Source organism: Onychomys torridus, chromosome 10, assembly GCF_903995425.1.
Source record: "Onychomys torridus chromosome 10, mOncTor1.1, whole genome shotgun sequence".
Classification (NCBI taxonomy): Eukaryota; Metazoa; Chordata; class Mammalia; order Rodentia; family Cricetidae; genus Onychomys; species Onychomys torridus.
In genome coordinates, this window is record NC_050452.1 from 73,685,309 (window position 1) to 73,807,204 (window position 121,896).

Below are 121,896 nucleotides of genomic sequence, written 5' to 3' on the forward strand. Positions count from 1 at the left end.
CCTTGGCTGTGAAAGTAGTTGGTAGAAAGTATTGTCATCGACCCTGACACTCTTCCCCATTGACACTACCAGGGGTCTCTGCTTCTCTGAAGGCTCAACTCGTGTGTGCTTCAAAGACACTGGTTAAGTTGCAAAATGAATGCACCCTAGATGCCAAAAAAAGTCTATGTTCCATTCTAAAAGAATATGGCTTGTCAGGGCTCATACAAGTTATAATGAGCACATCCCATTGAGCTCACACGCTCTTATCTAAGCATAATATGAAAACATTTAAAAATATGTTTTCATTTTCTTTAATTAAAATGTCTCTTTAAGGGAGCAGGTTCTGGAAGATTTAGGATTCGTGTGTGAGTAGAAAGCATTCCACTGAGCGCACATCCTAGCAAACAAGATGGAAGTTGCTCCTTAGAAATGGTTGTTCATAGTTACATCAGGTTGGTTACGGTCGTTCTGCCTTACTTTGCCACCTCAGGGCACTTATGATCAGTGCTGGATTCCTCTCCTCTCCTCTGTTATAATGTCTCTCTATATAGTCTGGAAAGCCTTGAACTCACTGAGTAGCCCAGGCTGGCCTTGAGCTCTCAATATTCCTCCTGTCTCAGCCTCTTAGTGCCAGGCTTAGAGGCCTCGGCCACCATGTTCAGCTCATGCAGTTTTCTCGGGTCCCATCCAGGCACCCTGAATCATGATTTCTGGGCAGGACACAGAAGTTTTTATTGTACCCCATTCCCCTTTATGATCCCAAGTCCAGTGGTCCACAGAGCACTGAGGAATGAATGGTGTGGGGTTTGCCGTGGGTTCTTGCCTCAGGCTAGCTGCTATGATGGGATCCCACAGATGGGGCTCATACATGGCTGGCATTTCTTTCTCAGTGTTGCAGACCTGGGGGGCCTCAGACACAGTGCCAGAAGATTTGGTGTGCTGAGGGCTCACATCCTGGAGAGGAGGGAGGGTTGCCCACGCATCTCCTAATCCTTGCTGACTCCAGCTCCGTGGTCTATGCGGTTGACCCTGGTAGAATCACCACTTAGGGGCTGAGGATTCCAATGTTGTTTTAAGAGTTCTTTGTGTATTCTGGACACAAGGCCTTTGTCAGGCATGATTTGTAAATGTTTTCTTCCACTTTGTAATTTGACTTTTCATCCCTTTGTACCGGATTTTTCACAAAGCAAATATTTCTAATTTTGATGAGGCCCAGTATATAAATTTTTCCTTTTATGGATTGTGCTTTTGGTCTTGAATCTAAAACTCTACTTCTAGTCCCCACCCCACCCCTAACTTTTTCCTGGGATGTGTTCTTTTCTAGGGGTTTTACAGTCCCGTGCTCTTTCAGTCCAGGATCCATTTTGAATCTGTTGGGTGTAAAGTGTGAGGCTCAGGGTGAGTGGCTCCAGGAATGTTTGGGGAAAAGCAGTCTTTTCTCCATTGGCTTACACTTTCTCTTTAGCCAACATTCAGAACACATGAGCATTCCCAGTTTATTCAGTCATTCGCTAGGTAGCTAAGGCTGCCCCACCTCCACTTCCCAAGTGCTGGGCTCACAAGTGTGCACAGCCCCAAATTATATCTGTGCTCCATTCCATCCATCTTCTTGCCTTGCCCTCCTCTATGCACACTGTTTTGATGCTGTGGCTACATACAAATGTCAATGTTGGGAAGAATGGTCCTTTCTACAGTATCCTCCCCAACCCGCACTGCCCATTTCCTTTCCTTATAAATCTGTCTAACCCCGCACAGAAACCTGTTGAGATTTTGACAGGAGTTGCTTCAGTCCAGGTCAGTTTTAAGAAAGGACTGTGTGTTTTCTTCCAGGCCCAGAACCTGACCCTGGGATACATAGTCACACCCAGCCAACGTAAACACCTTTCTGGTTGCAGGAAAGAAACTCCGCATGGAACAGGTCTGGCAGTGCAGACCGGCTAGTGAGCTTTGCTCTACCTACAACCCTGGAGTCGGAGCAGATTCAACCCCACATGGGCTTCTTCAGGGCTGGCCGAAGCTTCCTGGGACTCAGAAGCTATCTTTAGGGAAACAGCGTTGACGTCTTCAGAGCAAATGCACTGTTCCTTGTGAGCCTGTGAGAGCCAGAGGGTCAGCTCAGTAAAACCCATCTTCGCCTCTGCTTTGCTGGATGGCATTATGTCCAAGCACACTTCTCCCCAGCTCTGTGAGGACTAGTGTGAGGGAGAGGAGGAAGGTGTATCGAAGGACGGGTTCGTCAAAAGCCTTCCAACCTGCCTTTCCGCTCTAGATCCCAAGCCTTTTTCTCCACAGCCCAGAGTAAGACCTCTGTTCCAGAGCCTTCTCTTCCTGCACCCTGCTCTGCCCTGCCATCACTTCCTCCAGCCAACCCCTTACTTCTCAGTCTGCCTTATTTTCTGTTAGTGACCAGACATCATTCACTAACCTTCATTTCAGTCCCTCATCCAAAATTTACCTCAAACTTTTTTTTTTTTTGAGACAAGGCCTCACATAAACTCCTCTAGCCCTTGAACCCCCCATCTTCCTGCCTCCACCTCTGCTCCCAAACACACACGTGTGAGGCTACACGCTGCTCAATTCTGTGCAGTCTCTGAGAGTTCTTTACCTGGGGCAATCACAAGATTTGTGAAGAAAGACCCTGCAGGTGGCAGGAGAATCATATCCACTTAACGGTTAACTGTAGCAGTTAGCGAAGGATATGATTGGTTTAAATTTGTTCTTCAAAAAGTGTGCTCTGGACTCTTAATCTCGGACAGAAATCCCAAGGAGGACTTAAAGGAGCTAGTAGATAAAGTCTTCCAAGCGTTCAAAAGAGGCTTTATTTACTTATTGTAATAACTTTTTAGATAAGGTTTGCTATGCAGCCTGGGCTGGCCTTGAACCCTTGATCTTTCTTCCTAGCCTAGAGCTGGGATTAGATCTGGTGCCTAGCTCCCAGTGTCTTTATTGTGGTAGTACATTCCTTCAACAGAGATTTGCTTCCCCACCTCTGGGCTTCCCCACCTCGGGGCCTTTTGCCCTGTGGGCCTTTACTGCCATACTACCCTTGCTATAAGACACCTCTCCTGCTGCCTCCTTCATTTTGGATTTCTGGGCCATCAGAACTATGAACCGGTACATTTCTGTTTTTTTAATAAAGACCTGGAGTGCTCTGTTGATGAAGACAGAATGGTGGCTACAAAGTGAGTTTTAAGTAGTGTTTATCACCTTCTAACTCCCGGTGCTTCCCTATTAGGAAAACAGTGAAATCCCCAGTCACCTCTGCCTCAGGAAATGACTTCATCCCAGCCCAGAGAAGACTCCCTCCTCCCCTACCCAGCTATTGCTCACCCCTCCTCTCCTCTGTCCACTACCCCTTGCCACTCATACTGGAATGTTCCCATGTAAATATAAAGCGTAGCTGTGGTCTGTTCTTCCCCAATTAACATTAGGTGAGTCAACCACATGGGGCCTGAGGGCTGGAACCCAGAGCTGATAAGGGTGGAGGGCTGCAGAGCTAACCTAGCAGCTGGCCACCTGCCATGAACATTCTCTTAACACTGGGAGAGCCCACAGCTTCTCTACTTGGGGATCACAGAAGCGCCTGGGGGTAGGACTCAGGGCTATAGAAATGAGTGTACTCTTGGGACTGGCGACATCCATTGTCTATTCTTTGCTGAAGTCATTCCCCAAGCCAAAGTGAAAATCAGTCATGTTTCCTTCCTGCAGCTGCCCCTGCTCTTGTGATTGGGTCTCACTGTGCATGCACCCCAGACTGGCCTCCGGATGTACTGAAGATGAAGCTGGGCTTCTGATCCCTTTGCTTCACCTCCAGCACCTCTGCTGCTAGAATTGCAGGCATGTTTCCACAACCTGTCTCTGCAGTGGTGACAACACACTCTACCATCTGAGTGCTACCCCTAGCCCAAGGGACTTTTGTTTGCTAAGCACAGAGGGGCTCCGGGTTTCCCAGCTCCATGGCTCAGTTCTTGTCCCCAGACGGCACAGATTAATTGCAGAGTTACAAGCTCTTGGCCATCACAGGGCTTGCATCTGTCAGGGCTTCTCTCTGCAGACACTGATCCCAGCTGCTGCTTGGGGATGGCATCTCCCTTAGAGATTTGCATGGCCTCTGTTCCATGGCTGCAGGGATGAAAGTGGTTTTTAAGTCCTTGGCCTTTTTGAGATGAAGTGTGAAACTTCCAGATTGAATACAACCAAAAACCCTTCTAACAGTGATTGCCAATACTTCCTGTGTTGCAACAACAAACGCCCTTCTGGCTGCTGCCTTGCCTGCCTCCTGTTGAACTCCTTCAGGCTCACAGGGGAGGATGGGCTGCTGTGGGGGTGGGAGCTTCCTGTCTATCGGGAGCTCAAGCTCCAGAGCACTTCCTGCTTCTGTATGTGGCAGTGCAGCGGGGCTGCCACTGCTGCCCTCACAGACCAGTCTGCTTTCTTCCTGAGGAACCTGTGGCTTGTTGAGGCTCCTGGCCCCGCGTTTACCGGTGTTTAGTCAGTGGGTAATTTGCTTTCAGTGACAGATGCTCTGTTCGGAACCACAGCGCCTCTTTCATTTAGCAAGCCAATTATTGCCTTTCATCTTTAACACTCATTTTAAATCTCAGCTGCCAAGGCGAGCTGATTAATAGTCCTTTAAGATAAAGGTAATAAGCTACGGTTCAAAAGTGCATTTTCTGGCTTAGGAATGCAGCTCAGTGGGAGAGTCCTGGCCTAGATTCCTGAGGCCCTGGGTTCGATTTCTCAAAGCTGCGAAGAATAAATGCCTGGACTGGGTAGAGTCTTTCACGCCAACCATGTGCCCATTCTCCTAAATTCTTCAGTTGACAGAGTCAAATCCAGATTTCTTTTCCTTTGCTCCTCGTCCCTTTTTCCTTTCCATTGTTTCTGTCTCTCTCTCTCTCTCTCTCTCTCTCTCTCTCTCTCTCTCTCTCCACGCACCCCCTCTTTTTCTTTTGTTCGACAAGGTCTCTTCTGACCAGGCTGGCCTCTACCTCACTATATAGCTGAGGATGACCTTGAACTTCTGATCCTCCTGCCTCCAACTCCCGAGTCCTAGCATGACTCTCCCCTGCAGGCACTATCACACTCCCCTTCAAATCAAAATTTCAAGGGGCTTCTCATTGTTGAGTCCCAGTCAGGAACTCGGTTTCTCCATGAGAGCCATCCTAAATGGCTGGGATCGGGAGGGCTGGCAAGGCCGGCCAGGTTCTCCCCCTCAGATCTCAGGGTGAAGAGGTCGCCTCGTGTGGGGGACTGGACGGGCATGCTCCAGGGTGAAGGTCTTAGTTGTTCCGGGAACCAACCTGGCTGGGTACAGATGATATGGAGACAGTTGTTCCCCTCCTTTCGGCTGTTGGTCTATTGAAACAATGGTCCATGAGCAATGAGATTCACCTAGGGGTCTCAAGCTGCGACAGGAAAAGATCAGGGCTGTGGTTGCTGCCAGTGGTGGAGCTTATTTCCTAGAAAGAGATTTCACGAAGTTCTGGGAACTAGTCTGACCACTTTGCGGGAGAACCTGAAGCCAGACAATGATGGTGGGTGAGACCATACCTTCCCAAGACCACTGAGCTCTTCACACACATTACCCTCTATTTAAAACCTCAAGTCAGGACTCCACAGGTGGACCCAGGGGTAGCTGGATCTCTTCACTCCTTTTCCCAATGCGGCTACATGGAACAAATCCCCATGCTCGGTCCCTATCTAATTGTCATACTGAGAATGGGACTTGACGGCCATACCACCCTGAACTCTCCTGATCTCAGAAGCTAAGGATTGGACCTGGTTAGTACTTGAATGGGGCCCAGCACAGTGAGTGCTTCCAAGACCAAGGCCATCTCCAGGACCCTAACAACCCCAGTCTTCTGCTTCTGTCTCCTGCTCCCTTTCCCCCTCAGGGTAAACCACAGAAATTAGAATTTCTCTTCTGCAAAGGGTCTGGAGATGTAGCTCAGCTAACAGACTGCTTGCCTACTGTGTACAAGCCCCTGAATTCTTGCTGGTCTTCACCCATATTCTTTGTATCACTCTGGAGGTAGAGGCAAGGATGGTCACAAGTTCAAGATCATTTTTGGCTATAGAAACCTGAGCCCCCTTTCCACAAAATGAATCACCAGGCTTAGGAACAACGCCCTGAAGTCCCCCCTTTCTGCCTCTCTCTTGGAACTGACCCTAGAGACGGTGTCTGGCCTCCTTCATCTGATGAACTGCAGCAACCAAGAGACCAGAAGAGCTTGATTTCAGAAGGGATCTTGTTATAAACACGGGGAAGGGAGACCAGATGGCCTTGCTAGGTCCCCAGTCCATCTGTTACTGTAGGTCGATATTATTCCTTGTTGTCTGATCACAACTCTCCATGTCTGCCCAAGCTTCACCTACATATGAAAATGGATGATTCACTTTGACTTTTTAGGTCTCAGCTTGAAGACTCCGATGTCAATATCATTGGAATCAAATTAACTTTTTTTTCCTCTTGTTCACTTACTTGGAGAGATAGCCGTTGAAGGTGAAGTTCGGGTGAAGGCTGGTTGACACTCACTCAAAAGCCTGGCTGTGACAGCCTGTACACGGGTCAGAGCCATCTTCTCTCACAGGAGCTAGGGATAAAGACATCAGCATCAACGTGATCATGAATATGAATTAGAAGTTGTTAATTAATGGGATTATATCACTAACAATCCACGGAGTCTGCTAAATGTGCAAAGGAATTTATTTTGGAAAGAAAACTCACAAGACAAAATAGAGGAATTTGTTGAAGCATCCTGGAAGGGTGAGGCACAGCCCACTGCTGTTCTGTGGTGAGATCTGCCCTGGTCCGTCCCAGCATCCAAAACCACAAGGTAGTGAAGAGAGAAAGAGAGCCCTCTACATGCATCCCAGGTCCCTAGCGGCCACACCTCAGGAGCATGTGCCTCAAGGTCATAGGCAGGTGTAACAGTGACCTGCCACCTCACTAGGGGTGGTGCTTCAGGGCATTGTGAGAACCCACTACAGTTAATATTGGAAACGTGTTTGTCATGTGGCAAATACTGGGTCCATGTTAGTTTTGGTATTAGAGTGTTGGAATTGGGAGTGAGTGACAGATTGTATGAGGAAAGTTTCCTTAGTGCATCCCAACTGAGCCTCTGTTAAGGTCTGTTTATTTGTTTGTGGGGGGTGGGGGTAGAGACATCTCACGTGATTAGGAATCTCTTTAGAGGGCTTCCCTGTTTTTCTTTCCTGCCCTTTTAACCCCAAGCCTGTGCTTCTAGTCCCCTGTCCTTGTAAAGACTCACGTTTATGACCTCTAACTTGGCTACTGCAGCATACTCTGGTTTCCAAACAGTCACATTCTGAAGTGTGAGGAGCTGAAGTGTGAACACATGGAGGGAGGGAGGGAGGGAGGGATGCACGATTCACCTCCTGATGCTAACACAGCAGAGCTGGTTGGAGTGGGGAGAAATAGATGGATTGGTACCCGAGAGCACAGCACTGTCTAGGTCTCCTCTGTGCCCTCAACAGTCATACAATAGTGTCTTCAGGTTTCTATTGCTTCGACAAAACACCATGACCAAAAACCAAGTGAGAGAGGAAAGGGTTTATTTGGCTTACACTTCCACATTGCTGTTCATCATAGAAGGAAGTCAGGACAGGAACTCAAAGAGAGCAGGAACCTGAAGGCAGGAGCTGATTCAGAAGCCATGGAGGAGTGCTGCTTACTGGCTTGTTCCCTATGGTTTGCTCAGGCTGCCTTCTTATAGAACCCAGGACCACCAGCCCAGGGATGGCCCCACCCACTATTGGCTGGGCCCTCCTCCATCACTCACTAATTAAGAACATGTCCTTCAGGCTTGCCTACAGCTGGGTCTTATAGAGGCATCTTCTCAAGTGAGGCTCCCTTCTTTCAGTTAACTCTAGTTCATCACGTTGACATTAGACCAGTTAGCACGGAAGTACCTTAAAATTTTGAGGAAATGAAAAGGAAAAACTGAAAGTGATCATCTAAAAATCTTATAGCGAGAGGCAGGTGTTCAAAATTGAAACTCTCAGCAGCCGTGGGAGTGAGCCTGAAGAAAGGGAAGGACGGGTCTGGGAGTTCTCACGTGAAGAACTGGAGTGGGAAGAGAACACGAGACAGAGGGAAGATTGCCTACGAAAAGAAGCTAAGAGTGGCATGTGTTCCTCCCCAAAATTCCAAGGGTAACTAAGAATTTTGGACTTTGTTAGAATGCAGACAGCTCAGCTAGGTAGAGTTCTTGCTCAGCATGCACAGAGCCCTGGGTTTGTTCCATCCACATGCTGGTGCACGTCTTTGATCCCAGCACTCTAGAGATGGTGGCAGGAGAATTAGAAGTTCAAGACAATCCATGAATTCAAGATTGAGATCAGATTAGAAAAAGGAAAGGCAGAGCAAGAACGAGGCAGGGCAGCCAGGTGCGGGCAGAGGTCTCTCTTAGCAGAGGGCTGCAGCAGCAACTCTCTGGTTTGCTCTCGATGAACGGCTAGAACAATTTTCAAATTTTAAGAGCAGATCGAGGGATGAGCAAACAGAACGGAGCCAAACTTGGCTGAAGCGATAGAAACCATAAACTGTCTTAAGACAATTCAATCCTTCAAACCAGAGTTCTGATTTTTTTTTTTCCCTCGTCATAGAAATCCTGTCTTAGGCTTCTTGGACCGGACAGTCTCAGCTGAAACTACTCACTGTTACAGTGAGAAGCAGCCCTTGGCACTTTGAGATTGAAAAGTCATGGCTGTGTTCCAATCAAACTTTATTTACCACACTGGGCAGCTGGCCAGGCGTGGACTGGGCAGGGATCTGCTGTGCTGAACTGTAGTTCGCTGCTTTAGCACAGTGTTAACTCAGAGAACAAGAAAGCCGCTGCAGATGTGATACAGAATCTCTGAAGGTTGTCTCCGAGGAGCCCGGCAAGGAGCAGGAAGTTCTAATGAGTGGACTTGAGGTTGGAGCTGGGGGTGGGGGCCACAAGATGAGGGGTCGACCTAGGAGGAGTGAGGAGGAGAATTGAGTATATAAAAAAAAGATTGCAAACTGCAGCCACTTCTTTCGGCGGCCCAGATTTCTGAACAAATGTCTAAAGTGCCCTAGTCCACAAATGTTGTTGAACAATGTCTTTGCATTGTTTGAGGTTTTCAGTGGTAAACCCAGAAGACCCAGGGCCCTTACTCTCAAGGAATTATTGGTTTCAAAAGAAATCTTGTAAAAAGTAATTGCCAATGAATTCAAGATCCCGAACAGCAAAGGGTGGGGACAGTATGGATGCAGGCTAGAGTGGCCAATTTAGTTAGGAGGGACTGCAGAGGACTCTGTAGAAATTCAGGTTCAATGCTTCAGGAAAGGGAACATAGTTAAGAGTTCATTACCCATGTGGGGCGCCACATCTGGCTTTTATGTGGACACTCAGGTCTGCATGCTTGTATGGCAGGAAGGTTGGCTCCTCTTGAAGATGTGACTCTCTGTTCGCATTTTGGCCTTTTACAGCACAACTTTGGGCAATAAGAGCCATAGTCAACAACATTCCCTAGCCAAGAGAACAGCGCACAGTAAAACTGCCATTCCCCTGATACCGTCAGGCCTCCCCATCTGTCCGGGACCTGGCGGACTCCCTGTCAGGGCTGCACAGAAGAATCCTACATGAGGTGGGCAGCTGGGCGTTCTTCTGCCTGCCATGCCCTACCACGCCACCCTCACACTCTGCCATTTATTATTTGCCATTGTTCACAAAGGGGCAGGAAACAAAGTTTTCAGTGTTTTTTTTTTTTTTTGGTCGGGGTGATGCCCCTCCCAGAATGCTACCTGTTAGTAAGTCACACATTAGACCTCCCACTCCTTTGTTCTACCACAGGCCGCTCCCCCAGGAGCTCACGAAGGTGTGCTGAGACTCCTTAAATTACCTTCTCCTGCTTGGTGTCCCACGTGACCAGAGAGCAGTCTAGTTGGAGAGCAGTCTAGTTGGGGGAGCCATGTGCCTCACGGAACACCGTTAAGTTGACGTCCATGTCAGTTAAACCTCCGTTTCTGACTCCTCAGACTTCGGACTCCCGCAATCAGACTGCAGAGGACCTGAGATGAAGGCCAAATGTGTACACAGATAGCCTCACAAAGATCTCCCCTGCCATGGTTGTTTTATTTACAAAACAAAAGTCTGAACAGGCTGGAGGGGCCTCACTTGCTGTGTTGGTAGGGGTGGCGCATGCCTTTAATCCCAGCACTCGGGAGGTAGAGGCAGGTGGATCTCTGTGAGTTCGAGGCCAGCCTAGTCTACAGAGTGAGTTCCAGTACAGCCAGGGCTACACAGAGAAACCTGGTCTCCAAAAACGAAAACAAATGAACAAAAAGAACACTTGCTGCTTTTGCAGGGATTCAAGCCTGGTTCCCAGCACCCAGCTGGGCATCTCACAACCATTGTCATCCAGGCTCTAGGGATCTGATGCCCTCTTCTGGCCTCTGAAGGCACTTGGATTCTTGTACACACACACACACACACACACACATGAATTAAAGTAAAATAAATCTTTTGAAAATACTAATTTTATCATATCACTATACTCATCCTTTCTACTGTATTCATGATGACATCTGAATTCTATGACACAGCAAAGATAGTCTGACTTCTGCCTTTCCTGTGTGTGTGTGTGTGTGTGTGTGTATTTGAGACAGAGTCTTACTGTGTAACTTAGGCTGTCTTGAAACTCAGTATATACACCAGGCTGGCCTCGAACTCACAGAGATCCTCCTGCCTCTGCCTCCCGAGTGCTGGGATTAAAGGCGTGAACACCTATGCCTGGCAGCCTTTCCCTTCTATAGTGAAGAAACATGTTTCCTGTTGTATGCAGTGTTGTTGCAAATAGCACAGAGAATCACCTTGATAGGGTTAGTGGGTAAGTGTGGGGATCTGGGCCTCATCCTCAGCACCCGAGTAAATACATACATGCTGGGTGGGCATGGCAGCCTGCCTTTAATCCCAGCATTCAGAAGGTGGAGATGGGATCCTTGGGGCAAGCTAGCTAGACTAGCTGAATTGGTGAGTGAGCTCTAGATTCAAGTGAGAGAACTTGCCTCTATTAGTAAGGTTGAGTGAGGATAACACTTGATATTAACCTCTGGCCTCCACACACGTGCGCACACTTGCACATACGCACTACATAGTCAAGCAAAAAAAAAAAAAATCTTGATATTTGTTCAGTGAAAGAAGCTAGACTCGATGTTCGGAGGTCATTGCTAAGTTCATGGGCTCCCTGGCTTTTTGAAGTTCCGTTCTTCTAGCCCTCACACACTTCTCTGATGAAGCGCATGAGTTAGGTGAACAAGAGGATGGCGGCAGAAGTGAGGAACGTCCAGTTCAAACTCCTTGTGAGACTCTGGCGCCGAGGATGGAATTCCCCAAGCTGGACTCTGCCCAGCGTGCCAGGCTTAGGTTATTGGGTAAGAGGACATTAGAAAAATGAAGTTGGCAACTGACAAGATGTTTTTATAATGTGGATGTGAGTGACCTTGAGTTTATTTTCTTTTAAAAGCCTGTTCTGGCAGAAGCATGCCATGGTACACTGCAGAGCCAGGATCCTACAGGGGTAGCAGCAGTGCTGGGCAGCTGTGGGGGTACTTTAGAGCAAGCAGTGCTGGGCAGCTGCGGGGTACTTTAGAGCAAGCAGTGCTGGGCAGCTGTGGGGGTACTTTAGAGCAAGCAGTGCTGGGCATCTATCGTATTTAAGAACAAAACAAACCAGTTGTGCTGTTTCATTTTGCCAATGTTTGGCTTCTCCTTTTGAAGACTGTCCAGTGATCAGGACTGCCTCTCTCCCACTCTCCGTCAGCTGGGGTGCCTGGATCAACACCTGTGAACACAAGAAAAGCCCACTGAATCCCTTTCTTCCTTCTCCTGTTAACTTCCCATGTAACACTGTTTTCCACAGAGGTGGACACTGGTGAGCTATCACAGGCCATCATACATTCCCAACATGTTCCATGTGACATTCTGGGATTTTGCAAAGACACATCTGTGTCATGCTGCTCTAGGGTGGCTCACACTGTTTGCCCGGTTCTTGACAATGCATTGGAGGACCGGGTCATGACACGGGGGGGGGGGGGGGGGGGGGTTTAAAGGGGGCGAGCTGCAGGTTTTTCTCACGTGGATCTGAGAAGTGGAAGGAAGCTATGATGTCCTCCCCCTTGTTTGTATTTTTGAGACTGTCGAAATTTAAAGCGCTGAATCTCACATTAAGGGTGTGTGTGTGTGTGTGTGTGAGAGAGAGAGAGAGAGAGAGAGAGAGAGAGAGAGAGAGAGAGAGAGAGACTGAGGCACAGCTCCAGAGAATCAGCTTCCACTCAGACTGCTTCTGCTGACTGTGCACAGGTTGTGGATGACTGCACAGGTTGTGGGTGACTGTGCACAGGTTGTGGGTTCCAGTGGGAGAAGCACACTTGTCCAATGCTGAGAGCTCAGTATCTTCTCCCTTCTCTTCTCAGCTCTGCTCATCTTCACCAAGCGCCCCCTTTTAGAGGCAGGCCCTCAGTCCTGGTGCGCTCTCAGCCCTCTGTCCCGCAGCCACTCCAAGCCTCTCTGTGCTACTTATAACTGACAAGTGTTGGCAGTTACTGGCCGGGGATGGTGGTGAATACACTTCCTGTTTCCTTTTAAGCATCAAGTGAAATACTGAAAGTGTGTAATGCTCATGCTCAGAGCTCTAGTGGGAAGTGTAACCGGCTGCTACCAGATCCCACTCTGGGAATCAAACCAGAAGCTGAGCCCATTGACTAGAGAGCAAACACCCATTTCTTTGAAGTCTCTCCAGTGAGGGCACAAAGAGCCACCACATTACAAGCAGCACCCTGAGTTATTCAGGGACTGGCATGGAGCCATGTGCATTTCCATACCCGAACGTTCAACCTTCAGCAAAATGTGCTGTTCGGAAACCTGCTCAGACACATGGTCCCCACGCCCCTGCCCCGGTGTTCTCTCCTACACTTCTGTCCTCTTGCGATTCTGTAATCCCAGCGACATTATAAAGAGATACAAATAAGAGTGAGTTTAGCTGGGTGGCGGTGGCGAACGAACACTGTTAGCACCAGACACGGAAGGCAGAGGCAGGCAGACTGCTGAGTTCAAGGCCAGCCTGGGATACAGAGTGAGCCAACCAAACCAACCAAACAAAAAGGGGTGAGCCTGTGTTAGAGATGTGACCTGTACTAGACTTTATAGGAATTATCCCAATAAATATCCACCAAGGACATGTTATACACCAGAAAATGTTCCTGGTGCTAAGAGTACACAATAAAACACAAAAATCCTGCCCTGGTGGAATCTACTTGCCAAAAGGAGATAGGACATGGAGATGGTGACAGATGTTACAGCTGAAACAGGGGACGTTCTGGTGAGGCAATTAGGGAACAGTCTGGCCAGGAATAGACCCATGCAGCATTTCCATAAAACAGTCTGCCTGGAGTGGTGGCTGATGTCCATAATCCTGGCACCAGGGAGGCTGAGGCAGGAGGATGGCAAGTTTGAGGTCAGCCTAGGCCACTTAGTGAGAACTTGTTTCAGAACAAAGCCACATTTCACAGATGCAGAACTGGGTCACCAATGGCCATCAGCCACATCTGGGTGCAGGGACTCTACCCCAGAACCTCTGGAAGAGCAACCCATGCTCTTAACTGTTGAGTTATCTCTCCAGCCCAGAAGAGATGTATTTCGTGGTTATTGTCCCAGCCAACTTTAAGAAAAGGTTATTGTATAGATTGTGTGTGTGTGTGAACATGTACCATGGTACGAAGAGGGCAGAGGGAAACTTTCTGGAGAAGTCAGTTCTCTCCTTCCATCGTTGTAGGTCCTGGGGATTGGACTCAGGTCGTTAGGACTCATGGCAAATGCCCTTACCTGCTTCAGCCAAATTTTATTTTGTTATTAATATTTGTTGTTGTTGTTTGGGTTTTTTGCGATAGGGTGTCTCTGTGTAATTCTGGCTGTCCTGGAACTTACTCTGTAACCAGGCTGTCCTCGAACTCAGAGATCCACCTGCCTCAGCCTCCCAAGTGCTGGGATTAAAGGCATGCACCACCCCTCCCCCCACCCTGCCCCAATAGCCAATTTTTATTTTAAGTAGAATGTATTTCTCAGAGCACTTTCCAGTTCACTCACGACACACTTGGCCTCCCACACTAACAACAACCTCCCAACTACTGACAACTCCAAACAGCCTTGTTCAGGCAGGCTAACTTCTTCCACATCCTGCTCCTTTCTCACGGATCGAGGCTGTGGGTTTCAGCAGTTCTGAGCACTGGTTCCTGAGTCACCCTCCCCACCTCCAGCCACCTAGTATTCCAGGCACTCATGCCTCTGCCATTCCCCCTTTGTGAAGAATGTCAGATGGACAGCAGGGAACACGGACAGACAGATGGAAGCCAGGACAGAACTGCCCCATGTGCTAGCTCAGAGAACTGTCTCCCAGCCCAGGCTATGAATTCTTTTTTATTTTCTTGAGACTGGGTCTCTGGTCCAGAATGGCCTCACACTCCCTGTGCAGGCCAAGATGGTCTTGAACTTGTGTTCTTTTTGACTCTGTCTCCTGAGCACTGGGAACGGAGCAGAGGACTTCCTGATGCTAGGCAAGCTTCTCCCAGGTGAGCAATGTCCCGGCCCCTAGGTTATGATTTTTTCTAGGAATTTCTCAGTCCTGGACTTTGTTTCCTCTTGCTCTTCAGTTTCTTACTGTGGTTTGACTCAGCCTGCCCTGCAGACTTGTCAAAAAGCTCCCCATTTAATGTTGAGTCTGGAATAAATAAATTCTCTTCTGTCACCACGCTGAGTCACAGGGCACGCCACCCTCGGTGGTTCACAAGCTCTCAGACAGGCAGCCTGGCCCTGTGACTGGCAGGAAGTGGCCCCAGCCAGACACCCACACCTTAAGGCAGAGCTACTTTCTCAGAAGAAGCAGGGTGGAGAGTGTGTCATCTGCCTGGAGTTTGGGAGCGGCTGAAGAGGGAAGAAGGGCTCCTGGGGAAGACACAGTGGGACCTGGGGCCTCTTCTCACCTTGCTGTGTTTGGTTTGCTCCCTAGGGAAGTGAGATCAGTGAAGAGTTTTCCTCAGCCATAGGCAGGGGGTGACCACACACCAGCCTTTGTGCCAAGAATGAGAGTGCCAAGATCAGTGTGCCCTCTTTTGGTGGCTGGGGAGGTGCTCCCCATCAGCGTGGTGCTCCCCATCAGCGTGGTGCTCCCCATCAGCGTGGTGCTCCCCATCAGCGTGGTGCTCCCCATCAGCGTGGTGCTCCCCATCAGCGTGGTGCTCCCCATCAGCGTGGTGCTCCCCATCAGCGTGGTGCTCCCCATCAGTGTAGTGCTCCTCATCAGTGTAGTGCTCCCCAGCAGCGTAGTGCTCCACTGGTTTTGCTGTTTGGCTCAGCTGCCCAGGGCCATTCTCTTGCTTTCATGAGCCCTAAAAGTTTCACCTTTATGTGCTCTCTTCCAAAGAACATAACAATCTGTTTTTACAGCTATGTTATTATAAGGATGGACATAAGCCAGACTAGATTCATCATGTAAATAATAGTTTCTTTTCTTGTTCTGAGTTAAGATAAAAACAAAAATTATTTATCTCCCTCCACCTATTCCTTTGACGCAGGGTCTCTCCTCAAACCTGGGACTTGCGTTTTCTTCACCAGGCTGGGAGCCAGCAAGTCCCAGGGATGCTCCTGACTCTGCCACTCACGGAGCTGGGGTTACAGGTGTTTGGGACGGGTCTGGCTTGCTATGTGGGTGCTGGGATACAGATGCCAGTCAGTGAGCACTCCAAACAGTCTCTCCAACCCTCCTTGTTTATGCTTGAAGATGCACTAATGCAGTGCAGTCTACTCTGGACCTCCTTGGAGCCAAGTATGATCAAGTATGATTCCTGGTTATCCTGTCTCTTGAGGCCTTCAGAGTACTGGGATTCCTGGTGTGCGCTATGGGATTAAAGCTGAGACTGTGTGTGTGCTAAGCAAGCACTCATCAACTGAGCAATATCTGTAGCGCCCCCCACACACACACACACTTTTCTTCTTTAGAAAAGAACGAGTAGAATTTTGTTTGATCTCAGCACCATTGAGTGTGGAGAGGAATGTTTTTTATGGTCCCCTGAAGCATTCTGGGAGGCCTTCTGCACCTGTCCCGCTTAGTGGGTAAGCTGGCATGAGGTCTGCATATGATAAGGTTCTCATCACTTCCAGAACAACTCAGACACTAGAGTCAGAGCGTAGCAGACACAGTAGGCTCCTGCCCTGGCTTTATCTGAAGGTTCTATGAGAGATTAGCTGACGCCCTTCCAGATTGCTTCCTTGTGCTGATAGCTGGGCTGTGTGGATGCAGGAGAGGTATAAGGCAGCAGGCTTGCCGATGCTGTCTCACCAAAGGTTAAAGGTCTAAGGCTCAGTAATTTCTGAAAACACTAGGCCCTGGTCATGTGTTCAGGCACAGGGAGAGGCAAGGTGGGTTTGGAAAAGTCAGTGTCAGAGGAGATTGCTGAATGTTGAGGAAAGAATGCAAGTTGGAGGTGACCCTGGGAATTATCATTCACTCTGGCACGGTGGTCAGGAATGTGACAGAAGCTGACCACACTGCATCTGCAGTCAGGAAGCAGAGAGATGGCTGTTGGTCTCATTTAGCTTTCTCTCTCTCTTTTTTTTTTTAAGATTTAGTGCATGCATGAGTGACTTGCCTACATGTGTGTCTGTGCATCGTGTGCAGGTCTGGGGCCAGCAGAAGCCAGAGGAGGCATCGGAGCCCCTGGAACTGGAGTCACAGATGGTTGTGAGCCACCACATGGGTGCTGGGAACTGAACCCTGGTCCTCTGCAGCCATCTCTCCAGCCCCCCTGCTCTCTCCTCATTATTCAGCGTGGTACAGCAGTCCATAGAATGGCACTGCCCACATTCAGGTTCGGTTTTCCCCACCCACAGGACATTTGAATCCCTAAAATGCCTGTTTATCGACACTGAGAAGTTGAGAGGAAGAGAAGGCAGAACTGAGCTAGTGGAAGCCTGTCATGTGACCTGCAGCAACCCCACGGTCCTTGTATCACTCGGTCCTTCACATGCCCACTTAAAATTCCTTCCCTGTCATGAGTTAACACAACCTCGACAATTAACGACTTTAATTTGGAACATGTCTTTTCTTGTTAAAACATCACACATTCTCCTTGTAGAAACAGAAAATACAAGAGCTATAAAGAAGGTAAGAGCCACCTGTGATTACTCATCTAGTTAATGCTGTCATGATGGTTCAGAGTGCCGGGAAGTCCCTGTCACCATTGGGCACAGGGAAGTTCCGGGGGGTCTCAGTTACGCAATGTGCAAGGGAAGCCGGGGAAGTCCCACCTGGCTGCCCTGCTTTACTGGTTTTTGTTTCGTTATGCTGTAAAGTTGTTGTGTTTGATGTGCGCTCCACCGTGTGCGTGTGGAGGTCAGAGGACAACGTGTGGGATCAGGTTTTCTCCTTCTAGCATGTGGGGCTTGGGGATAACTCAAGTCATCATCTTTACCTGCTAAGCCATCTCACTGGTCCCATATACTACGTCTTACACACACACACACACACACACACACACACACACACACACACTACAGAGACATTTAGTTTCCTCACGGATTTCTCAGAATATTTAGAGTACAAGTTGGGCACACCCTCTTTTAGCACTGGTGAGGGCAAGTTACCCGAGAAAGTTGTGAAGGGATGGGGAGAAATTACTTGGGGCTGTTGCTAGGACAGGGCCCTCTTGGTCCTCCTGGGCTACAGGGAAAAAATGAGCAGTCAGGGTTTCTGAAGGCTGGGGAAAACCACTAAGGGAGTCAGGGAGAGAGAAGAGCCCCTTAGGTTTAGAGAGGCATGCATTTTCAGAAGTGAGTGAAAAAAATGGCGGAGTGTGTGTGTGTTAGCTACTGTCCTGGTAGATGTTGGTGGCCACACATGATTATATGGCCTGGTGACATTATAGGTGTTCTAGTTTGTGTAACTATACTCTATAATCTTTGCATAATGATGAAATTGACCAAGGGTGCATTTCTCAGAACATATCCTCATGGCAAAGTGATGTATGTTGATGCTGCCTAGATACCTGTGGTCAGTCCTAGGAGTACTGAATTTAGAGCAAAATTGCCAAGATTATCTTCTCTGTGGTTGAGAGAGCCATTATATCCAGCACAGCATGGACTGCAAACAGAAGCCAAGTTTCAGTGGAAAAACCCAATCAGGATTAAAAAGAAAATCCTGGGATATCCAGGATAGAATCTGACCTGGCCAAGCCTCTTCCAGGCAGGTGTCATGGATCTGGGCCTGCACAGTTCAGATGCCCTGAGCCAGATGTACTTCATGGAGGCCTGCATGCAGCAGGGATATGGCAGCCACTTGATGAAGCTCACAGACTCTGAGCTAAATCCCCAACCCTTCGCTCACAGACTCTTGAGGCTGGGCTGGATTTCAATGTTGACCTCTCTGAAATGTGAAATCGCTCACTAGTCGCACAGTGCCTTTGCCACAACATCTACTACGGGCAAATATTTACGATCTGAGAGTCTGAGAGTCTTACTCCCAAATGCGTTTCTCCGGCTTTCCATTCTGCTTTCTCGGTTCCTTTTGTGCCCGGAGACCCGCATACGGCCCAATCATGTCCCACGGAGGCTTGGCAACTCCAGCATCCATGATCTGCAAGGCTCTTAGCGGCCATTCCTTTTCTCCTGCTTCTGACTCAGACCTGTCACTCATCAAGTTATTTTAGAAGCCAAAGACTTTCTTTTAATTCCGCCCCCCTAAATATCTGTCAGAATCTGGAGGACAAAGGAAGCTGTTGAGTCACAAAATTCCAGTGACTGAACTGAAGCTGGGAAGAAATCCCGAGGTCAGCTTTCTGTTCTGGTCGGTGTCTCTGCTCATTCTGGGGGAGCAAGTGGATTCTGAAGATGGGGATGCTGTGGTGCTAGGGTGGGGGGAGTGATTGATGGCTGGGAGGAAGGAGTGGGATTGTTAGGGGTCCCAGAAGCTTCCAGGCAAGGGGAGAAGGAGAAGCCATGGGACGGCAGATCTCTCACTCTGAAAATTCCAGAGGATGATACTGGGTCTTTAACCAGACTGCGCAGATGTGGGCAGGCTTCTGACACAGTCATGGGAGTCTTTGGCCGGCATCAGTCTTACCCTGCCTACAGAACTACCCCTTCTTATCTCTTTCTTACCTTCTACCCTCTTTTTCCTTCTTTCAGTAGAGTATAAGTGTGTGTGTGTGTGTGTGTGTGTGTGTGTGTGTGTGTACCCGTGTCCTGAAATTCATGAAGAAACCAACCTCAGCTGGAAGTTGCTTTCTTCAGGTTTCCTCTCCTTCACTTCCTTCTAACAATCAAAGCAGAAGGGCCTCAGATTGGCTTGGGTTCCCTGCTGTCTGTTCTCCCATAATAGCATCCTGCTGGCCTCCTCTGTTTTTCTAGAGGCTGGGAAGCATCTCGGTGAGAACCCGCAGAGACATTCTCTCTAATTTTGCAAACTTTCAACACATCCAGCCTCAAGACCATCTTCGTGCATAAGCATCACTGGCTGTCAACATCTTATCTTGATGAATGAAAACACTTCTGTAATTCCTAACAGCAGGGGAGAATTTCTGGAAAGGACGCCAAGGCCACTCAGCCTCCCTGAGGACTCTAGAGACCAGACTCACAAATGTCTGCTGCTGCCCCTTTGCTTAGTAAAGCAGAAGTATGGCCACCACTCGCTTTCAATTATTTCCTGCATCATCGACAACCTTAATTAGAAGAAATGCTTTCCATCTTTCAGCATCACAGATTTCCATGGTGGAAGCAAAGAAAAATATCACGTGCAGTCACACTGCTAGATGAAAAGCTCTGTGATCATGGACATTGCCAACTTGGCATGACTTAGATTACCAGATAAGCCTCCAAATTTTCCAAATTAGCTTCATTGAAACCTACCTTAAATGTAGGTGGCAACTTTCCATGGGGGCTAGGATATCCTGGACTGAATAGAAAATAGAAATGAGCTGATCACAAGCATTGATCTCTCTTCCCTTCTCACCTGTGGATGCTGTGTGACCAGCTGCCTCACATCCCTGCAGCCATGCCTTCCTCTGTGGCTATGTACAGTATCCTCAGAACTGTGATCCCAATAAACCTTTCTTCTGTATGTTGAAGCGGCACTAATATTTTGGTGAACCTCCTTCGTCTTTTTTTTTTTTTCTACTCATGCAATTTTAAAATACACTACTAAATGTTGGCATGATGACATCTTATTTTTTTTTCCACTACAATATATGTTATGGACATCTCCTCCATGAAGTGCAATATGGCCACAAAGTGCAGTACTTCATCGTCAAATCATAACTCATTAAGAAATCTGACAGACCTGAGTGCTCCTATATAAAGAACTTCCCAAGGGTCCCTTACTGCATCTTAAGGTGATTTCTCAAAAATAGAACACTAGATGCTACATGTGAACCAGCTCAGCTAGAACCAACTCCAGGAGGAAGGGGCCCTTGTCCCCATCCCCTACCCCTACCCCCCCAGCGGTTAAGATGGCAGCTGTCCATCCCTTAAATACTTGATCTTCAAAGTAAAGTTTTACTAATATGACGGGGGTGGTGGAACCAAGAATCTCACTTTTATTAAAATTTCTGACTGCTAGAGAGGCACTATACTGTTTGACACTTTTAATTGGCCGTTTGCATGCAGGCCCTCAGGAGTTGGCCTTGCTGAGTCTAGTTTCTCTCCTGCTGGGATGATCATCTTGTACTTCTCGGTCTGAGGGTGGCCTCATTGTTTGGTAGTTTGCACTGTCAGATCAGTTCCAAAGATAAATTTTATGGCAATGTTTGTTTTATGGGCTATTTGTCACCTGTTCTGAGCTATTCATGGAAAGCAAGTGCAGGTTAAAAGCTAGCCAGATCTATCTTGTGCCAGATCTGTGAGCAATCTTCTCAATCTATGCATGTAATTACTCTGCTTTGCAATTTTGCAGTCGCTCCTTTTCACCTTTGGAATGAAAACAAAACTAACCAGAAAAAATGACTCGGCACAGACTGCAGGATGGCATCTGGAGCTACACACTCTGACACAGCAGCTCCTGGGTCTACACTGCTGTTCACAGTTCAGATTTATTTATTTTTATGTATGTAAGTGTTTTGCCTGCATGAATACATGTGCACCACCTGCATGCCTACTGCCCATAGATGAGGGTGTTGGATCTCCTGGGACTGGAGTTACAGATGGTTGTGAGCTGCCGCATGGTGCTGGAAACCAAGACCAGCCAGTGCTCTTAACCACTGAGCCATCTCTCCAGTCCCTGCTGCTAACACAGTTAAACAACAACAGTGAAATCAGGGCTGAGGATGTGGCTCAGTTGATAGAATGCTCCCCTAAAACATCCTGGATTCCCTCTCTGGCATCACATAAACAGAGTGTGTAGGAGGCAGGCAAATCATGAATTCAGGTTCATCCACAGCCACATCACAAGTCCAAGGCCAGCTTGGGCAAACATGTCAAAATGAAAAAAAGTGAGAAAGAAAAGGAATTAAGTTAAGCATTCTTTCTTGTAAAAGCTGAATGACCACACACAGCCAGTGGCTACCTTTCTGGATGGCACAAACATGGGACCTGTCAATCACAGTGGGTGGCTCTGGATAGCACTGGTCAGCACATGCTAAGTTTGCCATTTCTTTCATACCTTTTGGACCCTCTTTAGAATATAGTTTTCCATTTCTTTGGCTAATTCCCACCTGTCCTTCAACATAGAGCTCAGACATTATCAACTCCACAGAAGCCTTTCTGGACTATTCCTGTGTCCTCCACTCCCCACCAACACCTGATCGGATCACACAGACTTTGGGGTCTGTCAGAATCTTAGCCACACAGTATCCATTAGCCTCCACTGAGGACATTCATTCACTAGCACTTGTTCTCAGTCAGCTCAGACGGAAGCGTGCTGAGGGTATTTGATCACTCTGCGAACCCTGAGATTATATTATTTACTGGGAAAACCTGCTTCTAGCTGTGGTGTGGCTCAGCCCTAGCACACACCTTTAACCCAAGAGCTTTCTGCTTGAATACTGTAAATAGGATTAAATAAAATCAACCATTAGTCAAGAGGAGGAGCAAGTAACCAGTTGACAGGAAAAAAAAAAAAAAAACATAGAAAGTAAGAGGGAGTCTCAGGGGGATGGATAGAGAGACCCACAGGAAAGATAAGGGAGGGATAGCAGGTTGGAAGAATATTTGTTTCAGATGGTATAAAGAAAAAAAGCTCACTTTCTGGGACCACAGCAGAGGAGGAAGCAGCTGGGTGCTTTCTCTGCCTCTCTGAGCTTGCAGGTTTTCACCCCAGCATCAGACTCTCAAGTCTTTATTGGTGAAAGAGAACAATAGAGACTTAGTTAAAAACAACAGAAGAGTACCGTGTGCTTCCATTTTGACTCCCTACTTCCCACTAAACTGCTGAAAAGCAGTTAGAGTGGGTCTGCATTGAGTAAACGGAGCACTACCCATCCACCTGCCCCCCTCCCAGGTGGATCTCTGTGAGTTCGAGGCCAGCCTGGTCTACAGAGGGAGATCCAGGACAGGCACCAAAACTATACAGAGAAACCCTGTCTTGGAAAAAACAAAAAACCAAAAAGTTTCTGTGGAAGCTGCTTGTGCACCCCCCCCCCCCCCCACGTCTCCATCCTCCCCACCCCTGCTAACACTGTTGCAATGCTCTCCTGACTGCTTTCCAGGAGTAATACCTAGACCAGAGTCAATTCTTTCCTTTTTCTTTTTCTTTTCTTTTTCTTGGGTAACTGTACACCAGCCTAGGCCAACCCAGGAACAAATTAGCAAAAAAAAAGAAAAGAAAAAGTAGGCCCAGACTGGCATCCAGTGTTCGGAAGCCAGTACCAGAGGATTCCCTGAAGACAGCCAGAGGCTAAGCTCACTGCGATGACAGGGCCATCACATGAGAAGAAAGGAAAGTTTGGGTATGGTAAATGAATAGTCCATACTAAATTGGTTTCAGTCTCCTGAGAAAACACAGCCACTACTTGATGTCATGGGGTGTCTCTGGAGGCAAGTACCAAATCACAGACCCTACAAATGAACTATAGGAGGGAGAGTTTATTTGCTTTAGATTTTTGCTCTCTAGGGGTTCACATGCACCACATGAGGCATAGACCACCCTCTTCAGGTGCCTGTTACCTCCTGGCAGCCACTACGGAGGCTGAGCATGTGCTGTGAAGCCTCGAGCCTCTTCTGTGTCTGAGAACCATGCAAAGCACCAGGGAGATGCAGTCAGTGGTCCTTCCGGTCTTGGGCTTACTGAGGCCTCGAAGAGACTGAGGTAGAGGCTACAAAACACACTCAGAAATGAGAAGACTTGGGACCTCCAGCTTTTCCTCTTGTGTTTTTCTCAGTTGAACCATTAATGCCCTCTGAAGAACCAAGGGATTCTGCCGCGCTGACCCTGAGGAAGCCTGAGTTCATTCTCCAGAAACAGGGCAGGAAAGCAGCATTGGAAAGAACAGGAAAAGAAATTAAGCTCCTGGGCAGGAAGGCTCCACCTTTCCTTTGGGGACAGAAAAAGAGCAGGAGGTCAGCTGGGGACACTTCGCCCAGTGGAGCTTGTCCTTAGCCCTCCAGTTAACCTCCTGAGAAGCAGGCAGGCTGGGCGGGGTGGGCAGACCCCACCTAGGTAAACTGCCTTGTGCTCTGAGACCAAAGGCACCTCAGGGTGGCAGGTGACCCGGCCCTGGGATTGTCCGGGCTCTGTACCCCAGCAGTTGGATTCTAGCTCTTGCTATCACACCTGGCTCTTCACATGAGCCCTGGAGACCCCAGCCAAGGTCCTTTCCCTCTTACCGTAAACACACTCCCCATTGGGCCGTCTCCCCAGACCTAACAGCAAATTCTTACCTTCAGCTGGACTGCCAAAACAATGGCAGCCACGCCAGGGAAGAGGGCAGAGTGTGACTGGGACAGGCAGGGACACAGGAACATGAGTCTGCTGGGCGCTTTCCCTAGGGTCTAGTGACAATGTCAGGGACAAGCTGGTGCAACACTTAGAGTCTCGCTTTGCACAGAGAGGTCAGCTCTGGGCTCTGTCAGTCTGCTGACTAGGTTACTCTCTGTGGCCTTGGTTCTGTGTAAGATCAATGGAGGCTCTTTCTTCTTATTAGGACTTGAAAACACAGAGGAAGGTCTCAAACTGTAAAACTACCTTGGCCTTATTTTTTTTTCTCTCAATGTAATTTTTTGGCTGTGTTTTTGTGTGTTGTGCACATATATATGTTCACATGTATACAGGTGCCCATGTACCTATGTGTCTGTATGTATAGTGGGGGTCAGAGGTTGGTGTTACATGTCTTTCTTGATAGCTCTCTACTTTATGGAGGCAGGGTCTCTTGCTGGACCCAGAGCTCTCCGGTAGAGCTAGCCAGCTTGCTTGGGCATGCCCTGCTTCTGTCTCCCGAACTCTGTGGTTACAGGTAGGCCACTGTGCCTACACAGCTTTTATGTAAGTGTTGGGGATCTGGACCCAAGTCCTCACACTTTCAAGGCAAGCTTTTTATCCACCCAGCCCTCTCTCCAGCCACCTGCCCTGGTTTTGAGAAAGATCTCAATGCATCCTGGCCTGGCCTCTAACTTGCTGTGTAGCCAGTAGATGGCTTTGAATTCCTGGTCCTCTTGTCTCCATCTCACAAGTGCTGGGGGATCACAGACATGTTCCATGATGTCTGCTTTTAAATGAGATGGGCATGGAACCCAGGGCTCCATGCATGGTAGGCAACCATTGTACCAACTCAGCCTGGGCTCTTTCCTGGCCTTGACTCTGACTCAGGATTGTACTTTTCCCACTTCCTGATGCGGGAAAGCTAAGATAAAGCATTCTAGCATATCATTTACAGGGCGCCCTCAAGATGACCCTAACACTTCTTTTTCTGCTCTGTAACACAAATTGCTAAATGATCTTATTAATAAAAGACCCAGAGCCAGATATTGAGGTGAAAGCTGAAAGAACACACCTTAAAATATTCCCCAATACTGCTCTCTAATCTAGTGATTCATGAACTTTGTCCCATGCCCTCCAGTGACAGCACATTTCACGCCTCTATCCTCTTCCAGAAATTCCTTTCCCTAATAACTTCTCATGTCTGTCTGGTGGGTCCCCTGCATGAAGATTCGAAAGCCAAGGTTCCCTGATGGAATCTTTCCTCTGGGAAGGTGTCTTTGGGGTCCCACCTTCCTTGGCTAGCTTTTATGACACATTGGAGTTATTTGACTATGAACGTTCTTTTCGTGTTAGCTATGGACTCTTTGAGAACAAAGGTCACATTATTAGATTTTCATCCTTTCTATTTTTTTCAGATTTATGTATTTTATGTATGTGAGTGTTTTGCCTGCATGTATGTCTGTACACCACGTGTGTGTCTGGTGCATGGTCAGAAGGGGGCGTGTGTGTCAGAAAGGGGCTTGGTTCTTCTGAAACTAGAGATAAAGATGGTTGTGAACCCTAACCTTGGCAAAAGCAGCAAGTGCCCTCACCCACTGAGCCCTCATCCTGTGTGTGTGTGTGTGTGTGTGTGTGTGTGTGTGTGTGTGTGTGTCTAAATGGGGGTGTGTCTGTGTGCTCTTGGTGGAGGCTGGAGGCCAGCTTGGGTGGTGTTCCTCGGGAGCTGCCCACCTTGTTCTTCCTGAGTCAGGGTCTCTCCTACTGGATCCTAAGAATCTCTTTAACTGGGCTATGCTCCTTGGCCAGTGGTCTCCAGGGATCCTCTTGTCCCTGCCTCCCTGGTGCTGGGATTACTAGTGTGTGCTGACACACCCAGCTTTTTATGTGGTACTGGGAATCCGACTCAAGTGTGTGCCAAGTACCTAACTGATGGGGTATCTTCCCCAGCCCCTTGCTTGTCGTCCTTCAACACCTAGGATGTTGGTACGGGGAAGGCACTCAGAGAGTGCTGGTCAACCACAGAGCACATGGATTTCTAGAGGATCTGCTCACACACCCTGCCCCCTGCTGTTCTGCCCACTGGTGACTGCTCACCCACGACTATGCTTTGGTGCTCCAGCTCTTCGAAGGTCAGGATTCAGATTTACTGTCTATTAGACAGTGCCCAGGGCATTGTGGTCATTAAATAAGTGTTGATTTTAGGGAAATGTTTGCTATTATACGCGGTTTTACATTTTCTAGACTTTGAGCTAAATGTCAACATAAAACTAGCAAGTGTGTGTGTGTGTGTGTGTGTGTGTGTGTGTGTGTGTGTGTGTACATGTGTGTAAGTTCATGCAGAGGCCAAGGGTCAAACACCAGTCCTTCCCCCCACACCCAGGAACTAGTCACCTTTGTTTTTTGAGACAGGGTCTTTCACTGGGACCCGAGCTTTGCTGATTAAGCTAGACTCACTGGCCAGCGAGCCCCAAGGATATGCCTGTCCCCCACTTTCCCAGTGCTGGGATTAGAAGTGTGCTTTTTATGTTTGTGCTGGGGTTTGAGCTCAGGTCCTCACACTTGCTCAGCGAGCACTTGACTGACTGGGCTTATTTTCTCAGCCCTCACACTTCTTAAGAATTAGCACTGAAGTATTGAGCTGTGTAAATTTGTAAGTCACATACCTGAGGCTGCCCATCGCAGCAGCAGCTGTTAAGATGAAGAGGTTGTGCACACCCCAGGAACCAGTGGTTTTCTGTAGCAGATGCATCGAGAAAGCAGCAGAGATGGGATGTAAACAGGGCCAAGTATGACAATGACACATCACGTCGTGTGGATTCCTGGCTTAGAAGGCCAGGCTAGACATTTGGCCTCAGCCCTTACCATCTATATTGCCAGCATCCCAGCATCCCAGCATCCTTGAGCTTTGGGGAAAAGAGGAGTCCCTCTCCTGGTTCCACTTAGCCCCACACTCTAACTGCATCTTGACACAGCTGTCTTCCACCTGGCTGATTTACAGATGCTGTTACATGGCCACTTCATTTGACATTCCTGCTGTCAAAACTTACGGTTCTATCACTGAGAAGAAGCAGGAAGGTGGCCTTGGGCACGGAGTCTTTATTTTGATTGGAAACAGGACTGGTAATAAATGATGAGGAGAAATTTACGACTTAGGACGGAATTGGAATGCTCCCAGCACCCAGATACAAAGTATCCAGTGCTTCTGGGGAGGGGCTACATTTTGGTTAGGGTTACTGTTGCTGTGAGGAAACACCATGACCAAAAAAGCAAGTTGGGGAGGAAAGGATTTATTTGGGTTACCCTTCCACATCGTAGAAAGGACTAAAGGAAGTCAGGACAGGAACTAAGGTAGGGCAGGAACCTGGAGTCAGGAGCTGATGCAGAGGCCATGAGGTGTGTGTGTGTGTGGGGGGTGCAGCTTACTGGCTTTCTTTTAGAACCCAGGACTACCAGCCCAGGCATAGCCCCACCTACAATGGGCTGGGCTCTCCCCGCTCAACCACTAATTAAGAAAATGCCCTACAGGCTTGCCTGCAGTCTGATTTAGGGAGCATTTTCTCAACTGAGGCCCCTTCCTCTCTGATGACTCCAGCTTGTGTCAAGTTGTCATAAAACTATCCAGCACAGGCCAGGATATGGATATCCTTCCTATAAACAAAGGACAGAACATTAACTGCATCAGCTCAAGGTCACAGTCAGGGAACTGCATAGTGAGCATTTGATTCATTTTGGATCACAGGAAACACAAGCCAGGCTCAGTTTGTGGAGGATCCGGAAAGCCAGCGAAGCCTGTGGACTGGAGCAGACAACGGAAGGTGTTTGGAGCAGAGGAGGAGGAAGAGCAGATACATTTGTGAGCCTAGTCTGGAGGTGGAGCAAAGGAGAGAGAGCGGGCAGGAGGGGAGCCTGAGCTGTGTGTGGGGAGGTGGCTTGGAGGGCATAGCACTGGCCACACACACACACACACACACACACACACACACACACATACATAGACACAGACACAGAGACACACACACATATACACAGAGACACACACACAGGCACATACACAAACACACACACACACACACACACACACACAGACAGAGACACACACATATACACAGACACACACACACATATACACACAGACACACATAGACACAGACACAGAGACACACACACATATACACAGAGACACACACACAGGCACATACACAGACACACACACAGACACACACACACACTCACGCACACACACATACACACACACATATACAGACACAGACACACACACATATACACAGAGACACACACACAGGCACATACACAGACACATACACACAGGGACACACACACATATACACAGAGACACACACACAGAGACACACACACATATACAGACATAGACACAGAGACACACACACACATATACACAGAGACACACACACATATGTACAGACACAGACACAGAGACACACACATATGTACACAAACACACACACAGAGGCACATACACACACACATATAAGACACAGAGACACATACACACATATACACATATACACACACAGGTACATACACACACACATATAAGACACAGAGACACAGAGACACATATACACATATACACACACACACAGGCACACACACACACACACACACACACACACACACACACACACACTTACACATACCCACCACATTTATATTTGCTTTTAGTCCTTCAATTTGAGACAACAGGATAAGCAGTGGTGTCCAGAACACAGGCAGGGTGGGAGGGAGAAAAGAGGTGTTAGCCAGAGGCAGAAACCCAAAAGTCACTATAGGAAGACCTGCAAGTTAACAGCCATGCAAATCAGGGCACCGAGGGCCAGGTAAGGACACCTAAGGGGCACTGGAGACTGAGCAGTAAGTCCTTAGCATTCAGAGGACTCTGAGAAGACAGGAAAGGCAGGAAGGGGTGCAGGTCAGGCAGGGATTTGATGGGTTAGTTGCAAAGCAGACACCAGATTTCCCTGGAAGGCGGTAGTGTGTTGAGGAAAACTATGAGGCTGGATGCAATGATAAGCATTTGAAGTTCAGCTCCCCAGGAGGCAAGATCTCATGAGTCCACTGGAACAGGGCTCCAGACCTTAGCACAACTGACTCCATGATGAAAGTACCATTCAGACTGTAAAACTCAGCATGCAGATGGCACTGTCTACCAAAAATGAAAACAAAGACCTAATCCAGCAAAGCCCATAGATAGCTCTGGGAAGTCTCTAAATGGACTAACCTTGCTTTTTGGCTTCTGTCGCTCTTCTTCCGGCTAACTGTTCTTGTTAACTGAAGTGTGTCAACCCAGGGCATGGCTTTTGTGTTTAAAAGCTCAACCTGAGAAAGGCTCCATGCTACACTGGGATCTTGAGCTCCCAGAGCAGTAGTAGCTGGCTGGCTTAAACCCATTGTTGGAGCAATTGTTCTGGTGAATACCCCACAACACCCACAAGTCCAAGACCAGCCTGACTAACACAGTAAGACTCTGCCTAAGAAGACAAAACAAACAACAAGAACAACAAATGTGGGGAACTGAAGAGTGGAGGGCCAGGAAAGGAGAGTGTTAACTCTGTCTTCCTTAGTGAAGAGTGAAGGAGTGGGCGGGGTTAGGGGTTGGGGGAAGGAGACAAGAAGGTGGCATGGGCGAGGCTTCCTTGACAACAGGTAGTTCTAAAGGGGTTTGCACAGCTCTCCTGCAAGCCCTGACATCTATCCAAACGCTCACCAGTCTCTGAAATGTATAGAAGCCTTCTGTGAGTACCCGGAGAGATGAAGGGACAGGGCAGACCTAGAAAGAGACCAGAACATGAGATCAGGGAGGGAGCCTGTGGAATGGTGAGCTGCTGAAGGAAAGATCTCTGTAGAAACAGGGGCAGAGTCAGTGGCCCGAAAATATGAGCACACTGGGAATTTATGCATCCTGAGGGAGGGAAGGGGACTTAGAGGGCACGCTATGAGGGAAGGAAGAATTTGGCTTCCTCTGATTCTTATGGGACCATAGACCAGCTGATATTGTCCACATAACCTCATCCCAGATGAATGTTACTGAGTTCTCCTTCTTCTTCTTCCTCCTCTTCCTCCTCCTCCTCCTCCACCTCCTCTTCTTCCTCCTCCTCCTCCCAGCTGAATATGTTGGAGGATTTTTACAAGAGTGATCATGGGTGAGGGGATCCCTCAGTGAGTTGCTTTGAAGATTCAGCAAGCTAGAGGCATGAGGCGGAACTTACTGTGGCATTGCATAGTCATAGTTTCTACGGGCGTAATCCGGCAGGCTGCCCGGTGCTAGTCATCTTTAAAATGCCTGCTGGAGATCATCTCTGGAACTTTTCTGGTCCTTTTGCTCATGAGTAATTGTTTCCTAGAAAACTTTTACAAGCCTCCAATGTTCCTACTGAGCTGGAAGGGTGTGGCCCGCTGGAAAGGCAACTGAACCAGATCTGTGCCTCAGGGCATGTCTGCCTGTCTTGGTTACTGTAGAGGATTGTCACCTTCACTGAAGTCTGCTCTGGGAGGGGGCAGCTGGCTAGGGCTCTATTGGGATTGGAACAGAAAGAAGCTAAAGGGCTCTGTTGAGGCCACCCAGCTTCCATTCTCTTTTTAACCACTGAAACCAATAAGGCACTTTCTCTTAGAATTTGTGTAAAGTCACCAGGGGTGTGCACATGTGTATCTGAGTACAGTGCATATGTTTCTGAACACTACTGGATATTTGGGGTTTATACTGGGAGAAACATCTGATAATTAAATGAAATTTGTGAAAGTGTTAGCTGAAGCCCTGCAGAAAGATGATCTTAAAAATGTGCGAGGCTGGAGAGATGGTTCAGTAATTAAGGGAACTTAATGCTGCTCTTGTAGAAGACCTGAGTTCAGTTTCCAGCACCGGTGTCAGGTGGCCTATACTCTCCTGAAACTGCAGTTCCAGGGGATCCAACTCCCTCTGCTGGTCTCTCCGGGCACTACACTCATCTGCACATATACATATATACGTAATTTAAACATAAAAAGAAAATCCTTAAAAATGAAATTTAATAAAAAAAAAAAGAACAACGGTTTTCTTTAAGTAACTTTATAATGTACGCTCTCCCAAGCTGTCCTACCTTGACAAAAGGAAAAGGGTGAAGAAAAAAATGACTTTCTCGGTTTTCTACAATAATTAGTGTAATGAATGAAATTCATTCTTTATGAATTTCATACCTCTCATCTGTAAATAATAGTAGCATTAAGGTAGGGGCTTTACACATGGAGCTGTAGAAGTATTACCTCCATTTATGACAGGTAAAGTTAAGATGGGATTGTGTGACAGTGACAGATTGCACGTTTCACAGATGGCCACAATACCATCTGTGTATAAGTGTGTATACCGTTGTGATGGTTAGTACTAATTGTTCATTTGACGTGATCTTGAATTACCTAAGAAGAAAGTCTCGATGAGGGACTGTCTAGATCAGGTAGGCCTATGGGCATGTCTGTGAAATATTGCCTTAATTTCAGAAACGAGTGGGAAGACCAACTCACTGTGGAGGGCAGCATTCTGGTGTGTGTGTGTGTGTGTGTGTGTGTGTGTGTGTGTGTGTGTGTGTGTGAGATTCTGCATTGTATATGTGTAAAGAGGGGACTAAACACAAGTAGGCATCCACGCAATCATTCTCTCTGCTTTTGATTATGTGATTGGCTCCTCCAAGCCTTGCCCCACTGATAGTCTGTAACTTGGAATTGTGAGCTGAAATAAATCTATTTCCTTCCTTAAATTTATTTCCATCAGGGTATTCTATATGGCAACAGGGAATGAAAACTAGGACAGTGAACTCACAATCATGCATTCCCAGCTCTGTCTCTCTCTCTCCCTCACTCTTTCTCTGTTTTTCCTCTTTCCCTTTCTGACACTTCTACAACAGAAAGGTGGGGTCTACGGTTTCCGTGCATCTGTCCAAAGCTGGATAGCTCTACAATGGCTCATCTGACACCGCACAGCAGGAGCGATGTGTGTGATTTTCAAGATCAGCCCATAAAAGGTGGTAAGCTTCCCTCCTGTGTGTTCAGACACTCGTTTTGGAGCCCTAAGCTATCGTGAGATGTCTCACACCCTGAAGCTGCCATGCTGGGAAGACACCCAGGTTGTGTGGAGAAGCCTGTTCTGGCTGGTTGGCCCGGCCAAGGTTTCAGCCTGTAAACAGAGCCAAATGCCTGCTACTGGGTTGGATGGAGTTTTAGCTCCCAGCCATCCAGTCCTGCCAACCAAGGAGCTGTCTCCACTGTATCTTCTCCAAATTTATCGACAGAGTATGAGGGTCATAAAACAGCTCCTTCACACTGTGATGTTTTGGACTGGCTTACTATATGGAAACAGGTACACATTTGTATATGTTCATTAGGACACATATAAAACCAGGAACCTTATGTTCAGGAGTCTTCCCAAGATGGAAAACTGAAGCCTGTTGGAACACTATATTTAAAAGAAGATCTATTTATTTATTTTTATTTTTATTGCATTGGTATTTTGCCTGCATGTATGTCTGTGTGAGTGTTGGCTTTCCTGGAACTGGAGTTGCAGACAGTTGTAAGTTGCCATGTGAGTACTGGGAATTGAACCTGGGTCCTCTGGAAGAGCAGCTAGTGCTCTTAACTGCTGAGCCACCTCTCTAGGCCCTATTTTTATTTTTTTGAACTATGTGTATGAATGTGTGATTGTGTAGCAGTATGTGCACATTGAGTGCAGTTGCCTAATGAGGCCAGAAGAGGGTGTCAGATCCCTTTGAATTGGAGTTACAGGCAGTTGTGAGCTGCTGGATGTGAATGCTAGAACCAAACTCAGATCTTGTCTAAGAGTGGTACATGCTTTTAACTGCTAAGCCATAACACTATTTGATAACTTTTGGATTAGCAGTCTTCAAAGATCTAACTTCTTTTTCTAATAGGATAGATTTATCTATACAGAAAAGTATCTCACCCAGCATCTCAGATTTAATTCTGTCTGTGCATCTCTCAAAGGTTGAAGTCCCAGCTTTCCATACCAAGAAGGTAGGTTTTTGATGAAGATCAAAGTCTAAGATCCTATGTGAAAATAGAGTTTGCAGAAATCTAATATCACCACGTGTCATGGTTGGTTTAATTGTCAACCTGACTTCATACAGAATCACTTGGGAAGGAAGTCGAAATCAGGGATCAAATGCTTATACCAAGTTGGCCTGTGGGCATGTCTGTAGAGACTGTCTTGATTACCTTAACTAATGTGGGGAGACTCAGTCCACTGTGGGAGGCACAATCCCCTAGGCAGGAGGTCACAAACTGTAGAAGAGAGGAGAGAGAAAGCAGGCTACTGAGCATCCAGGTACCCATTTCTCCCTGTTCTTGATGATATGGTGTCTGTTTTAGGTTCCTACCACCTATTTAGAGTCACGAGCTAACATAAACACTTTCCCTCTTTGCCTCTTTAAAAATACTAATAATAACTAATTTTTTTTTTTTAAATCTAGGGTCTCATTATATAACCCTGACTGGTCTGGAACTCTCTATGTAGAAGATATAAAGATCTGCCTGCCTCTGCTTACTAAGTGCTGGGATTAAAAGCATGTGATACCATGCTTGGCCCACTAAGTTGCTTTTTGCCAGGGTACCTTTATCACATCAACGGGAGGGAAACTGGTATACCATGTCCTCGCAGAAGGGAAAATTTGGACACAGATGTTGACACACCCAAAAAAATGCCATATGAAAGGGAAAGCAGAGACGGGAGAGATGCATCTATGAGTCAAGGGCCACCAAGGACTTCTTGCAAGCCACCACACCCCTCGCAGTCCTCAGAAACACAGCTGTGTTGTAGATGCGCCAAAGGCAGAACTGAGAAGCTGGGTGTGGCAGTGCACACTCACAGTCCCAGCAGTTAGAACACCAAGTCAGGACCACTGAGCCTAATGCCAGCCGGGGGCTACACAGGGAGACTCGCCAAACAAAGCCCAAACCAAAACCAAGGGGAAAAACTGAGATGTTAAATTTCTCCTTTTGAAAATCGAAAATAGATTCTTCTCTCATACAATACATCCTAACCACAGTTTCCCCTCCCTCTACTCCACCCAGCTCCCCACCTCCATTCTCCCCTCTGCTTCCTCTTCAGAAAAGAGCAGGCCTCCACGAGATGACAGTCAAGAGGGACTGTAGTGGGTAGCCATTCCAGCTTTGACCTGGAAGTTCCAACCCCCATTGAGGCTTGGGTAATGGTCACGCCTACAAGGTGGGGCTGAGAGAGGACGCTGAAGACCTGAGTTCTGGATGCCTGGGCTCTCTTGGTTCCAGGCCCCTGGACGCTGGAGGTACACCGAGCAGAGTTCTGCAGAGAACACTGCCGGACTGCGCCATACCTTTCCCAGACCCTGTAACCTAACTATCCATTCATTTGTAAGTTACGCCACTAAATAAACCTCCCTTTTAACTATGTGGAGTGGCCTTAATAATTTCACCAATACGGGACAAAACAAGATACAATAAGACAAGACAAAAGCCTTCATATTGAGGCTGGACAAGGCAACCCAACAGGAAGAAGAGTCCCGAGAGCAGGCAAAGAGTCAGAGACACACCCGTTTCCACAGTTAGGAGTCCCACAAGAACACCAAGCTGACAGCCACAGAATAGACTCAGAGGACCCGATGCAGACCCATGCGGGCCCCGTGCATGCTGCTCCAGACCCTGTGAGCCCATGTGAGCCCTGCTTAGTTGATTCTGTGATCTGTTCTCCAGATGTCCTTGACTCTCTGGCTCCTACAATCTTTCTCCCCCTTCTTCTCCAGGGTTCCCCATCTCTGCGGGGAGACGCCTGATGGAGACCTCCAGTTTAGACTCCCTCTCCGTGATGTGAAATTTCCATTTCTGCCTCCTAGTTTGTGTTCCTTCACTGTGGAGGCCCTAAGACCCGCGCTGAGGAGGGAGTGTGAGCAGGATTGATGGACTTTCGTGAGAGAACCTCATCCAGGCCTCTTGATTGAGTGCGCGGTAGTGACTTATTTATTACCTATTTCATGGCGCCCACCTGGTGGCGCCCCAACGGTGAGTGCTGCTCACTTAAGGCTTGGTTCTGTACCCCTGGGATTTTTGATGGGGAAATAGGACGGGTCCTAAAGTCACCCCAGTGAAGCTGAGAGTGGCCCACATCACAATGCAAACCTAAACCACCAGAAGAAATTTAAATATATTAAATCCCTTAAAGATAAATATCTCAGGTTGTTCCATAGGCTCCAGCCAGTTCATCCATATACATTCCTGGTCCCTTAAGCACCTACAGAGTATGGGATATATTTTTTGTATGTTTTTCTTTCTCCCTGTGCATACTGAAGACACATAGGATTCTAAAGCATTTAAAATTGCTTTTAGGAGAGAACACAAGCTATGCTTGGTAGCTGTCCCCACAGCTGTCCCCACAGTGTGGTCAGTGTTACAGAAAATGATGTCATAAAGCTTTTAGAGTTACTTTTAAACTATTTTGTTTTTGAGACAAGGTTTTGCTACATAGCTCAGGTTGGTCTCAAACTTGGGATCTTCCTGCCTCCATTTTCTGAGTGCTGAGTTTAGAGGTATGAACCATCGTGCCCAGCTTTCAAATCTCAAATATTTATTTATTTATTTATTTATTTATTTATTTATTTATTTAAGTTAAACCATTTTATCTGAGAAAAGTGGACACCCAAACTTCGCCATTTTAGTGGATGAAGCAGTGGCCGCCTCCAGATCCAGTGGAACCTGGGCCAGGGAGCAGCACCACGCACTCACAATCACTAGTAGGAGCTCAAATTTTTATTTTATTTGTTTATTGAACTTTCATTTTTGATACAGGATCTTGATCAGATCTGCAACTGAAAGAACCAGTAGTCCCTAGAACTTTCTGAGTCAGATTATGTAATAACATCATCTAGCTGGTTTGCTCTAGTTGAGACTTTTTTTTTTAAACATTAGCATTTGAACTAAACTGCAAATTCAAAATTTTGGACAGCACATTAAATAATAGGAGGTCACCTATTAAGCAAGTGGCAGCATCATTTCCACCACCCCACATCAAAGCTTATGTGGTTAAGTATGTATTTAACTCCTCTGCTGGTGTTTGTGTGTACAATCTGATCCTTTACATGTTACTTAAACATTTATGTAGGTAAATGTTCAGAGTTGTTGCAACAGAAACCTAATATCTCATTTGCGTTTTCACAGTATGAACTCACAGACCCAAAGGCTGCCAACATCCTGTCTGTTTCTTGATGCATAAAACAGTGAAGTCCATCACCAGGCCGAGGCTGCTGTTGAGGCTCACAGTGTGGCTACCAGGAACGCTTCTGAGTCACACTAGAGTAGAGGACCTGGAGAGAGCAGAGAAAAGCAGCCTCCTGATTCTGAACCAGCAGATTTCCTGCTACACACACTCACAGAAAAGCCCCACGACATGGCAGTTTAAAGAGTACTGCTCACGGCTTTTCAGGTATTTCTTGGGACTGACTACCCTATAAAGGACTTTTCATAAAGAAGTCGACATTACAAAGAAATCACACCAGTCACTTCTCTCGTGGCTGTGATAAACCACGCAGTAGGAACGACTCAAGGAAGGAAGGGTTTTTTAGACTTATTGTTCCAGGGCGTGCAGTTGGCCACGGTGGGGGAGGCACAGCCAGATGCCTGCTGTTTTGAGTCCACAGTCAGGGAGCAGAAGAGAGACATGGATGCTAGCCCTCAGCTCAGTTTCTCCCTTTTATTCAGGTTGGATCTCCAGCCCATAGAATGGTACTGTCAATCTAGTTTTTAAAAATTAAGATCATTTTATTCTTCTTTTTTTAAAAAAATATTTTAATATTTATTACATATACAGTGCTCTGCCTCCATGTATGCCTGCACACCAGAAGAGGGTACCAGATCTCATTATTGATGGTTGTGAGCCTCCATGTGATTGCTGGGAATTGAACTTATGACCTCTGGAAGAACAGCCAGTGTTCTTAACCTCTGAACCATCTCTCCAACCCCTGGTGCTGTCAATCTTTAGGATGAGTCTTCCCACCCCAATTTACCTCACCTTGAAAACCCCTCATAGTCACACACAGGAATTGTTTCCATGATGATCCTAAACCCCGTCAAATTGACATCAAGATCATTGAAGAAACACAATTTAGGCAAACTCAGCCGCACAAACACAATCCATCAATTCTTTCCTAAACTTTTCACCACTGATGTTTCAATGAATTAATTAGTCTCAAAGTTAACCCTTGGATTACCTCAACCTAAGAAAGCTGTCTGAAGCTGCGCAAGTGTCGCTGAGAATATGAACTTAATAGTCATCCCACATGGTCTATGTGAATTTAGAATTCCAAGAACCCTCACAACTTATAAGGAAGGAAATGCTGTGAGTTTCTGGTCATACAGAGTCTCTTCTTGGAAAGTGATGTTTTAAATTGTAACTGTGGGTTAAATATAGAATGTGAAATGAGCATGTGTGTCTCTTTTGTCAAGATCTATATACCTGAAATTTGCAATAAGATCCAAACTGTTGTGGAATATTTAACTATGCAAAGATGTGTAACATTTGTTTATGTTGCGAAGTATTACTTTAACTGTGTAAAGATGTGTTACATTTGTTTTTGCTGCATTTGTTTAATTATGAAAAGATGTGTTCCTGTTTCACCTTGCCTGCCTAAGGCACCTGATTGGTCTAATAAAAAACTGAATGGTCAATAGCTGGTGGGCAGAGAGAATAAGGTGAAGGAGAAATCTAGGGAAGAAGAATGAGGGGGAGGAAGAAGAAAGAGAAGGACACGCCTGTGGCCAGAAGCCAGGCAGTCACCTGCAGGAAAGGAAGATATAAAGAAAGGAAGGAAGGAAGGAAGGAAGGAAGGAAGGAAGGAAGAAAGAAAGAAAGAAAGAAAGAAAGAAAGAAAGAAAGAAAGAAAGGCAAAAAGCCCAGAGGCAAAACGTAGATAAAGAGAAACAGATTAAAATAAGAGCTAAGGCCAAGCATTCAAAGAACATAATAGGTTTCTGTGTCATGATTTGGGAGCTGGTTGGTGGCCCCAAAAGAAAGAGCCTGGTACACCAAACATTTATTTTTAAATTTACTAGTTTATTTAATTTTGTGACAGGGTCTTGCTATGAAGCCAAACCTGGCCTTGAAATCATAATCTCCATCTCAGTTTTTTAAGTCAGACCACACATGTGAACCATGATGTCTGGCTTCAAACACAGAAATAATGTCTGGGTATAAATTGACTTGAAATAAAATGAATTCTATAAGGAATGAAAAAAAAAAAAGAGAGAGCCTATGTTTTACTTGCTTTCAGACTTTCCTAGTAGAAGAATCTTTGCATCAATTGCAATGGGCCACTTGGTATGGACATTTAATGGTACCGTTGCTTACTTTGTATAATTTCATAAAATATTAAAGCTCAGAAAACACTCATTTATGGCATGGGTGGTCATGCAAGTGCTTATTTGTATGTTGCTGGGTTTAAACAAGTTAATAAGTTTACATTTACTTATTTCTATTCCATGTTGCAGTCTAGGCTGGACTGGAATTTATTTAGATAGCCTAGGATAGCCTTAAACTTGAAGCAACCTCCCTCAGCATCCTGAGTATTGGATGACAAGCCTGAGCCATTATACCTGGCCTTTCAAATACTTTCAAATGTGAAATCCAAACTGTAGTCTGTACTCCTAGAGTTACATGCAAAAAATAAATGTGGCTAGCAAAATGTGGTTTTTTTTTGGGGGGGGGGTGTTGGGGTATTTCAAGACAGGGTTTCCCTGTGTAGCTTTGCGCCTTTCCTGGAACTCGCTTGGTAGCCCAGGCTGGCCTCAAACTCACAGAGATCCGCCTGGCTCTGCCTCCAGAGTGCTGGGATTAAAGGCGTGCACCACCACCACCCGGCATGTTTTACTCTTTTTTATGTAGAATGGCACTTACACTTCGTAAGCCTGCAACTACCCCGTGGCAGTTTGCATGAGATGTTTCCTATAAGTCTCGGGCACTTGAATGTTTGATTCCCAGTTGGTGGCTGCTTGGGAAGGATTAGAGATGTGGCCTTATTGGAGGAAGAATGTCCCCAGGGAAGGATTTGAGGTGTCACAAGACTTCACCGTTTTTCTCTCTGCTTCCTGTTTGCAGCTTTGGACTTCCGCTGCACGTTCAGCCGGTGCCGGTGGCTTGCTACCACGCTTCCCTGCCATGCTGTAGTCTTACCCTCCGGAGCCCTAAGGCAAGTAACCGTTCCTTCTGTAAGTTGCCTTGGTTATGGTGTTTTATCATGTCAACAGACAAGTGACTAAGACACATTCCTGCCAAGTCTCAAATGCACATTTACTTTTCCTCTCAAACGAAATGCTGGCCATCAGTAGTTGCTGTGGGATATATTGCCCTTTGTACACTGGTTAAATAAAACGCTGATTGGCCAGTAGCAAGGCAGGAAGTATAGGCGGGATCAGCAGACAAGGGGAATTCTGGGAAGAGGAAGGCTGAGTCAAGAGACACCATCCTGCCGTCCAGGGAGCAGCATGTAATGACGCACAGGTAAAGCCACTGAACACGCGGCAACAAATAGATGAACAGAAATGGGCTGAATTTAAGTGCAAGAACTAGTCAGCAGTAGGCCTGAGCTAGTGGCCGAGCAGTTTTAATTAACATAAGCCTCTGTGTTTACTTGGTTCTGAGTGGCTGTCGACCAGGCTGGACACAGGAAAACTTCAGCTACAAATAGTAACTAACCTCATCGCTTGCTGAGCCTCGGCTTATCTCAATAGTCTTCTGAAAGAAAGCACTGGAAGACGGAACAGTGGAGAGCAGTAGCTAGTGGGGTCTTTTCTGTTGTGTGCACTGCTCTGACGCCACAACATTCGGAATCTGGGGTGTCAGCTTTTGTCTCTAAAGCTCGCTAGTGCTCTCAGAGTTGCTTCTGTTTCTGAAACACAACTCACTCAGCCCCTCCCATCACCCTCCCCACCATTCCTCATCACAACCATCCTTCCCCAGACACCACTACCAGCAACGTAATTCTTCCCAGAAAATATGGGTGATGGCAGCTTAGCTATGGGAGTTATCAACACTAGCCACGGTTTTCTTATGCCTATGCAACAGTATATGGAATTGTCCTGTAGTGGGCTTTCCGTAAATGTGCATTTAATTAGAGAAAGCCTCTCGGGCTGTGCAGGACCATTCCTACAAGTAACCGTAAGTGTATTTATTGAAGGCTGAGCTGGGTAGCCATTGTACAATCTATTTGGCAAATGTACAAAAATTGTACTCCGGATTATACATTAAAGCACTAATTACACAAATGGAACTCCAGGGACACCTTGGGTAGATGCAGTACAGTGAATTAAGGAAGGAAACAATTATTCACAATTATAGAAACTAGCTCCCACGGTAAGAGGGAGCCTATTTCCTGCAGCCCAGAGAACCTTGGTAATGGTTTAAGAACACAAGATAAGCATGGTTTCTGAAAACAAGTAAGTAAAGGACATATCCCCAAGTTAAGTTATAAAAATGACTTTATTTTTGTTCCTATACACTACATAACCAAATAACATTAAGACGTTTCCTTTCATGAACATGTATTACGACAAATCAACTCTCAGTCCTTTTTCTTGACGGTCCAAGAAGTGTGCCAGCACTGGACAGTCTGAATGCACCGGAACACTGTGAACAAATGCAAAACGCGGAGCAAGCACATAGGCGAGGAGTGTCAACCCCAAAGAGTAGTATGGTGGGGGAATGGAGACACAAACAAATACGTTAGGAGCCATTCAGGTCAGAGGTGAACACCTGTAGTCCAGTGCCCAGGAAGGTGAGGCACGAGGTTCTCAAGTTCAAGGTCAGCCTGGGCTACAAAGCTAGCCCCTGGCTCAGAAACCAAACCAAACCCTAAATACATAGTGGCTGCTATTTGGTCAATAAGTTAAGCTGTACATGTTATATATCCCTCTGATTAAGAAATAATTCCTTAGGGGCAGAGGGAGACTCTCTTCTCTCTCCCTTAAACGTGAAGATGCCATCTTGTTAGTGGGTGACTTTGGGAAAGGGGGATGGGGGATGGAACTTGTTTGCAAGGCTGATAGCAAATTATTCAAAGCTTGAAGGCCAGGAGCTAAATCCAAAAACTCATGGCGCCTCTAGGTAAGACTGTCTGAGTTTTCTTACTTTGTCTCTAAACAGACAAGACGCAAACATCACACAGACCCTTCTAGGAAGTCTCCTCCTGGTCGCCGTGCCATTTTGCTCACTTGGGTGTGACCCTGTTCTTGAGATTCTGACCCAGTGTAAACTATTCACCACCATCTCATTCAGGAGTCACAGGACAACAGTAATGTAGCCTTATGCTCCAAGAAGCTGAAATTACATCCACATTTATGTTATTTGCAAGAGTAATGTGAATGGATTTTGTATCTGTGAGCCATAAATGTTACTGTTGAAATGCCAGTCCTGTTGATCGGGCATTTGGTATGACATTGGATTAGAGAGTGAGATAAACTGAAACCATAAACTAGCATACTGTAAAAAAACTGGACTTCTTTTGTTCCAAGAAACCCCAAAAAGAGTCTGAGTTGTCTCAGACCCTTCCAAAAGCAGGACCTACAATCAAAATGAACAGAGTCTGTGGGGCAGGAACATTTCCCAAGCTGGCAGATCTGCTGCTGCTCAAGACACCATGGGGATTGTCAGAGCTCATTACAACAGCAGGGAAGAGCTGGGTGGGCAATGTGAAGAATCTACACATGTAGACACCGGATTTTATCTCAAGAGTTTTGATATCCAAAACCAGACCAAATCCTGGAACAAGAAAACACAATACTCTTCTGAGGTGTTAGCTGTGATTGAAAACAATTATATGAATTAGTGTGTGGATTTGTGTAGGTGCTCATGCCATAGCACCTCTGTGGACGCCAGAGCACAACTTATGGGAGTTGGTGCTCTCCTCCCACTGTGTGGATTTTGGGAGTCAAACTCAGGTCCTTAGTCTGGGTGACAAGTGCATTTTACCCACAAAGCCATCTTGCCAGTTCCTTAGGTGGGGCTCTTAGGACCTTCCAACCGGACAACACCAGACAGCTGTCTGTTCTGCACTCAGTTACTGGACTTCATTGCCCACCTTGAGCTTGACACTGCCCCTGGAGTTGAGAATGCAGAGGGCACATTTGTGATGGACACAGCAGTTTGCTGTGAATCAGAGGTTGGACAAAGAGCTGGCTGGTCCTCCTCAGGAAGAGCACTTGGAAAACAGAGTGGTGGATGAGGCAAACAGCCTCTGTGCACTGAGTTGGATCAAAGAACATTAGAAAAGTCAGCAGCTCAGGTACCTGAGTTTTCCATTGGAAGGCTAAATAGTGATCGGACGCATCTTACTCAAGAATGTGAACAAAAACTTACTGTTTTAAAAAGGATAAGAATCAGAAAATTTAACATCTTCAAAGTTAAGTTTGAGGCTTTGGAAATTTTATAAAAATCGAATAGAAAGATCTATGAATATTTTACTCTTGGTTAAAACATAAAGTCACAGAATTATACTGATTTATTGGAAGTTATTTACAACTTAGGTTGGGACTCAGCCTGCAGAATCATTACGAGAATAAATCAAATTATTTTGGAAGCTTGATAAAATTGAATTATTGGTGACTTAGTTATGAACTCACATGGGATTTTCAGTTAATGCCACATAGAGACTTCAGCATAAATATGATATTTAATCTGAATAGATTCCCCTTTGAAGGGTGATGCTGAAAATTACTATGAATTTTAACAATCAAGACAGTGCATTCACTGACTCGGTTTACCTTTCTACAACAGGTTACTCACGCTCAATAACAGACAATCTGCCCATACACTCCTTCTTTAAGACAGAGCTGTTTCTGAATGTGATACATCACTTATACTCAGGACCTCCATATACTAAAATTAAATATTTCTTCATATAAGAAGTATAGCCATAATGGTTAAAAAAAAAAAAAAAAGTTTCATGACTGAAACTTTAAAGGGAAAACAGAAGCTCTTGCTCAACATGGCTGGCCCGTCACACAGATCTGTCCTTCATTCCTCATCCGCTCAAAATAATGGGCATTGCCCGGTTGTTTGGTTGGTAGTGCCAGGTGACTAAGCTCAGGCTTTGGGGCATGCTGCTGGACCAACTCTCCGCCACTGAGCTACACCCCTACAGCTCTGTCTTAAGTCAGATGAGGACAATGTGTCTGCCCAGTGCCCCCCAGAGGTGCCTTTTGCATGTCAGAAAACAGGACTGGGCAAGGTAACTGGGGCGAGAAAACCTTCTTCAAACAGGCTGTCAAACCCCAGATCCCCTTCCTACTCTCAGGGTTGAATTAAGGTTTTTCCTTACACTCAGTGAACTGTGGAGCACAAGTCTCCACGCTAGGCTGGATTTTAGGAAGACGAAGGTAAGGAAAAGCTTTGCCAGCCACCAGGCAGGAATTATCGCTGAGTGACGACAACACCCACAGGTGAGTCACACATCTGGAAAGGACCGACTTCAGTGAGATGTGATTTTAAGCAGAGAGCTGAGGAGATCCCATGCTTGGTCCCTAGCATCTGCATCAAGGGCAGGCTTGCAGGAAGTTGACGAGTATACATATGTATGGGCTGGGCTGTTCTGTTCAGCAGTCTGAACATCGCTGTGCAGGGCCCAGGGAAGGGGCGGGGCCTGTGTGGAATAGCTTCTTAACAGAGTGCCTTAGCAGCAAGATTGTTTACCATCGGATGCATCCACATATCAAGACATCAAAAATGATTAAATTACTCAAAACAGGCTTCTAATTCTATGATTTAAAATTTAATTATCTGCTAGAATTTTAAAATAAATCTAATTTCCCAAAGGTTGCTCACCAGTACCACATGGCAATACTGAGGTGGATTGGGGTTGGGGGAGGGTTGTATGTAATTTTTACTGACAAATTTTAGGAGGTTGGTAAAAATACAAATCAGTTAAACAACAAATGATAAATGAACACAAGGATGGTGACCACTGGGGATTGCTTTCTTCACCCATTTAAAAAGGCCCTCTGAGGCTAACTGAAAATGTTGTTCGGGAATAATACAATTGATAGTGTTGGAAGAGGGAGAATTTTCAAGACAATGCTCTGTGACAATGTACTTATGTGAACTGCGGAGTGGAAAGCCGGCCAATGGAGAAGGCCACTGGTATGAGAACAATTGGCCCAGACTCCTTGGTACACATGACGATGGTACTAACAGAGACCTGACAGGTAGAAACAAGGTAAAAATGGTGTTGGCAAAGTTATCTTAACCCATTTAAAATATGCCAAAATGCACATGAGCTACAATTCCTTTCCTCTCACAAGAATGAACTGAAGTTTAAAAAAAAAAAAAACAAAAAACCCAAAGCCAGAAGGAACCACCCATATTGAAAAAATACAATCAAATTTTTATTAAAAAATACATACTCCTTACTCAATCTTTGTGTACATTTTGTCTTGTGTGGAAAAAAAAAACGGAAAAAAAACCCCAAAACCCCAAAAATAATATAGGAAAGGCATTAATTAGGATGACCTAACTCTTTACACTGTATTTGGTAGAAGCATATTTCAGTCACGGTTTGATGAGAAATCAGCTACTCTGCTTTCATTTGCTCCCGGACATCTGAGGGCAGGGTCTCAAACAGAGCCTCTTCCACAACTAACCCAGCTCGCTTCAGAGCCCGGCAGTCTCCCAGCTCAGGAGGGAGAACTTCAAAGTGATTGCCTTTGATGTCTAGGTAGGAAAGAAATAGTAAATTTCCAATTTTTGGTGAAAGTACGGAGAGGCTGTTTTTCCCAATCTTCAGAGTTTTAAGTTTCTTGCAAAAGTAGAGTTCGTCTGGAAGGCTTTCGACTTTGTTACAAGTGATGGAAAAATAGTGTAAACTTTGCAGAACTCCGATTTCGGGCGGGATGAAGCGAATGTCATTGTAGGACAAGTCCAGGTATCGGATTTTGTTGCAGAGGAAGAGGTGGGAAGGCAATACCTCTACCTTGTTGTGGCTGAAATACAGTCGCTCCAGGCTGGTCAGTTTCTTGATGTGCTCTGGGATGTACGTGATGCTGTTGTACCACAGTTTGAGCACAGTGAGCTTTCTCAAGTGCTGGAAGCTCACGATTTCTTCTATTGACTTCAGGTTGTTTTCCTTCAGGTCCAGTTCCTGGAGGCTGAGGAGGCTGAACACGGCGTGGGGGATGCGCTCCAGGTCGCAGTGTACCAGCTCCAGCTCTGTCAGATTGACCAGCTTCTTCAGGTTGTTCAGCATCACCAGCTTGGTGCCGTCATTGTGGATGCACATCTTCTGGAGGTGACTGGACACATCTGCCACGGCCTGAGGGATTTTGGAGATGTTGCTCTTGAGGGAGAGAATTTTAAGGCTTTTGAGATCCCGCAGGGACTCCAGGGTGACATTTTTGGAGATGTCGTGACTCAGAGAACCAACCAGATAGAGCTCTTCCAGATTTCGGAGGCCGTACATCCAGGGGGGCAGCTCCCTCATGTCGTCAAACTTGACGCTCAGGACTTTGAGGTTTTCCTTCAGGAAAGACAGTGCTGCGCTGTGGATTTTGACAGAACACTGGTGCAGAGAGAGCTCCTGAAGGTTGTCTAGCTGGGCGATGGTGGCGGGTATCATGACGTTCTTAATGATCTCTAGCTTCAGAGACTGCAACTCTGTGATTTCAAACACGGTGTCTGGAAGGCCAGACAGCATGATCAGAGGCAGCTCCAGGCGGTTGTGGGCATTCATCTGCAGCTTCTGCCTCAGTTTGTCAGGGGTCCACTCGTTATTTAAATTGAGCTGCTTTAATTTGTTCTCGCTGACTTCAGACAGGAACACTGCAAACCGCTTGGAATAGAGAGGGTCATATTGGTCTATCATGTGGAGCATAAAGGCAAAGTCATTTTTCACATCCGGAATGTCATCGATTCCGGTCTCCTGCCGGACATACTCGAAAGAATATTCCTTCAGAGAACGGTAGAAGAGCCAGTACAAGGTATAAAGGCACGTGAAGCCGTAGATGCTCACGAAGCACAGGTAACAAAAGGATAGTTTAGAGAACAAGTGAGCCATGGTATGGTTGCAAGAAAAGTTTTTATAGCCCGTCATGTCCTGGATGTCCACGTTACAGTCCACGGTAAACTGGACTTTGGAAACCAGAGCACTGTTATACGCAATGATGATTAGGAACTTGATAACCTTAAGCACGGTCTGCCGAACGTACATGGCATACAGGATGTCACCTTCTTCCACGTGCAGCCTGAACTTCTTCACCTTCTCAAATAAGGCCTTCGCCTGCTCCCCTTCCTTTTTGTCCAGAGCCCCTGCCGTAGATTTGTCAACCACAAACTTCTCAGGAATTGACTTGAGAGACTGGGCGTTGACCAGATTGCCTTCAGGACCAGACTGGATGGTGTTGGGCCTGTGCATGTTGTTCTTCCTGTTGTCTTTCTCTTCCGAGTCCTCCCCAGACACTTCAGAGAGCGCCCGTGTAGTCCACGGGGAGTCAAAGCACTTCCCCAGGATGGAGATGAAATGTTCTATCTTGGAGCTGGAACCAGGGAATTTGAACCAAAAGTTGCTGCAGAGCATGAAGACCAGGGTGTGGATGAGCACAAGGTACGGGAAATACTTGGCATACCAGTGGAGGGCTCGCTCATAACATATCTGGTTGATGAAACTGTACTGCTGAAGGTCCAGGTCTGTCTTCAATCCCTTCATCTCCACCGTGGCGGGGTTGGTGGGAGAGGGCTTAGGTGGAGGCAGTGGGGTGGTACTGATAACTGCCTGAGAGACATTGGAAATGGAAGAGTGGTTCTGATCAGGCTGCACTCTTTTCGGAAGGCAGATGATCCTGTCTTGCATGACCTGAAATACAGAAATAATAGTTTCAAATTATATTACCCAAAGAGCTTTTGTAATGTCATTAGCACAAGGAAAGTAGCAATAACATCCAATAAATGTCCATTTCCTCTGCCTGGAGAACATAACATTTGATTCCAGCACCACCAAGATTTTATTCTTAGCCCATGTCATGGAAAAATGAAATATCTGATTTTGTTCACCACATCAAAGATTGACACAAAGCAGTGGTCTTGCCAGGGCATGGAGCAAGTCATGGCAATGTGAGTGTGTAGGGGATATTCAATATTTTTAACCTTCATGTTTCTTCTATCACTGTGGCCTGGGAGAATCTTGCCTTGAACTGGATGGCTTTCATTGCCGTATTCGTTTGTGTATGAGACGTGTAAATGCTGGAAAGAAGAAATATGGAAATAGTGTTCTTGTTTACTGCTTTCCTTCCACCCACATCATGCACTACACGCACGATGAGCTAACTGGCTGTGATGTAACGGGGCTCTCGCGGAAGCTTTCCCACGTTCTTTAGAGATGACAGATCATAAACAGTGCTCAATAGCAACCCATTCATGCAGTAATTTGCTGCCTTGGAGAACAATCTTGAGCCCCTTGGCTGCTCTGCCAGGGCTTTGTTGGGAAGCCTACAGAGTCAGAACATCGAGCAGCTCCTAGGAGAACAGAAGAGACAGGGTGGGATGTCCGGGATGAGGCAGGGGTACTCCTGAAACCACCTTAGAGACGCCACCCTCACTAAGAGGCTCAGGAACTTGGAACAATTTGGACAATGAGCAAGCGTTCAGAGGACAAACAACCAAAGAAGACAGAGTAACGATGCATGGAATTAATAACACAGGGACAGTTGGTTTGGGGTTGGTGAGATGGTGGATAAAGACACTGGTGTCTGGAGTTTGAGCCTGGGGACCCACAAGGTGGAAGGGGAGAACGGACCTCCACCTGGGCACCCACAAATAAGTAAATGTAAACAGGAAGAAAACAGAACAGGTCTGTCTGTATCTTTAAAGGCTAGAAACCCAGGGTGTGGTGATTCTGCAAGAGCCAGGGCCCCGTGACAGCAAAGGTCTCCGCACTGATTACGGAGGGGGGAGAAGCTGAAGGTGTTGCAAAGCGGACCCGGGGGCATAGTCTGTGATTACAAGAGGGTGACAAGGGTGCTGGAGCCCACCAGGCAGACGCATAAAGCCAGTCCTTCTAGGTGTGGGTGCTATCAATGTGGGCATGAAGCACACCTCTCCTAGGGATGAGGAGGAGGATGGTGAGGATGGTGAGGATGCTCAGCACACAACTGTCCCCATTCCAGTATCACGGGATTAATTCTGAATTGTCACTTTTACATTTTATTTTATTTAGCAGGGTATCACGTTGTCCAGGCTGGTTTCAAACATCCCATGAAGCTGGGGTCAACCCTGAACGCCTGCTCTTCTTGTTTCTACCTCACAAGTGCTAGGATCCCAGGTGTGTGTCATTGTGCCTGGTTTAACTGTCACCTTAATCTCAGAAGGTAGTATGCTTGTGATTCCCATTTTATAGCTCAGGAGACCAAGGCATTGAGTGACTTAAGTGACGTCATATAGCCCACCTCCTATTTTAAAAACTGATAGGTTTGAAAATAAACGTCTCTATTGCTTTAGTCATTTTTTAAAAACATTTCTTTAAAGCTATAGTTATAATTTTTTCATATGTACGTGTGTGTGTGTGTGCGCGCGCGTGTGTGTGCATGTCACACGTGTTTCAGTGCAACAGAGGCCAGGAAAGGGTGTCACATGCCCTAGTGCTAGAGTGACGAGCAGCCCAACATGGGTGCTGGGAACAAATCTGGATCCTCTAGAGGAGCCACAAGTGCTCTTAGCCACAGAGCCCTCTATTCACCAACCTTTATTTTTAATTAAAAAATTATCTTTCTTCTTTCTCAGTGAATTTTATACCCTTTCCACCTCCAGTTACCCTCTCTCACCCCCTCCTCCTCCTACCAAGAACTTTCCTCTTCCTCACAAACACTGACCCTAATTTAAGTCTTTTGTTGTGTGCCCACTTTGTTTAGTTGGGGTAGCTTCAGCAGGGTGCTTTTCTTTCTTGAGGAATAGTTCAGAAAGTTTAACAATTAAGTGTTGAAAGTAATTTCCCCTTTGCCTATGAAAACACGATTCTGTTTCCTTCTGTTTATTTGCTGGTGCGATGTCTGCTGCCAATTCAGTTCAGTGGTTTAGTGAGTGACCTATCTTTCTCTACGGTAGTTGGTAAGACTTTACTGAATCCTGGATTTTCTAGTATCACTTTAATCTTGGATACACAGGGACCCTCCTTGCTCCACACTGGGCACAAAGGACTTAACTCTCTGCAGTTTTAGAAAATATCTTCCAATGCTACTTCACACAGCTCCATCCTTGTCCTCCTATGGACACATGCTCCTGCCCTGTGGTCCCTCTTCCCTAGAAGGGTGTGCTCTGCAGTCCTCTCAATCTTGTTCAGAACTGGGGGAACCCAGAACTCACTTCTAATGTACCACTTCCTCAGGCACTGTTGTGGGATATTTGCACACTGTGTGAAGATGTGTTGCTGTGATTGGTGTAACAAACAGCTGAATGGCCAATAGCTAGGAAGGAGAGAATAGGCGGAACTTCTGTGCAGAGGGCTCTGGGAAGAAGAAAAGAGATTTTGTCAGCCGACTTGGAGCAAGTTGGACGGGCCCTACTGTGGCCTTCTGAGTGCTGAGATTATGCATGAGCACAGCTTGATCTCAGCCTTTTTTTTTTTCAGTTTTCTTCACTCATTCTGGGGAAGGTGTGTTTGGAGTAGGGGGTGGTTTTCCACTAACCGAGTGTGCTCTGGTGATTTCTGTATCCATCTGGCCCTGGGGGCCATCCCTAGGCATTTCCACAGAGCTCTGGCATTTCACTGGGGGTGTTATCACCTTCCAGACCCATGCTGGGAGACAGTGAATGGCATGGGAGGCAGTGAGCAGGCTGACTGGAGCTCTGGTTGGGTACCCTAGGGCACTTTCCTCTGAGGCACCAGCTTTAGCTTCTGGTCCATTATCCTTCTTCCAGGTCCTCCTGGGGACAGGAGCTTTGGCTTCAAAGAGTGACCAGGCTCCAGGCTCTAATCCTGCCAGGAACGCTTTTAGCTGCCTTCGCTGGCAGGAAGCCACGGTCCGTTGCTGCCTGGTTTTGGAAGGAAGCCTGGTGGTCGATCTAGCCCGCTCAATGTTCCACTCCTGCTCCAAGGACACGCGTGTCTGGGTTTGCAGCCCACCCGTGTGCTTTGCTATCTTGCCCGCCATGACTCTACACCTAAATGGGGAGTGTTCTGGAGTCGAACATTTTACGAGGCTTTCCATAATCATGGATGTACATTACTGACAGTTAGTCATGATACAACATTCATCCACAGTTCCAATGTATGCTTTAGTCTGCAGCTTACAATCTGAAAAGACGGGGCTTCACAGTGGTTATGGATATTGCTGCTCTGTTTGGTTAAGGCAGATTGTTGTTGCTGTCGTTGCTGTTTTGGTTTTCTGGGACAGGGTTTCTCTGTGTAGTATGTAACTTTCTCTGTCGACCAGGCTGGCCTCAAACTCACAGAGATCTGCCTGCTTCTGCCTCCCAAGTGCCAGGATTAAAGGCCTGAGTCATTATCACCCTAAGACAGATTTTTGTTTTAAAGGAATAGTCTTTTAATTTCTTTGGTAATTTCATATACATGTACAATGTATCTTAATCACATCCAACCCAAATCTCTTCTCCTACTCACCTAGACTTTCCCACTCCCCCTCTTATACCTCTTCTCTTTTATTTTTAATAACTAACTGAGTCCAATTAGTGATGCCTGAATGCCCATAGGCATAGAGATGTCCATTGGAGTGTGGACAACCTATCACTGACCACATCCCTGAAGAAAAATGATTCCTCCTCAAACAGATACCAACTGCCAGCAGCTTCTCAGCTAGGGGTGGCTCCTCATGGGCCTGTCTACCACCCACACTGGGACTCGGACTGGCTTGCTCTTTCCTGTGCAGGTAACCACAGCTGCTGTGAGTTTCTGAATGCAATGGCCATGTCACAGCCAGAAGACAGTGTTTCACAGCCCTCCTCCTTATCCTGTGGCTCTTACATTCACTCTTTCTGCCCCTTCTTCCTTAATAATCCACAGTTTGTTGGTCAGGGGGATTGATACAGATGCCCCATTTAGGACTGACCATTGAACAGTCACTTATTCTCAACACTCTAACAAATTATGAGTCTCTGTGTACCGCTGCCACTGGGTAGATATTTCTTTTGTGACAGGGTCTCATGTATCACAGATCCATGGCCTTGGATTGGCTAAGTAGCTTAAGAATGACCCTGAACTCATGATCCTCCTGTCTCTGTCTTCTAAGTGGCTGAGGCATGTCCAAACCACCATACTTAATTTGGACAATGCTAGGGATGGAACCCAGGGCTTTGTGCACGCTAGGCAAGGACTCTACCCATTGAGCTACAATTCTGCAGCTATGGCAGATTTGGTCCAAGCTGGTAGAATAGACCAATAAAAAGGCAGGTGAACTATACCAGAGATATTCAGCTTTTTACAGGAAGAGGTGACTTGGCAGTGTAAGTTATTTTATTTTGGCAATAGTGAAGCAGCACAGATTCACCATAATGTTAATCTGTCTTGAGTAACCGTTATATTAAATATACACTGTATGTATGTGTAGTTGTCTCTGTCAGCCTCCATTCACTCTTTAGAGATGCATATAGCTGGTACTAAATATGATACCCCAAAGCATTGATAACCAGGGGTGCCCCAAACCAGACAGAGCAAACCAAGTTATCCCTGCTGTCCTAAGAAAGAATCAGTGAGAAATGCACTCCCAAGCTGTATTCTCCATGGCTGGTTGAGAGACACCGAGGAAGCTGTTCTTTATCAGCTAACGCTGACCGAGTGTCCGCTGTATGACGGACACCACAGGAAAGGAAAGGGGCACAGACAGTGCTTGCTCTACAGTCTTGCTGCAGATGTAACTGGCCGTACAAAGGGTCAACAAGAGCACACACGAGGCAGGATGCCCTTCATCCGGGTGGCACAGGAATGCAGTAAGAGCTAAGGTGTGGAGGGGGGTGGGGTGCTCCAGAGGTATGACTACACTGGGTCTTGAAGCTTCTAGACTTGGACAGGGCATCGGGGAGTGGAAGGTCGGAACCTCGTAGGTTCCAGGGGCGGGAGCAGAAGGCTGCATTGGGTAAGGGAAGAGTACTAGGAAGACGGACTCTCACTCTTTACACACTTCTCTGGGAAGCCACTCTCACGCCACTGAGGTACCGTTACTGAGCAAACATAAGTATTGTCTCCCAGAAACCGGACCCCAGAGGACAAAGCCACTGCCAACAGGCACCCGTTTTGTTCCTGAGGAGGAAGGGTTAATTCAGAAAATGCTGACTTTGTTTCAGGTTACTGAAAATGTTTTGAGTGTTGTGAAACCTTCCAGGGAATGAGAAGGAACTGAAAAATCAGGGCCCATGATACTAAAGGAATGGACACTTTGGGGGTTATTAAATGTCTTATTCATAAGCCTGCGGTCCTCTGAGCCCAGCCCTGGGTATGTGGGGGCAACCACCCCAGAGTGCAAAAATAGACATCCATGAGAACCACACATGCTGCATCACTGTGACCAGGACAAACAAGGTCTGTCTGTCTCTAGGGGACATGGGAAAGCAAAACTGAGTGGCGCCGTCACTTCCTGTCTGTGTGCGCATGTCTTCTCCTCTGTTATTTAAATGACTTTATTATTATTTTTAGAAAAGTTTTATTAGATTGACAGCAACATAGAGGAGGTACAGCACTATCCCATGAGCCTCCCACCTGTAGGAATGTACAGACTCCGGTACCAGCGCCCTTCATGGTGATACACTACAACAATGTACAAGATGAGCCTATACTGATATGCCATTATTACCCAGAGTCCACAGCTACATTAGTGACATCACTTAGTCTTGTTTCCTCTTTGTGTCTGGACAGCTCTATGACACATAATCATCGCTAGAGCATCCTACAGAGCAGTCTCATGGTCTGGCAGGTCTTCTGTGTTGAGCCTATACATTGCTGTCCTTTCCAGAACCCTGGTCTTCCACCAAACACTCACTTTTACCTCCTCTACAGTTTTGCTTTTTCCAGAATGCCCTGCAGTTGAACGAGATAGGATGTGGCTTTTCAGATTGGATTCTGTCACTCCACACTGTTTCTTCAGTGCCTCTGTGTGTTTTTGTAGCTAACTCAGCTTCTTCCCAGTCCTGGATAATAACAAGGTGTCTAGATTCCCTCTTAGGGATGGTGTTTAACACGTATGGAATGGTTAGGAAACAGCACAATGAGCATGGAGGAAGTTTAGACCCAGAGAGCCAAAAGAGCAGAAAGAGTCTTAAGCAAATTGTGAAAGTTTAACTAGTTATTTAATAAATATAAGTAGTATCTGGGGCTGTAGCTCAGCATCAGAGCCCCTACTTATCAGCATGCATAAGATTCGGAGTGTGATATTTTGCAACACACATGTGCAACCCAAGAATTGAGCAAAAAGTCTGCCTTTATTACTTGTAAGAAGAAACAAGACCAAGTGTCTCCCCACACCTGGCATTGGATAATAAGTAGTCTGCTGTCTGGGTTGTCTTTTTAGTGGGGATGTTAGAAACTTACAAGATGGTCAAGAAGGAATGTGTGCACAGAGGAAGGTTTATATGTAGAGAATCAAAAGAGAGAAAAACCAGACACAGAAATACTCACAGGCTCCTGCATACCTCCACAGCCTCCTGTACACCCCCATAGCCTCCTGCACACACAACCACAGCTTCCTGCATACACCTCCACAGCCTCCTCAACACATACCCACAGCCTCCTGCACACCCCCACAGCCTCCTGCACACACCCCACAGCCTCCTCAACACATACCCACAGCCTTCTGCACACCCCCACAGCCTCCTGCACACACCCCCACAGCCTCCTACACACCCCCACAGCCTCCTGCACACCCCCACAGCCTCCTGCATACCCCCCACAGCCTCCTGCACACCCCACAGCCCCCTGCACACCCCCATAGCCTCCTGCACACCCCCCACAGCCCCCTGCACACCCCCATAGCCTCCTGCATGCACACCCACAGCCTCCTGCACACACACCCACAGCCTCCTGCACACCCTCACAGCCTCCTGCACACATACCCATAGCCTCTTGCACACCCTCCACAGCTTCCCAGTTCTCAGGGTCGCAGAGTGGTACACTGGTTACAAGTGATGGACCTACACTGATAGGTTTGGGACTTTGCGTCCTTGGGGATGGGAGGCAAGATGTCTAGGAAGGGTTGTACAAAACCCTGGATCTTTCTCAGTGTGAAGAAGCTAACAACCATATATACTGTATATGTGAGAACTTTCTCAGTGGTAGAAGGTAACAGTTGTACACATTCTATATGTTTCACAGAAACCAGACATCAGGCAAATCTTATGGACATAAATCAACAGAAATGCCATGCCATTATTACACAGACCAAGTGAAACTTCAACTCTGTAAGTTCCTCAGAGACAGGCACTATGGCTTCACCTCATAGTACCACACATTAGGACACAGTGAACATCAGATCAGTAAATACTGTCTTTTTCTAAGGATAATGAGTCCCAGCAGTGGCCCCTACATGCACGCCTGTAATTAGATGCCATTACTATCTGGAAGAATCTGGCTGCTGGTACCTCCTTCTGAGATAGAACAATTTCTTAGGCACATTCTCCACATGGCCAGAGCTGAGTGCTGACTGCTGAAGACTCAGACGATGCCAGAGCTGGGAGGCTGACACCTTTACATTAAGATCATCTCTGTGCTCTGATATTTGGCTTCAGAACCACAATTCTTTCGTTACCGCAGACGCCGAGATGATTGTTTCTGAGAGGGGTGACAGGACGACGGTGTCTGTCATTACTGTTAACACCTCTAACTCCTGGTTGGCCTGGCAATCCCCAGAAATTGGGATGGTCTCATTTCCTGTATGTTGATGATACTGACATTGTCTGTCTCATTCTGCTGAAGCACACAGCACCAAATGAGGATTTAGAGGGACTGAAAACTGAGGGTGGACATAGGAATTAGGGAGACTGATGGCATTTTCCAAGTAGACCAGTGAATTACTGGATCCATAGAAACTTAAGATTTCAACAGGAAACATCTATTTCAAAGTTAAAAACACATGGGGAAATCCAGTGGGTATAAAACCTACAGATAAACACCAGGACTATACACTGAATATGACTGTTGGGCTTATGTCCTTGATAAATTTGAAATATTTACCTACAATTATGCCCCTGTAATAATACAGGAAGAGCTTTTTCTGAAGTGATTTGCAAGGACTGACTGACGTCTTGTTCAGCAGCTACAGTTTGCTAAGTCTGTGAGCAGGAATAGAATCAGAGAAATTGGAAATGTTTAAGAAAAAAAAAACACATAAATCTTCTGGCTTGCACACAATGTATCAACAGCACAAAGAACTCAATACTAGAAACATTCAAATAAATAAGAAAACCATTCTAAGATTTTTTGAAAATGAAGATTATTTTATGAATTTGCCATAATAATCCAAAATCAATATTCTATAGCTCCCAAGGAGTGGAGTGTGATAACGCCAATGACTAGGGTCCAATCTGTTGGAAGAAACAGACCATATTATTCTTAAAGGAGATTAGCTGTCTGTCATTCATTGTGACATCACAAGGGCCCACCCTTAAGGGAGGAAGTGGGGAAGAGCTGTTACAATTGTTAGGCAGCTGTCTGAGCAGAGCCAAGACTCCTCTTTGTTCTTGTTCGGGGAGGGTCAGGGCTGAAGAGATGCTCATCTTTAAGGAGGAGGACTGGACCTTTCGGTGGCCAGGGGTTAGCAGGTTCAGGTCTGAGCCCCAGCTGTGGGACTTTTCCTTGAAGTCAGCCCATGTGGCTGCTCCCCTTAAGGCTTCTCTCTGGATCCTCTTCTGTGGGTAAGGCTATGGACCACAGCATGGGAGACAGCACTCTAGTGTTGAGCCACACCCTCAGCACAGTAGTCACTGTTGGGCAGCTTCTCCTTTCTCGGAGCTGGCAGCACAGGATGAACCCAGTATTGCTTCTGTCTTAGGGTGACGGTAGCCTGGCAGACCAGCTCAGATGCAGGTGCCAGCCTTTCTCTGCTCTCTCTCCCACCTTCTTTCCATTTCCTTGCTAATTCACCCAGCTCTGCCCTGTCCCGGCTTCGTTATGATTGTGCTTTGCTGTTCTTGCTGTCATTTTGCTCTGATCATGACAGATCACAATCCCAAAGAGGCCAGACAGCCCCTCTTCCCCGCTTCTGAGACATTTACAGGAGAGAAAGTCCTCGTGACTTATGTGGGGTCTGGCCCAGTTCAACAGGAGATTGATGGTGAGGGCTGGGGCCAGAGCCTTGGCATTAGTTAAATGGTTTTCTTGCCTGGCTTTCCCTCTATGACTGTACATCTTCTGCAGTGCTTCCTGTATGAGAAGTAAAGGCAGGCGCCTATAGAGAGAAGCAGGTGGGCATCCGGCCTCAGGTTCTGGGGATCTCTCAAACTCTATGTGGCTTACCTAACTTGCTCACACTTCATTCACATGGAAATGTCCCAAGTGCTATAGTTAGAGGCAAAATGTAACCGATTTCTACTGTACCATGATTAAACTTTCAAAACGAAACTGAAATAAGGTCCAGGAGATAGCTCAGTGGGTAAAGGACAAGCATGAGGACCTGAGTTCAGACCTCCAGAACCCAGATAGAAGCTGTGACACCCAGACACAGTGGCACATCTGTAAGTCCAGCGCCAGGAGGCAGAGGCAGGAGGATCTCTGGAATTTGAGATCAGCCTGGTGTAAACGAGTTCTACAACAGCCAGAGCTACATAAACTTGACTCAAAAACTTAATATGAAGAAGTGATTTAGGAAGATACTTGACATCCACCTCTGACCTCTGTTCTTAAGTCTTCAAACTCTTATTCATCCAATCAGGAAATGCTACCCTGTGTGCCTGTCTATCCCCATCCATCCATCCATCCATCCATCCATCCATCCATCCATCTACCAATCTACCCATCTACCTATTTCCCCCCACCCCCAAAGTTCTTATTTGCTACAATCTTCCATGTGGACATTTATGAAAAATTTAATCTAGTCTTACAAATCCCACCTTTTGTAATATCTTGTAACACTTTATTTCAGAAATATAATTTATTCCTATATTCTTGTAATCTTGCATAAGACATTAAGGACTTTGATTTTCCAAGGTAGAATTAGTCTCCTTTCTGTTGTAGCCACTGAAATTTATTTATGATATTCACTGTAGAAATGATATAGTTTTATGCGTACACACATGAATTTCTACTTTGAAGCAGTTTAGATATCTTTAGGGTTCAAAGCAAGTTTGGGGTAGTCATAACCTAGCCTGGTGCCTGTAGGTACAGAGCAAACTGACGCAATGAATAAATACTGTGCTGTTTTGCCTCTGTAACGACTGCATACAACCTTTTGGGGCAGAGGTGGAGTCTTAAATTATTATGTATTCCCCATAATTCCTAACACAGTCCCGGGAACTCAGTCAACATTCCATAAATGTGCACTAATTTATCTGCACCTTCAGAGTGCAAGTCTGACAGAACAGGGCTCTTCTATCCCCAGACAGTCTCGAGGAAAAGTATCCATGTGTCCAGGACAAACTATCTCCGTCCGACTTCCACCCAACGTCTTTCAAACTCTCTTCCAGTTCTGATAAGGTCACTCTGTAAAAAGAAATGTAACTTGTGCAAGACCACAGCCTTCGTGGGTAAGATAAACCAGTATCACGAAGACACCACCATTATTGAAGAACGACTAACCTTTACATGAAAATATATAAATCCGGAATGAGGAAGTTCAGTCAAGAGTGAGTGAGCAAAAGCAAGTCCTCAAAGTTCATTTAAAACCTGGTTTAGAATTAAGTCTGTATGGGTAGCCCAGGAGCTGAGAGCACTCGCTGCTCTTCCTGAGGCCCCCAGCCTGGTGCTCAGCACCATGTCAGGCAGCTCACAACCACCCAGAACTACAGCTCCCTCTCTGGCCTCCTCGAGGACACGCACCTATGTGGCATACACTCATCCATCCCTACAAATAAAGATAAAGTATTCTTTAAAAATTGGTTTAGAGTAAAAACATTGTCCCATAAAAACAGATGAAGGTTTTAAGGCTCAGGTCAGCTCATAAAATCCAACCCAAGGGAACAAGGACAAGTAACTACTGAGCACTGCAGATAATGTCTACTTAGAGATATGTCATGTAACATCTGGGTATTGGTAAAGTTAGGCAAACCAGTGTCCTGGTATCCTCCTCTCTAGAGCTCCCTGCCATGGTCCCATTTTACTTTCCTGGTTGCTATGGTTACTACAGGTTATAGACTCACATCTTAAGATTCAGAGCTAGATCCACAAATTAGAGAACATAGAAGCGCAACAATAAAGCACAGGTCATGGATTTGAGAAAATGAAAGGGAACACAGGAGGAGCTGGAGGGTGGGTAGAAATGACCTAAGAACAGTACTTCCAGGGACTGAGCAGGCTGTATTTAGGAACATATGTCATACATATATGCATGCAATAACAATGAAAAACAAAAAGGACATGAATTTAAAGGAGAATGGAAAGGTTATATGGGGACGTTTTGAGGGAGGAAAGAGAAGGGAGAAATGTAATTATATTAATCTCAAAAAACAACCTTGGAAAAATAACTAAAAATTAAAAAATACTTATGTATGAAATTTCACATAAAACAAAATAAGTGTTTAAAAAAAAGGAATAGGAAAACCAGATAAAAGTCTAGTTTTACCCTGACACCTACAATTTTTAATTAAATAACCATAGATGACTAAACTAAAACAAATGTCCAGCTGTGAAATATATTCCGTTGAAGATGATGCATATCACAGGACATGGAGAATCAAAATGTCACCAGCCTGGAAGCTTTGTCTTTACTAAGTTTTGTAGTGCAGAAGATGCTATGTATATTACCGGGGGAGAGAAGTCATCAACAGTGATACCTAGCTCCTAACCTGCAAGCTGTAACAATGACTGACTTGGCAAGATATGCCTCACTGGGGCAAGAGTGGTGTGAATGTTATGGGGTCAACCAACCACTCTCTGACTGGTTCATATCATATGACAGACAGGTACTTCTCATCAGGCTAAGAACCCATGGCTGAGATGATCAGGGACCCCAGGGGAGAACCTACCCCTATTACTCTGCTACATGAACATAGTATCAAGATGCCTACTATGTACGTATATTTATACCCATGGGTTAATACATCTCTTAACCATCATCACAGAAGCGTCTTCTGGTGGTAGATGGTGATGAATACAGAGTCTCACAATTGGCTAACGTGCAGAGACTAGGGGACTAGAGTGCTCAGCCCTAACTAATGATGATATCTCCATCACACCCCTCTCTGCAAAGCTGAGGGATCATAAGTGGGAGGGGGTCAGAGAAAGGTAATAGCAGAAGTAGTAGATGACTGCAGAAAAAAAAGTATTTCAGACATGATGTGGCTGTTACATGAACTCACAGAGGCTGTAACTGTACTGCACAAAACTCATCCAAGATCAACCCCACAAAACCCTTGCATGGGCTGGGAAAAGGCTCGCCAAGCCCCACTTCCATCTGAGGACCTACTGGTAACTAATACCTACTGGGGGAGGGAAGGTCAGTTTCTTCAGGGATGTGGCTCCCGATAGGCTACCCATGCTCAAGGCGATGGCCCTACACCCATGCACATACTGGTAGCACTAGTGGACACAGTGGACTTAAAAGAAAGAAACGTGAAGTTAGGAGGGAAGTAGGAGGAGGACCAGGGAGTCATTATACACATACATAAAATTCTCAATAAAATAAGAAAATCTCTTAAAAAAAAAAAAAAAACAAAAAAAACCTTTTACTGTTTTTGTGAACAAATTTTTGTGACCCTCTTACATTCAGCCATGTAACCCCACGTAGGCTATAACCCACTGTTTCAGAAGCTAGGGCCTAAGGTACCAGGTAGGAACAAAAGGAGTCAGACGGGAGTCTAGCCTATAAGCAACATGGCTCCTCTAGAAGCAATGCAATATGCTCGTGGCATCGTCTGTCCTATACCGTACTTGGCCATGTGTCAAAGCAGAGGTAATAATGATTGCTCTCGGTAATGATCCATGCGGTCCAGCTTCCAAGACAGTGTGGGACTCAACTCTTCTTAACTCTGAGAAGTCAGATGTGAAGCTGGAAGCTGAAATCCAAGACACTTGGCATTGGGGGGAACCTGAGCATTTGGGGATACTAGATGATGGATGTTCAATGTGGGTGAGTCCTTGCCCCCATCTCACTGAAGTGACCCACTCTGTGGGTCCACAGAGAAAGGGACCACTCTGCCTCATGCGTGTAGTCCCCGCCATACTGTGTCTTTGGTTTTCTGTGTGGATGTTCCTTTGTGGGAGCCCACAGCCTCCTTTCCGTCCTTTTGGTCTGCTGTTTGACTACCCTACACGGATCTCCTGCACTCTCCCCTCACGGGAGAGTGGCTTCACGGTTTCAAAGGACTTGTGTCTGAAGTTGTATTTCAGATGTATTTGTTGGTTTTCATGTAAGGAGCTGCGTATTTAAAAAAAAAATCTCTGTGTATGTGTGTGTGGTTGCCATGGTACTCATGGAGACCAGAGGGTGACTTCTGGCTTCAGTTCTCACATTCCACGTAGAGACTGGATCTTTTTCCCCCTGAGCTTCTGGGACCTCCCATGTCACCACCTCCTATCTCACTGTTGAAGTGTCGGAACTTCAGACACATGTGATGTGCCGGGCTGTACTTGGGCTCTGGGATTCAAACTCGGGACCTTACACATGCACAGCTAAGGCTCTACCCACTAAGCCATCTCCCCAGCCTGGGACTGGACATTTTTATCACTTCTGAACCCCACTGATGTTAGAACTATAATGAATATGTGCCAGGAACAGAGTTCTCATGACACATGGATTCTTCTTGAAGCCCGTTCTCCTGTGCTGCCCCAACCCTCCTGCAGGTTATCTCCAGTAACAGAAACTCATGACCTAACATTTCAGAAGGGTCTTGACTATAGCCGCAGCATTCCTTTCTAAAATCTGTTCTAGGAAGTACAGAAGAGGTTTGCATCATTGATATCTTCCTTACAGAAGTCTGTTACAGTTTGCATCTTAAACGTCTCCCCTAAAACTCATATACTGAGGGCTTATTCCCCAGCGTAGCCATGTTCAGAGGCAGGGTCTTTGGTAGGGACTGGATCACTAGGGCTCTGGCCTCATTAATATACTAATCCAGGAATGGATTAATAGGCTATTGGAGGTGCAGGTCTGTCAGAGTCAACAGACCACATAGAGGCATGAATGCAAGTCAACATTCCTGGGCCCTTTCCCAGGGCTATCACATGCTCACTGTCAGTAGATAGCTATCACGTCATCTGTAACTCTTCACTCATTTCCTAAAATCCACTCTTTTAAGCAGTTACATGTGTGTGCCGCTGATTTCCACTCTGAAGGTATAGGGATAAATCCCACAGATGGGGCCAGGTTTTTATCAAGTTCATAACCTTACACCTTGGATATAAATTCTTTGTGTGCACTCATGTTTTGCCTGCACAAAGGGTATCAGATCTCCTAGAACTGGAGTTACAAGTAGGTATGAGTTGTGATGTGGGTGCTGGGAATTGAATCCGGGTCCTCTGGGAGAGCAGCCAGTGCTCTTAACTGCTGAACTATCTCTCCAGCCCCTGGATATAAATTCTTACAACTGGACCCACAGTAAGGGATGATGTAGCTTCAGAGCCGATAACTTTCCCTCTTGTGAAACTTAGTGTTAACAACTTAGCTATTTGTGAAGCACAATTGAAAAAAAAAAAAAAAAAGCTTACAAAGTCATTTCCAAGTCCACGTATGAAAAGAGGGACAAGAATTGGAAAGTGCATGATATAGTTTGTAAGGACTGTCTTTTCATTCTTCAAACATTCTTTCCCCATTATCACGATAGATAAGAGTTCTTCATTTAAATTTGGGGGGGAGTCTATAAAGTAAAAAAAAAAAAATCTAACTAGAATTTTATTAATATTGTTTTGATCTATAATTCTGGGGACTGGACGTGTTTATAGTCTCAATTCTGTGTTGATGTGAAATGTGTAACATCTGTTTATTCAAATTACATCTTGTGTTATTCACTGGACACCTAAACGTTTCCTGTGAAAGTCTTCTCTATTGGCAGTTGGCTTATTTCTCAGATACTCAGTTTCTCCTATGCTTTCAATGGCATTTTTTTTTTCCTTTTAAACTTTTTAGCTGCTATGTATCGTTCTAGCTGATAGCATTAATTAATTAGCAATTAATCAATACATTCATTTATCCTTTTTCTGAGTCAGGGTTTCATGTAAACCAGCTTGGCCTTGAACTATCTCTGTAGTCAAGGCTGCTCTTGAAATCCCTATCCCCCTGTCTCAGCTTTTCAAGTGCTGGGATTATTGGCATGCCCAGCCATGCCTGACTCATTTATATATTATATGCAGTGAGTTCCTGGCCCCAAGGATGATGTATGGTTTGCCTTGACCCCGCTGTCCAGGGTTTGACAAAGAACAGGAATCCGCATACTATTCTTAGTTCATCCGACACCATGAAGTGCTATGGACCATATCTCATATGAATGCTATATTATCTCAAAGGATGGGAATTATAAAATGCTTGGAACAAAAACACATGATTTGACAAAGGAAAATTAGCTTAAGGGTAAACAGTAGCAGCACATATTGCATCAAATGAAAGGCTCCAGACACAAGCTAGAAACTTCCCAGCTGACAATTAAAATGTGGTTCATCTTTAGCCTAATCACCACAGGGCCCCTAATTCCTGGGAGGGGGGACACAAGGATCACCAGTGTCCTGGGGTTGGGTGAAGAGGGGGGGGGCAGAGAATATGCAGGAACAAAGCTGTGGTGGAAGGGGAAGAGAGGACCTGACGTGAGAGACGGAGGGATCAGTCACTGCCTTGAGGAGTCATCCCCTCCCCACATTGAACAGCCCTCCTCCCTTCCTTCCCCGTCATCTTCCTTTTATTTTGCTATCTGCCCCTGACTGGCCTGAAACTCATTATGTAGCTCAGGCTAGCTTCCAGCTTGTACTGGTCCTCCGGTCTCTATCTCCTAAATTCATGCTGACAGGCATGAACCACCACATGCAGCTGATCCAGATCTTTAAATAGAGGTTTTGAAGGATTTATACACACATAAACAGCAACAGAGACTTAACACATGATAAATTTCTTTGGTCTCATATAGAGAGAAGCATAGTGTTCTTTTAGCGCTTTGTGATCTGAGGGGAAAGATGCATGAAGAAACAGTCGGTGCTGGCCGTGGTGGCATACACCTTTGATCCCAGCACTTACGAGGCAGAGGCAGGTGGATCTCCGTGAGTGTGAGGCTAGCCTAGTCTACAAAGAGAGTTCCAGGACATCCAAGGCTGTTACACGGAGAAAAACCCTGTCTTAACCCTCCAACCCCCCTAAAAGAAACAGTAGGCAACAAAATCATATCAATCCACAATGTCGAGGTAAAGGAAAATGTCCCCATTCACTGATCAGCAATGCAGTGTCAGAGGGTCTAAGAACAGTACTTGGATTCCTGCCCTTTGTCAAATGCAGGTAAGTGGGGTAAAAGCTAACTCATACATTACTCCTGGTGCCAGGAACCCACTGTGCTTTGCACTGTCAGTGACAGAAGAGGAGAAGCAAAGTCCCAAGCGAGACCAAGTACATCTGACTGAATAAACCACAATGATGAGAGAGTCCTAACAAAGATTTCGGTAGCAGGGTAGAACGGGGCTTTGAAACCATGCTGCTTTCACAGTTCTCCACTGCTGCTGCAGACGAGAAGACCCTTCGCTACTATTTACACAGCTGAAATGGTTTTCATTTAACACCCCCAAAGTCTCAAGAAGAATGGGGACATAGATGTGGGTGGAGAGAAATTTATAAACATATCTTAGATGAAGGCTTTGATTCTTTTTCCTTGGAGACAGGGTCTGCGAGCTCAGGCTGGCATCCAGTGTATCCACCTGCCTCAGCTCTCTGTAGCATGAATCTTAAAGAGTTTTATTAGTAAAATCAAACCTGAGGCCAGTTTTTGGGGGTGAATGCTGGAAGGTCAGAGAAGCAGAACAAACCACAGCTTCCTCATCCTGCCAGTTCCTCAGCTGATCCTGTTTCCTAAGACTGGAAGCTTCTGTGTCCTCATCCACATGAATCTCTCAGCTGCACTGTGCTGATCCAAAGCCTAAAAGCTTAACCAGCCAAATGCTTCTAGTTTCTGGTCTTCACGCCTTATATATCTTTCTCTTTCTGCCATCACTCCCTGGGATTAAAGGCGTGTGTCTCCATGCTGGCTGTATCCTTGAACTCACAGAGATCCGCCTAGCTCTGCCTCCCAAGTGCTGGGATTAAAGGCGTGCACCACCACCACCCAGCTTCTGCTATGGCTTGCTCTGACCCATTTTCTAGCCACCATTTTTGGCTCTGTATCTAGTGGCTGTTTGTTCTCTGACCCCAGACAAATTTATTAGGGTGCACAATATTTTGGGGAACACAATATCACCACAGTTCCCAAAGTGTGATCCCAGCCTGAGCCTCCACACCCAACTGAGATCTTATTTTAAACCTGCTCATGGGTATCTCCACAGTTTCCCTTGACACTGGACTCCACCTATAGTAGAAGTCTGAAATGACTCGGAAGTTCATATTTCTCCTGCCTGGACTCTCCTTGAGCTGCCTGCGAGCATTTTGATCCAAAGCTATTTGCCATAGCTGGACAGAGAAGTAGAGATGAACTTCCATGTGCTCCAGACACCAAAGAGTTCTCCAACAAGCTCTGTTGTGGAAGCTGACAGATGGACTCGTTGGCCGGTTTGCCCCGGGTGCTCGGACTAAACCCACTGAAACATTTTTTTTTTTTTTTTTAAATTGAAAATGGTCTCAAGTCATCGAAATAATTCTCTTGTGGCCCCCACCCAACCCAGAAAGCAGGAAATACCTTTCCTGTGTAACAATCACAGGGCAGGTCTCCAGGGCTTCCCAGGACTTGCATCTCCCCAATTCCTGTTTCTGGTCCCTAACTGCTCATTCTATATTTGTATCAGGCTGCCTGTAGGCTGTTGTGCATTTGGTTTATAAGATAACCTGGGGTCATTGAAATCTAAAACAATCTGGTTTTTCCAGGAAGCAACGTCCTGACCTTTCAGGATTTGGTCTGTTTTACTGAGTGTGTTGAGTTTTTGAATAGTGCTGTTTATAGCGCTAAGTTGGGTGTTTACACTGCGGGTCCTTGAGGGTGCCTAACTGTACAGGAATAGGATATGCACACTCCTAGACTCTCTTGGCTTATGAAGAATTGATTCCTGTTTCTTCTGTGGACTGGTGTCACGTAAGGAATGCTATTTACACATGGTTTTCTGCCACAGTAGTTTTGAAATAGACACTTGCTTAGAAATGAGTAAATATTTGCCAGACAAATAAGACAAGAGTTGATTCTAAGTTTTGCATTTCAGGGCAAGAAAGAGCCCAACCAATGTCCCTTTTATAGATAATGCCTCCCCCCCCCCCCCCCCGTGCTTTCAGAGCTGCACTGTGTCAAACTACACGAACAGTATATTTTAGGAATAAAGAGATAAGCGAGCATGAATGGCCACAGAGGAAGCAATTTTCAAGATGCCCAGGCTGCTGTTGGGTTACTATTCCATCATCAATCAATGGTCCATCTACTGTAGATTTTGCCCTGCTGTGTGTTCAAACCTAGGAATTAACTTGCTTTGTAACTAAGGTCAGAGAGGAGGACTGCATTTTCCTTTTTCCCAGGGGAACAGCAAGGCGTAAAGCACATTTTAGCCATTTTAATATCACCGTGGAGATGGGAAAGGAATGCGGGCTTCACAGAGAGCCCTTTGTATTTTAAGATCTGTCGGTTACTAAGCCAGTTTCAGAGGATTCCCGCAGCAGAGCCTGAACGGGAGCACATACTCCTTTCCTGAGGAACAGTATGTTCACTGCAGTGCGGCTCCTGGGCGCTTTTCAATTTTTCTTTAATAATTTATTGGAGTTTTTTTCTTGTTTCTTTAATGCAAAAGCTATTATCTTATAGCAGGCAACAGTGAACAGCCTTTAAAAGAATCTGAATCTGTGAGGTTGACACTCTGTACTTACATCCCCCACTGTCCTTATATCCCTCCATTATCATTTTGCATTTTTTTTTAAATACTGCTTTATACACTAAAGTCTGGATGTGTGTAAACCCCTCCCCCAATATTCCAACACTGGTGTGTGCAGGGTGAAATGTTCCACAGGGTATATGCATAGGCTAGAGCGGGGGTTCTCAACCTGTGGTTCTTGACCCCTCTGGGGGTCGCATAGCCTGAACCAGATACTTATATTATGATTCACAACAGTAGCAAAATTAGTCATGATGTAGCAAAGAGATAATTTTATGGTTGGGGGTCACCAGAACACGAGGAACTGCATTAAGGGGTCACACCATTAGGAAGGTTGAGAACCACTGGGCTAGAGACAGGGGTCCTGAGAACTGGTTTGCTGCTGTCTCTACGCACCTCTTACCTTTAGGGCAAGCTATCCCAACTTTTATCTTTCCAAATCCTTATCTGAGAAACAGGATTTCTCTTGCTACAGGCTCATTCTGGGAACTAAAGAAAGTCCACGTGGATTCTAGCAAGGTTGTTAACATACTACTCAGTGGCATTACCTTTAGCATTCTAGCTAAGGGGAGTCTTCTATTGTGTGCCACAAACAGGATGTGACTATTCTTGACTCCACCCTCAAGATGGCATCCGGGCTTCTGTCACTGTGGATCCCCGGAGGTTTTATGAAACGACCAGACTGCTTCTGCCTACACTGACTTTTCTTCCCATTCTCATGTTATTAGAGAGTTTACTCAATGGTCTTCTCTTCAATTTCCTAACTTACAGTGACTGAGATGCCCACACCACACTGCATATTCTCACTAGAGTCCATGAGGTGCACACACTACAAAGTATCACTTTGTGTATTTTCCAGATCTTCAGACTACTGGGATTTGGGGCTGTGCTGTATTTTTCATTCAATGTCTAGCACCCTACACGATGCCTGACCATTGCTGTCCTGCAGATGTCTGTGAACTGAACGGCCATCCAACATGAGTTCAGAGCCCTGCAGACTTGGTAACTTGATGCGATGTTCTCATTTCTCAGAACTGTGGCATCTCCAACTACACTTTCTGTATCTAGCACACTGGCATCAGATTCCTTCTTAAGGGCTGTAAAGATTAAATAGCATTGCAAAAGGTCCAGGCTAGCTGACCTATCTGATGTGAGTCATAAAAGCAGGGGTGGGTGGCCCTGGGCTTCCACACAATAGAGACAGGATTTGCTGCAGACAGACGACTGTAATGTTGTAAAAAGGAGGCTTAAAGTATGATTGACAAGTCCCCCTCCCCCACCCCCTCTAACACGTCAACACCTCTCTTGAGTGATGTCCACTGGAGACACTCTTTTATTGAGAGATGTTCTCATATAGCCCAGGCTGGCCTTGTACTTGTTACATGGCGGAGGATGACCTTGAATTTCCAATCTTTCTGCCTCCACCTTCCAAGTGCTGAGATTACAACCTCCAGGCCTGGTTTATGAGGTGCTGGAGATGGAACTTAGGGATTTGTGCATGATAGACAAGCATTCTGCCACATGAGCGCATCCCCAGCTGCACCATAGATATCTTTGTGGACATAGTCTCTTCTTATTTGGTTTCAGGCTAAGGGCTTCTTCTCCCCGACTTTCTGAGTCCTCTTTTCTGCACTCTATCCAGCCCTGGAATATGGGCTTGTTAGGAAGTTTCTGCCCTGTGTCAGAGCTCTGCATGATCAGAAAGAGATGTGCAGTCTTCCTGCTGACCCAGGCACCTTCATTTACTTCCCAAAGTGGCCATTGTTAATCTTTGTCCCCTTCCTAGAGGCCAGTGTGGCACTACTTCCCGCGGTACCATTTCCCAGTTATCCGCAACCACAAAGTCTCTCTGCAGATGTGTTTCCTTTTACACCACAGAGAAAATAAGCCACAGAGGCTCATCTTTTAGTGTCCCTTCCAAATAAAAGACAATGACATTCCCTTCTAGTAGTAGATGCTCCCAGTCAAGGGGGACCCTTCTAACCGACCCATCCTGTCCTCACTCCTGGAGAAGATGAGTGTTCATTGCTAATGCCCCCTTTTGGGGATATATATATATATATATATATATTACATTCCAGCTGCACCCCCCCAATTTTCCCCTCTTAGTCCCTCTCTCCCATTCCCCGCTAATCTCCTCCTTTTCTGTCTTCATCCAGGAAAGGGCAGGTCTCCCATGAGTATCAACAAAACACGGCATACCAAGTTGCAGTGAGACTAAGCACCTCTCCCTATATTAAGGCTGGACAAGGCCACCCAGTATGGGAAGTAGGGTCCCAAGAGCCAGTAAAAGAGTCGGAGACAGCCCCTGTTCTCATTGTTAGGAGTCCCACAGGAGGACCAAGCTCACAGCAGTAACATACATGCAGAGTGCCTAGGTCAGTCCCATGCAGGCTCCCTGGTTGTTGGCTCAGTCTCTGCGAGCCCGTATGAGGCCAGGTTAGTTGATCGTGTGAGCCTTCCTGTGGTGTCCTTGACCCCTCTGCCTCCTACACTCCTTTTTCCTCCTCCTCTGCAGGATTCTTGATCTCTGCCTAATGTTGTTCGGCTGTGGGTCTCTGCATCTGCCTCCATCAGTTCATGGCTACCCTTTATGTACCCACCTCAGCACTCAATATCACAGCCTGCGTGGTCAACACATATCTTAAATGTAACATGCTCAAGACCAAACCTTTCTAGTTGCTCAGGTCTAAAACCTTAGAGACATCTCCATTGTTTTTTCTCTCACATTTAACATTCAGAAACTATTGGTAGGTTCCCTCAATACATCTAGAGCTACTGTTTTTAGCCTGGTCTGAGGCACTAGATTAATATCTGGATCACTGTACTCACTTTCCAAGTAATCCAGCGATACACGTTCCCTTCCTTTGCACCTGTGCTGGATGTTCCCTCTAGCTCCCAATCGAAGTGCCTCGGTCTTGCTCACTCTCTCCTGGGGGTTATATCTAGACACGCACAAACTGTACCTCCAGTGCTTGGGTTTATGAGGGACTCCCCTGATAGCTCAGGCTGGTCTGGAACTTGCTTCTTGGCCTTGGGCTAGTGATCCTTCTGCCTCTCGGGTGCTGAGATTATAAGCATGCCACCTTGCCTTGGTTTACACTTATTTTCCACAGCTGGAGTGGTCTTGTTAAAACACTACCTCATGCCAGGCATGATGGATGGTGCACACCTTTAATCCCAGCACTTGGTAGGCATAGGCAGGCAGAGTTCAAGGCCAGTCTGGTTTACAGAGTAAGTTCTAGGACAGCCAGGGCTACATAGGGAGACCCTGTTTCAAAAGAACCAAAATAAATAAATAAATAGACAGATAGGTAGATAGATCGACTAATTGATAGACACAGATGATAGATGGATAGGTAGACAGACTGACAGACAGACAGATAAATAATACCTCATGAAAGCCCTCTGCTCAGAATGGTCCAAGGGGGTCCTGTCTCATTTGAGCAAAGTCACCTTCCAGAAGTTGACAAAGCTCTACAGGACCTGCCTGCTCTGCCTTTCAGGTGACACCTTTACCTGTAATATGCCAAGGAAACCCTTGCTTGCTTGGGTCACTATCAGGGGCTTCCTAGGTTCACTTCCTCTCCAGACTACATAATGTATAAAAACCTCACAGGGTACTGGAATCACTTAAACAGGACTAGAGCGACAACTTGCATGCACAGCTTTGCCCTTGACAGGGCATCTGCCCAGCTGTCCGTGGAACGGTCCACACTGCTTTCTGAGCGTCCCCCCACCCCCCCCCCACCCCTCTCATCAGGCTTATATGACAGAGCAGTCTATACCTCTGCTTACACAAATGTTCCCCCAAAGCACAGAAGTCCAACAACACGGCTCCCCATCAGGCATTTATTGCTCTTTCAGCTTAGACAAGCTGATCAATCAGTGGTCATTTATATCCTAAGCAATGCTGCCTAGTAACAGAGCTGAGACTTTCCCTGTATCCGGTCTCCAGGGGAACAGAAGGATAAGGAAGTGAAAGAGTTAAACTTGAGGAAATAAAAGGTCTAGCACGGGGCGTGTCTCTACACCCTTGTTCTAGCTTTTAGCCTGGAGTGCTCCTTCAACTGGCTGACCTGTTCCTGCCCATCTTCAACTCCTTGGCCAAAAGCCACACTTCCTGACTTCCCCTCAGGCGCTCCTCCACCTGAGTACCTCAGTTTTCTGTTACCCTTCTTCTATTCCAATTTTTCTAACAATTCCCTTTATCCATAAAGTGAAATTCTGCGGTTTTGGTTACCCACTGTCAATTGTGGTCCTAAAATATTAAATGGAAATTTCTAGAACTCAGCGATTCATGCACTTTAAATTGCACTTTGTGCTGAGTAGTGTAATATTAGTCACTTAGTAATTGTCTTGGTTTTCAGGGTGACTGTGGTGGGGGCTTCTCAGCATGTGCATTCCTGTAACCTGTTGTTTTTAACATGGCCTTTGAGCACCAGGAGAGGCAATTTGAACAAATTGACAGCTGCAAGAGAAGACTCAGTTAACCAGGGAGAGAATAAAAAAGATTTGCTGAGGTTGCCATAAAATGAGGACGAGCAGAAAACACGTCAGGTTGGGTAGAATCCTTTCAGAACCCTCTGGAGGTCTTGCATGCATCTCTCGCCTCACTGTTTGTAATTTACTCACTGATTTTGCTTGTTTTCTTCTCTCCTTTCCTCAGGCTGAGGTAGGCTTTGATCATTTTATTTATTTAGTGTGTGTGCTCTCGGAAGAGGACAGTTTCCTGAAGACAGTACTCTTCTTTGAACGTGCGGGTTCTTAGCATCCAGCTCTGCTGAGAAGGCTTGGTAGCAAGTGCCTTTGCCTGCTGAGCCATCTCACCAGCCAGAGGTTTGTTTTTTTATCTTTTATTTTTCCTCCTTTTACTGGCAATTCTTAGTACAGCAAAGCCTGGCACACTGTAGTGTATTCTTCAATAGTTATCTTATTTATGAATAAGTCTATGTTTTCCCTCTGTTTTAGACTTGGTATTCTCCTTGGTATTCTTTTCTGAGTGGGTGGGAAGAAGGGAAGTGTGTTTTGTTTTGTTTTGTGACATGATTTCACGTAGTTCAGGCTAGCCTGGAACTCATTACATTGAGGATGACCTTGATTCTACTCCTCCTGGTTCCAATTTCCAAGTGCTAGGATTACGAGTGTTCATCAGCAGGCCAGCTAGCAAAATGTTTTTATTGCTCAAATAAAACACAGGGAACGTGGTCTTAGGGACTAGGAACAAGGATTCTGGATCCAAATGGCTTGGGTTTAAAGAAGGGCTCCGCTGCCCACAGGGAAGTTTCCCTTAACCTCTGTGTACTTAGGGTAGGGACAGCTCCTATCTTAGAGTTGGCACGAGGAAGGAATGAGTCACCACAGGAGTGACGTGTCCAGAAGGATGCCCAGCACACAGACACCGTTAGGACACACTTTAACGATGAACAATATCATCTTTAGAAGGCCTTTATATATATCTGCACTGTATTGTTTCTGGAGATTTTTCTTCCTTCCTACTTCTTCCAGGCCTTCTTCCTGAAGGTCCCACCCACCCACGGCCTCCAACTTCCATCCACTTATCCAACCACTGAACTAAGATGTCTAAGGGTCCAGACGTTACTTTTCGCTCCTTAGTCAGTGAGTTGGTTGGGAGCTGCTTGCTGCTGTTAGCCACACCTTCCCTGACCACAGGACTCCCCTGTTCTCCACCCGGCCTTACAGCTCCCCACCTCTCCTCCAAGGACTCTTCAGTGCCTTTCCTGACATCTCTCCCCACCCCACCTTCTCCTTGGATGCTTCCACTCACAGGCACCAACTGAGGTCATTCTAAGGACACCCAAGCTGCAGCCGTCCCAGGAGCCTCCCACCACTGCTGTTTTCTTTCTTTAGCTGCTTCTCCTCTCCTGGCACCGTCTCCCCGCCCCTCCATCCCCCCTCTACCCCCCCCTCCCCCTCCATCCCCCACCCTCTAGCTAAGCCAGTTCATTCTCCAATTTTTAGTGCAACTATAACTTTGTTCCTCATTTCCAGGCTGAGTTCCTTCCTCTGCACTTCCTTCCCACCTGTGGAGCCCACGTCACTAACAGTCCCTTCTGCTTGCCAGTCAGCTTCAGGACCCTCAGAGAGGAACTACTACGTACAGTATCTAGGTCCTGCCAGTGCGGAGCCTGGCACAGTAACAGGTATGAAGATATATAGACACACAGCTTCCATACAGAGTTCATTTGTGACTGAGTTGCATTTTAACTCAGAATGAGACATCGTGGTCTTTCTTGAAGATATTCATTCTCCCAGAAACACTTAGGCTCAAGCAGAAGAGGCAAAGAAAAGCAAAAGGCTGCATTTGACAATGGAAGTGCCATTGTGAATACTTCAGCGTGAAGTTAGTGGAGGTTAACGGACGTCAAATGTCACTTAAGCAAGTGGCTTCTTTGCATTCTTCTAAGCACAGCACCAGCTTATCAGGAATGTTTAGCAAAGGAGTTTTCAGGCTCCCTGCCATGATGACCAATGCCGTATATAGATAGAGAGGACTGCCTAAAAGTTACCTTCGACTCCCATCCCCATGCAGCCAGCTGGCTCCTCTCTCTCTCCCCACCCCCTCTTTCTTCTCTCTTTCTGCCCTGTTCAGTGCTGGGACTGAACCCAGGGCCTCATGTATTCGAAGCATCTCCCACTAGCAAGCTGCATCACTAGCCCAGAAGAGCTAGCTCTTCAGCCTCACCATTTGGCTTTCAAGGGTCGGGCACTTACCTGTAATGTACATCCAAACACTCCGATCATCAGCATGGCCACCGAGAGGTAATCTGTGAACACATCCCACCATGGCTTCAGCACCCGGAAGGCGGGCTGCTGCTCGGAGAACTGTCGGAACTCGGTCACTGGAATCATGCTTCTGGGAAAAAAGCGAATTCTGGTGAATTAACTTTTCTTTGGACATCACATAGGGCATTTTTCTTTCTTTTTTTTCTTTAGCAGCTTCTGAAATGCTATTGTGAACTGCAGGAGCAGGATGTTCTGTAGTCAAAGGGACCCACAGTGTTCCTGAGCTGGTGATGGACCGCCAATGGAAAACTGAAGAGAGCCACATACAGCTGAGTAAGTCCAGTAACCAAACTCCCTCTGAGCTTTTCGGATTCAGACATACCCAGGTATTCCCTGGACCCCCACTTCCCTCAGGTGGAGCATGAAGATGCCATAGAGATGGGGTTCGTGCTCTGAAATGTCTTTGCTATTCCTTGCCTGAGGTTATGCTGTGGTGCTCAAGTCACCTCTCTACCCGCCTGTCACTCCTTTCCTGGGACCTATCCATGGGCGCTTACTCCACGGAGAAGGAAAACCATGTGGTTACACAGCCACCATCCTTTAGTAGACTGGGGGTGTGACATTTTCTCCTCAGTTTTTGGTCGAGATGCTCTTGCATCCTTTTCTGTTTCTCACATGTCATATTTCACCATGAAGCTCAAACATCCTGATTTTCTGTTCTGAGAAACTTGCTACATTTTGGATCGGTGTCCCCTCGAGGGCCAGTGTTACTAAAGGTACGGCCACCTCCTGTGGTACTTCTGGGAGGAGGAAGACCTTTAAAAGATCAGGCCTGGTAGAAGGAAATTAGGTCACTGTGAGTGTCCCTTGAAGGGACCCCCGAGTGCTTGCTTCTCTCTCAGCTTTCCAGCCGTCACATGACCAGTCGGTCTTGCCTGCCAGGTGCTCCCGCCTAGATGTAATTCCATGCCAAAGACCCAAGAATCGTAGGCAAACAGAATCGTAGGGCTAAAGTGTTTAAGAGCCAAAAGAAACCTCTGGTCTTTTAAAGTTGATTTATCCCAGGTATTTCTTACAGTAACACAAAATGAACCTAAAAACAGTGTCTTTATAAAAATGATGGCTAAATGCTCAGCGTTAAATGGGACATTAATGCCCCTCCCAAAGCCCAGGGAACTAAGGAAGAGGAGGTGGGAAGAAGTGCTGTTTTCTTGATCCATGAACACATATCCGCCATGGATACCTGCACACGACCTACATGAGACTGGGCCCTAAAACATTCCACTGTGAACTTGGCCGGGGCTTTGAGACCCATGACTGCCTGAGGAGCTGTTGGAGGTAGTGGTTGCTGGAAGAGGAAACCAGGGTCCTCTAAGAACAGCAAGTGCCCTTAAGTGCTGAGCCAACTCTCCAGCCCTTCCCCCAAATATTTTAAAAGCTACAGCTATGTAAACGACAGCAGCCGAATGCACACGGTACACCTGAGGCTCTGGTGAAGGAAATGGGCGCACGCTCTGAGTCTGCTCTTTCACGTGCCCATTCTCACAACCTTCCCTGTGACCCAGGGCTCCTGTGAGTGTGCTGGTGGCCATAGCTTTGAAAGTTATCGTAATGTTCATTCTATCTTGCTGCATTACAACTCTTTATTTAGTCTTAGTTTAGTTCAGTTTTGTTTTGAGACACGGTTTCTCTACATAGCCCTGGCTGTCCTGGAACTCACTATATAGAGTAGACTGGCCTCAAACGCACAGAGATCCACCTGCATCTGCCTCCCAAGTGCTGGGACTAAAGGTGTGCACCAACATACCCAGCTACAACTGTTTCTTAAACAATCGTTTGGGCTTTCCTCTTTTGGGCTTATTCTTTAGTAATGTTGAGAATTTTAGCCCTCGGCTCTTAGAGCCCGTCTCCTTGACATCTGAGCAGCATTGATGTGGTTTTTCCATCTTACTGAAACACAATTCCACACCAACCCCACCGGCTACCACCAGCCTCTTGAGAACTGAGCCTACTACGTCATGCATGTGCGCCAGCCCCAGTCTGCCCTTTTGTTGCTGTGATAAACACCATGACCAAAGGCAACATGGGAGGAAAGGGTTTATTTGGCCCCCAGACCCTGATCACAACCCATTTCTGAAGAAAAGTCAAGGCAGAAACTCAAGCAGGGCAGGCACATGGGGTCAAGAACTGAAGTAGAGCCCTTGGATGGATGCTGCTTACAGGCTTGCTCTCCATGGCTTGCTCAGCTTGCTTCTTTGTACAACCCAGGACCACCACCCCAAGGGTGACACCAACTCTAGTTGGTTGCCCCCTCCATTAATCATTAATCGATAAAATGCTTCCCCCAACCTGCCCTTGGGGCAAGCTGATGGAGACAATTCCTCAAATGATGTTCTCTCTTCTTAGACGACCTGGAATAAAGTTGACAAGCACTAAACAGCAGTGTCCTTAAAACATGTTCCAGGTAAACCCCTCAGACGCACGCACGCACGCACCCAATCATTTTTGCCGGTTGTAGAGCGCAGGGCTAGCTTGCACCAACCACAACAGTCTCACCGCCCTCAAGGTGTTGAGGTCCTTGTTTGACACAGCCACAGATGGGCTCTACATCAGTTGGATTCCCAAGTTCTGCTCCAGAGGTGGTTTATCCTGTGTGGCATTCACATCGCCAGCCATCATTCCTGGAAACCAAGAAGCTCTGAGCCGCTGTTGGAGAAATAAAGGAACGGATTCAGATGTTCATTTGCCCGGGGCAGCGCCGACAGCTTTGGAGACAGTGATAACTGTTGTAGCCCACTAGTTCTTTCATGGGTTTGGTTGCTGTGTCTTTCACAAGTTCCTCTAACCTTTGAAAGAACTGGGCTCCTTCACTTAGGCAGTAGACAGTTTCAGGGAGGAAACCACCACAGCGGGGCAAGACTTTCAGCCTTGCTCTTCCCTTCACGCTCAAAATGTAGTGAAAACCCCCAAGTGTTTGCTACACTCTTGAACATGTAACGTTAGAAATGAAAAACAAGAAGTTTATAAAGCATCCATTCATTTATGAAAAAGAGTAAACATACGATATAAAAAGTATTGGTTGCACATTAACAAATGTTTCTCATGAAAGTCAATTAACAAGACTAAGAACTCAGAAACAAACAAACAAACAAACAAAAACCTCATTACATGTTAACAGATATTACGAAAAGTCAAATCTTCCAAAACACAAAAAGATGGAATTATTTTACACCTTTAAAAATCTCTCTAATATCTAAATAGAGATGACAGATTCTCAGGTCTGGTTCTGAAGTCCATGTGTTGTGACATGCTGTTTGGATTAAAATGCATGAGACTGAACACAGCCTCACAAAAACATGAGTTCAGAAATGCAAGGCCTATGTGAATAGGCTTTCATGTAACTATGGATATTTATTTTTGAGACCTTGACTAGTTACATACAGCATGGATACCAGGGAGGTAGGTAGCAAGGAGCCTCACTCTGAGGGCTTCTGTCGGGCTCTGCCTGAGGAGTATCAAAGGTGATGGGCGTCGGCTGATGCATATGGGGCTAGAACCAAGCAGGTAGCAAGGTTAAAACTTGACTGGGGTGGGCTGCTCTCTCTACTTAGTCTACTTTGTATCTTTCTCTCTGGAGTAGTGTGTTCACCCAGCTACAGGCTTTTTGCCGCCAAAGTAGAGGCATCAGCTGGCTACAGGTGCAGTGTGAAGCCACTTAAAGGTACAGAAGACCTGCCTGCAGGCAGGCAGCTGCCCAGATCCCCAGGCATAATTACCCGGCAGGCAGCAGTCTTGCCTGCAGGCTGCTGTAGCCAAGGAGGCAAGCAGCATTCTTCCCCTGCTTTAGGCCAAACTAACGAGCTAGAGTCAGCTGCACAGAGTTCATCAGTGCTGGAGAAATGCAGAGGCTCTGAGGGTGCCCAGGATGAGGAAGCCAGATATGGATAGGAACATAGGGAATGTTTTCATGCTGTATTAAACCTAGCTAATGTTTTACTGTAGCATCTCCTTAGTTACAGACTTCTGAGACTGGCTGATGGTTGATGGGCATGAATGGCAATGGATGCTGAGTATTTCATTAAGGTTATCTTAACAACCACGCTGTCTTTTACGGGATGGTGGTCCAGGACCTTCTTTGCTGTTTTGCCAATCTTGTATAAATGGTTTCAATATGGGGCTGGAGAGAGAGGCTCGGCAGTTAAGAATGTGGCTGCTCTGCCAGAGGACACAGGTTTCCAGCACCCCCCACGGTAGCTCTCAACTCTGGCTCTAAGGGATCTGATGCTCTCTTCTGCCTCCAAGGGCACTGCACACATGTGGTGCATACACATACTTGCAGGCAAAGACCCATACCACACAATAAACAAACTTTTATTTATTATACAGAGGGCACACTGCTAACTTCTGAGTGTTTTAAAGGTCTAGAAAGTTCCCTGAGGGACAGATGTGTGTACACACAGAAGAAAGTTTGAGAGGTCAGCTCACAAAGAGAACAAGGGCTAGATGCAACTGTGATGTTCTTGGGAACTTTATGGTTGGGTGGGCATAGGTGACACTAAGGTGACTGAGAGGACTCAGTGACAGCCTGTGGCTGTCATTATTGCAGAGTGAACAAATGTATTCTGTATGGAAAAGGATTCTCCCAGAAGGGATAAGGTTGTTGACTGAGGGTCCTAGTGCTGGCAGTGAGTAATTTTCCTGCAAGTCCCAAATGATAAAAGATATATCACTGCTTATATCAGACCTTATTTCTGAAGACATTACTTGCTTTGGTTGCAAGACTTGGGGAAATCAAGCTGGGACTGAATTCTCCCTTGAGATTAGCTTTTGTAGTGCCAAATGTGTTGTTGAGGGGGCTGGGAAACAATGCCCAAAGCCCCAATCAGCTGGGTGTTTACAGGTATGCAAAGCTGTCTGAGAGACAGACGGATGTGCCCAAATGAGCAATGTTGGGAAGTCACCTCAGTCAGTCAAAGGGTGCAAGGGCCAAGAGCTACGGAAGTGCCAGGCAAGATGTGCTCTCAAGCGTTGTGGGTACAATCAACTTTGGATTTAACCCCCATTCAACAGAGGGACAATTCACATCTGGTACTGTGAGCTTTGACAAAACACTGTGGCTGAGGAATCATAGTCCTCAGCTGTTTGTTCTAAGAATATGCTGTACTGCCTAAAGTATTTCTGCAAACATTTGTGTTTATGCTCATGGGTTATTTCCAGTGTCAGCTTCTAGTCAAGTGTCTTTCCATTTCTCATCTTTCCCCTTGTTTGTATTTTGTAGTAGAAGGACTTTCTTTGAGTCACACTCAAATGGGAGGCACAGGGCAGGAGGGTTGGGTACCCCACTGGAGTTAGAGAATAGTTAGACATCTGTGTCACTCCCTCCAAGGTTCAAGAACTATTGTGAAGAAGTGAGGTGGAAAACTGTGAAATTAGGGTCACCTCAAACAACTGATGGGGCTTTTCTTTGAGACACCTCTGGGACAACTCTGGAGTGTTCTGAGTCCTTCCCATGCCACCATATGCAACAATATCTAGTTAAAAGATGGACAGTAACTAAAATAATAACTTCTACCGAGTCAAAGAGACAGTATATGAAACTGAGTTTAAAGGAAAAAAAAAAGTTCGTCAGTGTACCCTTAGGAAGACTACCCTCCTCCCCCTCCAGTCTGGGGCCTTGATCTCAATTTATGGAAAGGGCCGAAACACCACTGATTTTGCACCATCAGCGACAAAGGCAAAGGACATGTTAGCATTACAAAATGTTGACCTTGTGGGGTTCCTTATAGGTCTGGGCTAGTGGGGTTCCATGGGCTACCAAGGCAGAGGCTCACTGGTCCTTATTGATGGCTTTCCGTGAAAAAGCAAGGGTCTGGAACTCACAGCAGGTGAGACTCCATGAGCCCTTGGCTGAGGTGTCTCCAAGCATCACGCTTTACTATGGGAAACTAAAACTAAAGGTGAACTAAGGAGCCAAAGCATGCTCGTGAGGTGTGGTGGTGTGAGAGAAAATGGCCCCCATAAGAGAGTGCCACTATTAGGAACTGCGCCCTTGTTGGAGGAAGTATGTCACTATCACTATAAAAATGGGCATTGAGGTCTCATATATGCTCAAGCCACACCCAGTGAGACAGTTCACTTCCTATTGCCTATGAGTCAAGATGTAGGACTCTCAGCTCCTTCTCCAGCACCATGTCTGCCTGCATGCTGCCATAACCTGCCATTATGATAATGGACTAAACCTCTGCCACTGTAAGCCAGCCCCAATTAAATGTTTTCCTTTGTAGGAGTTGCTGTGGTCATGGTGTCTCTTCACAGCAATAGAAACCCTAACTAAAACATGAGACAAGTGCTTTCCTTGCTGGGCCAATGTGCATTGTGCAAATTTCCCATATACACATAAAATAGTGAATATTTATACTTTTAGTGAGAAAGAGGGGTAAATTGTTTTCAATTTTAGAATAGTCATGCAAGATCAACAGGTGTCTGGGTAACATCACAGGCAGAAGATCCCTGTGCCTGGGGCCAGGGCATGAGCACATGGAGACCAGTATGAAGGCACACATGATTTTTCATGCAGAGTCTTCCCATTTGTACCAAAGGGTCCACAAGTCAAAGGAAGTCATCAGGATACAAAGTATCAGTCATAATAAACAAGCTGCTTTTCTTTAGCTGTGTGAAGTACAGTGAAAGAGGCACATTTTCTCAATTACACAAACAGCATGTCTTCCTTCCTCGGGAGAACGTGACTCTGGATAGTTTTACTCTGTGGTACACACAACAACCTATTTCTAGAGAAATTCACCAAAGGAGGTCGTGATGAAACGATGCTATAGAAACACACTTCGTTAAAAGAGGAAAGTCCTAAGTGCATTACGAATTAGAAGCGAGAGGGACCAGAAGGTTGGCCATCCCGTTCATACCATCATTTTAGGGGTCAGAAACCTGAGTCAAGAGAAACCAGATGCTTGATCAAGGACGATAGCTAGCTAGTGGAGACCCGGAACCTCCAGCCGACATTCTTGAAGTTCTTTGATGAGGTCACAGGACACGGGTGAGGGTTTAAAGAACCTAATGGGTTCTAAACAAACGGTTGTGGTAGAATTTCTCCTGGGCTCAATCTGCTGTCGTGCCCTTAGACTGTAGGCAGTGAAAATCATAGAGTGGTCTTAAAGCTTAGATGATTCTTAAAGACATACTGCCTTCAAGCCATCCTGAAATGAAAGTGTTTGACTCAAAGGACTCGTAATGGTAAAGTGGACCTTGTGACCCAAGAGGGACCTCTGTGTAATCGTCTCCTTGGATCTCTTCATACATTCCTGCTTCATGTGAGTTGATGGCTCAGTTATCTTCTATAAAACAGTTTGAACTTCTCATGATTTCCAAGGGCAGTGATGGCAGGAAGTAAAAATTACTCCTAGTTAGTAGTTTTGGTTCCATCTTAACCAGGGAAAAGATCACTTTCCTTTCCAGCCATCTCCTTCAAATATTTTAGAACAATCCTTTTGTAAATGTGTACAGCAAATCATGCACCAAGAAGGCCTTGGCTTCGTATGATGTTTTGGGGATCTCTATGGCAGTCTTTGGCCTTTGAGGCTACTAAAAATGTGTCATATATTTTGATCAGGAGCTGTTTGGAGCAACTAACTCCCTGTTGAAAGCATGATTCACTTTCATTACTAATTGGCTTTCTATAAATGAATTATGATAGTGAATTATGCCTGGCCCTGTGCTAGGGACTCGGTGAATAGAGGAGAACACAACAGATCAGGTATTAGCACCTACCCACATATTCCCTCAGGGAAGGGGACCTGCTACCAGGATTCCCGTGAAGCCGGCGCCACAATGCTCTTCTTTCTAATCAGTGCTGACCTGTGTTTTGGTGCCAATGCTGTAGAGATTTATTTTATTCCAACTGAGACAAAGTTTATATGTTGCTTATCCCAGAATCTTCTAGAAAACAGCCGGGGTCTTAGAAATTATCAGTGCATATCTATTAAGTTGAAATCACACAGATACACACACCCAATTAAGCAATTTGTAGTAAATACCAAATATTTCTATTAGGTTACTCTTTTAAAAACTTGAAATTGCAATAAAGAAAACCAAATACATAGGTGCATACTGTAAAAAGTGATTAATCAAAACACATCTGGTATTAGAGAGAATGGCTAAGAAGATCAAGGGAGTCAGGAAGTATGTATAATACCAAAGCCGAGCTTAAGTGAAAACCCATTCCTACTACTGCTGGAGAAGGTGTGCCATGGAAATGTGTTCCTACCTCTCAGCTTGGCCCCAAGGACAGGGCCGATGTCACTTGTCTGAACGTTATGAGGACACACCTGAAATAGGTCAAAACTGGGTCTGGATTTCTGCGTTTCCAGATCCTGCTAAAGGCTTTCATTTCTTGGGGATTTTTGTTAAAAAGCTTTAGGGATGTTATCATGACAACAACCATTTAATGCTCCCTCTGCATCTTTCAAGCCCACCTCTGTCTATCACCTCATAGACCCTAGTGAACTGAGGCTAACTGGCAGTCTAACACCCTCATAAGAACTGACCATGGAGCTGGAGAGATGGCTTAGAGGTTAAGAGCACTGCCTATTCTTCCAGCGGTCCTGAGTTCAATTCCCAGCACCCACATGGTGGCTCACAACCATCTATAATGAGATCTGGTATCTTTTTCTGGAGTGCAGGCATACATGCATTCCAGAATACATAACAAATAAATAAATATTAAAAAAAAAACCTGACTGTAGTCCAGCGCAAGGGTTAGACATTCTTTTTCTGGCCTCTGGCTCTGAACATACCTATAGGCTGTCTGCAGCACAGCTCACACTCTATTTGTTTGAGACAGTGGCCAAGCATGACCTTGAGCTTCTGACCTTCCTGCTTTACTGGGGACCAAATCCAGGGCTACATGCATGCTAGGCAAGCACTCTTGCAACCAAGATACATCCCCATCCTTCCACTGGCTTGTCCCTCCCCACCCCCCAGACAGGGTTTCTCTGTGTAGTTTTGGTGCCTGTCCTGGATCTTACTCTGTAGACCAGGCTGGCCTCTAACTCAGAGATTCACCCGCCTCTGCCTCCCAAGTGCTGGAATTAAAGGCGTGCATCACCACAGCCCGGCGCACTGGCCTTTTTTTAAAAAAACAAACAAACACTGGCCTTTTTAAAAACAAACAAACAAACAAACAAACAACAAAACTTAGTTCTTTATTGATTCTTTGGAAATTTCACGTCATGCACCCCAATCCCACTCACCTCCCAGTCCCTCCATATTCATCCCTCATTCCTGCAGTATGCCCCCTCAATTAATTAAAAACAAAACAAAAGCCCCCCCCTTGCTCCTCCGTCTCTCCAACTCCTCTTCATTCACCACAGTGGCATCAGGAGCTGCAGTGTGTCACATAGTACACCCTTTTGTCCAATCAGCCCCACCCGCAAAATGTTCATTGCCATGAGTCGTGCCAAGGCTTCTGGCACACCATCATCACTGGGCCCTCACTGAAACTCTTCTCGGATATCCTGTTGTTCTCCTGAGTCCTGGAGATCCTGCAGTTATCATCCATAGGACCAGTCTCTTCTCCAGCAGGTCATAGATGGGGCAGATGTTAGGGTGAGCCAACCCAAGACCCAGGCTGTGGGTCTGGGTGGTAGCTGAGCTGGTCAGTCCAGGTCACTGGAACCACCCCGTCAGGTGAGGGGCAGAGCCAGCTCTCCTAGGCCCATGCCATCGGGGCCAGCTCCTCCACACCTTTCACTGGCCTTTTTTATTCAATTTTTTTTCCTACCACTCAAACTAGAACCATCTTTCTGGAGATGAATATGCACAGATGACATGACTAACAGGAGTCCCACCCCCTAAGCACACTGCGTATCCCTTAAACACACCTTGTGAATCAATGGTTATGGTTGTGACAGTGTTTCAGGGCACCTTATCCCCGTCAACATGTGTGCAGTTCATATGTGTGTGTCAGTAATGGTCATTCTGCAGATCTATCTCCCTCAGTGAACACGGTTTACCTTCAAGGCAGACCAGTGGCTCACACACACAGCAACTATTAGTTCTAAGCAGTTACCTGGCGCCACACAGGGCAGGTGAGACGGTCCAGGCCAAACAAGGCAGGACCAAGCTGTCCACCAAGGCTGGGCTGAGCCATCCACCAAGGCAGAACCTAACTCCCCACCAAGGCCTGGCCGAGCGGTTCACCTAGAAATCCATTCTTTCAAAGGAGAGGAAAGCAGAGAAGCCTGGAAGCCCCGTGTCTTCTAGAACATTAAAACTTGAATTTCCCCCGCTCACTTCTTAACTTCCAAAGTTTAGAGAAGCCTGAAGGCGAGGCCCCCTTCTACTTCATATTTCTCACCCAGAGCACTAAATGGGAGCAAGAAAAGATGTTGAGCTCAACTGTGAATGATTCTACAAGGGAGGGTTGTCATTTCCGTTCCAAAGATAACATTACCTGTTTATCAGATACTTTCCCACAGATGTTTATGGGAGAATGGCGAGGACCAGTCACCCCAAGTGTAACCGGGAAGCCAAGGCAATTTCTGGTGAAAACTTCCCATTTCCCTTTGCTCACCCCTTCATCTACTTACGGGGCATTGGGGAATCCAATCCAAGGTCTTGTACACACAAGGCAAGCACCTTTAAAAAAGAGTGTGTGGGGTGGGGGGTAGGGGTGTGTGAAAACTTAAATTTCCAGCTAGGTTCAAATCACGGAGCATTATGCCAGGCACCCACAGCCTGCACCTCAGGCTCTCACAGCACCATGGATGTGTCTCCACCACAGACACCATCTTTCATTCATTCACTCATGCTCCTGTTCTTAAATTACCTGTCTCCCACATCCAGAGTGTAGGCTTCACGGAGCAGGGCTAAGTTCTGGCCGTCCGCCTCTTTTCATCTAATAGCTCAGTGGCCGCCACACAATAGATGTTTAATATACAAGTGTGGAATAAGGGGCTGAGCAATCAAACCCAGATCTCAAGGTCAGTGTCTTACTGTTCCATGGTGTGGGGACACCGTGACCACGGCAGCTCTTACAAAGAAAGCATTTGACTGGGGCTGGCTTACAGCTTCAGAGGTTCAGCTCATCATCACCATGGCAGGAAGCATGGCGGCTGGCTGGTATGGCGAGGAGAGCCTTATGTCCCGATCCCCAAGCAGCAGACAGAGAAGGGGAATCTGAACTTGGCTGGGCTTTTGAGACCCCAACACCCACCTCCAGCAACACACTTCCTCTCATACCTAATCCCACAAGGCCACACCTCCTAATCCTTCTCAAACATTCCCACTCTCTGGTGACTAAGCATTCAAATATATGAGCCTATGGTGGCCATTCTTGTTCAAACCGCGGCAGCCAGTACAAGCACAAGGTCATGGATTTATTAATTTGAATCCTTTGTCAGCAAAAGCAAAATAGAAGGAAAAAATTAAAAACCATCAGATAATTTTGGGTAAGAGTCAACACAATTCCATATTTTTTAAATACTTTTTTTAAAGATTTTATTTATTCACATGGTATGAGTGTTTTGCCTGAATGTATGTGTATACACTATCGGCATGCCTGGTTCTTAAGGGGGTCACGAGAGGGTGTTAGATCCTCTGGAACTGGAGTTATGAATGGCTGTGAATTGTCACTGATCTTGGGTCCTCTGTAAGAAGGAGTGCTTTTAACTCCTTAGCTGTCTCTCCATCCCCCACAAGCGGTGGTTTGAATGAGAAGGGTCCCATACATCTGAATGCTTTGTTTTCAACTGGTGAATGGGTTAGGGTTAGGGTTAGGACATGTGGCCTTGCTGGAGGAGGTGTGTCACTGAGGGTGGGCTTTGAGGTTGCAAAAGCCCAAGCCTGGTATAGCCTTGTCTTTCTGTCTCTCCCTCCCTCCCTCTTGTCCACAGGTCAGGATGTAAGCTCTCAGCTCCTGCTCTAGCACCACGCCTGCCTGCCTCCAGCCACGAAACTATAAGTAAACCCCCAATTAAATGTTTTTTTCTAAAGGTTGCTTTGGTCATAGTGTTTCATCACAGCATTAGAACAGTAACTGAGACACACACCTTTTTCTTTTTTGTTTTGTTTCGTGTGTGTGTGTGTGTGTGTGTGTGTGTGTGTGTGTGTGTGCGTGCGCACTCATGGTGCTGGGGATTGAACCTAAGGCCTCATACACACACTAGCCTGGTATTTCACCCCTGAGTTAAGTCCCCACCCCCAGACCTTCTTTAATTTCCAAATGCTTTAGATCAAAGTTTGTATGTTGCCCAGGCTGGCCTTGAACTCACTCTGTAGCTCAGGTAAGGTATAGCCTGATAACCATCCTGCCTCAGCCTACCAAGTCCCTGGGATTTCAGGCCTCGCTCAGCATACCTGGCATACTGCCACCTTCACAGAAAAACTGCATACTATTTAGAAAAGGGTTATTTGCCAGGTGCTATTATTAGTAAAAAATCTTGGGTTGGAACTAAAGAGCTTGAGACTTTCCTTAGAAAAACCATTTTAGAACTGTCTAGAGCCTTGCCGCATATATTTTTAAAAGTTGTTGAAAGATCTAGAAAACAAGATTCATAAGCCTAGTGATATATCAGCTTGCTTGGTGGCATCTACAGGTGGCTTCTGAGCTGAAACTCATCAACTGGATGAAAAGTGTGTTTGGGAGGAACAAAGCTAGTTTAAGGCTTGTCACCTTGGATTAACGTGTAAGACAGGTCTGTAACACCAGCACTTCCAAGGCAGAGGAGAATATGGGAGTTAAGGATATCCTAGGCTAAACCTCTAATTCTAAGTCAGACTGGGCTACATGAGACCTTGTCTCAAAACAGTAGCAACGAGGTGTTAAATTGAAAGTCTTAAAATATTAATCCCACGTGAGGTGTGGTGGTGCACACCTTTAATTCCAGTATTTAGGCGACAGAGGCAGGCATATCTCTGAGCTAAAAGCCAGCCCTGTCTATCTAGTGAATTCAAGGCTAGCCAGGACTATAGTGAGACCCTGTCTCACCAATAAACAAACAAATAAATAAATAGCATGGAAAATCTGAGAAAGTCAGTTAAGACCTAAAATTTCATAGGAAAAAAAGTACAACATAAACAAGAAAAAAAAAAAGATTACTTTTAAAAGTCAAAATCTTCAAAGATGAGAGACCTTTGGAGCTCTGAAGAGGAGCTGGGGAATTTAGTAGATCATCTTCTGGGTAGTGGAAAACAGGCCCAGAGCCAAGAGAAAGGGCAGTTGATGAAACTGGGGATGTTTGTTTTTATGTGTCTGTTCCCTCTGTTCAGATGACCCACCCTCCAAAGTTAACTCAGATCACTGCTCCCTAGGCCTAAAAATGCCTACATGAAAGTTACTGCAAAATAAACACCCTGTGTATGGAGAAAGGGGAATTTGTGGAAAGATAGGTTGGTTCATCTGTATCCAAGGCACTGGATACATGCAAGGTCACCCTTGGGATTCCTGTGGGTAAAGAGTGGGACTGGGGATGGGGAGGAGAAAGCCAGGGCCCCATTGGCTTCATCTCCTCCACCTTCAGGTGCAGGGCTCAGATTATCAATGGAGAATCTTGGAATGAGACGGTTCTCAAGGGCAGTCCCAACCCTGACCCCGACAGTAGACCCGGCAGCTTTGTGAAGGTGCTAGACTAGCTCCATTAGCAACATCCTGAGCTGCTGATGTGGAGAAGGCAGTGAGTGAGGAAGGTCATCTCTGTCCTCTGGACCTTGCACTAGGATGCAAAGGTGTACTGAATTACCCACACCTAATGACTGTCGTGAGAGACATGATGGGCTGGACACACTCAGGATGCTTCATACATGCTGAGGTGCCTGATCACCAGGGTTGAGTTGCCTTTCTCAGTGGTTCACATGGCTCTTGGTGAGGCAGTATGAAGTTTTGTTTCTGTTGAATAAGATAAATTTGGCATCGTCTATCCCAGAGACTAGGGCAGGACAGAGGAGTAGAGCAACAAATGACCGTCTTTAGACTAAACTGACAAAAAGTCACTAGGACTCAGTCATGGAAACCAAGTGCCCAGCAGAAGCCGAGCAGCTTCTTCTTCCAGCTGCCAGTTAAATGAGGCAGACTGTCCTCCAGATGTGCCAATGACACTGCTCTACGCCAGGTCATCCTCCCCCTGACACCTCAGTTGCCCGTGCTAGGTACTGAGTTCATAAAAGTCTCATGGCAGTCAGCCAACATTGTTTTGGCATCTTTGGTACCAGCCAGCACCTTCCTGATTGTAAATGTTGACAATGGGTGCCACAGTCCGCTTCTCTCTCCTGCCTCTATCCAAATGGCCAACTTGTCCTGCCCTCCTCACTCAGTCTGTCCACATCTATCTAGGAACCCAATTCCCAACTGCACACAGGCGTCTATTGTCTATTCTCTGTCCAGAGAATGATTCCTTAGATCTGCATAGAAACATTTTTTTTCTTTTGGGTTTGTATTTCAAGAAAGGGTTTCATTGTGTTGTGTATCCCTGGCTGTCCTGGATCTTAACTCTGTAGACCAGACTAGCCTCAAACTCCTGAGTTCGGAGATGAAAGGCATGTGCCACCACTGCTCAGCTAGACACACTTTTATCTGACATATACTCATGGGGTTAGGTCCTCAGATCTTTGGGTTTTGTTGGTGCTCAGGCTTGAGTCCATGACCTTGGGCATGCCACACCAGTGCCTTACCCCTGTGCTACACTGTCAGCCTGGCATAAATCATTTTATGGCATGGCAAACCTCTTGGCTTTCTTCCTTTAGTTGTTGAGACATGTAAACTGCTGTAAATAGTTATCCTGACATGCGGCAGAAGAATGGATTCTTCCTGTTGGACTTCCTGGTCCTGCTACATAACTTCTCCAGATCTCCCATCCTCCCTATCATTCCCAGTCTCCAGAGACCGGGACTTAACTCCCTTCTTCCATGAGATCAGCCTTCTAAGATTCACGTGTACGAGGGAGGACATGCTGCATTTTTCTTTCTCTGCCTGGCCAATTTCTCTTTATTAGGGTGTTCTGCAGGTTTATCCATGTTGCTGTTTCCCCTTTTTCTCCTCTCTTTCCTCATCTCCCCTCTTCAGCATTTTAAAACTACTAACTGCCTATCGTTGAAAACCAAAGATAATAAGAAGTTAGGGTGGGAATGTGGACAGCACGCATCCATGCAAGGCAGCCTGAGAGCATGACTCCTTTCTTTTGGTTCTCTTCTCTTTACACTAATTCAAACTTGAAGGGTTTATCTGAGCAGGGGGAGCTGTGTGGCAACCAGTCTTTCACTTTTGCTAGAGAGGATGAGATCCAAAGCCGTGTAGGCCAGGTGTGGTGCAGGCACCTGGAAGCCTAGCACTGGAGAGGTGGACGGCGGGGGATTGGGAGTTCAACTCCAGATTCAGCTCCGACATGAGTTAGCACAGCCGAGGCTATATGAGATTGTTTCAAAACCAAAACTAAAATCTACTAATCAACAAACAAACAAACAAACAACCCAGCTATGTGGTTGCCTGGGAAGAAGTAGAAACAAACATTCATCTAGCTTTCACAACTGGGACTTAGAATTGGAATAGATTCAGATAGAGCTTTAAGAATTTCTTACCATATAAACACTGCTCAGGTGCTTCTGTTTTTGAGGCATTGTCTCCGGTAGCTAAGGCTGGCCTCCGACTAGCTACATAGTCAGGGATGACCTTGAACTTCTGATCTTCCTGTGCCCACCTCTCCACTACTGACACTTCAGGTACATGCGGCTGCATTTAGTTGTCTGCAGGGCTGGCTGAACTTCACCCCAGCCCTTGCCTAAACTCTTGCAGCTCGCTATCCAAATCCTAAGAACTAGATAGATTTGGAGGAGAGAGGCCCCAATAAGCTTCTGCACGTTCAATGCTTTTCTCTGCCATTACTCAAACTGGCATCTTCCTGGTGAGAAGTTCCATAGCTCTTTCATAGCTCTAGTCAGCAGTGAGATGTGTAATCCCCTCAAATATTTAGCCACTATACCAACAGTGACCCACCTGATGACTGCAGACAGAGAAGCAGAAAACATCGCCGGCAAAAGCAAAGTCGCTGCAATAATTAAACCAGAAAAAACCAAACCCTGCGAGAGAATAAGTGAGTCAGCATGAGATATACCAGCCTACAGGCATCAACTTCAAAGAGAAGATGAAATTATTTGGGTTGCCCTGGTAACACCAAGATAAAATGTGGAAATGAAAATTCAGGCTCTAACATTAACAAAACCTTCCTCAGCAGGAAGGTCTCTCACATCACGGAATGAGCTTTACCATAGCAACATGCAAAAAAAAAAAAAAAAAATCCACATAAACTGATCAGAGAATACCCAAGGGGTAGAAGCCTGGCAAGGAGGATCGTACTGATCCACTGCCAATTCAGTACCTCATAAGGGCTGGTTGGGATCAAGAGAGACTTCCTTTAAAATCTTAACCAGTTTTAAACACTAGGTGCTATGTATTACTTTTACCAACTCCTGTTTCTCCAAATCTCCACTCATTCTAAAGCACTGCTTTTTATATATATATATATATATATATATATATATATATATATATATATATATATATATATAATTTTTTTTTTCAGGGAAAAAAATAAGAAAAACATAAAGGCTAGAACCATTGTGGTGGTTTAAATAAGAAATGTCCTGCATGGTCTCGGGCATTTAAACGTTTGGCCTCCTGTTAGTGGCACTGTGTGGGAAGGCTTGGGAGGTGTGGCCTTGCTGGAGGAAGTGTGTCACTAGGGCTGGACTTTGAGAGCATAAGGTCCCACCTGCTTGCCGTTTACCCCTTTGCTGCCACACCACCCACCATCGGCTCTGGAACCACACGCACAAATAAACTCTTTTCTCCCATCACAGCAACAGAAATGTTGCTAATACAGCCACTGTTCAAGGTTATATTTTCGGTGTCTCAATTCTACCTTTGGGAGGGAAATAATGTCCCCAGTTACTAAGGCAGTAGGTAGACCTCTGGTTCTTAGAAAAGAAAAGTCAGATTCCAAGATCAGTAGCTTCCAGCCATCCCTTCCCCTGGGAATCACCAGTGTACTCTAATCTGATTAGTGTAGCTGTGCCATGCAAGAGGGTGTCCATAGCATCTGCCACTGTGCTGGCCTGGTTCTCTTAATGTGACATTTGCAGGGTTTATCAGGCCATCACATACTGAAGAATTTGCTTCTTTTTGAAAGCTGAGAAGTATTCCATATTTAAAAAACAAACAAAAAAAAGACACATTAGAGGGAAGTCACAAGCCCCCCCTTTCCCTGAGGATCTATAGGCTGTTGGCTATTTCTGCAGGAGAGAGAGACATTTTCTTCAGTGGTGTGGCCACTGGTAAGTTGTCTCTGCTCCTGTAAATTCCTCTTTTCTGAGCCCCATAAGCAGCCTTAGTTAAACTAATTGGTTTAAAAAAGTGATATACTCGTGCGTTGATATTTCCATCTTGTGGCTATTGTAAGAAAGGTTAGTATTAATAGAGGTTAGCACACTAAGAAAAAATGCTTTATAAACAAAAAAACCCTTTGAATCAAATTTCTCATTTTTTGTTAATCGAGAAAGGAAGATCTGACAACTGATAATGTTGTTGTGCCTGCCAACAACCAGGCATGAAACACAGTGTCTGTTGAACATTTTCTTTTTACTCTACATTGAGTCTATCAGATAGGCATGGGCTTGCTCTGTAGAAGATGAAACCTACACACAAGTTAAATGTTTCCCCAATGTCACAAAGTCTGTGAAAGGCAGAGCAAAAACTCCAACTCCAAGATTCCAATGTCCAAGCTCATCACACTTCACAAGCAGAATTATTCACTGGGGAAGCAAGCTGTCTCGGGATTGTATTCACGGCAATCATGTTTGTGAGCTGAAGACGTTGCCCGGCTCTGGACATAGAGAGAAACAAGTCTAAGAAAAGAGCTTTGTGAAGGCCCTAAGGACTCAGCTTCTATCCATGGAGACACTAGTACAGAAACTACCTGTCACTCATTCGTAGCTAGAAAAATGAAGTTTTCAGAGCTGCAGGGTCCCGTCTATTACTACGTTAATTACACTCCTGGTTATACCTGCTTCTGTTTGAAACTAAACCCTTAGGTGCAGAATGCAGTTCCCACACACTGTTCTGTTCCAGTCTCCTCACTCAGGGGGATCTGGATGTGATTTCCAGGAACTCGGTGTGGCAAAACAGCAAGAACCTTCTGTACCGAGAATTGAATACTGGGAAACTTCAGCAAATTAAAACGGGAGGACACTGACCACTTACTTCCCCTTCATTGTTCTAGTTCAAATTCATTGGGTTTGGCTACTTATTAACCATCTCTCGCCCCAAGGAAATGACCAGCATCTCCCCTCCCGCGTGTTTCATCCAAGTGTTCTGCTTTATTGCAGTTATGTTCACAAAAAGGGTTGGTTTGCCATGACGAGTTTGAAGGTCCTTTTTTTTTTTTTTTATTAATTTTAGTGTTTTTTTTTTTTCATTTTACATATCAACCACAGTTCCTCCCCCCCCCCCCTCTTCCTACTCCTCCGTTTACACCCCCCCATCCACTCCTCAGAGTGGGTAAGGCCTTTCATGGGGAGTCAACAAAGTCTGGCAAATCAAGTTGAGACAGGACCAAGCCCCTCCCCCCTGTATCAAGGCTGAGCAAGGCATCCCACCACAGGGAATGGGCTCCAAAAAAGCCAGTTCATGCACCAGGGATAAGTCCTGGTCCCACTGCCAGGGGCACCACAAACAGCTCAAGCCACATAACTGTCACCCATAATCAGAGGGCCTAGTTAGGTCCCATGCAGGTTCCCCAGCTGTGAGTCCAGAGTCAGTATGCCCCCACAAGCTTGGGTCAGCTGTGTCTGTGGGTTTCCCCAGCATGATCTCGACCCACCCTTGCTTCTATTATCCCCCCTCCCTCTCTTCAACTGAACTTCAGGAGCATGGCTCAGTGCTTAGCTGTGGGTCTCTGCATCTGCTTCCATCAGTCACTGGATGAAGGTTCTATCATGACAATTGAAGGTCCAATTTTAAAACAAAATGTGATGACTATTTCTGGCTCCTCAGCTCTTCCTAAAATATTCCCAAAGGCAGGAAACACTTTAGGTATATTTTATGTATAATATTCCATGAGTATCGACAGTCTCTTCCTGAGGCATGGCCTTCATCCTGCCAATGAGTGCTGGTGGAAATAACCAGAGTGGACCTCCGTGAAGGTAGCTCTTTCGGTGATGTCACATCACTTGGAGTTCCAAGCTCATGCGCCCTCATCTTTGGCTTTTATTATTCATTAAATATTTCCCTGCAGACACCTCTTTCATCTCAGATTTATTTCTGACCTCATTTTTAAAATGTCTAGGTACTCTAAGTTTCCTGCTTAAAATTTTCCCAATATATAGAACTCGTGCTCTAGTTAAAGGGTTTGCCATCATGTTTGGAAAAGTCAGACAAGTCCAAGATTTTCACTCAGTTTTGTAAAACTGAAAGGAATAGAGAAGCCTTAGACTATAGGAAGAGCATGTTTGCAGAGGAGCACACAGGGACTTGGTTACAGAAATTCATGTTAGGTGTCCAAGTGGAGGGGTTCCATAAATAGTTGGATATGCCAGATTAGAGTCAGAAAGTCTCGGCTAGGGGAACAAACTCAGAAGTGATTGGGACATAAGAAGTGTTACCAGGGAACAGAATAAAACCACTTAGGGCATATACAGACAGGAAAGCTGTCTAAGGACTTCCTGAAACAAAGAACATTTTGCTCCGGATACAGACACGAATATTTTCTCTAGCTCCCTTCTAGTCTTTGCATGAATGCCACTTTTGGAGATATTTTCTTGGATTGTCCTGTTGAAAATATGAATATTTTGGGTGGGGGTGGCTCAGTAGGTACAATTCTTGCTGCACACATGTGAGGACCTAAGTTTCACTCCTTAGCAGCCATGTGAAAGCCAGGCATAGTTGTACAGTTTGTAACCCCAGCACTGGGGAGTTGTAACCCCACAAATGGACTCTCTGGGGCTCATTGGCCAGCCAGTGAACTTCATGGTCAGTGAGAGACCCTTTCTCCAAGAAAAAAGAACAATCAAGAAAGACTCTTGTGGTGATATATTGTGTACCCTTATAAAATTTAGCTGAAGATCAGAGAACAGAACAAGCTACTAGATTAGTCATAGAAGCCAGACATTGGTAGCACACAGCTTTAATCCTAGCACTCGGGAGGCAGAACTCTGTCTAGATCTCTGTGGTTTCAAAGCCACCCTGGATTTCATGAGACTGACACAGTCTAGGAGAGAAACAGAGCCAGGCAGTGGTGGCACACACCTTTAACCCCAGTACCTGGGAAGTCACACACCTTTAATCCCAGCACTAATACGGCTGGGCGGAAAAAGGTATATAAGGCCTAAGGAGACAGAAACTAAGGCTTTTCATGAGAGTCTTTTGGCTGGGGATACAGAAGCAGTCAGGCCCTCTTTTGAGTGTAGCATGTTGGCTTAGGCCATTCGGCTAAGACCTTTGGCCTGAGGACTCAGAAGCAAACAGTCAGAGGATTCGTGGAGTTGGCGAGGTGAGACGTGGAGGTGGTTTGTTCCTTTGTCTCTCTGATCTTTCAGCATTCACCCCAATATCTGGCTCTGGGTTTCCATTATAAGCCCTTTTAGGATTTCAAGCAACAGACACCTGGCATCAACCTGTGGTTTTCACGTGCACACAACATGAATTCTTCGACATACACATGTACAAACCATAAGAACACATACATAAGCCACACATATGTGTACACATGCATGCACGTACACACAAATATTAGTACTGACTCTTGCACAGCAGCACATGATCCCAACATTCCAAACCCTTTCCTTGTCATGCTCTCTTCACAGCATTATCTTCGCCACCTGTGCTGTGTATTTGTGTGTTTTCACTTGTGTTGGTCCGTCCCCTCCATGGCAAGGTCAAGTCCTTAAGTATCAGGGACCTCGCCTTCATCCAGCCCAACAGTCTCTGGCACATACATGCACTCAGTAGATAACTACTGAATGAATGAGTGAAAATTAGTGTATACACGATTGGAGGTTCTCTCAGTTGTCAGAAATGCGTAGCAGAAGAGCTGCAGAGGCGGCTCCATCATTGACAGCACCTTGCTCTTCCTGTAGAGGAGCCCAGTTTGGCTCCCAGTACCCACAGAGTCTCAGAGTCACCTGTATGTAACTCCAGGTCCAGAGGATCGGATGCCCTCTTCCTGACTTTGTGGACACCAGGCACTCACACATAAAATAAAAATAAATAAATCTCCATCAAACATGCATACAAGAAATACTCATTTGACCAAAATGGGAGCCTGTTTATAGTACCGTGAAAGTCACACTCTAGACAACACTGCCCTTCTTCCTGGTCTCTGGCAGGAACTCATCATCAAGAGAGGCTGTTCTCTCTCTCACTTGTTAATTCCACTCCACTTGAAAAGGGATGTTAAATGAACATTTATTAATTGTACCAAATGAGTTTCACTGTGACATTTTCATATAAGCACAGAACATAATTAGATCCTATTCACGCCTCATTGTCCTCTATTAGCTCCCCAGGGTATTGTCCACTAAGCAGGGCGCTGTCTCCACCTCTCATTTCCTAGAAACTGACAATGTCAGAGATACTTTGTTTCCTTTCTCACTAGTTTCTGAATCTTTTAGTTCTCTAGCCTCTCAGGGGCTAATAACATCACAGAAGGTAAAGCTAGACTCAGTTCCACTCAGCAAGTCCACTCTCCTGTCAGCAGATGGCCCATAAGCATGTTTATATTAATATTTGTCATTACACTTAATACAAGAAGTAACAGCATACAGGTTCAGTTTTCAAATCAACTGCCTCATTTGAGGGAGAAAAATGAAGATTTCCTCAGTGTTGCCCATGGATGAGACTAATGTTAAAATAGAGATGGTACTTGGAGAACCTTCCTTAGACTAAGGACATGGATGCATATATGTAAGTCATGGTGACCCTGCCACCCTTGCTGCTTCTAAATAAAAGGGAACAGGGATTGCAATGCTGGGGTAGGCAGAAAGACTACTGAAAACCTTCACAAGTTGAAGAATCCGCTCGTCCTTTCCAGATTACATTCTAAGAACAAAATGTATTTTAAAACAGGCTTCCCTCCAGGTTTCCAAGCAAACACACCCAAATAGATTAGTTAATATATCACAGCCTTAGCGTGTCCTCAGATGGTATATTTCACCTTGCTTACGATGTCACACAAACGATTCTGATTCAGTGAGAATGTCAACAGGAAGAGGTCTGGCGGAAACATAAAACCTCAGAGCAAATGAACCCGAGACTCAAACTAGTCCCTTACCAGAAATGCTGGTTAAACCAAACAACAGAGCGGCCAAGGCCATCAAGGAAAACCTCTGTTCTCAGGCTCGATGCTCTCCTCATATAAGACATCTACTATAGTCCTGCCCGGATGCAGTCCATGGGGGCTTTTTGGAAGCATGGAATATTTCAATTTTAAAAAATCTAGCCGAGGGAATGTAAAGGCACCCATGGGTATGCACTACATTCCTGAGGGGCTCTAGAGATACATGTGCTCCTTGGCACCAGTGACATGCTTTATTACCACTCCCAGAATCCTTTTGTTTTGACTTATAGAACAGTCTCCAGGGTATATACATGAACTCTGGGCTCCATCCCAGTACTTCCTAACCTGGGTATGGTTCACCCAAGCCTATACTCCCAGCACTGGAAAGGTGGAGGTAGGAAGACCATAAATTCACTGTCATCCTTAGCTACACAGCATGTTCAAGGCCAGCATGGGATACATAAGACTAAAAAAAAACAACAAAAAATCCACCAGCATAAAAAAACCAAAAACTTAATAATAACTTACAATATTACAATATAGGTCACTAAGCATTGTTCCATTTGGGTCTAATTTTCTTCTCTGATATTAAAAAGCAACCCATTGGCAAATCTTGAAGAAGCAAACTGTGATCATAATAAGTACTTTCCAAACCACAATGACCCTTGATTACTGAAGACATGATTAGGGCACCAACCACTGCATTAATAGCACTGAACCCAGAGCTCAAAGGCAATTTGAGCAAATTCTGCTCTCTATGAACTAAATGCAGTTGCTTTGTACATAAAGACTGGTAAAAACAACAACAAAAACCCCTTCATTTAGAACAAACTGTCAACAGTGAAACTAATAAAAAATACTCCTGTTATTACCTTATATGTATTTATTACTTCACTGAACATCTACGGTCCCAGAATTCTAAGTTTAGTCATAAGCAGTCACATTAATCTAAAAAATAAAAATAAACTAAGTCATCTCTACTCCATTTTGCATATGTTCTGTTTTGTATAATGGTTGCAATGTAAGCCTTATATCCAGGAAGATCTAGGCTTGCAATAGGGCTCTATTGGGTAATTTTCAACCTCTTTAAATTATACACAATTAGAAAAAAAAGTGTTGGCAATAAATGTAACAGTTAACATTATTTACTTATGAAAAGCTAAGCCTCTATCTTAGAATCTTCTGGTACACTGACTGTATGTGACCCTTTATCGGCTACTCATGAGAAGTGCCTGTAAGAACCCTCAAACTGTGGTGTCTTCTTTAAAACATTCACATTGGGTAATTTCCCCCTTGTCTCAGGATGAGTCAAGTGTCTTCAAATCATCCACCTCTAATCCACATGCACCAGTCAAAACCCCAGGAACATCAGTCTGCCCCACCCCAGAGGCTCCACATGAGCAGTCTGGGTTCTCTGGTCTCTGTGTCTCTTGGTGCTTACTCAGCACTGGATACCTCTGGAGCCTTACTCAAAGAAGCTTCCATAGCCCAATCCAACAATAACATCAACTGAAGAGTCCCTTAGGAATGAGGGTCCATGTGGTGAATACATTACCGCTGTTTCCCTAAAAGGACATGATGTTAAACTGCCTCCTAAATATTTACGTTTATACCTGAGACTTGTGTCACTTGTGTGCTTGTTTTTACAGAGGGTGACAGTGAAGGCAGACTGTCTGGTCAAAGTGCTGTGACTTAGTGACTGACGAATGTTCCTAATGGGACATCTGCATCACTGCACACATGTCTGAAACTGTCAGGCAGACAATGGCCAACGCCTACTCTGTATTTTACAGGTGGTAAGACCTGCTGGTGTGAATTCAAATACTCTGAGAAAATAGCTCAAGACACAGCTGCACTTCTGGGGTCTATGAGGTGTCATCAGCTCAGCCTGAAGGGTTCAGCTACTGTTTACAGGGTTGATAGGTCCTGTGAAGACAGATCTCCTGGAAGCTAAATCTGTGCTCCACAGGAGTAGCTGAAGCCTCTACCCTTCATTCACTATGCTTATCAGTCCCCAGTGTCCAGTCTCCTTTCTCATCACAGGGAGCTTGCTGTTCCCGTCCTCATGCAGGTGGGTATGGGCATGTGACTCAGTGTTAATATAATGGAAATGGAAATGATGGGCTCAACTGACAAAACAAAGGCACTGGCAACCCCATCCCTATTTCTTACACAGAGTGTGGACTCAGTAGTAGCTGCCTTCCGTTTGACAAGCTAGGGATACATGTTAGAAGAGTGGTCCATCAAGACACAAGCAAGAGAAGCCTTAGATGTCACATGATCATGTCTAGAGTATTATATGGGAGGAAAAAGTAACGTCCTTTTGTTTATATCACAACTATGTGGGGTGGGGTGAGGTGGAGAGTCCATTGGAGATCATTAACCTAAGGGGCACGGAAAATGTTTCTCACGAAGAAGAATGGGGTGCATTTAGTTTTAAGGGGGAAAGGGGATCCACAGGGCAGATTCATGGCAAACTTTTTTCAATGATTTTTGGCTTTAAAATAAATATTCTATTGAAGCCATCAAGGATGTAGACTCGATTGTGAACATATGCTTTTACTAAATCAATCTACCTATCTATCTATCTATCTATCTATCTATCTATCTATCTATCTATCTATCTATCGTGTGTATCTATGTATATAGCTATATATGTATATATATATATGTATCTATCTATCTATATATCATGTGTATCTATGTGTATATATATATGTATGTATGTATGTATGTATGTATGTATGTATGTATGTATGTCTGTATCTACCTACCTATTTATGTACATGGGGTAGGGTGTATGTATGTCACTTCACATGTGGGGGAGTGGTCAGAGGACAACTTTCAAAATCCATTTTCTCTTTCCACCATGCAGGTTTCATGGACTGAACCTAAGTCATGAAGCTTGGTAGCAAGTGCCTTTACCCACTGAGCCATCTGATCAGCTCTACATGCTCCTAAGAGTTAAAATATAAGATAGTGTATGAAATTTGGCCCTTCAAGTTGAATGTTTTTAGCTCTGCTCTCAGACTTGCAAAATATGCAGAGTATCTTTTCCATAATGAGGGGGGCACCAGTGGATGGAAGCCTGGGAATACTAATTGAAGAACACTTGACAAAAAAAGTCCAAGTCTTAAACCCATCCCATTGATAAAATACAGCCGTAAATGACAATATCTCATCAATGTTCTCTTTATCATCCCCCACTTACACTTGGGAGCTGTGTGAGGATAAAGATGACTCAGGTGCAATTTTGGAAGGCGATGCAATGATGGGAGTTATACCCCTCTAGCAATGACATCAAACTGGAGGTCATGTGAGAGAAGGCTGTTTGTGACCCGAGCATGTACTGTGAAGGCCTCCTGTGGACGAGTCCCACCACTCACTCAGACCCTCAAACAGCTTTCTCGTGATTTCTTGTGGCTTGAAGGTTTGTCTCTCTGAGCTTGTGTTGAAATTCAATTGCTGTTAAGGCAGTAGTCACATTGTAAGAGGGTTTCTGTCATAGGGTTCCCTCTCATGAAGGAGCTGACACCATGGCATCTAGAGTGAGTCTCTCGTCGTTTGTATGAGCTTCTGTTCCTCTGCTTTTCTCCGTTTCTCTTTGCTCTTCTCTCACAGCCCCCCTGCTCCAGCATGCCACAGCAAAGAGGTCCTTGCCAGACACCAGTATCCACACTCTATACTCTGAGCCAAGCAATTTCTGCTCATTATAAATTTATAAATTCCCCAGATTCTGGTATTTTCTTATAATTGCACAAAATGAAATGAGACACATTCAGCATGACTAGAAAAAAAATACAAATATCACAGTAACAAATACATAGACAAATGAAATGTTGGGGAAATATACAAAAGCAGAGGGCGGGGTGGAGATATCACTCAGTTGGTAGTGTTTGCTTAGTATGCACAAAGCACTGGGCTCAATCCCCAGCATTGCATAAACTAGGCATGGAGGTGCATGCCTGTAATCCTAGCTCCTGAGAGGCAGAGGCAGGAGGACTGTGGTGGTTTTTGACACAAGCTAGAGTCTCTTGGGAAAAGGATGCCTCAGTTGAAGAATTGTCTCCATCAGACTGAACTGTGTGCATGTCTTGGGGGGATTTCTTGATTAATAATTGGAGGGTCCCAATCACTATGAGTGGTAGCAGCCCTGGGGAGGTGGTCCTGGGTTTTAGAAGAAGGCAGCTGATCAAGCCAGGGGTAGTGAGCCAACATGCAGCATTCCTCACAGTTCTGCTTCCATTTCTGACTCCAGGTTCCTGCCTTGAATGTCTCCCTGGCTTCCCTCAATAAATGATTATCACCTATAAATTGTCATTAAGTTCTTTCCTCCCAAAGTTGGTTTTGGTCAGTGTTCTACCACAGCCATGGAGAAGTATGTTGATCAAAGATCAATGAAAGTTCAAGGCTAATGTGATTAAGCTACAGCATAGAACCCTGCCTCAAAACTATAAATAAACATACAACTACATTGCAACATAAAAACAAAATCTGCCCAAACCTGTGTTCATGATGCTACTTATAGCCTCCTCCCAGAAGAAATCCTAGCAAAATGCTTACATGTTTGATGCTTATGAACATCAACCACACAAAGATGTATTCTGCCCAAGCAGTTATCACCCAGTGTTGACCAGTTGACCACCAAGTTAGTGATCTTTCATTCTCTTTCAATGTCAGATCTAGTGATCTTCCAATACTGTCTTTTGCTATACAATATTCTTACCCAAAGCAAGTCTTCAGAGTTGAAATGTTGCTCAGTCAATGGTTCAGTTCTCCAAAGCAATAGATAAATACATAATAAATATGCCATAACATTTTGAAAAATATTGGCCAGTAAGTTGTCCATTTACCTTCTTAAACTCAGGGAATGGGAACTTTTTTCTACAAAGGCAGAGATGGAGAGCAAATACTACAGCCAGGTCGGGCAAGCCATATGTTCTATTTGTAAATACTGCTTTTGAAAATGTAAAACCAGTGTCAGAAGTGGACTGTGCAAAAGCAGGCGGCAGATCCAGGCCATGTGAGCTGTACTTTGTCATTGCCTGTTCCGGGGTTGTGAGAAGTCCCAGGCAGACTCTCCTTGAGATAAGTGGAGCTGCGGTTATTGGCTTCAAGGCTGAGATGCTACAATTTGAACACTGCAGTGTGGAAGGCTAAAGGGCATTTGAAAAGACTCCTGTCTATGGGGCTTACGTTGACATACTGTCTACACTGAGCAGGCTTAGGAACTGGCTGAGCCTAGGGATTGGGTGGGAGCTCTTTCTCGGAGTGAAATTAGTATAGGACTGTGCTGCAGGAGGAATGTAATTGTAGAAATGAAATGATGAACCTTAAATTTCTCTCCCATGTTTTAAGTTTGAGGACTCCCATGGCCAGTGTCTCATTTTGACCAAAAAGAAATGTCTTTTGTATTACAGAGACAACTAAAGCCCTTTAAATAAAGCTTACGATGAGCAAGCATGTGCTGTTAAAAATACTGAAATTCAGAATGAAGCAAAGGGCTAACAGTATAGAGCTTTTAATGAGCTGATTTAACTGGCCTACTCAGGGTGGACGTAACAGGGTGCAGTTTGTTTTGATTTTCTGATTAGTTCTAGGTAAACTCCAGCATGGTGCTTGTGTCCAGAAGAAAAACACATTGTGACATTAGTTTCCCTGAAGCACATTTCCTAGTCACAGATATAACTGGGTAATGTTATTTTAACACTCTTAAAAAAAAAAGAAAAAAAAGAAGATCGGCTTGTATTTCATGTGTGTCACATGTGTACACTGCCCTCAGAGGGGAGACAAGAGTGTGTCAGATCCCCTGAAGCTGGAGTTACAGGGCTGTCAGCCAACTAATATGGGTGCAGAGAATCAAACTGAGGTTCCCTGCGAGAGCAGCGAGTGTTCAACTCTCCGTCCTTTGCCAAATCACTCTGGAGCACTCTCGGAAGCCGCTTTGCTGTTCGGCGGCTCCCTCACACTCACGACATCAGCAGATTTTTGACATGTTCACCTCACATGTAGAAAAGTCATGTTCCAGCTTTTGAAAAATTATCCTCTGACAACATTCAGAAAAGCTTTGTGTTTTGCTTGCTGCGTTCATTAATGGTGCTTTTTCATAGGGGTTTGCATCTATCGAACAGTTAAAGCTGTAGCCAAGACCTTGTTTAGAGGTTGCCTGCCCATCCACCTGTCAGTCAGAGGCTATATTCGGCATCCTGTCTATTTGATCAACAGGTCTACAGCTTCTGATTTGCCTAAACACTAAGAAGGAAGGCTCTGTGGTCATAGGAGTTAGTTTGAAGAGATCACCTGCCTTGCTGGACACACTAGTTATTTTGCTGGACACACTAGTTGCTTTGCTGGACACACTAGTTGCTTTGCTGTACACAGTAGTTACTTTGCTGGACACAGTAGTTACTTTGCTGGGCATACTAGTTACTTTGCTAGACACACTAGTTGCTTTGAAATTTTTAAAGCGGGGAAAACTGGAATAGCTGCTTTCACTGGGAGAGAAGAAAACAGGTGAAGAGAAACTTCTGTAGCTGTCAGGGAAATGAAACAATAACTCCCAAAAGACCAAACAGAATTTGTCCTCCCTAAAATCAATTCCAGTGTAGAAAGCATGGGGGCCAGACACACAGCAAGTTTAGAAGAGGCTCCGTTTCCCCCTTCCAGAGAAAAACTTAAACCTCTCCTAACCAACCAGCACGTTATACATCTGGAGCATGGATTTGAAAACTTTCCCTTTCTCAACATGCAACACTAAGTGGAGCAGGAACTGGCGGACAGTGTGCAGGTTGTTAAGGATGAAGAACGAGAAATCTGCACAGATCTACCCAGTGATCTTTCAGAGCACCCCTCTTTTTCTATGGTGCTGGAGATTGAACCCAGGGTGCATGTGAGACTGGAGCCCTCTGCCTTCTGGCATCAGGTTTGTGAAACAGGGTCTCACTGTGCAACTGAGGTTGGCCTCCAAATCACAATCCTCCTGTCGTTCCCATTTTTAAATCAGAACTTGCACCCAAAATGTAGCTCCCACGGTGCTTTACAAACAACAGTGAGTGGAATAAGAAAGCTTTTAGATTCTTGAGGTGTAACTTCCATCCTGCTGGTACTTTTACAGTCCCAGAGGTGCTCTGTGTCTGCTGGGGGCAGAAGAGGTTTACCCAGCTTCAAATTTTGTGAATTACAAGACTGGCATTCCAGGCAAGATGCTCCCACTTGTATGAAAGCACTACTGTTAGGGTTGGGTTTGAGGCCTGCTCCACAGGGAAAAGCCATACCTCCTACTGTAAAATCCTGGCCAAAAGCCCATGCCTGGTGTGAGCTAAAGCCCTGGAGGTAACTGAGTACCAGTGTCCAGCTAAGCTGACACAGCATCAAAATATCTTTTAATGCATATTTGTCTTCATCCATAAATGCTACTTTCCGTTAAGAGGCGTCTCATCCCAGTGAACTGTGGTGAATGCAGAGACTGGGGGCTATATGGGGTGCTGACAATGAATGAGACAAATGGGATGTTCATACCATCCTTCTAATGTTCAGGGCACACAAAGGAAGAGGGGATGGATGTTGCAGGATATTTGCTTACACTGTGAAGTTGTGGCTTTGCCAAGGCGCCTTCTGTTGGTTTAATAAAGAGCTGAATGGCCAATAGCTAGGCAGGAAGAGGTTAGGTAGGATTTCTGGGGACAGTGAGGACTCTGGGAAGAAGAAAGGTGGAGATGCCAATGCCAAGGAGGAAGTAGGACATACAGAATAAAAAAGTAAAAAGTCATGTGGTAAAACATAGGTTACTAGAAGCAGGTTAATTTAAGTTAAAAGAGTTAGTGGGACAAGCCTAAGCTAAGGCCAAGCTTTCATCATTAATAGGAAGTCCTGGGGCTGGTGGTGGAAAAGAAAAGTCCATCTACTGATGGAAAAGTTGCAAGAGCCAGAAGATAGCTGCAAAATGCCATCTTTTGGGAAGACACAGCCATTTGTAACCAGAAACTCAGCAGAATGCTGCTTATCCATTGTATCTGCACAGGAACAGGGCCATCAACAGTCAGGCTTGGGTAAAGAAAGGGTGCAGGGGCCCATCCCTGTTTCAGAATATTAATATTCCTTTACTTATGTGAAGTTGTATCACTGTGATTGGTATAATAAAGAGCTGAATGGCCAATAGCTAGGCAGGAAGAGATGAGGTGGGACTTCTGGGCAGAGAGAAAAGAAGAGGAGATAAATATAGGCAGAGAGAGACACCAGAGGAGAGAGAGAGGAAGCAGGACATACAAGAGGAGAGGTAAAAATCCATGAGCCATGTGGCAGCAGGTAGATGAATAAAAATGGGTTAATTTAAGTTATAAGAGCTAGTTAGAAACAAGCCTCAGCTAAGGCCAAGCTTTCATAATTAATAAGAAGTCTCTGTATGGTTATTTGGGAGCTGACTAGCAGGAAAAAGAAAGACTTGGTATACATCCCTCGTAGCTGAAGTATATGCTACTGATTCAGAGGCAGTGGGCGAATATTGGCTCCAGCCAGGTGCCCACTGGTGACTCCAATGGACAGTTTCAATCCAATGGCCACATGGATGGTCCTCGATAAACTAAAAGGCCATAAAGATGAAACTAGGAGTCATGGATCTGGGAAAAGACTGGGTCATGTATGAGCTTGCCAAAGGACAAAATTCATTAATAAAATTTTGACATTCAATTAATATTTCTGATAAGAAATAGCTGATCAGAATTCATTATTTTTGTTAATTCCATCAAAATGACAATTAGTATTTTAGCACTGATTCCAAGAACAAAACTTGACCTACTTAATTTTAAACCATTTTCTTAAAAAAAATTTTAAGCAAATTTAAACTCAATTTCAAATCTATTTTTCTAGTCCCTGATTCTGTTATTATTTCCTTCGATATTTTTGGGGGTTAATTTACCTTCTCATATATAATTAAACTTTGTATATTGTTCTTTATTGTTGTTGTTTTGGTTGTTGCTTTTTAGTAGTGACAGAATAAACCCAGGGCTCATGCATATCAGGCAAGCACTGAGATATATCCCCAACCTATATGTTTTTTTCTAATATAAACACATCAAGTTCTACAAAGCTTCTTTTCCCATCTATCCACCTATCTTTCACATGCTCGTCCACCAACCTACCTATGCCCCAGCTTAGCTACGTTTCACCAGTTTTTCCTATTAATTTTGATGTTGTGCTTTATCATTCAGCTGGAGATGTTTTAACATTTTCTTGAAATTGTTTTTGACACAAAAGGCATATAAAAGTTACTCACTTGGCTATCAAACATTGACTTTATTCTAAATGTCTTTACAAAAATTTAAATGTGTTTGTGTGAGGAGGGGGTATTCATGGGGGATATCACACACAGAGGCCAGAAGGGGCATTCTGGAGTTATGATTGCTGTGAGCCTCCTGGTGTGGGTGCTGAGAAATAAATTTGAGTTCTCTGGGAGAGTATCAAGTGCTCTTAACCCATTTCTCCAGTCCCTCCTCTAAGTATCTTATTGTAAGTATCAAAATCTTACAAATTTTGAACTAAATTCCACTGTGGTCAAAAAATACAAATAAGGTTACTGTGTCTTCATTTTTTCCCTTTTTAAAATTATTTATTAGAACTGGAGAGATGGCCCAACAGTTAAGAGCACTGATTGTTCTTCTACAGGACTCATCCAGATTTGGTTCCCATACCCACAAAGTGGCTAACAACCCTAACTCCAGTGCCAGGGGATCAAACGCCCTCTTCTGGTGTCTCTGAGCACTGACTGCATGCACAATGTGCACAGACACATAGGCAGATAAAACATTCACACACACACACACACACACACACACACACACACACACACACAAACCAATCTTTAAAAATTATGCATTGTGTCTGTGAGCATGGGCTCCCATGTACCACAGTGGCAGGAGTGTAGAGGGTTCTAGATGTCAAATTCAGGCCATCAGGCTTGCACAGCAAGCAGCTGTGCTCTGGGCCATCTTGCCAGCCCCTATTTTTCTTTTTCTGGAGGAAGACTTATTCTTTATCCTGACTGTTGCCATCCTGGAGGGAATATGTTCTGCTTTTTCTGCACACTTTTATAGTTCTCTCTGGTTTTGTTTCCAGACACCAGACTATGGTAATAATCTAGGGATGGTTCTACTGCACTTCACCTACTTATAGTGGGAGGGCCTCTTTGGATCAGTAAGTTTATGTTTTATTTTATCAAATGTGGGCAACTAATAGCCATTATCTGAAAACATTTTGTCTTTTTCATTTTCCCCTGTTTTTCTCCCTGAACATTTTGTTTTTTCATTATTTTCTTCGTGCTAAATTTATTCCCACACCATAGTTTCTGATTGTTCATTGCTTCTGGGATATCCCTTCTTCCATGTTCCTTTTCTGTGAGGGTCATCTCAGTGTGTCAAGGGAGCTCAGACATGGCTAATCTGACCACGAGCTCACCATGTGCCATGGTGCATCTTGGGAGCTCAGGCATGTCTTATCTGACCACGAGCTCAACATGTGCCATGGTGTATCTTGGGAGCTTTGCCCACCTGGTTGTGTCCAGTGGCCAGAAAAGCTGCACTGGAACCATTAGGTTCTCGACACTCTCTACACTTGGAAATGCATGTAGCAACAGGTCAGCACCACTTTAAACCTACAGACCCTGTGCCCAGTCCTACCCATTCCACCATCATAATGCCATGCTGCCTTTTCAACCAACACTTTTCAGATATTGGGCTCTGGACATGTGCTGGCCTTGATATCCCAGGCAGTTTCACAAATGCTATTTAAGTAAATACCAAGATTTGGACCTCTTGATTGGCATGATTTTGTGTGGTTTTCTGGGTTAAGAGTACCAAACCACTTTTACGAGTCACCCCAGGCTGCACACAGGGAAAGACAGCTTGTAGTATTGATATTGCCCCATGTGTCATGGTGTGTCTCTTTCTTCAGGTCTTTTACTTTACTCTTTATACTATGAAACTGTGTGTGTGTGTTGTGTGTGTGTGTATAGTGGACAACTGCTCAGCCAATAACCTTGGGCTTCCTAGCCCGATAGAGGTGGTGCTCCCTGTCTGCCTATATGACCTCTTATAGGGAAGACAGAGGGGACTCATACTTTCTTGGGTTGTGGAGACCAAGTCAGGCAGCATGAAGCGGCGTGTGTTGATCCCCATCTTTCCCAAACTAAGCAGACAGACTCTGCAACTGGATCTACCTTATCCTGTCCCTGTGAGTCTGTATTCCCATAGCACCTGTTAATAAACTGATATATATTCTCATACATAGCCCCTTGTGGTCCATGGTGTGTGTGTGTGTGTGTGTGTGTGTGTGTGTGTGTGTGTGTGTGTGCGCGCTTCCTCCCATGAGTTAAAGCTTACCTAGTGGCTTTTTCATTTTAGACTTTGCATTTGGTTGTCCAGTTACAGTTTCTATTTCTTTACTGAGTTCCTGTCTGTGGAGCTGTTAGGATCACGGTCCCTTCCATATTGCTAACAACAGCAGTTATAACTTGTCATTGCCTGATTTCATCCTTTGGCTCATCTTGTGTAGAGATCCACAGAGGTTTCCTAGTTTGAACTTACTCAGGGCCCAAGAATCTGAGAAACTCAGGGCTGTAGAGGGGAATGATTGGACCACAGGTGTGGTTACCAGGTGTTTGGAAGGGGCTACACTTGGTTGTGCTGTACGCTTTGATCTAGCAAGGGGGAGGTCTTTTGCCCCACCCCTTGGCATTGTTATAAAAAGCTGTTTGGAAGAGACAGAAGGAGTTGGTGGATTTTGATCCAGGTCCTCCTGAAGCTATCCTGTGTTTCTGTCCGTCTCCCCTCCGCTATCTTTCTATCTATGTTTCTTATTCCTCTCTCCTCCTCATAGAAACCCTTTAAAAGGTGAGAGCTGGCCTCCCACTATCTTGAAGTTAATTTCTGATGATTATTCTTTGTCTTATTATGGGTTATATTCCCCTGTGTGTTTTTCATGCCTAATTACTGATTTTTAAACTGGATATCCTAATGATAATTACTGTTCTTTTGTGCCTCTGGAAAGAATTGGTTTTAGTTGCAGCATATTAATGGTATGGCCATACTCAAACTTGGAACTCTGTGCCGCACAGTGGCCATGGCTCAAGTGTGGACTCAGGCTAACTATCCACCCAACTAGCGATGTCTCTTAATATTTTGAGATCAGGCAAATATTTGGAAGGAGTTTATATGCAGATTAGGGGGCTTCTGCTTTACTTTGCAGCCACTGAAGTCTCCAACTTGACCCTCTGCTTTTCCAAGTCAGCAGGACTGCAGTGTTTAGGATTCAGCGGCTCCCTGTGGCAGGAAGCACCCAGAGTTCCAAAGCCTAGTTCGACCTCACCCAGTGCAGATCCCTCTCTTAGGAAGGAGCCCTCTTGTTTTGATTGCTCTCTCATGGCCTTCCATGTCTAACTTCTGAAAGGTATTTGCTAAAGCTACCCCCTCTTTTAAAAAGCTACTTCTAACCCTTAATTTACCAGGTTATTTCAGTGTAGAGTATCTTTAAAACACAAAACAACAGTAAAACTAAATTAAACCCAGAAGAGTTCTCTGAAAGCATCTTCGCTAACTGGTTTTGCCTGGTGCTTACATCAAAACTCAAATCTCTATTTCACTGGTACATTGCCAGAGAATGCCAGAAGAGCCAGGAGCCCAGCTTTAGGGGTTGAAGGGTTACCTTCCTTGGACTACTCCCCAACATAAGCACACTCTATAGAATTCTGGAACGCATACAATTCCTAGCATTCCAACACCATGAAAGAAAACATCCTGTAAGGAATGATAACAGGGAGCTGTGAGCATCACCTAGTGAATGCTGAGGAGAGTTTAGCAAAAACCCTTTGAATAACTTGAATTTTTGAAAGTAAACTCAGAAAAGCACAGCTAGGTTTTGTAAAGGACCATTTGCACAAACTTTATTCTAAGAAGGACACCTAAAAGCAATCAAATAAGAGCTTGTTTGTGGAAAAGTCCACTATCATGCGTTCTATGTCCCCCTGGAAAATAAGACCTTAAGTTTACGCCATTCATAAAGTTGCACATTCATTATTGTGTGCACTGAGACTCTTGACTGCTCCTGGTAATGAGTCATTATGCAAACCTTTCTAACACATCTGCTCTTCCTAACAGTAACGGAGCAAAGCTCCTTTGTGACATGCTGTGCTGAAAATGTCACATTTGGAAAGGAGTTTCTTTAGCATGACAATCCCACTATGAAGGCTCTAGGGCTATACTTTTATAAGCGGGACAAGGCCTACAATAACACTCCTAAACACTACTGTATGATCTTCAGAATGCCAACTGTGTGTGCACACACATGTGTATATGTGGGTGTGCAGGTATTTGGAGGCCAAAGATCAACATTGTCTTCCTCAGTCTCTCTCCACATTAGTTTTTGAGACAGGGTCTCTTGTTGAACCTAGAGTTCATCAGCTTGGCTAGGCTGGCTGGCCACTGAGCCCCAGAGATCTGCCCATATCTGCTCCAAGCACTGGGATTACAGAAGTATACTGTGGAGCCTGGCTTTTGGTAGGGATCTGAATCCTGATTCTCATCTATACATGGCAGGAATGTATCAACTGACCCTTTTCCCCAGCCCCAGAATCTCAACCCTTTAGGAAAGAATATAATTTCTGCTGGGCATGGTGGTACCTGTCTTTAAACCCCACACTGGGAGGCAGAGGCAGGTGGATCTCTGCGTGTTCAAGACCAGCCTGATCAACAAATGGAGTTCCAGGAAGTCAGGGCTATCCTGCCTCAAAAAAAGACTTAGGTTGTTTCAAAAGACTCAAATATATTAAAAAACAAAACATAAATTCTTATCAGAATAAGAGTCTTGGGGCCCCTTAAAAAATAGGGATACCAATACGATAGGCAAAATCATTTATAGCTTGAAAGTAGCACTGTTGGGGTCATAAGTTTCCTTTTTAAAAAGGAAACATGCTAAATAGGACAGAGTACACAAAACACAGAGACCAGATGCACATACCATATTAAACAGTAACAGTGAAACATTGTTCATTACATTATGCTTTGAGAATATTTTAAAAAAAAACAAAACAGTGTGTTATCAGTGCTGGCTATCATAATTCTAAAGGTACAATATAAATGAAGAAATCCAAAAACTGAATAAGCAGGTAACAAATTCAAACATCTTAACACAAACCTAGGATGTGATGGATGAAATCTCCTTGGCCAAGACAATCTGTAATATATTTCATTATACTGCTTTTGAATAAAAACATATCTCTCTCTCTCTGTCTCTCTGTCTCTCTGTCTCTCTCTCTCTCTCTCTCTCTCTCTCTCTCTCTCTCACACACACACACACACACACACACACACACACACACGTGTGCACAAGAGGAGGCAACCCATAACTTTGTATTCCAACAATTCCAATTAATTCAAAACAAAACAAAAATGATCAAGACAGTTTCAAACTTGATGTGGGACAGCATCTATTTGCAAGGTATTGCCAACAGTCTCGCTCCGTGAAGAAATTACGACTTATAAAAACACATAAGAAAATTTAAATGAACCTTAGTGGAGAGCAGATGTGTTCTTGGAAATCGGTTTCCTGGCCACCTAATTAATTACCAGCTGCCAGTCAAGGGTCCAGTAAGTAATGCAGGCCATGATGGAGCGCGCCTTTAGTGGTGGCACTCTAGGGGTAGAGGTAGGTGGATCTCCAGAAGTTCGAGGACATCTTGGTCTACACAGCAAGTTCTAGGCAACTCAGGGCTAGCTACACAGTGAGACCTTGTCTTAAAACCAAAGTTCAGTGATAACCTTGAATCCACATTTTAAAACCAAGTCTACCATCCTCTTCTCTTATCAAGTGTCCCTAAGAATTCACTTTTAGATGGACACCCCCCCTCGCCAAAAAAAAAAAAAAACAACAACAACAACAAAACAACAAAACAAACAAAACATTTTTCATAAATTATTTATCCAGCGAGTTTTTCTAGCAGCTTGCTAGCTGGTCAGTACCATCTACTGAGGAATGCCTACTTTTCTGCTAATGGCACCTAACTCTTCTCTGTCTTGCTTTTCATTCATTTATTCATTCACAGTATTTGATCTTTTTGTACACCTGCCCTAACAACAAACCACCAAACAAGCACCGTGTGTACTCACACGGCTGATTTTCTTCATGACCCCACCTTGCACCTTCCTCCAAGCAGTTACCTTATTGCTTGCTTTTGACTCTTTCCTTATTTCGGTGTTACTTCATTCTAACAAGCTCATTTTAAATTCTGGCTTTAGCACCAAGGCACTCCGTCATCATGGACTCTCTAAACATCAGGTACATGGTTGCCAGCAAGCCTTCCAAAACTTTCGTTAACTGGGGGCCAAACCCCGCCCACTGCCGCAGCTGCACTTCCTCCCATGGCAGGAGGAACGCACCGCATAGCTATGCATTAGCCAGAGGAACGCACCGCATAGCTATGCATTAGCCAGAAAGTCGAGTGTCATCTGGACAGCATTTCCCAACATCACTGACACACACTGTATTGGGCCTTGCTAACATCCAGGGAGGCAGAGTAATTTATCTTTACAATGTTTTCCCAATGAAGTCATTCTTTAAGGCTTCAAAACTGAAATGATTGACTAAGCAATACCTATTGTTCCAGAAGTTAGGTACAAGTTACATCTTTCCCATTTACCAAAAAGCATGGAGACATTCAAGGTGTTTCTAATTGTCATAAACTCTAAGGTATTGAAAAGTGGCTAAGTAATTCTTACTGATTTTTTTTTTCTTTTTCTTTTACTTTTTTTTCTTTTTTCTTTTTTTTTCTGAGACAGGATTTCTCTGTGTTTCGAGACAGGAACTCACTGTGTTGACCAGACTGGCCTCGAACTCACAGAGATCCTCCTGCCTCTGCCTCCCGAGTGCTGGGATCAAAGGCGTGCGCCACCACTGCCAGGCTTCTTACTGATTTTTGACAAGTGTTTTAAAACACACAGGTTAAAAAAAAAAAAAAGAAAGCAGGGGGTTGGGGATTTAGCTCAGTGGTAGAGTGCTTGCCTAGCAAGTGCAAAGCCCTGGGTTCAGTCCTCAGCTCCAGAAAAAAAAAAAAAAAAAAAGGAAGCAGAAGGGGACTGGGACCAGCCAGGAAGAGGAGGGGTTGAGGGAGTGGGGCCAAAGGCCAAAGGGGGCCATGGGGTGAGTATGACCAAAATGTATTATATACATGAATGAAAATGTCATAATGCAACACATTACTGTAATAATTACACATTAGTGAACACATAACATGCACAAAAAGTTCTCATGGGGCTCACAAACTTCCAGATTTATCTTCAGTGACTTCCATCTAGGATTTGCTCTGATGTCTTTATGTTTATATGCTTACTGCTAGTTTATAGCTATTTCAATGTTTTCTTCCTAATTTCCAATTACATTTAGAAATATTTCTACACACGGGATTTCTAATGACAATACCGAATTTCATTACCAGAATTTCACTCAGAAGGCAGTGAGTGGGTGTGGTGGTACATGCCTTTAATCCCAGCATTCTGGAGGCATGCAGAACTCTGTAAGTTCAAGACCAGCTTGATCTATATAACAAGATCAGGTCAGCCAGGGCTACATGGTGAGATCTTGTCTCAAAACAAAACAAAAAATCAGAAGGAAGTGGATAAGCTCCCAGCTAGGAGGTAAGAAGTGTCATCATTACCATTTTATTGGTAGTTCTTGAGCTTCTGTGTCCCAGGGACTCCTTGAACTCTGAGGACAGAGCAGCTGGAAAGAACAGAGATGGGCCTTGCCATCCTGGATATTTCCTGCCACCAAACACGTTTTTGGAGGTTTGAGGTTAAATTAAAAAGGACAATATAGTTAAAAGCTGGGGGAGAGGAGGGATACATTGCTTGAGGAGATGGTGCATACCAGAGCATGCCAGCCTCCAGATGTGGGGGAACTGCTGGGGAAACAGCCTCTTCACAGCTCCAGAGGACACACCAGAAGCCCAGGCTTTTGTTGCCCAGAGAACTTGTGCAAGAAACCAGGAGGCCACGGGCAGCCCCAGGAGCCCCACCCTCCCCAAATATCTGCATGCTAAAACCTTTTTAATAAGGAAGCGTTGTAACTATGAAGAAGTGTAAATATTTTGATACAGACCAACTAACTTATACTCGATAAATAACTGAGCAGGCCCAAGGAGGACTGGTTAGTATCAGATCATCCCCAGGAACAGATGAGGGGTGATGGCTGCGAGAACTGAGGGGGGCTGCCCATCAGGAGACAAAGGGACACCCAGTCAAGGAGGCTTTGGGGGATGAATTTAAGGGTTTAATAATTTTGCCAATGTAAAATTTAAGTAATCCGTTTAATTCTTTACAAACGAATTTTGGCTTAAGGCAACAGGGGCTGGAGAAATAGCTGTCGGCCATGAGCAGGACCTGAATTACATCCCCAGCACCCAAGGTTTGTTTGTTTGTTTTGTTTTGTTTTGAGTCAGCCATTGTGCTGTCTGCTTGTACGCCTAGCACGGCAGAGACAGAAACAGGCAGATCCCCAGGGCAAGCTGGTGAGCCAGCCTAGCTTTATCAGAGCACCAGGTCCTAAGACATCTTATCACAAAAACAAGGTGGACGGCTCATGGAGAATGACACCATGGCTGACCTGTGGTCTTCACACAGACCCACGCACGTGCACCTAAATACAGGTGTGCACACACGTACTGCCCCACCACACACAGAGTAAATCAAGTATGCTTCTTTTCTGTTTTGCATTTTGTTTCTTTGTCCAGACAGGATCTCTGTATCCTAGAACTCACTATGTAGACCAGGCTGACTTTCAACTCCCAGAGATCCACCTGCTTCTGCTTCCTAAGTGCTGGGATTAAAGGCCTGTGCCACCACATCCAGCTAAGGATGCTTCTTATAAATACAAAGATAATTGTAGAGGATTTTAAAATTAAGACATCATATATGTTCATAAAAATATATTGATATATTGGCCATTCTGTATGCCTTGAGTCATTCATGGCTCCTTTGTGACTTCTAACTGTAACACAGAGCTGAGGAGTGTTCAACAGGGGTCACCCGGCCCTGGCACAAACTGGTTGGGTAGAAGGTGAGGTAGAACAAACAACTCTTAATGACCCGTTGTCCACCCAAGGGCCACAGTCCACAGAAATACAATGGACCTTTGGGATTAAGCCTTTTCACGACCTGCACTCCTGGGTCTAGAGCCTCTGGCAGTTTTTGGTTTAGCAAGTCTGACTTCCCCATGTCCCCCCTGGCTGCTTTCTCTGACATGGGAATAGCTTTTATTTTTCTGGGTCTTTGGAAAGAGTTTTTATGGGACACATACCAATCCTGGATCGCTCTAACTTAAACACTTCCTTAATCTGAACCATCTTCAGTGATTCTTAAGTTATAAAGTATCATTCTGAGCTGGGCATGGTGGCCGAGTTCAAGGCTAGCCAGGACTACCAAGAAACCCCATCTTGCCAGCATTGGTGGTGCACGTCCTTAATACCAGCACTTTGGAGGCAGAGGCAGACAGGTCTTTGGTCTACAGAGGGAGTTCGAGGACAGTCAGGGCTACACAGAGGCACTCTATCTTACAAAAAAACAAAAACAAAAACCAAAAAAACCAAAAACAACAACAACAAAAAAAACCCCAAGAAACCCTGTCTCCAACCCCACCCCCAAAATATCTTTCTGACAGCTGATTTTTGAATTTTGCTAAACTTTTCTGAGCCTGCATTACAATTTTTTTTTTTTTTTTAATCAACAGCTCTTTGGTAAGACACATCACAGGCTACAGAATAATATTAAAAACAAAAAACAAACTCAAGAGCTGGTACAGGTAAAGGGTACAGAGATGGGGCTCATCAGGAGTGTGACACATGCAGCTTGTGAAAGACCGGAATTTAATCCTGTGTTCACATTTGCCTGTGCACACACACAAACAATGCTCCTACACCAGAATATGTTCCTAAATTTCCTTTAAAGCTTGTGGTGGGGAACCACTCTTCTAAGTGAACAGTCTGACAGTCATTCTCCATCTCAACACTTGGGGTGCTTTCCACACCCTCCCACCCAACTTTCGGAAGAAACCCCCCTGCATTTCCATGCAAGCCACGGTGCGGTGGTAAGGGGGCGTGGATTTCCACTTACGTGTTAGCTGTTCAAGGCCAGGTTAGTTTCTCTGCACTCCTGCTCTACTTAACCCCACGGTCTTTTTCTCATGTTTACCGCCCAGGAATGACCAGTAGGCAGCAGGCCTCCAACACACAGCGTTACAGCCAAGCCTCCCCGCCCCCATTCCTTGTGTCAGTGATAAGATGGTCTGGGTTTTCATCTGGGCTACTTCTCTCCTGAAAGTGACTCAGATTGTGGCCTCCAGCTGAGCCCTGGTCAGTTCTATTTCCCATAACAAAGGTTTGACATCTTCCTTGCTCTCTGTCTCAAACTTCTGAGGTTGGCTTGCCATGCTCTCCAGTAAAGGCTTTCTTAACTGATATTTATACATCACTCTAGGAGTAATGTATTAATGAAGCCTGGCTATCTTACACAGCACCTGAAGGGTCAGGCTTCCTTTAAGAAATGTGACCTTCCGGTAAAGGTAATCCTAGTGCCTCATGAAGAAAGGGGCTGGCTAGGTGTGAGTTTGCCCTCCAAGTGTGAGGACCTGGGTTCAGGTCCTCAGAAGTTACGTGAATGTCAGGTACAACCAGGGCTCAGAAGTAGAGAAAGGGGATCTCACAAGCAAACTGGCTATAACCAGTCTAGCTCCTGACTCAAGTAAAAGACCCTGCTTCAATAAAGGAGACAGAGTGCTCCAGAAAGATTCCCAGAATCACCATCAGCCTCCACAGGGACTCCCACACATGTGGATGTGTGGCTCCATACACATACAGCCCACAACCCATGAACACACACATACACAGAGCACACACCCTACATACATACATACATGTAAAAATAAAGGTGAGAAGGTTGTGATGAATAAGTCTCAAAATAAGAAGGTAAGCAAGCAAAGTGGGCGTCTTTCCTAGATGCTGCGGAAGAACCGTTTACAAATACATGGCTTGTCTTTCACATAGGACATAAGGAACAAGATGTACTCCTAAGCCAAGAAAAAAAAAGTAGAAGAAGGTCTACAACCTCCAACAACTTACTGCTTTTTGTAGTGTATTACCTGGGGAAATTACATAGAAAAAGATGGATGCATTAGAGTGCTTGTTGGAAGTATAACTGGATAGACAAGATGCAGAGGGAGGTTAGGGGCTGGAGAGAAGGGAGCATTAAGCTAAGGAGTGTTGCAGCAGGGAGTGGTGTGGTGGTCGAGGGAGAGGTGTGTGGTGGGGAGATACCAGTATCCTCATGGTGCCTTGAGAGATAAGCAAGGCTGAGCGGCAGAAACAGGAACGTTTGTTTGCCAAAGCATACACATTCCAATCCACTGAAACAGCTTTAGTAAGTCCTTTAAAATGTGCGGCCCAGAACAAAAGAAACACTAAAAAAGGTGAGTGCGCTTCCAACTCAAGACTTCAAAAAAGGATGTGATTCAAAAGTTAGATATGCTAAAAGCAGATCTAGACCCAAGGTTAGCTGGAGGAAGAGTGAGTCTGTGGCAGATTGACTAATCACCACCTGCAGGTAAAATACATAGAAAGTGAAAACAGAGATCCCGGTCAGAGACAAAGATGGAGTCCTTACTGGTCAGAGACAAAGATGGAGTCCTTACTGCTCATCTGCTAGAGGAGGGAGCTGTCTTCACAGGCACTGCTTATCTAATTCACACCCGAGGTAGGCTCTACAACTCCATTACACAGGGAAACTGGGGCTCATCGCGGTTCAGTCATGTGAGGTCCTTTGAATACCCATTTTTCAGTCTCTCAGAACTTGGCAGCGTCTACCCCTGTCTGGGGCTACACTCTGTATACTGTTCCAATTTAAAATGATGCATATATTTTACGATGATACACGGTAAGATGTTATGTATTTATTCTTGAGAAAGGGCTTCACTCTGTAGCCCAGACCAGCCTGGAACTCACAACGCCAAGACCAAACTCACCTTAAACCTGTAGCAATCCTCATACTTCTGCTTCCTGAGTGCTGGGATTACAGTCTGACAACATGTGGCTACCATTTATATTTGAAAAGAAATGAAGTAAAAAACACCTCCATAGTAATATCATCCTCATGGGTTGTAATATATGTTCACAGATGAAGCAAGACTAGAGATAGAACCAGCATTTCAGGGATGAAGTAGAAAATCCTGGGAATGTGTTACAATTCATGAGACACTGTTGCCAAGTAGACAAGAGCAGCTGATGGGCAGGATAGAATGGCCCATTAGGGTGTTTCAAATTATTCATTTAGTTGCAATCAGTCAAAAGAACACAGGCTTTGGAAATAGATTGTCCTTATTCAAAATTCAAATTCTGTTGCATATCAGAGGTGTGGCAAACCCTGGGAGGTTACTTTACATTATTAATTTCTGTTGTGTTATGCAGGCGTTATGGTTAGCTAAAAGCATATTTAGGTTAGAAAGAAAAGAAGAAGTCTATAGATAATGGGAGAGAGTGTAACATTAAAAATTAAAGAGAACCAGGGGTGATGATTCACATCTATAAGCCTATAATTCATGAGGATGAGGCAGGAGGATTACCATGACTGTGAAGTAAGCCTGGGTTACAGCATGAGGCTGTGTCTAAAAACAAATGCTGTCTGCATTTACTTAGCATATTCCAGCTGCATGGCCTTTGGCAAGTCATCAGCTCTGCTTCTATACAATAGGGATAACAGCATCTCTCACAGGATGGAGACATATCAGGACAGCCAGTTTGCACAATGGATATGTAGCACATTAAATCATTAAGACAAGTCTTGATTAATTAAGTATAAATTTTACCTCATTTCTCTGTAAACTTAGGCTTTATTATAATGGTGCCAATGACTATAGATTAAAAAAGTTTTAAAAATCATCAGCAGTCATCAGTGGGTCTGATACCTTTAATCCCAGCATTTGGGAGGCAGAGGCAGGCAGATCTCTGAGTTTGAGGCTACCCTGGTCGACAGAGCAAGTTCCAGGACAGCCAAGCTAAACAAAGAAGTCCTGTCTCAATCAATCAATCAATCAATCAATCAATCAACAAGCCATGGCAATTTGATAAAAACTCGGCATTTGGAGTTAAGAATATTTCTGGCTCTATGTGTTTTGAAAAGATAAACTTTACGGCTGGCATGGTGGTACATACCTTTCATCTCACTGCTTGGGAGGCAGAGGCAGGCAGAGCTCTGTGAGTTCAAGGCCAGCCTGATCTACAAAGTGAGTTCCAGGACAGCCAGGGCTATACAGAGAAACTCTGTCTTGAAAAAACAAACAAAACAACTTTATATACGCAGGAAAATGTTCAGTTCTTTTACAGTTCTTAAAACTTTCTTTCTTCACTAAAAGCCTCCCTTAAAATAATTACACTTCTTTGGGATGTAAATCAATTGATAGACTGTCTGCCTAGTACGCACAAAGCCCTGGATTCAATCAACAGTATAGAAAACTGGGCATGGCAGCATACCCTGGAAATCTCAGCACTTTCGAGATCAGAGTTCAAGACCATCCTCTGATGAACAGTAAATCTGAGGCCAGCCTGGGCTACATGAGACAATAAAACAAACCAAAGCCAACAACACTCAGTTAGATAAAGTACACGGTCAATCTGAGAAACAATAGATTCATGTCATTAGCCAAGGCTTTAGACAATTTTACTGATAAGAATGGTTAAGCATGCTCACCACCTTTCACAGACATTGAGGTAATGGCCTCTACCTGCTGTCAGTCTAGAATTCGAAGGAGGGAAGTGTTTGTGCTTGCAAAACTGCCCCCCCCCCCCCGCCCCGCCGAGTTGGTCTTAAATCATAAGAAATTCTGCTATCATACTTCTACTATAGAGTTGTGTAGATCTAATCTGATAGCTTTGTCCACACGTCCAGCATCTACTGCAGATCTGAGGAAACATCTATGAGGTTCAGATTACAACCAGGTTTAGTGGCTTTGAACAAATCATTAGAAAATAAAGAGAGCACAGGCGTGAAGTTGTACCGCTGGCAGTTTCACCGAGTTGTGTGAGCCAAGGTTTAAAATCCCTTGTATTCCTTCCTGTCACCTAGATTAAGGTACCTCAGTGCCCGGGCCACTCTAAAGCCTTGTCCAAGCTTCAGAAAGCCACTGCATACTTGGCAGAAATGTGAGCACCGTTAGTGAAGGCCACACTTTCTTACACTACTGCAGCCTGCAGAAGTGAGTACAACAGCACACCTCTAACGGGTAATTTAAGCCTCTGAGCCAAACTCGCACAACGAGCAGTTAGTTAGTCTCATTTTTTCACTTTCAGGAGGCGAGGAACCTGAAAATGTTTAACTGATTTGCTCTGAGTTTAAAATGCTTAAGGAATTGGAAACCCAGTGAAGTTCTGCCTCTCACCCTCGAATAAAACCTCCGCACAAGCACGAGGACTAGGGGATGGGCAGAGCCATCGCAAAGCCAGGTAAACTCGAAGGGCTTGAAAATAACTGAAATCGGAGGAACAGCCAAGCGTAGGGGGAGGGAAGAATTGGCTGCTGGACAAGAGAAGGCTTTGGCATTTACAGAGCACACCCTAAGGCTCCTGAGGGGCTAACTCCATCTCGAACACCCACCTCTATGCTGGGAACCACAGAAAACGAAGGATCAGTGAGGCTCTGTCTGGGTTGAAGGCAGAGGTCCTGGCTGCAACTGCTGGCCTGGACACCTAACCTCCGGGCCATGGGATGCGAAGCGACCCCCTCCCGCCCCTCTGGTCCTGCAGGTGAGCGGACTGGCGCTCACTCGATCCCTACGGAGACCATGGGTTTCCCCCTCCTTCCTCCAAAAAGTGTAACTTCAGGCATTCCAGGCAGGCGATGGGGGGTGGGGAGAAGAGCAGAAAAACCAGGCCCCAGCATCTCCAGGGTTTTGAAGGTATGGAAGGAGAATCGCCCAGGAGGCCATCCCTGCCCTGCCGCGACCGCGTTTTCTCTTCGTGCGCCCCTCCCCCAGTCCCCAGAACCTGGTGCCGCCGTGCTGCGCTAGGCGCCAGGCTGGGGGTCCCTGGCACGGACGCTAGGACTCGCGTGGGTTGGGTGGGGTTGGGATTGGCGGGCTCCCGGGACCGCACGCTGGGCAGGCGACCACATTGTGCCCGTCCCAGAGCCCAGATGAGCCAGGGACACGAGCGAGGCGGGGTGGGCGCATCCGGGCTGGGGCGCGCCCAGAGAACTGAATCGAGTGGCCGGGTGTCGGCCGTCCCTCTCCATCCCACCGTGAGTCCCCAGCCCTTACCTCTGGGGGCGAGGGTGTCCGCTGGAGGTGGTGCCAGGGCGCGGCGAGCTGTGTCGGGGTTGGTCTCAGCGGCGGCCAGCGACCTCCCGGTCGCTGCTCATGGCTTGTCGCGCCCAGAGTGCTGCAGCCGTGGCCACGGCGGCGCCTTGGTTCTCGTCCTCTTCGCGCGGGCTCCAAGCCGGGACGCAGCTAACGCCCCAGCTCCGCAGCCCTGTTCCTCCTCCCTGGTGCCTCCCCGGCCGCGAGCGGAGCCGCCTCCAGCGCCGCCCCGCGCGCCGCCTGGCCCGCGGCAGCCAGCGCCGCCCAGCGCCCGGCCCCGGGGTCGCCGCCGCCTGCCGGGCCGCCGCCGCTGTGCCAGCCCCGCTGTGACGCAGGCAGCGGTGCCCGGGAACTTCCTCCTCTGCAGAGACCACCAGACGCCCGGAGAGGGCGGGCGGGCCTGCGCTGCTGCTGGCTGCTGAGCACTGTGTTCGGCCCCGGGAAAGCCAGCAATCCTCTCAACCGCTGGATGACTGCGCTGCTCGGAACCACCCACCTGGCGGGCACTGCAGAGCAGACCAGCTGCGTCCACTGCCTCCCGTGCGCATCCCTAACAATGCCAGAAAGAGGGTGGCTTCTGTGCAGGCGGCGTCCGCTCCCACACCGCAGCTCCTCCCGCGGCTAAGTTGGAGCCAGTGGCTGCTGCTAAAAATAGCCCTCTTGGAAACTGCTGGAGGGTCAGGATGGAGATAACCCCTCCCCAGAGAACTAAAGGTTGAGGAAGCGGGTGGAAAGGACGGTGGGATACACCGAAGGGGACAGAGGAGAAAGAAAAAAAAAAACCCAATGTCCATAGTTCACGAAGCCTCAAGCCCCTGGACAATCTCAAGCCTGGTGTCCCGCTGGCAGTAATCCCTGTTTGCCTGACCCTGCCAGATGGGCTTCTGGGCTTCGACCAGCAGGTGCCACTCAGTGTAAAAGCTCCGCCTACGATTTAGTGTGTGCCGGGGCGACGGGTGTGTGTGTGTGTGTGTGTGTGTGTGTGTGTGTGTGTGTGTGTGTGTGTGTGTGTTAACAGTGTACACCAAGCCACCTGTTGTTTGGACGGTGTGAGGGAGGGATGCTCTCCCACCCATTGATCTGAACCGTGGGTTTCTCCTCCCGTCCCTCTGCCCAATTATAGGTCGAAAACGCAAGCTGACATCCTGAAAGCTGGCAGCTCCCTACACAGAAAAATTTCCTGATTGGTGGGGGAAAAGTGCAGACAAGATAACTGTAGCAGAGTCTACTGGGAGTGAGTGCTTCGTCAGTACCAGCTGGCTGTCCTCAGTGCACTGATGATAAACGATGACTCTGTCCTGGCAGTCTGGGAGAGACCGAGGAGAGGAAAGAAATGGCCAGCCAACAGCCATTAACTAGTGTGTGCGCTCTTGCACTGTAAGTCTTTAGAAGGCAATCATTTCCCAAGCCATGATTTAAAAACAAAAACAAAAAGCCTCTCACCTCACCTCTCTTGGGCTCTTCACTGTTCTTCCTGCTCTCGAAATAAAACACTACAGTGTCTCTAATCCCAGTGCTGTTGTTGGCTCCAAAGACAACCTTGACCTCTTCAGGCCCTAGGGGAATCGCTCTTGCATCAGCCTCATTAACCTAGGACAGACCAACAACCTAGGGTGGGGTGTTCCGGTGGAAATGCAAGGGACGTTCCAGTGTCTCTGGGGGAAAGAGAGACTGTTTGGGCAGTTGGAAGGAAGGGAAGGAGGGAGGGAGGGAGGGAGGGAGGGAGGGAAGGAGAGAGGGAGGGAGGGAGGGAGGGAGAGAGAGAGAGAGAGAGAGAGAGAGAGAGAGAGAGAGAGAGAGAAGGAAACCTAAGTACCTATAACCCAGCAGGTAGATGCAAAAATATTCTACGAGGTAGCTCCCAATTCAAATATTTTACCTCGGGCACTGGAATGGGATGCAGCTCAGTGCTAGTGTCTCCCTGCCTTGAGTTTTGATCATTAAAATCAAATGTGAATCTCAGGAGAGCAACTCCTAAAGTTGAAAACCTCCCAAGCAGTGTCTTCTTCTCCAAACGCTTTCCCAGGACACATCAGCCCTCTGTCATCTTCAGCATTTCAACTAAGCTGAGGCATGCTAACCCGTTGTCAAGGAACTACCAAACCCTAGCCCTAGTGGTTCTCAACCTTCCCGACACCGCAACCCTCTAATACAGTTTTTCATGGTGTGGTGACCCCCTCAACCATAAAATTATTTTCGTTGTTACTTCATAACTAATTTTTGCTACTGTTATGAATTACAATGTAAATGTTTGATATGCAAAATATCTAATATGCGACCCCTATGAAAAGACTGTTCATCCTTTGAAGGGGTCGCAACCCACAGGTGGAGAACCACTGCCTTAGACTGTTGGTGTAGGTGAAACAGGCTTCTAT

The 121,896-nt window shown here is 45.7% G+C and overlaps 1 protein-coding gene across 3 annotated transcripts; it reads right to left on the minus strand.

Moving 5' to 3' along the window:
* Window positions 1-44,308: 44,308 nt before the first annotated feature.
* Lrrc8c (leucine rich repeat containing 8 VRAC subunit C) lies at window positions 44,309-119,739 on the minus strand. Of its 3 annotated transcripts, none has more exons than XM_036200858.1 (3): window positions 119,483-119,739; window positions 72,804-72,942; window positions 44,309-46,808 (listed from the first exon to the last, which is right to left on the minus strand). In XM_036200858.1, the coding sequence occupies exons 2-3, from the start codon at window positions 72,939-72,941 to the stop codon at window positions 44,535-44,537; spliced, it is 2,412 nt and encodes an 803-aa protein (XP_036056751.1). In that variant the 5' UTR covers window position 72,942; window positions 119,483-119,739; the 3' UTR covers window positions 44,309-44,534. The 3 variants fall into 3 exon arrangements, with proteins under 3 accessions (XP_036056751.1, XP_036056750.1, XP_036056749.1); XM_036200857.1 differs by having other exon boundaries at window positions 72,804-72,945; XM_036200856.1 differs by lacking the exon at window positions 119,483-119,739 and adding an exon at window positions 75,311-75,334.
* Window positions 119,740-121,896: the final 2,157 nt, after the last annotated feature.

What these genes read in the sequence shown, in the direction of transcription:
- Lrrc8c (XM_036200856.1), bottom strand. An exon ending in TGTTTGGATGTACATTACAG is followed by an intron (nt 46,809 to 72,803) that starts GTAAGTGCCCGA and finishes TCTGTATTTCAG; the next exon opens with GTCATGCAAGACAGGATCAT.